General features: G+C 42.5%; 2 protein-coding genes across 2 annotated transcripts; both read left to right on the top strand.

Annotated features, from left to right (window-relative positions):
- The first annotated feature begins 25,577 nt into the window (after positions 1-25,577).
- Positions 25,578-114,055, top strand: LOC122539925 (beta-1,4 N-acetylgalactosaminyltransferase 2-like). The gene is made up of 9 exons (XM_087977602.1): positions 25,578-25,692; positions 60,504-60,701; positions 75,765-75,893; positions 95,129-95,235; positions 95,327-95,364; positions 103,815-103,995; positions 108,759-108,845; positions 108,941-109,128; positions 113,888-114,055. Exons 2-9 carry the CDS (start codon positions 60,505-60,507, stop codon positions 114,053-114,055), a joined length of 1,095 nt encoding a protein of 364 aa, XP_087833728.1. The 5' UTR covers positions 25,578-25,692; position 60,504.
- On the top strand, positions 70,289-70,658 carry LOC122544825 (NADH dehydrogenase [ubiquinone] 1 alpha subcomplex subunit 1-like). The gene has a single exon (XM_087977637.1). The coding sequence runs from the start codon at positions 70,337-70,339 to the stop codon at positions 70,547-70,549; it is 213 nt and encodes a 70-aa protein (XP_087833763.1). The 5' UTR covers positions 70,289-70,336; the 3' UTR covers positions 70,550-70,658.
- Positions 114,056-144,179: the final 30,124 nt, after the last annotated feature.

Here is a 144,179-nt window from a genome sequence, read left to right as displayed (position 1 = left end):
ACTCAACTTATTTCCAATTACTGATCAATTCACCTCTATCCTCAGACACGGATATGAATTCTGACATCAGTTGGGCCAGCTGATCTCTTCATCACTTTCAGGTTGGATGTTTGAGAATACAAGGCTGGTGAGTTCGACTTTAGTGCAACCTAAGGTCACTTCTTATCATAGACACTCAAGGACAGCAAAAATGTTACCTGAAAAGGATATTCAAACCTTTTCCCCAGGTATTCTTCTCTTGTGTGTCAGAAAAAGGACAGGAAGTCAACTCAGATTTTAATTAAACAAACCCTTCTTTATTTAACTCTTTATGTCACAATACTCAACATAAAACAAATATTCATTGCAACATTTCCTTCTTCCTTTATCCAACTGAGCCTCTCTTTAACCCAATTCATTTAATTTCTCTTTATTTTACCTTAATTAATATTCAGCTCTATCTTTATAAGTTTGGCTTAAAATAAATACCACCCTGATTCGTGTGGAGTGGCCAATCTTTCTCTCTGCGTAGATCTTGCCTCATGGTTCTTTGTCTCTCTGAAGATAACTTCAGGGCATTTACTTTTCAAGTATTGGTCTCGATGATCACTCCTGTGAAATCCTTTGTTTTGCTAACATTTATCCCAAAACATGTTCACTTTCCAGAAACGTTTCTGCACTCAGCCAATAAATTGACCAAACCTCATCACAGTGTTCGATCTCAACTAATGGAGTTTATTGGTCAATAACCCTTAAATATTTACACCAAGCCTTCAACAACCATATTCCATGTTCTATATCAAGTAATACAGTGTCAGTATGTCTATCAGACCACCAACCTCCCATATTTGGCCAACACAGGAATTGGAGATCGCAGCTCACTGGACAGAACATAGAACATAGAACATTACAGCGCAGTACAGGCCCTTCAGCCCTCAATGTTGTGCAGTCCTGTTATACTCATCTGAAGCCCATCCCACCTACACTATTCCATGTACGTCCAATTGCCTGTCCAATGATGACTTAAATGCACTTAAACTTGGCGAATCTACTACCGATGCAGGCAAAGCATTCCATACCCTTACTAGTCTCTGAGTAAAGACAGGTCACAACATGTCTTTGCTCCAGTTTTAACTGAGGTCAAAGTTTAAAGTAGCTTGGCCAAACTTCCCAGCATGCTTGATTGTAGCTCTTAACCAGTCTTGTCAGCAGATTTGATGCTGGTCACCTGACCACAATATTTATGAAGCTTTGGAAGCTATTGTTGGTGCAGTATGATTTTAAAGAATTTGACCTGGATCTGAAAGTTTTCTACTGTAGTATATTGTTTTAATAGTCTCCCATGTGGGAGCAGAAGTAGCCTTCATTAAAAATTTGGCTGGCTTTGAGCTGGTGTGATAATTTCCCACTGGAATGAAGACATTGAACTATGACTGCATCTGTGCCCTCTGTCATCCAGCTTTGCTTCATTGTAGGTGCCCTCGGTTCATGCTATGTCCACAGTTACCTGGCACCCAATACAGATCATTAGCAAATAGTCAATATTTCCTGATGATTCCTGGGGGCCATAGTGAAGTTTGTCTGGTATCTTACAGCAACTGTTGGACAACTCAGTTTGGAACCCAAAGGCTTGAATAACGTTTTCATAGTTAGCAGTTAATTTGTCAATCATCTCAAACCTTCCATTTCTAACCATCTTCTTAAAATGTCATCAACACAGCTACAAAGTGTTCACAGCATCTTTATCTGATCTTTATGGGATTTCTGAATGGTGACACAGTTACCTCACAGTGCCAGGAACTTAAGTTCAATTTCACTCTCGGGCAACTGTCTGTGTGGAGTATGCATGTTCTCCCTGTGCCTCAGTGGGTTTCTTCTGGATGGCCTGGTTTCATCCCAGAGTCCAAAGATGTACAGATTGAGTTGATTGGCCATTTTAAATTGCCTGTAGTGTGCAGGCTTGGTGGATTGCTCATGGTAAATTCAGAGTTATGGGATATAGGGTTAGCAGATAGCTCTGGTTAGGATGCTGTTTGGAGAGTTGGTGCAGATTTGATGGGCTGAATGACCTTTATCTGCAATGCAGAGCTTCTATGAATCCAGAGGCATTCTGAAGCTGATTGAATCTGTGATGCACATCTTAGCTAAAGCCTTCCACAAAGACTAGGAACTCTGATAGAGTCAAGCTTTCTCCTGGGCTCTGTGCATTTCTGGTCAGCTGTTGAGGCTAATGTTCGGTTGTGGCAATCACTGCAACAAACTAAGTGTGTTCTGTTAAGAAGAAGACCTTTCAGTTTCCAATCTTTATGAGTGTTGACAGGGAGCGTTAATAAATGATTCACAGACTGCTGCCACCCTGCATTCATACCATGACAGGAGTCTGCATATCTTCAGTTGAGAAGAATTAGAAACCATGCTGATTTCTAACCCTATGAGAAAACTAGTAGGCGCGATTTCATTTTTAGTCGTATTTTTCTTTAATAATTAAACAAGAATACAATAAATTAAACAGGCATTAACAGACAAATTTTAGTTAATACAAACAATAAATTGCACATTAAACAGCAGATGCAACAAAGGTAGATGTGATGAAATGTATATAATAATTATAATATTTTCAGAATGAGATTTGGGCTAGTTCTGAAAAGTATTTTCATAGAAGGTCAGACAATCATTTTGAAACAGTGATCTCAATAGATAATTTTGAACAAAGCATTTGACCTCAGCCAATCATCAAGCAGACTCCTTCAGTGTAGTGTAAGTGATAAAAGTATCTATATTCTCGATTTAGGACAAGCAGAGGAAAACAGAGAGAGGCAGTTAATTTAACTTTGACACCAAAGCAACAGTTTTAAGGGTAGGTTCCGAAGTACCCGGAGTTCAGTTCAGAGGATAGAATTGTTTATTCTTTTGGGGGAACCAAGTTTTCCCAGTTCTGTTCAAGGGAACCAGTCAACTAGCTGTACAGTTTCTCATCCGTGAAACTTCTAAGCCAGGAGACTTTGGTTTGAAATCATCAAATCTTTCGAACTGATAACATTTAGGCCATGAAAATTGTAAGAGTTTCATGTCAGCAAACTCAGAAAACAAGCCATAAAATTGTCTTTGTATTTAAGAAAAAGAAAGCAGCAACCATTACATCAGAGTTGATGGTCTAGTGGCATTGTCACTGGATGCTTAATCCAGATACTCAGCTAATGTTCTGGGGACCTGGATTAAAAATCTGCCCGTGGCCGATGATGGAATTTGAATTAAATTTTAAAAAAAGAATGAGAATTAAGAATCTAATGTTGGCCATGAATTTAGTGTTGGAAAAAACACATCTGGTTCACTAATGTCCTTTGGGGAAGGAAACTGCCACCCTTACCCGGTCTGGGTGACAGGTGACTCCTGATCCACAGAATGCTGTTGACTCTCAACTGACCTCTGAAATGGCCTAACAAGCCATTCATTTCAAAGGCAAAAAGGGGTGGTCAATAAATACAGTGATCTCCCACAAGTGAATTTAAAAAAATAGTAAAGATGTTAAACTCTGTGATCGGAATGATATTTCTCTTGGATTGAGACTATGTAATGAATGGTGTTCATTGAAACACTTCTTTAGGTGTTTGTGTTAATAACTTTTCCAGCTGTTTTATGCATATATGCATAAATACATAATGCATTTGTCTACTTATTTCTTCTTTTAGATCATAAATGTATATTCTGTTGTTAAAAATAATCTGCAGTCTTGTGTGAACATGTTTCGTTGACTAATCACAAGGTTCGCAGATGACAAAGATTGAGCACTTTCTCAATCAAGCCTGTTTTCATTCTGGGATACGACTTGACTAGTCTAACCATCAACTGAGACCAAACAAAAAGCTCATGGATTTAGTAGGCATTCAACTCAGCGAATCAAATCATGGAATAAAACAGCACAGAAGAGGACCGTTGGCCCATTGAGTCTGCACTGACAAGAAAAAAATTACTCTAAATTGACACCCATCCCACTCACCAGCACTTGGCCTATAGCTTTGAATTTTATGACATCTCAAATGTTCATCTAAGCTCTTTTTAATGTTTATGAAGTTGCCTGCTAGTTTCCAGCTACTGTCCTAGGTAGTGCATTCAAGATTTCCACCACTCTCCAATGAAAATATTTTTCCTTAAATTCCCTCTAACCTCTTGCCTTTCGCCTTAAAATTATGACTCATTGTTAATGCCCCTTCAACCAAGGGGAACAGTTACTTTCTGTTCACTCTGTCTATCACCCTCAGACTCTTACACAGCTTGATCAAGGATGCCTCCCCACACCCCCCCCCCCCCCCCCCCCAGCCTTCTCGGCTGTAAAGAAAACAACCCAAGCTTATCCAGCCTCTCCTCATAACTTAACTGCTCCATCCCAGGCAACATCCCGGTGAATCTGTTTTGCACTCTCTCCAGTGCAATCATATCTTTCCTATACTGCAGAGACCAGAACTGCATGCAGTACTCCAGTTCTGACCTAACCAAACTCCTAGGTAAAACAATTACTGCAGATGCTGGAAACCAGATTCTGGAGTAGTGGTGCTAGAAAGGCATGACAGTTCAGGCTGCATCTGAGGTGCAGTAAAATGGACGTTTCGGGCAAAAGGCCTTCATCAGGAACGGGCTTTTGCCCGAAACGTCGATTTTACTGCTAAAACAAACTCCTGTACAGCTCCAACATGACCTCCCTAGTGTTAACATCTATGCCATGACTGATAAAGGCAAGTGTCAAATATCTTGGCTTCTTATCTACTCTATTAACCTGTCCTGCCACTTTCAGGGATCTATGGACAAGCATCCCAAGATCTCTCTGGCCATTTGAACTTGCTAGTGCAGTAACATTGATTGAGTATTCCCTGGTCTTGTTACTTCTTCAAAAGCAAATTGCCTCACACTATTGCAGTAGCCAGTCAGGTAGATGGATTAACCCTAGGAAAGGTCGGAGATGGAGGTAGGTGGAGCTGGGGTCTCCTGTGGCTATCCTTATCTCAAACGAATATGCTGTTTTGGAAAATGTAGAGGGTGATGGGCTCCCTGGGGAATGTAGCGCAAACGGTCAAGTTTCTGGTATCGAGAACGGCTCTAATGTATTGAGGGGTAAGGCTGGTTTCAAGTGATCGATTGTGATGGGGACTCTCTAGTCAGAGGCACAGATAGCGTTTCTGCTGCTGGCAGTGAGAAACTAGACTGGTGTGTTGCCTCCCTGGTGCCAGGATCAAGGATATCTCGGCTACGGTGCAGAAGGTTCTCAAAGGGGTGAACAAGTCAGCCACTGATTTGTCCATCTGAATAAACTCTCTATATCCTTCTGCAATCTAAGACCTTCTTGCTCACTGTGAATTACCCAGCCAATCTGCGTGTCATCTGCAAGCTTACTTGTCACATTTTCCATTTTCTGCAAAATACTCATATGTATTATAAACAACAAGGGGCTTGGCGCTGGTACCTGTGGTATGTCATTGTACCATAAAACCTGAAGACATAGGAGCAGAAATGAGACCATTCAGCCCATTGAATCTACTCCACCATTCATTCATGTCTGATAAGTTTGTCAGGGAGAAAGTGAGGGCTGCAGATGCTGGAGATCAGAGCTGAAAATGTGTTGCTGGAAAAGCGCAGCGGGTCAGGCAGCATCCAAGGAACTATCTTGCTTTTTCCCAGTAACTCTTGATCCCCTTGATACTCAAGAATATATCTATCTCAGTCTTAAATATATTCAATGACCTGGCCTCCTCAGCCTTCTGTTGCAATGAATTCCATAGATTCATCATTCTCTGGCTGAGGAAGTTACTCCATATCTCTGTTCTAAAAGGTCTTCCCTTTACTCTAAGGCTAGGCCCACAGGTACTAGTATCTCCTACTAATGGAAACATCTTCCCAACATCTATCCTGTCCAGGCCATTCAGTTTTCCATATGTTTTAATTAGATCCCCACTCATCCTTCTAAGTTCCATTGAGTCTAAACTCAGAGTCCTCAAACATTCCTCATATATTCAGCTTTTCATTCCTGGGACCATTCTCGTGATCCTCCTCTGAATACACTCCAGGACCAGTACATCCTTTCTGAGAAACACTGCTCAGAATATTCCAAATGTGATTTGACCAGAGCCTTATAAAGCCCCAGAAGTACATCCCTCCTTTTATATTCAAATCTTCTCAAAATATATGCCATCACTGCATTTGTCTTCCTAACTACTGACTCAAACCTACAAGTTTACCTTGACAGAATCCTGGACTAGAACTCCCAAGGCTCTTTGCACTTCAGACTTTGGAATTTCCTCTCCATTTAGAAAATAGTCCATGCCTCTATTCATCCTACCAAAGTGCATGACTTCACAATTTCCCACATTCTGCTCCATCTGCAATGTCTTTGCCCACTCTCTGAACCTGTCCAAATCCTTCTGCAGCCTCCTCGTGTCCCCAATGCTACCTGCCCCTCTACCTATCTTTGTATTATCTGTAAACATAGTCAAAATGCCCTCTGTTCCTTCACCTAGACTGTTAAGGTATATAGTGAAAAATTGTAGTCCCAACATTAAGCCTTGCGGAACACCACTTGTCACTGGCTGCCATTTTGAGAAGAACCCTTTTATCCCCACTCTCTGGTTTCTGGTAGACAGCCTAACTTCTATCCGTGCCTGAACCATGCCTCTAACATCATGAGCCCTTATCTTACTCAGTAGTCTCCTGTGTGGCACTTTGTCAAAGGCCTTCTTGAAGTTCAGATAGATAACATCTATTGGCTCGCCTTGGTCTAACCTGCTCGTTATTGTCTCAACGATAGTTTATCAACCATTTCTGGAAATTAACTAGTTTAAATAACTGCTTGTAAATTGTACATAACAGCAGTTGCTACCTTGATTTTAGTGTCGGGCAATGGAAGATGGAGTTCATCGTTGAGATTATTCTTCTTGGTTTGGTGACTGGTGTATAATGATTGGAAATGCGCTTCAAGATAAACATAACAAAGATCAGCTGTGAGATCTATAGCTTGTTACATGAAGTGTGGGACATTGTGAAAATGCATTGAATTTAATGCGTCAATAATTATCAGGTGTGAATATCAAGTCATGGGAGATCCTTTTGTTTGCTGGTACAGTAGATCCCTTTGTGATACTGCTGAAATTCAATCTGACCAGATCAGAGTCACTTTACCTTATCGGCTTCATCTCATAAACATTTCTGAATATGTACCTCAGATGGGGAAAGGCAGGTTTAAACAAGTAATTTGAGATATTCCTTACAATGGTGAAGATAGGGTATAATGATATCTTACAATTTGTGGTTGAGAAAGAAGATACTTCTAAATTATACATTAGAAGCAAAGAACTTTGAAAAGGTTATTACACTGGTAGCTTATAAAGGTGAGGGAGAATATTGTGTTACTAACTTATTGAACGACTATGGTGCAATTTTATCTCATATTGCAGATACTGATACTGGTTGATTTAAGCAGACTCTAGTGTTCACTATGTTTCTGGGTATTCCCGAGGTAGGTTATTAGCAAGTCAAGCCCATAGATGTTGCGCCGTGACCATGTCACCCATGCTCTCAATGATGAATCTTAGGGTCAGTTTCTTCTGAACCCTCCTCTTTTTGCTTAGTCTGATGGACAAAGGGGAACGAGATAAGGTGGTAATCAGTCCAAGCAGTCACTGAGCCGAACATAGTCCCGGTGGCATTCACATCCGAGTGGCTTGTGTGGCCAATACCTTCCCATCCTGTGTTGCCATTCCAAAAGTTGTGGTCTCCTTCAAATCTGGCATTGAAGTCACAAAGAACAATTATTTTCTCCTCCTTGGGATGCTTGGCAGTGTGTCAAAGTTGGCAAAGAAAGTCTCCTTGCTTTCCTCGACCAAGTCACGGGTTGAGGCACAAGTGCTCCTTTGGTTGTTAGTGAGCATCAGGTTGATGGTCTTGAGTCAGTTGTTGATCCCCACAGGAAGTTCAAAGGGGTAACAGATGAGCTGGTTCTTCATTGCGAATCCAACACAGTGAATACTTGGCTCAGAAACTGCCTTCACTTTTCAGAAAAAGGTGTAACCACCTTTCACCCGCATCTGCAAGGCGGGTTTCAGAAAGAGAAGCTCGATCGATATGGCATCGCTTCAGTTCTCTGACTATGATTGCAGTTGTTCTCTCCACTTGGCCACTGGTCTTACATGCCAGGCTCCAAGTTTACTATTCTTTGTTTCTGACCACATGTGGGTGATCCCTCTGGATCAGCGGTAATCTAGTTGGGAGCTTTGAGGCAAAGTATTTTAGGGCACCTTTTCCAGACACCTTCCCCTAAGGGGGTGAACAGAGCAGATCCCAAACAGGATGGTCAGTTATGGATGGAGCTGCTGAAATGCTTCATCCAGGAACGGACGACTGAACTTGACACCCATGGCCTCTTGCATCAGTTTGTGATGTGGGGTTTCCAGCTATCACAGTCCCTCCCCCTCCGCCACTCACTGATCGCCACAAGACTTTTATCCAGGATGCATGTAACACTGGTATCTTTTGGAAGGACACCTGTGCATGACATGTTTTAACATGGGGAGGCTGGTGCACAGCCAGCCACCACACCAACCTTGGCAGATAGGAGTCAAAGCCTAGTGGCATAGAGACCAAGACGACTGGCATCCCTTCTCTGTTGCAGCCATTCTGATGCTCGAATTTGTGTTCAGCTATCATCCTCCGTGCACTCTGCCATTGAAGTCTTTATGGATCACACTTTGTCTGGAACCTCTACCTGACCTTACTGTCATGGTGACCCTGGCAGGAGCTACGTTCCAGACAGTTTATCTCTTGGGTTCCTAGGTTCACAATGTGACCCTTGGGTACACGTCCAGGAACGGTTTGATCAGAATAATGCAGAAATTAAGCAACTTATCTCCAAGAAATGGACAGCTTTCTATGACTGGAAGAATGACATGAACTGCAAAACCAAAAGAAGGGCCCATGCCAAAGCTGAGGCCGATGTCCAGGCGAGGGGAGGGGAGATCAAAAACAAATGGTGGAATAATAAGACATTGGAAATCCAGCAGCTAGCAGAAACCAGTGACATAAGAGGCCTTTTCAGCGACACCAAGGTAGCATATTGTCCCAGCTACCATGGTCTAAACGCCCTGCACTCTGAAGATGAACAATAACTGCTCAAGAACAATGAGGCTGTAAACACTCACTGATGAGAGTATTTCCAAGAACTCCACAACCATAATATCAATGTTAACTTAGAAATCACCAATCAGATCCCCCAGAGATCCAGTGTGACCAGAGTACACGTTGACACAAGGAACCTAAGAAACAACAAGGATCCTGGTCCTGATGGGATTCTTGCAGAGATCCGAAAGGAGGGTGGCCCACAGCTCCATGAACACACAGATACTTTGCTCTTGAAGATTTGGCTCAAAGAAGAATTCCCCTTGAACCTCAGGGATGCTCTGATTGTACCACATTCAAAAAGGGTGACAAGGCTGACTGTGGGAATGTCAGAGGCATCTCTCTTCTGCCAACCACTGGCAAAGTACTTGCACAAGTCCTTGCTAAGAAACGTCTGATATTATCTCATGAAATACTCCCTGAGTTGCAGTGCAGCTTCCATCCATCCGGAACAACAATAGACATGTTCTTCACTGCACATCAATTACAAGAAAAACGTCAAGAACAGAAACAGCCACTTTACATGGTCTTCATTGACTTAACTAAGGTCTTTGTCACAGCTGATCCCCAGACTCTCTGGCGGATTCTGTCATAGTGCTGAGGCTGCTGCATGATGACATGTCTGAGACAGTGCTGAGCAACTGTGGATTGGAGTCCGAACCTTTCACAGCAGAAATGTTGGTCAAGCAGGGCTGCATTATTGCATTCAACATGTTCACCATCCTCCATCTCACTGGCCAAAACCTGCTCAAGGAAATTCAAATTATTCACCGTTGGCAGAAGAGAGATGCCTCTGACAGGCAGGCAGTTCAACTGTAACAGGTTCAAGGCCAAAGGCAAGATCCCCACCACCTTCATCTTGGAGCTTCAGTATGCTGATGAGAATACCATGACAGGACTCCGTGGAAGGTCTGCCGTTCATCTTAGATGGCTTTGCCAAGGCATACGAACTCCTCCACATTAGCCTTGATATAAAACAGAGTCTAGTGCTCAATCAACCACCACCCAACAGTCCCTGCACCCCCATCCCCACAATAAGGATCAATGACTATCCCCTTGGAAATGTGGATCATTTCCTATACCTCAACAGCCTTCTCTCCTCTGATGCCAATGTCAATGCAGAAATACAAGACCATCAGAGCTGTGTCAGTGGAAACTATGCCTAACTCAGAAGAAGGCTGTTTGGAGACCATAACTTATTGGTGCAGACTAAACATCAGCTATATAAAGCCGTTGTCATTCCCACATTGCAATATGGAGCTGAAACATGGACTACCTGCAGTAGACACCTTAAAACGCTGAAAGAACACCACCAAAGATCCCTACGAACAATTCCTGCAGATCACCTGGGAAGCCAAACACATTAACGCAAATGTCTTGGAGAAGGTCAACATAGATTAGATTAGATTACTTACAGTGTGGAAACAGGCCCTTCGGCCCAACAACTCCACACCGACCTTCTGAAAAGCAACCCTCCCAGACTCATTCCCCTACATTTACCACTTTACCTATCACTATGGGCAACTTAGCATGGCCAATTCACCTAACCTGAACATTTTTGGAATGTGGGAGGAAACCACACAGACACAGGGAGAATGTGCAAACTCCACACAGACAGTTGCCTGAGGCAAGAATTGAACCCGGGTCTCTGGCGCTGTGAGGCAGCTGTGCTAAACACTATGCCACTGTGCTGCCCACATAGCCACCATCACCAACCCCATAATTCAACAGTAACTCCAATGGACTGGCGTGTTTTCTGAATGCTCAACTCACGCCTCCTAAAACAGATCATGTTCTCCCAGCTGAAGGAAGGTCCACCTGCCACTGGTAGATAAAAGAAATGCTTCAAAGATAACATTGGGACCAACCTGAAGAAATTCCATATCAACATCAATAACTGGGAGGACATGGCTACAAACCAGAATCATTGGAGAAACGTCATCCAGTAGGAAGCAAAATGCCCGGAAAACAATCTCCACTGTATTACTGGACAGAAGCGACTCTTACACAAGGGGGGACAGAAATCAGGGAGGCTGACCCACCATCACCATGTCCAACCACCATTACTACCCAGCAATCTCCACACTGCAATAGACTCTGTGAATCCTGGACCGACCTCTTCAGCCATCTAAAGACCCACAAATAGACATCCTTATGGAAGGCAATCATGCTCGACTCAAGTGATCACTGATAAATAGATAGATAGATAGATAGATAGATAGATAGATAGATAGATAGATAGATAGATAGATAGATAGATAGATAGATAGATAGATAGATAGATAGATAGATAGATAGATAGATAGATAGATAGATAGGTAGATAGATAGATAGATAGATAGATAGATAGATAGATAGATAGATAGATAGATAGATAGATAGATAGATAGATAGATAGATAGATAGACAGACAGACAAATAAGATTTTTTGCTTCAAATCTCAAATACTAACTAAACTTGGCTCTGTAGAATTTATTGTTATACATAAGAGGGAGGTAGTTTTTTTTATCTTACAGATGATTTAAAAGAGATGTTGAGTAACTATTTTGAGAAATACAATGCCACTGCTAATAAACTTTTACCAGAAAAACTGATACAAATTACGACACAGTTAGTTGATGCCCATCGAACTTTACAAAAGGATAATATTCTGTCAAATAAATTAATTGGTGGGATAATTAATGGGATTAGGTAGAAGTGCACAGATGCAACCTTGAGTTCTTCTTATGTCAGTATTTGAGAAATTCATGCCCTGAAGTTATTTTTGGAGAGATGAGGAACCATGAGACAAGATCAACATGGAGAGTGAAATTGGCCATTTCACTCGAATCGGGTGGAACTTGCTTCAAGCTAAATTGATAGAGTTAAAGTTCAAGTTATAATGAAATGTGAATTAAGTTAATGTAAAGTGAAATTAAATTAAGATAATCTTATCAACTGTTCATTTTAAATTAAGTTACAGCATCCAAACTGTAATTTTGATATAATGGTTAATGGGAACAGATAAATTTTAATGTGGACACAAAGTGAGGAGTTTCCAAACCCCCTAAAAACACACCTTGGCTAAAGTATGAGTTTCTGCAGCTATCATTTGATTGCATAATTCAGGGGTACCACACTAACGGTGCAAGCTCATTTGGCTACTGTTTCTCATGATAAGGAAGAAAATTGTTGACATTCGTTGTATCATCTACAATCAGTAGTCCTCCTTCAGAACTTGTGCTGAACCTGTCTACGAAGGGTACTATTAAGCTGGAGAGGATTCAAAGAAGATTTACCAGGATCTTGCTGGAAATGGAGGGTTTGAGTTATAAGGAGAGGCTCAATAGGCTGGGACTTTTTCACTGGTGCATAGGAACTTGAGAGGTGACCTTGTGGAGGTTTATAAAATCATGAGGGGCATAGATAGAGTGAATGGCAGGTGCGATCTCCATAGGGGTGGAATATTTCAAGAGTATGAGGCATAATTTTAAGGTGAGCGGCAAAAGATTTAAAAGAGGCATGAGGGGCAACCTTTTTACACAGAGATGGGTTCGTGTATGGAACGAACTCCTGGAGGAAGTGGTGAATGCAGATACAGTTACAACATTTAAAAAGCATTTATGTAAGTACATGAATAAGAAATGTTTGGAGTTCAATGGGCCAAGTGCAAGCAATTGGGACTAGTATAGTTTGGAATTATGGATGACGTGGTCTGGTTGTACCAAAGGGTCTGTTTCCATGCTGTATGACTCTGTGACTCTGTAACTCTATGACTTGTACCTTGCCTGCAAGTTGGAAGAGCTAAACAATCAGGACAGACCAGATAAGCTCAGGTGGCAACTCCAAAAGTATTCACAGGACTGAGGACAATGTAAATGGTTTACTGGATCAATCTAAATCTGATTAACAAGTTGATGTGTTAAATAACCCTAAAAATGGCTCCACCTTCTCTTAAAAAATTTAGAATGGTGACAGAAGCCAGGGAGGCTTAATACCAGTGACCCAGCCCACATCTTGGTGTTCTTGCACAGAACCTGAAACAATTCCTAAAGTTCTTTGTGCATTTGTATCTAACATAACCAATTCAGACATGGAATGAAAAGCTCATCACATGACATCCCTCAACAAGAACTTAGCAGAGCTGCAAGGAGCTAAGTCTTCATGAAATTGAATGCAAACATTAGCTTTTATCATTAGATGAACAGTCCAGACTGCATTTCATATGGAAGATATTATAGTTATCTATCATTTGGAAACTCTTTGTTACCCAAAGTTGTGTCTATAGATGACCGTTGAGGGAGTGATATGCCATATGGATGATATTTTTCATCACAGTTCCACTCTGATGGAGCTCAGGGGCAGGATACTGACAGTGCTGCATCTTTACAGTTTACAGGTGTCACACACAATCACTAGTGTGAGGCTTCCAAACCCACCATTGACTTCCCAGGCCACATTGCCAATGTGTCTGGCATCAAACCAGATCTCCAAAGGAGAGCAGGCACCAGGAAATTTCTATTTCTCCTTTCTATAAATGAATCCGAGGTTTTTATTGGTGTGGCTCCCCAGTTAGACAAGTAACCAATCTGATGCACTTCAATGACCACCTGTAGCAATTCCTGAGATAGGAACTGGCTTGGTATTGGAATATGCCAAAAAATGGCCTTTGTTATGATCAAAAGCATGTTGAGGTCACAAGCCCATATGACAATAAGAAATAGGAACAGGAGTAGACTGTTCAGCCTTTCATGCCTATTTTATTACTCAGTTGGATTATGCTGATCTAATATTCCTCACATACACTTTCCTTATAACCTTTGATTCTTCAACAAATCAAGAATCTAATGCCTAACCAAACCCTGACCCATATTGATCTGGATCAGCTCACCATTGTGCAGCCTATACATCCTTCATTGTTAGAGGCTTTTTTGGTCCTGGTCTAGCATTATGACTCCCAATAACTGACTTACTGTGCTTCCATTATGCTGCTGACACTGAAACAGTGGTACATGGTCACTGAGAAAGAGGTCCAAGCAGTCGTTCAAACCTGTGAAAAGTTCTCTGACTATGTCCTAGTTTAAATCCATTGTCTGATGTATGTGATGGATTACACATCAGTAGAGATCATTCTTAGCAGCAAGAGCTGGCAACTATGCCATCCCAAATCGAAAGCCTCAGATTAATTCCCACACAGTTTGGCACCATTATGAAATGTGTCTATGGCAATTTCCAGACCAGTCTTTTCCAACATTCATTTGAGGAAGGCTTCACAGTATGATTTGCTGAGGACATGGATGCCTATATTCCTTTGTCATCCAAACTTCCCCAGAGACTAATTCAACAACAAAATCCATACAGCTCAGAAAGCTGACACTGAATGTACACAAATACGGGAGCACCATATCACTGGATGGCCTGTAAATGTCCACGCAAATTTTATGTTAAAACGCAACATCACATTAGCCTTCTAGTTGACCTGCTAGTCTAAAAAAATGACATTGTTGTTCCCAAGCCCCAAGGTCCTCAGGAAGAGTGTTCTCCAATGCTTACACCAGGGACACTTGGCTGTTACCAAGTGCTGGCACAAATCTACAATTCTGTTTGGCGGCTTGGTATAACAAAAGCTTCTGAAGGTAGAATCTTTAAATGTCCAACATCGTTACCCATAGGCAATTCCACAACGAACTTTTGATGGCCTCATCTTTGTCATCTCATTAGTAGAGATAGATCCATCCATCTTCAAGTGTAAAACCTTTCTTATTGTCATTGACCATTATTCCTGATCGCTTCAAGTGAAACAACTGCATCGCCATCATCAATTGCTGTTATCATTATGCTTAGAAAAGATTTTCACTGTGTATGACATCCATGAATAATCATTTCATATAACAGCTTGCAGTTTGATAATGACCACTTCAAGCCCCTACAATGGAGGAAGAGTTGTAGCTACAACTTGCTCAAGAAAAGAGCAAACAGATTTCACTTTGAACTGGTGGAGAGGCTTTTTTTTTTCAGAAATGAGAGAAATCAGCTGTATAGCTTGTTCATAGTAAGCTTTCCACTAATCCAGCTTGTTTATTGGAAGCTTCGTTCCAACTCAATTTGTGCTTAGCAGTACATCAATGTGCAGAAGGTTTCGTACTTGGCTCCCAGGTCTGCAGCATACTCTTTGATCAGATATCATGGATACGGGCTTAAGTAAAGTCATGGAGAAGAAGAAACATTGTCAGATTAAAAAGACTGTTGCCTTCAACCATTGCCATAAGGTGCAGGATCTACCAGCATTCTGCACTAAGGAATCTGTTTAAATCAGGACCAAACCTGGCCTGGCCAATGTTTGAGATCTCTGTTTCAATCTTATTCTTAGGCTGTCAAAAATGACTACGACACTGGGAACTGGCATTGGGGTTTACCAGCGAACACCCTTTGGCGTTCTGGGTTGACTGCCCAGAAAATCGGGAAGATACCCCAATCACCCCAGAGGATCTTTCAAATCCTTTCTCCACAGGATGTTGTATTGCCATCCTGCCTCCAAAAGAAATAAGGATACAGTCAACCAGATTAGTATCAAGTGTATGTTTGTCTGAATTGAAAAGGTCTTCAGGGATGGGGATTATGATAAAAATGTAAATAATATGTGCACAAAATGAAACTTGCAGCAAATGTCAAATCAGCAGTTAATAATTTTAATTCTAATTGTAGAGTGCATCATCAGCCATGTAAAATGATATATAGCATAAGAAACTGGGAACTGAGAGACTCAGGTTCTAATGGAGCCCTTCTAAAGTCTATCTTTGTAAGTTGGATAAATATTTAATAAGTGCTCACTGGCTCACACCATCATGATTTCTAGCTCTCTTGTTTATAGTCAGTAATCGCATTAACAATGTATTATGCCCAGCATTTTGGCCAATTTCTTTTCCCTGAATTAACATCACAAAAACTAGATTACCTGATCATTATTGTATTGCATCTGTTCAACTTCACTATGCGTAAAAAAATCTGCAATATTTCTGACATTGCAGCAATAATTGCACTTCAAGTGTGCTTCAGAGACTCCCAGGAACTTTGGAACATTGTGTAGGTGTGATTGCAAATATTCTGTGAGGAAAGGCAAATAATTGCTTGGTAGTGCAGAGCTTAAAAAATCCTGATAAGAGAGGAGACGGTAAAACTTTTTATTTTGTTCATACTTGGCCTGCATGAAAGAAATTAAACCCTCGTGTTAATTGGTTGTTTCTATGTAGCATTGAGATGCAGCAGGAACACACCAATAATTACTCTTTTGACATTGTCAGCTTATTCACTGACATACCACTTAAGGAAACCATTCACATTTGCTGTATCTCATTATATCATGACAATCTGGGGGGTGTAGCTCAGTAGTAGAGCATTTGACTGTAGATCAAGAGGTCCCCAGTTCAAATCTGGGTGCCCCCTGCATACAAGCACCTTCCCTACACTTGAGCAGTTTTTCAAGAAGCTTCCGTTGCCCATTCCGTGCAAGGAATGCTGTGGATGGGGTGTTTTGTGGGCGGCAGGATGGCTCAGTGGTTAGAACTGCTGCCTCACAGCACCAGGGTTCCAGGTTCGATTCCAGCCTCGGGTGACTGTCTGTGTGGAGTTTGCATGTGCTCCCCATGTCTGCCTGGGTTTCCTCCGGGTGCTCCGGTTTCCTCCCACAGTCCAAAGATGTGCAGGTCAGGTGAATTGGCCATGCTAAATTGCCCATAGTGTTAGGTGCATTAGTCAGAGGGAAATGGGTCTGGGTGGGTTACTCTTCGGAGGGTTGGTGTTGGGCTGAAGGGCTTGTTTCCACACTGTAGAGTATCTAATCTAATCTAGATGTTCCACCAGTGTTTGAATCTGTTCTTATCACTCATTTAGTTATTGACTTTAAGACTGATTGACTTTAAAATTGGGAATTAGTTTAGCTCAGTCAGCTGGACTTTTGGTTTACAGAGCAGTGTGATGCCAACAGTGTGGGTTCAGTTCCCATTACTGGTTTGAGTTACCATAAAGGACTTTCCTTCTCAACCTCTTCCATCACCTGAGGTTTGGTGGCCCTCAGGTTACATAATCACCAACTGTGTCTCTCTCTAATGGGAGAGCAGCTCTTATGGTCTCATAAGATGATGGTGATACAAAAACAAAATTTTGAAATTACTATCTGTGGTCCTGCCTGTGCTTGCACTCTTATTATTTCTTCTTCTAAGGGAAAAATATTGGGTATGGTATGGATTAACATGTTAACCAGGCATGAATTTGTTTGGGAAAATTAATAAAAACTTAAACTGAGTTAACTAACTACATTAGAAAGAATGAACAAGTGTTGTTAGCTTAATAAGTAAGATTTATATGTGTAAAGTTCACTTATTCAGGATAACTTGTTGGTTATAGGAAAAATATGAAAACATACATAAACAAAATGCCAAAATCAGGCACACACAATCCTGCAAAGGTGCAATCTGGCTGAAACAGCAATAACCTTTGAGTTGTTTTTCTGAAGCTGGAATGCAAATGACTTCATACCAGGCTGAGCAAGGCGCCACCAGACACAAGGCAGTCAGGATAGCGCAAGTTCTAAAATTGAGCTAAAGCAGCTTCTTGGAAGATAAGGAGAGTCAATAAGAGGCAAGCCTATCATTTTGGAATGTGTAAAAAACAATATATTTGTCTCAAACAGATCATTTTGGAACTCAAATATTATAAATGTGACATTACGATGTATAAATATTCAAGATTTCTTGCTAAGGGCAGAGCTTACTTTGGTGTTCTCCCAAGGTGTTGACAAAATAAATGATCATTAACTCTGTATATAATTTTCCTAAGATTATTTCGTAAAATAGTCTACCATCAACATTCTGAAACTGTGTTTCCAGGTTTTCACACTCTGTCTCACTGCCTACTGTGCCTCCATGCATCATAGCTTTCCTCTTTGATTTGTCTTGTAGATATTTAATTACTATAATGTGTTCACTTAAGGGGGAATCTGTTAATATTATGTTGACGAGATTGTTCAGGTACACAGGTGGCAGTATTTTTTAACTAAATACTTCAAGTCCCTCCTGCTCAGGAGGTGTGTCATCCCATTTCTGAGGAAGCTGACTAGAAAGCATAAAGAGAGTCTCCTGGGTCATGGGGTTTGGTGACAAAGGAACAGATACAGAATAGTCAAATTTGCGAACACATCTGTTATCATGGAAAACACTAGTGTCAATTTTCATACTTCACCAGCATGATATTATAAACTTCAGAGCTTTAATAACTGTTCATAGAAAGAACCAACAAAGATAAAGTGTAACACCTGGGAAGAAGCAGCAGTAACTCTGTCTGAAATAAACTGTGAAAGGACAAGGCCAAACGTATATAGGGATTGAAAGCAATTAGCCATGTCTGAGAAAAGAGGGAGGTGAAACTGCATGAACAAAACAGCTTTATCGTCTGCTTCATAACAAGCTGCTTTATGCCACAAGGATAAGCGATTGCCCTCCAGAAGAATTTAAGGAGTTACTAAAAGAAAGCTGTGTCTTCCTACAAATAGTTAAAGCTAGATATCACAAGGAACAAGGAAGCTACTTCTGATAAGACAGCAAGCTGCAGCTTTTCAGTAATTTGGATGAAAGGGTCTTTTTTAAAAAAAAAACAATAAATATCACACATAGACCAAAGGCCGAAAATCTGCATAAGAATCAAATATTGGAACTTCTCCTTTGGTAGAACTTCATAGAACAATGCATGAGGATCGAACAATTAATCTTTAACTATTCACAACAGTTACACAATGATTCATTGGTAACTGTTACGCAAAATGAGTGGATAGGGCAAGACTGAGCGGTCGAGTGGCCGAAGGTAAAATAATATGTTCGCTTCCAGAGTCAGACTCTGTTGGTGGAGACTTGGCCAAGGTCCACCATTAATCAGGTTGAATTATGAGACTTAACCTGCTTAATGGAGGGGCATTATTTAGTTTGCTACACGCAATAAAGTTTAAATCACTGTTTTCGTACTTGATCGTCAGTGAGACTTCTTAATAATTAGCCAAATTAAAGGTAACTCGTGGTGATTTATCCCCCACACTGACTTGTTTGATTTGGATTAGCACTGATCGTATCGCTTGTTTCGCTGACAAACTAGTTTACCTTCAGCCACTTTACCGCCCAGTCTTGCCCCACCCACTCATTTTGTATGACAGTTACAATGAATGAATGTGTGACTGTTGTGAATATTTAAAGATTAATTGTTGGTTGTAGGTGCTGCACAGAACCATAAATTAAAACATTGGCTCCAAAATCAGGAAGTAAACAGATGGAAAACATCAAATCGGTCTACAAGTGCTGAAACTAAACCTTCAATTACATTTCAGCTAAGGATATATGGATTACATTTGGAGGACTTAGTCAATGTTTTCAGCTTAATTCTGGAGACAAACAGAAGGTAAATCATTTGTTTTTGTCTATTTCCATAAATTGTAGCAGAAATGTATATATCTTTGGAAATGAAGTTTTGGAAAAGTCTCAAGATTTTAATTGAATGCACGCATAACATGATCTTAACAAGTATGTCTGCTTTCTCCATCCATTTTTGATGTCTTTTTTGTTACTTTAATTGCCAGACTCTTTGTTTATTCATTCATGGGATGTGGGAGTCATTAGCTCAGCCAGCATTCAGTAGCCGATCATATTTGGCTCCCCCAGAGACAAGGTTTTAATTCTTCAATTGTTGAACATTGTATACTCCTCTATAGTGATATGCAAGAAGCATTATCCCATATACTCCCTCTCTGTGACTGAAGGAAGGAGGAAAAAACTGTTACATGCATAATCAGGCTTTGACTGCTTGTATTGAATTGTTCAAAGTTGGAGAATGGAACTAAAACGTCACCTTTCTAAAATTAGGAATATCAGAGGGTGTCAAAATTACACATGTTGTGCTTCTAGCTGTTTGGAACAGCCTAGCCTGTGTTCCATATCTGGGAGGGTATTAGCAAAGGCATAACATGTATGTTTCAAGGCATATGCTTATATTGGCTTTTTCCAGATTGTAGAGTTAGACGTTGCATAAATATAACATGGCAGCCAGCCCATGACGTGTATAATTGCATTTCTCCAAACAGTTTAAAAAGTAATCAACAGTAACAAGATAATCAGTTGCAATCAGAGTGAAGAGATTTATTCCAAGTATCACCTATGGTCACCAGGCGTGTCATTTGTCATAAGCAGTTCTTTAGTTTGCCTGACTTAGTATTTGTTACAAACCGTGCACTGGCTGATATGGTTCTTGACCTCATTGCTCAACTTTGGCTGTGTGAAAATTTCTCTTGACTTCTTCTGACTAGGCTCAGTTCCTTGATGGCTTGCATGGATATAGTTGAACTTTTTTTTTCATGTTCCCCAGTAATAGTCGTACTTATACAGTCATAGAGGTGTATAGCATGGAAACCGATCCTTCAATTCAACTCATCCATGCCAACCAGATATCCTAAATCAATCTATTCCCATTTTCTAGCACTTGGCCATATCCCTCTAAACCCTTCGTATTCATGTACCCATCAATATGTTTTAAATGATGAAATTGTACCAGCTTCCACTACTTCCTCTGGCAGTTCATTCCAGACACCATCCTTTGTGTGAAAACATTGTCCCTTAGATCCCATTAAAAAGTTTCCCCCTCTCACCTTTAATCTGTGCCCTCAAGTTTTGGACTCCCCTACCCTGGGAAAAATATCTTGTCTATTTACCCTATCCATGCCCCTCATGATTTTATAAACCTCTGTAAGGTCAACACTCACCCTCCAGTGCTCAAGGAAAATAGCCCCAGTTGTGAATTATATAGCAATGTAGGTTATAATGAGTTGAACAGTAACTCAGGTGTTCATGTTATCATCCTCCCTGTCTCATCTGAAAACACAGAAAGTAGGAATTTTGAGCTGCCATTCCTACTCTTATTTAAGTCATTATTCTGTAAGTCAGGTTTTCTTGTGTTCAAGTGTCTATCTGTGTTTGGCTCATCTGCCTTATTTATTACACACTTTGAATGGAATTACATTCCACGTATGTAAGCACCACCTTTTTTGTTGAATTTCTGTTGTTTCTTTCTCCCATATTTGCTTGCTAATTTCCTGCCTTTCAAACTCAGCATTAAGTCTTTCTCTTTTAAATTTATGCTCAGACTATCAGCCTCTACCAAACTAGTTTAATCCAACCCTGACAACATTACTGAAACAAACCATACCAAAACATTGATTCCCATGTTGTTGATTTGTAAACAATTCAGCTTCCTCACCAGAACTGGTCTTATCGCAACAGCAATCCAAAATCTTTCATCTTGCACCATCGAATCAAACTGGAAATCATCTGCTCGATCCATCTATTTCCGTTCACATTGCATATATTAAACTCACTACCTTCCAGGTCCTTCTTTTAATCTCATTTCTAGCTCTCTGAAATCTTCTTGCACAACAACATCCTTTCTCAAACAATGAAATAGACACTGACAGGTTGTCGACCCGTCACATCATCGATATCTTCAGTATGCTCTCAGCCTTTCAGTGACATGCTTGCTGGAGGTTTGAGGCTGCAGGACTGAACCTGTTTGTCCCCATACTGAATCCATTATTACTATTTCCCCTTATGACTTTCCTCTTCAAACTTCACACACAACACCCTACACAGTGAAGTCACCAGTCGACCCCTGAAATTTGCTTTGGCTGTACTCCCTGTAATGATAATGACAATGGTCTAAATATCAATTAACTGTCAGTGAATTATTAACTCCATGGGTTATTTTATTTTAAAAGGCATAACACCTCACAGGTTATGAAGCAAACATTACAGCAAAGCGACCTGTTTTTATTTGTACAGCTTGCAAACGCATTGCAGATGAACTGCCAGGATGAGTCACAACATTTTATATACAAAGCCAATGCGATCTTAAATATTAATTGCATAGTGGATGGTATATATACAGCATACTCTTACTTTCTGGAATAAAAACTATTTACAGCAACAGCTCATCTTATGAATCTGTATTGTATATGTAACTGGATGATTATAATTCTAATTGTATAATTATTACAATGAAATAAGTAAATTACATTAATTAAATAAAGCATTTACAATTATGATTACAATCCAGATTAACTACTGTCTCATCTTGTTCCTCATACTGTTTCGTGTGATTCAAATATTCTTCATAACTATTGTTTTGTTTCTTTAAATCAGCCACCTCATTTTGAAACTTCTTGATTTACATTCTATGAAAATTTTAGCTCTTCCATTGACCAGGTGTATTATCTCCATTATAGCCTGTTCTAATAACTGTACAGGCTTTTCGTTTTTTAAGACATCCCTTAAAGTCTTTGTCATCGCAGAGGTGGTATTTGCAAGTTCAGATTTATCCTGGCCTCTAGTTCAGCCTTTCCCGATTGGATTTCATTTTTCATTCCAGATTTTAAAAAAGCTAATAGAAATATAGAAAATTGTTAAAAATCACACAACACCAGATTATAGTCCAACAGGTTTACTTGGAAGCACTTGCTTTCGGAGTGCTGTTCCTTCATCAGGTCTGTTTTCTACAGACCCCTACAATAGCAGTAGGGAGATCAAAAAATTCATTGACCAGCAGATTTTGGAAAAGTACAGACATAGCAGGGCTGTTGCTGAGGGTGACTTCAACTTTCCCAATATTAATTGGAACCTCCTTAGTGCAGATGGTTTGGATGGAGCCATTCTTGTCAGGTGTGGTTAGGAGGGTTTCCTTACTCAGTATGTAGACAGACCAAGGAAGGGAGAGGCCATTTTGGATTTGATGCTCGACCATGAGCCAGGACAAGTGTGAGATCTTACGGTAGGTGACAGTGAGCATAACTGCCTCACATTTACCATAGCCATAGAGAGGGAAAAGAACAGTTACCATGGGAAGATATTTAATTGGGAAAAACGAAATTATGAAGCTATCAGACAGGAGGTGGGAAGTACAGATTGAGAGCAATTGTTCCACAGAAAGAGGACAACAGACATGTGGAGACTGTTAAAGGAGCAATTGTTGTGAGTGCTGCATAAATTTGTTCCTCTGAGACAGGAAAGAAGGGGTTAGACTAAGGAGCCTTGGATGACTTGAACAGAGGAGCTTCTTGTGAAAAGGAAGAAGACAGCTTACGTAAGGTGAAGGAAGCAAGGGTCTAACACACCTTTAGAAGATTACAGGCTTGCTAGAAAGGAGCTTAAAAATGGACTGAAGGAGAGCCAGGAGTGGGCATGAAAAGGCTTGGTGGGAAGGATTATGGAGAACCCAAAGGCATTTTACGCATACCTGAGGAATAGGAGAATGATCAAGGAGAAGGTAGGGCTGATCAGGGATAACATTGGGAGCATGTAGGTGGAGTCTGAGCAGGTAGGGGAGGCCCTATAAGAGTTTTTTGCTTTGATTTTCACTAAGGAAAGGGACCTTGTTGTGAATGAGAACTTTGAGGAGCAGGGAAACAGGCTTGAACAGATCGAGATTGAGGAAGTTGATGTGCTGGACATTTTGGCAAACACTAAGATTGATAAGTCCTCAGGGCCAGACCGGATTTATCCTAGGTTGCTCCAAGATGCAAGAGGTTGCTAAGCAACTGGAGGATTAGAGGGAGATGAATGTTGTTCCACTTTTCAAGACGGGGAATAGGGAAATGCCTGGCAATTACAGACCAATCAGTCTTGCGTCTGTGGTCAGCAAGGTTTTGGAAAGAATTCTGAGGGATAGGATTTATGACTATTTGGAAAAGCATAGCGTGATTAAAGGCAGTCAGCATGGTTTTGTGAGGGGCAGGTCATGCCTCACAAAAATTACTGAGTTCTTTGAGGAGGTGATGAGACAGGTTGACAAAAGTTGAGCAGTCAACGTGGTGTATATGGACTTCAGCAAGGCATTTGATAAGGTTCCCCATGGTAGGCTCATTCATTAAGTCAGGAGGTATGGGATACAGGGAAATTTGGCTCTCTGGACTCAGAATTGGTTGGCTGACAGAAGGCAAAGACTGGTTGTAGATGGCAAGTAGTCTGCCTGGAGGTCAATGGTGAGTGGTGTTCTGCAGGGCTCTGTTCTTGGACCTCTGCTCTTTGTAGTTTTTCTAAATAACTTAGATGAGGAAGTTGAGGAGTGGGTTAGTAAGTTTGCTGATTACACAAAGGTTGGAGGTTCTGTTGATAGTATCAAGGGCTATTGCAGGCTGTAGCATGACACAAACAGGATGCAGAGTTGGGCTGAGAAATGGCAGATGAAATTCAATCTGGATAAATGTGAAGTGCTGCATTTTGGAATGTCGAATTTGAACACTGAATATAGGATTAAAGGCAGGATTCTTGACTGTGTGGAGAAACAGTAGGATCTTGGTGTTCAAGTGCATAGATCCTTCAAAGTTGCCACCCAAGTGTATAGGGTTGTTAAGAAAGCATATGGTGTTATGGCTTTCATTAACAGGGGGATCGAGTTTAAGAGCTGTGATGCTTTGCTGCAGCTCTACAAAACTCTGGTGAGATCACACTTGGAATATTGTGTCCAGTTCTGGTCGCCCTATTATCAGAAAGATGTGGAGGCTTTGGAGAGGATGCAAAAGAGGTTTACCAAGGTGCTGCCTGGACTGGAGGGCTTGTCTTACGAGGAGAAGTTGACTAAGCTTGTGACTTGTCTCGCTGGAGAGAAGGAGGAAGAGGTGACCTGATCAAGGTGTACAAGGTAATGAGAGGCATGGATAGAGTCGATAGCCAGAGACTTTTCCCCAGGGCAGGATTGACTGTCACGAGGGGTCATAGTTTTAAGGTGTTTGGAGGAAGATGTAGAGGAGACGTCAGAGGTAGGTTCATTACACAGAGAGTTGTGAGCGCATGGAATGCATTGCCAGTGCTAGTGGTGGAAGCAGAGTCATTAGGACATTAAAGCGACTACTGAATATGCACATGGAGAGCAATGAATTGAGGGGAACGTGAGTCAAGTTATTTTATTCTAGATTAGGAATAATTCTTGGCACAACATTGTGGGCCAAAGGGCCTGTACTGTGCTGTACTTTTCTATGTTCTATGTTCTATACTTGAATTCTGTCTCTACAACATTATTGCTGCCATTTCTTACTGAAAAGCCTGCCACATGAGTGATTTCCGATTGCTTGTTTTGTGCATTATGCAGTCACACCTGTATTTGCAAGTCTGTCATTTTTATTGCTTTGACCTTCAGGCTATGTTTTGTCACTGCTTTATTGAATCAGATTTGTTTTTATGTTCAACCTGTTCCACGTTTTTCAGTAAGCTGACAATCTTTCCAACAGATTGTTAATATAGAACTTAGAGCTCATCCTGCTTCCTTTCTTTGTCCTCAAGTTTTCCATTCACCTTGGTGAGCTGGGCAGAGACATCCCTTCAAGTCTTCATCATCTCAAAGGTGGTATTCTCAAGTTTGGATTTATCCTGAACTAGTCATTCAGTATTTTCCTATTGGACTTGCATTTTACTTTCTATAGTAAAGAGCTCATAGAAACATAGCAAATTGGAGCAGGAATAGACCATTCTGCCCTTGGAGCCTGCTCCACTATTCAGTAAGGTAATGGTTGATCATCCAACTCAATACAATGTTCCTGCTTTCTCCCTATTCCCTTTGATCCTTTTAGCCCTAAGAACTGTACCTAATTCCTTCTTGAAAGCATTCAATATGTTTGTCTCAACCACTTTCTGTGGCAGAAAATTCTAAAGGCTCACCGCTCTCTGGATGAAGAGACTTCTCCTCATCTTAATACTGAATGGCATTCCCCACAACCTCAGACAGTGATCCCTGGTTCTCAGCTTCCTGATCATTGGGAACATCCTTCATCCATTTGTCCTGTCCTGTTCTGATAGAATTTTACAGGTTTCCATGACTCTTGTAAACTCTGGTGAATATAATCCAAACAGATTCAATCCCTGCTCATACCTCACTCTTGCCAGCCCAGGAATCAGTCTGGTAAATCTTTGTTGCACTCCCATCATAGCCAGAACATCCTTCCTCAGATAAGGACACTGAAGTGGCACACAATCCTTCTGGTATGGTCTCATCAATCCCTTGTATCATGCTCAAATCCTCTTGCTATGAAGCCAACATACCATTTGCTTTTTTAACCTGCTGCCTAGTTACTTCCAGCAACTGTTGTACAAGGATATCCAGGTTGTGTCTTCCCTTTCCCAATCTACACCATTCAGGTGGTAATCTGGCTTCATGTTTTTGCTCCCAAATTTGAATAGACTTACATTTATTCCTATTACACATGATCTGCCATATATTTAATTACTCACTCAGTTTGTCCAAACCACACTGAAGCAGCTCTGCATTGTCCTCGTGGTCTACCCTCCCACCCAACTTCGTATTGCCAGCAAATACAGAGATACATTTTGTTATTTTGTTCCATTCTCCAAATATATTGTGAATAGCTGGGGTCCAAGCATTAGTCCTTGTCATTGCATTTTAAACACTGCCTGCTCGCTGAAAAAAGGTTCATTTATTCCTACCTTGCGTTTCCGATCTGCCGACCAATCCCTTCCCATATCAGGACACTACTTTTACATGCTAATCTCTTATGTGAGATCTTATCAAAAACCTTCTGAAAATCCAAGTGAACCGTATCCTCTAGCATAGTAAATAGGAGCCATTCAGTCCCTGGAGCCTGCTCCACCATTCAATAAGATCATAGTTGATCATCCAATTCAATACACTGTTCCAGCTTTCTCCTTATATCCTTTGCTTTCTTTACCCCCTAAGAACTGTACCTAATTCTTTCTTGAAAACATTCAATGTCCAAAGTTTGTGCGAAGATTTGTAGCTCGGGTGCTCGTTGCTGTGGTTCTGTTCGCTGAGCTGGAAGTTTTTGTTGCAAACGTTTCGTCCCCTGGCTAGGCGACATCATCAGTGCTTGGGAGCCTCCTGCGAAGCGCTTCTTTGATGTTTCCTCCGGTGTTTATAGTGGTCTGTCCCTGCCGCTTCCGGTTGTCAGTTTCAGCTGTCCGCTGTAGTGGTTGGTATATTGGGTCCAGGTCGATGTGTTTGTTGATGGAGTTTGTGGATGAATGCCATGCCTCTAGGAATTCCCTGGCTGTTCTCTGTCTGGCTTGCCCTATGATAGTAGTGTTGTCCCAGTCAAACTCATGTTGCTTGTTGTCTGCGTGTGTGGCTACTAAGGATAGCTGGTCGTGTCATTTCGTGGCTAGTTGATGTTCATGTATGCGGATTGTTAGCTGTCTTCCTGTTTGTCCTATATAGTGTTTAGTGCAGTCCTTGCATGGTATTTTGTACACTACATTCGTCTTGCTCATGTTGGGTATCGGGTCCTTCGCTCTGGTGAGTTGTTGTCTGAGCGTGGCTGTTGGTTTGTGTGCCGTTATGAGTCCTAGGGGTTGCAGTAGTCTGGCTGACAGTTCCGAGATGCTCCTGATGTATGGTAGTGTGGCTAGTCCTTTTGGTTGTGGTATGTCCTCATTCCGTGGTCTTTCTCTTAGGCATCTGTTGATGAAGTTGAGCGGGTATCCGTTTTTGGCGAATACCTTGTATAGGTGTTCCTCTTCTTCTTTTTGCAGTTCTGGTGTACTGCAGTGTGTTGTGGCCCTTTTGAATAGTGTCCTGATGCAGCTTCATTTGTGTGTGTTGGGGTGGTTACTTTCATAGTTTAGGACTTGGTCTGTGTGTGTGGCTTTCCTGTATACCCTTGTAGTGAATTCTCCGTTCGGTGTTCTCTGTACCATCACGTCTAGGAATGGGAGTTGGCTATCCTTCTCTTCTTCTCTCGTGAATCGGATTCCTGTGAGTGTGGCGTTGATGATCCGGATTTATCAGTCTTTAAATCCATCAATTTCCCACACCATTTTATGGCTAATACTGATTTCCTTCATTTCCCCCTCTTTGTTTTCCCCCAATAACTTTGGATATTAGTTTTGTCCTTTGTGAAGACTGAACCACAATATGTATTCGATTGGTCTGTCATCTCTTTGTTCCCCATTATAACTTGCCCTGTTCTAACTGGAAGGATCTTTTAGCTTCACATACCTATGGAAGCTTTTGCAATTAGCTTGTATGTTCCTAGAAAGCTTACTCTCATATTAGCTTGACTAACTTAAAAGAAAATGAAGTGTTTCAATTCCTGATTCATGGATTTAGTTCTTTTTTTAAACATATAATATTTCATAAGTTGTGAAAAAACAATTACAGCAAACCAACTGGTTTCCACATGTGTAACTTGCAAATCTAAAATAAACTGACTGTGAGAAAGATTTGCAACATTGCATATTCAAAACACTTGAGTCCTTAAAGATGAATTACCTTAAAATAAGGTAAACAGGTAATACTCCCCAGGACCAATGCCAATTATGCAAAACTACGTACCAGTTACAGAGTAAAATGCACTCAGGAAAATGGAGCATGATCCTTCTTATTCAAATGAGCATTCATTCCCTCTCTGCATCCACACTCTTAAGTTGCAAAGTAGCCATTTCCAGAGAGATACTAGCTCCTAGTCTCACAGATAGACTGTAGCTAGGACAGCTGCTACACCAGTTCTGAAAACTGAAACTTGTCCCTCTGGCAACATTTGATGTGCTGATATTTGCGCTGATAAAGCATTTGTAATTTAATGATTTTTTAAAAAATGTTAATGGAATTTGGGCTTGCTGTCTTGGCCAACATTTATTTTCCTTCGTCTAATCACCCTTATAAGTTTGCAGTGAACTGCCTTCCTAACCACTGTAGTGCATGTGTGTAGGTACAATCAGCTCAGGGTTTTGATCCAGAGATGGTGAAGGACCAATGATGTAATTCCATGATATGTAGCTTGGAGGGAAACTGCAGGTGGGAATGTTCTGATGCATCTTCTGCCCTTATCCTACTAACTGGTAGAGGTCAAGGATTTAGAAGATGCTGTCAAAGAAGCCATGCTGAGTTGCCACAATATCCCTTGTAGCTAACACTTAACACTTCAACTGTGTATCAGTCATGAAGAGAGGAAATGTTGAAGATGGTGGATGGCATGCTATTCAAATGGGCTGCTGTATCCTCAATAGTGCCTAGCTTTATGATGCATTGTTGGGGTTGCACCCATTCAGACAAGTGGAGAGTAGCCCATCACAGTCTTGACTTGTGCCTTTTTGAAGGTGGTCTTGTGTTGTGAGGAAGTGAGTTGCTCACTATAGAATTTCTAACCACTAGCCTGCTCTGATTGCCATATTTTTAATGTGGCTTTACATAAACCATCTTTGTGAATCTGATGCAAGCTTGAAAAACAGGACATTAATTATTATTTTGGCACTTCTCACATTCTTGCCTCAACATTCAGTTCAACAACTTCAGATAATGGTCTCTGTCTATCCAGTTAATATCATCTCCCTGCTACCCACACAAAATTCCACCCACCATGTATTGGAATCTTGTTTGTCATTGTTGACCTTACAGTCAGAGCTCATCGTTGTTTTGCCCAAAACACCCACTCTGGACCCATGCTTTTACTCTCCAAAGCCATGACCACTCCCTTTCTACTTTCTTCTCTGAACTTTTGATTCCCAATCTCCCTTAACCTCTCCGAACTAGCCCTTCACTTATTGGACCTCCCTTCTCATAATACAGCATCAAACTCGTGGGTTTTCCACCTCTCACTGCGCACAGTGTTGCCCTTTTATAGGATGAGTATTATTATGTTGGAAAAGGTGCAGAATAGATTTACAAAGATACTACTGAGACTGGAGCATTTGAATTATAAGGAGAGGTTGGATAGGCTGGAATTTTTTCCCCTGGAACATAGGAGGCTGAGGAGTGACCTTACAGAGGTTTACAAAATCATGAGGAGCATGGATAGGGTAAAGCTCTTTTCCTTGGGTAGAGGTGTGAGGGGAAAAGGTTAAAAGGGGTCTGGGGGCAACCTTTTCACACAGAAAGTGGTTGAATTATGGAATAAAGTGCCAGAGGAGGTTGTAAATGCAGGTACAGTTACAACATTTAAAAGACGTTTTGACAGGTACATGGATGGAAAAGTTAAGAAGGATATGGCCTAAATGCAGGCAAATGGGACTAGTTTAGTTTGGGAAACCTGGTCGGCAGATGGACTGAAGGGTCTGTTTTGGTGCTCTATAACTGTGCGACTGTTCCAGTTCTGAAAAGTGTTTTAGACTCAAAGATTAACTGTGTCTCACTCCGCAAATGCTGCCAGATGTGCTGAGGTTCTCAAGCACTTTGCTTTTATTTCCGATCTCTGGAATCTACAACATTTTACTTGTATTTAAATGCTTTGTCCAATTCAGTTTCTGGTCAGTGGTAAACCCAGGACGTTGATCTGGCGATTCAATGCGGGTAATGTGTTTGAGCATCAAAGGGAGATGGTTGGGTCCTCCTTGTTGGAGGGAGTCATTACCTGGTACTTCTGTGGTGTGAATGTTCATTTAAATCAAAGTTATAAGCATAGGTTCATGAGAGTTAGATTCCATTAAGCCAATATCCAGTGAAGTACCTTCAGTGGCTGTGCACAAAAATCCCTTTTGCAGGAGCTCACCTGCAGTTAACAGCAGTTATCCATAAGTACAGTAAGACTTGGACAACATCCAGGCTGGAGCTAATGATTAGCAAGTTACATGCTGCACAATTTTCAGGTAATGTACACCCTAAACAAGACAGAAGCTGACCATCTACCTTTCACCATCATTAACATTACCATTGTTGAATCCTCCACTGTAAATATCTGAGGGTCGATGCTGTCCAGAAACCAAAATGGAGCAGCCACTTGAGTACTGCATTGAAACAGAAATTGCTGGAAAAACTCAGCAGGTCTGGCAGTGTCTGTGAAGAGAGGTCAGAGTTAACGTTGCAGGTCATTTCAGAACTGAGGAAGGGTCACCGGACCTAAAACCTTAACTCTGATTTCTCTGCCAGACCTGCTGGGCTTTGCCAGCAATATTTGTTTTTGTTTCTGATTTTCAGCATCCGCAGTTCTTTCCATTTTCATATAAATACTGTGGTTAGAACTGCATGTCAGAAGCTGGAAATTCTGTGATGAATAACAAGGTCAAAATCACCACAGTATCACTGGACCATAGAGTTACTCTCTCATTTGAGAGAGACAACTGGTGGCACCTGAGTGTCACCATACTGCAGACAAGGGGAGACGGACCGTCAAGGGAACCTCAGCTGCTACAGGAATTGAGCCCTCATTGTTGGCATTACTCTGCATTACAACCCAGCTGTTCAGTCAACTGAGCTAACCAACCAATAAGTCAGCCCCTGCCTCCCCTAGAATTGTCCACCATTTACACTGTCCAAGTCTGGTGTGTGATGGAACACTTTCCATTTACCTGGATGGGTGCAGCTCCAACAACACTCAAAAAGTTCAGCACCACTCAGGACAAAGAAGTTCACTTAATTGACATGCTGTTTAATACATTCAACATTCACTTACTTCACCATAGATGCACAAGGGCGTCAATCTGTACCATTTATGTGATGTACTGCAGTAATTCACCAGAGGCTCCTTTTCAGCATATTTCATACTCACAAACTCTACCAACTGAAACCAAATACCCCCTCACCTGCTGTCACTCTCCTGACCTGGTATTAAATCATCCTCCTTTCATTGTCACTGGGACAAAATTACCGAATTATGAGTGTACCTACACACACCAAGGACTGTAATGATTCAAGGGTGCAGCTCACACCATTTTCCTCAATGACAATTAAAATTCCCCCACCTATATGATCAGCAATGTCCTCCAGCAAATCTCCTCCACTCCCCACATCTCCACACTCAAATCCCACCCCTCCAACCGCAACATGGATAGAACCCCCTAGTCCTTACCATCCACCTCACTAATTTCTGGATACAGTGCATTATCCTCCACTACTTAACCACCTACAGTCAGACCCCATCACCAAAAGAAAAGTTTCCCTCCCCACCCCATCCACATTCAACAGAGATCATTCCCTCCTCGACTATCTTCTTAGATCCACACCCTCACCAACGCACCCTCCACACTTGGTTCCTTCCCTTGCCACCACAGAAGGTGCTCACACCTCCCCCCTCACCTCTGTCCAGGCCTCAAAGGCTCACTTTACATCCAGTAGAGACTTTCCTGCATATCCACCCACTGCATCTACTGTGTCCATTGCTCTCAATGAGCTCTCTTCTACATTGGGGAGACAGGGTGCCAACTTGAAGAGCATTTCAGGGAACATCTCTGGGACACACATACCAAGCAGCCCCACCACCCTGTGGATGAACACTTCAACTCTCCCTTCCACTCCGCCAAGGACATGCAACTCCAATGATTTCACAAGTTTTCAAATCTCCCATCCCCCATCTCATTACAGATCCAACCATCAAATTCGGCACCACCCTCTTGACCTCTCCACATATCCTTCCCACATATCTGCTCCACCTTCCCCAATGACATCATCGTTGTTAGGTTCTTTATCCCTTGAGTTTCTTACACACTTGACGCAACTGCAATGCACCCACTTCTGTGAGTAATAGCCAAATTTTATTAAGCAAATACAGTACAAACTTTGGAGAAACTCTTAACACTCTTCGCCATGCTTGCAAAGCCATGCCAGGGGATCACCATGAACAAAGGGAACAGTCCTTCCTTAATATAAAACCTTTACTTCACAGTCAGTAATGCCCACAAGACAACCCCGAGCCATCCCCCCACAGTCACATGCCACTCAACACAATGCAGTGATCTGACCATTTCCAGAAACAATACAATATAAATCATCCCTTAATGGTCAAGTCTGTTGCAAATCTCTGTTTTAACTACAGGGAGTAGACAAAATTCCAACTGTAATGTTCTTATTGATTTCTGAATGGGGATGATGATGTAAATGGTAGGAGATGACAATGTAAATGGCCTTGAATGCCAAGAGATGGGAATATAAATTCCTTACATTCTACCCGTAGAATAAAGACATTCCACCCTAGCCTCAGCACATCCAATTTTCTGCAGGTCAGCAGAGCAAATTAACTCTTTAATATCACATTCCCTCCTTTATCATTCCATGATAACCACCTAAATGGCGGTATAAGTTTATCCATAAGACTCTGACAGCTAGTATTTAAGCAAGTTATTGACACACAGCATACAATGATTATAACAACAAAAATTACTAGTCGTAGATAGGATCCTCCCATGTGGGAAAAAAGTGTTCATCGGTGAAGTCCTTAAATCCACACTCCACCCCCTTCAAGTTGAGTGGGAATGAGCCAGTTATCCAAAATCTCCTTCAGTAGACTCCCACCTGAAAACAAAATCCTGTCTGTCCTTGAACACTACTCCACAGAAAAAATTAGAATTCTTGGATAAGGCAGTTAAATACTGAACAAAACTGATGAGATTTCCAGCCTTGCGGAGATCCTTCACATGTATTTGAGTGTACAGTGTAGCAGCTGCAGCTGCAGCAGCAGGCTAGGTGAATTCAGCAGTTTTTGTTGTTTCTGCTCCCACTTTGTTTTAAATGTAACAAAGCCAACTGGCTGTTGTATTGTTAGCTTGATCAATGAACCATAATATCCCTTAAATGATCGAAAGAGGTGAAACCCACATGGTTTAATATCATAGGAAGGCCACTGACAAAAAGCATACAGGCCTCCTCTTCACTGTCATTAGCTTCTTCACTCTTTATGCTCATGACTATGAAGCTGATTGAATCCATTGGATCAGGTTGTGTCAGTGGTCCGAAGGCGTGCTTTACCTGTGAATGGAGAAACTCTAGAGAACGATGTTAGCTGCTGAAAGTTTCTTTGCATGTCTTCTCTCATTACTTCCTTGCCAAGGTGGTTATCAGTATGAAGACAGTAACTCATTTAACTAAACTAAATTGTGTCTCCCTATTTCAACATTCTCAGTCATCTTGAAGTCTGTTACTCAGTTCACTATTTATGACACTATCAAGTTTTCTACAATTCATAAATTTATAAATTGTACTGCCTAATCAATTCAGTCATTTATAAACAACAATCAATTGTCCTAAAATCAAACCCCCGGGAGGACCCCATTCAGATTATTTAAAAACCATTTTCATTTGACAAATTAATACTTGGTTAATGTGAAAGCTGCCAGGAAAATTAATTCAAAAATCTGGAACAGCAAGAAAACAGCAAGATGTTTACTGTGCTTTGGCCATTGAAGAGGCAGTTTCAGTACAGAATTAAATCTCAAATATTCATGGGAAACAAATGCATAATATATTAAAATATGTTCTCCAAATGAAACTTCCCAAATAAAACAACCAGAATTACAAAGGTTACAGACCAGTAACTGAACAACTTTGGTAGAGATTAACGTTCTTTGAACTTGCAATATGAAGGGGGCCAATCAAGTCTTAACAACAATAGACAGAACTTAAACAGCTCTTCCTGATGAAGGGTTTTTTGCTGATTTTCCTGCTCCTCGGATGCTGCCTGACCTACTGTGCTTTTCCAGCATCACTCTAACCTTGACTCTGATCTCCAGCATCTGCAGTCCTCACTTTCATCTAGAACTTCAACAGCTCAGCCTCAAGTTCTAATATTCTTTAAAATCTTAACACAACATCAAAATTAAAATGCACTCTTTTTGTGAAACTCTGCATTAAAAATAAAACGCAAAGATATTTTACTACAATACTCTCATCTGGCAAAAGCATGGCCACTAACACAATTGATTTTTTTTTTAAAACAGGCATTGTAGAATTTCAAACAAATCAGGGGCTCAGGGCACTCAATCAATTTGTTTTAAGGTTACATGTTTGATCATTTTAAAAAGGACTAATGTGTAATATTAATGTAAAAACAAAACCTGCCTTATTACATATCCCACAAAATGCATTGAATTGAGATCCTAATTCAAATAAGGCAAAACAGTTACTTCAATATTTTCTGAACCAGTATTTTAACAAACCAAAATATTTAAATATCAAACACTTTCACTATTACATAATTTGTATTGAAACTTCCTTTGTCGATCCAAGTATTAGTACAACCTTAATTTCAGCTTTGCTTGGGTTTTTTTTTGAAGAGCCTCTGGTCAGAATTCTTCTCATTTTAATATGGGGGAGAAAACGCGGCACATTTGAGAATCCCCTCAGTTCACCTGGTGATGGTCCATGAAAATGGAAAACGAGGAGTCGAAAAGATGGAGGAGGTGACCCCAAAAGATCCACACCAGAGTCGGACAAATATAAAGCACGTTCATAGACTCCTAAACACGGCACAGAAGAAAACACAAGCATTGATCCAAGATTCCCAAAGCTCCGCAAACCCCACAGTGCCCGGTGCGTGTACACAAAAAGATGACAAAAACATTCTCACCCCACCACTGGGTGAGGCCGCGAAGGAAAGAAAGACCAATCGCACCCTCCCGACGAAACCACACCCACGAAAAGAGAAAACCCTCGCAGCGGACTACATGGCGCCGCAATCCCCTCCCCCAGAAGAAAGACTCGCCACGTCAAGTCCACAGCCCAGAAACTGAGACTCCCACAACAAAAACATGGACAAAGCTTCCCTGGCAGACAATGCACTTCACTGTCAGGATCTGAGTGGACTCTCCTCCTTTTTCCAGTGACACCATGTTGTCCTAAAAGTACTTCTAAGGGGAGCTTCTCAGGGGATAAAGGCTATAACTTTAAGAAGTACCAAATTTTTTTATTCTCCAGAGACTCAAACCTCGTGTCTGTAGTCTCTACACCCACTTTAGAGTCCTGACCTTCGCGTGGGGGATCTCCCCTCTTAACAACCAATCTAAGGCAAGGATGTTAGAGTTAGGCACAGTAACTATATTTTAGTTTTTTTTTGCACTATGCTCCAGAGTCTCAAACATCACTATTAGAGGACTTTAACCTTGTTTTTCCTGGGGACTTTAATCCCCCACCCCCCTTTCCCACATCACTTTAACCTCCTTTGCCTGAGGGATTTTAACCTCCGAATTCCCAGTAACTTATGATTCTGAAAGTGAACTCAATAGTGTACAAACTGCATAAGTTACCTAAGAGATTCCATCACCACAGAGTCCCAGGGGACAAGGGGTCGACTGAGTGGTAGGTTAAGGAGAGAGATCAAGGTAAATCTTACTTTGTGGGCCCATCCGTCTCACAGAACCGGCACTCAGGCGATCATTTCTTCAGTCCACCTTGAAGCTCTGTTTATGTTGGAATCCCACCGCTGCGACAAAATGTAAGGTTCTTTTCTCCTTGAGATTCTTGGCTTTTCCTTGAGATGCAACTGCAACACACCAATTTCTGTGAACAACAACCAAGTTTTCTTAAGCAAATACAGTACAAACTTTGGAGAAACTCTTAACATTATTCGCCATGCTCGTGAAACGTGTCGAGAGGTCTCCCTGAACAAAGGAAACAGTCCTTCCTTTATACAAAATCTTTATATCACAGTCAGTAATGCCCACAAGACAACCCCCAGCCATTCCCCACAGTCACATGCCACTCAAGACACAATGCAGTGACCTGACCATTTCCAGAAACGATATCATATAAATCATCCCTTACAATGATCAAATCTGTTGCAAATCATTTTTTTAAACTACAGGGCATAGTCAAAATTCCAACTGTAATGTTCTTATTGATTTCTGAATAGCGGATGAAAATGTAAAGAGTAAGAGATGACAATGTAAATGGCTTTTGATTAACTAGGAACTGGCCATGCAAATGGCTTTGAATGCCAAGAGATGGGAATGTAAATTCCTTACATTCTATCTGTAGAACAGAGACATCCCACCCTAGCCTCGGGATATCCAATTTCCTGCAGGTCAGTAGACCAAAATTAACTCTTCAATATCACAATAATTACCCCCCACTGACATCTACCTATTGCCTTCCCAGCTACCTTCCCCAGGCCTACCTCAACCTCCTATTTATTTCTCATTCTCCTTTCCCTCCACATTCCTGATGAAGGATTTATGCCGCAAACATCGACTCCCCTGCACCTCAGATGCTGCCTGACCTGCTGTGCATTTCCAGCATAACCCTTTTTGACTCATTAACAATAAGGAAACAATTAAGAAATGCTGGCTTATTCAGCAATCCCACATTCCATAAAAAAATGTACATGCTGAAAGTCAGGAGAGCTGAATGAACTGGCATTCAATTTATCAGGATTAACTGGGAATGTTTGAAACCTGGAACAAGGGAACCGATGGTACAATTCACCGTTAGCATAACATGCATACTGCTGTTTTCCCTCAATTGTCAGATCATTGAAACATTTGTGGACTGTATTCTATACCTGGTGATGACATTACTGTAACTAATCTTCTCTACTCACTTCAACTACACTTTCTTCTTGATAGCAGCTGGAATTTCTTTTCCATTGCTGTTAGGAATGAGGATACCTCCCCTAATCCCACACCTAGAAGAACCACACCTGCCACTTTAACCATTCCTGCATCTTATGTAAGTGCACATGATCATAGAGACTCTTTTGTTCTTTAGTTCTTTGCTGAAAATGTGTTGCTGGAAAAGCGCAGCAGGTCAGGCAGCATCCAGGGAACAGGAGAATCGACGTTTCGGACATAAGCCCTTCCGAACGTTGATTCTCCTGTTCCCTGGATGCTGTGGTATCAAGACCTATGGAATCAGGTCCCACCCATTTACACATGGTGTCAAAGTCAAAAGTAAAATAATATGAGATATGGATATTGTTCCACCTGCCACAAAATGTGTTTAACTATTATATCTAGCAAAGAAACTGTGAGTCGACTCAATAATAAAACAAATTATTTATTTAATACTTTAACACCAAATACACTACAAACTAACAATTTACCCTATAAATCTAATCAACTATCTTGTGCTTTAACCTAACTCTGAATGATCATCTCTTATCATGAGATCTTGGCCTTGATCCATGTGGTGATGATCATCTGTAGTCTTTGCTCGGTGGTCCTAGGGGTGTCTTCTCTTCACAGTGATTGGTCTCATGTTACTGCCCCTGAGGAAGGTGTTGTGGTGATTTCTATACTCAGTACTTTGAGAAGGTCTTCAGTGTTCTCCAATAGATCAATCAGGGCTCAATCACAGGCTGCAGCGACAGACAGTCAGTATTTAATTAACCCAGCAGCTGCAGATAATAAAAAAAACACTCAAATTTGAATTGAATACAATCAACCTGAATGCCATCCCTGGGAAATTGGAACCTCAAGTTGCTTATCAGACACAGAGGCACCCCCACACCCTTATTTGGTCATGGTTATCCTGGGAGAGATCAAGGTTGTTTCTGTTGTTATCTTTGTCTAATATCCGAATAACTTTGAACTAATGTAATGCAAATGTCCTAACTCTCCCCCACTTATTTTTTAAGGAATAAGAATGTGAACTCCATGTGGATTGTTAAGTTGAGTTAAGAGGTCTGATAGGTTCCGACCTCAGTTTCTAGTGGTAGGGGTTAGGGTGGTTTTAAATGGTCTGACCGCAGAGTGGTCAGAAAAGACTGAAGTGAGACAGTCATCCTGACCAACTATTTAAGTGTAAAGACAAAGTGGTCGTTGTGACCTGTGAAGGAAATTTGAAGATGAAGATGAGATTGTCATTGTGACCATGGGGAGAATCTGATATGGAGATTTTCTCCAATGAACAATGCCAGGGCAACTGGAGAATTGTAACCTGGTTACTCCCACAGTATACAGGAACTACAGAGGCGTGTGAAATGCATGAGAGTTTGGACTATCAGAAATGGTTGCACCTCACCTTGGGTGGCTGTCAGGAGCTGGGTTCATCACCTGGATTCATGAATAAGTGTAGTAGACACCCAACAGTGACTCATCAGTCTGTTATAAAACATCAGTCTCTGGGGGTGTGGTAATATTGTATCCTCCCAGTTCTCATGTCTGTGTCCCTTCCCTGTAGTAGTGATACCCTGAATGTTGGACGTTACCATTTGACGGTTTGTGTTAGTCTGTTTTGCTCTGTCCATACCAACCTGTTTGCATCCATGTTGTGGATACGTTATCTGGGGTCTGAGTTATAATGAGTCGGGATTGCTTGATCTCCCTTTTTGTCAGCCGGTTATCGGGGAGTTCTATCATGTCTATTCTGTTGGGAATGTGTAACAAATCAGTGCTGTCAGTTACTAGCAAGTTGTTGCAATTTGTTAGGAAGTCCTCCACTAAGTCAATTACATCATCTGGGGATTCCTTTGGTGTTGAAGCTGCAGTCAGTGGTAGTGATGGGAGAATATAGGTTTTGTCAGGGGTGGGGTCAGACTGAGAGGGTGTGTTATGGAGTGTCCTTGGTCTTGTCACTTGCTCTTGGACAGTGTTATCCACCGTACACATATCGAGGTGGTGAGAGTGGCTGTGTTGTATGCCAAAGGCATTTAATTGGTTTACATTGTACCAGCTGTTTTTTCCTGTGGCTAGTAGCACCTTGTAGTCTGAGGGGCTTGTCTTATCCACCACGGTGCGTGGACTTAAGTATTTAGGGGAGGGAAAGGAACTAGGGTTGTATATCTGTAGCATCACCTGCTGTCCTATTAGGTATTCGAAAGGGTTAACTTCACTGTCAAATTAAACGTTACTCACTTTCCTTTTGGTCCCACACCCCAGAGAGCTGCTGTTAACTGAGTGGCCTCGATATTCTCAGGGAGCTGCTGCACCACTTCCTCATGGGGGAGGGCAGTGAGAGCAGGTCCTGTGATGTTGAGACCGAACAGGTAACAACTCCTTTCATGGGTCGGCCTGTCATTAGGGTATGGGGAGTATACCCTGTGGATCGGGAGATGGTATTGCATACCATCATGAAGGCAAACTGAAGTACTGTGACTGGTTAGTGTTCTGCTGCACAGTCTTCCTAATCCTCCCTCTTAGGGTGCGGTTCATCCTTTCCACAAACCCACTGGATTGGGGGTGGTAGGCAAAGTGGAATCTCTGCTTGACACCAAGTATAGTCACCACATTCTGCATGACTTGCCTGGTGAAATGGGTTCCCTGATCTGACTCGATACTGCAGGATAGACCCCATTGCGTGAATGCCTGTTGCGTTAGGATTTGTGCAGTTGTTTTGGCTGTATTTGTTCTAACAGGAAAAGCCTCAACCCATTTTGAGAAAATGTCTATGATGACTAGAATATAGGTAAATCCATTCCTACATAGTAGAAGGGGACCTAGATAATGAGTTTGTAGATTTGTTTCACTGGACAGGTGTGCTTCAGTTCTCCTTTTTGAGCGTACCTGTCTTGATTAATTTTGGGGCAAACCTGACAGTTCCCTACATCGTGTGCAATATCCTTGTGTAACTCAGGCCACCAACAGAGTTCTTTCAATCATTCGATAGTTGGCCTGGTGCCCATGCCCGTCATGATATTAGTATGTGATTTGATTTCTGTCTTGCATCAGAACTACATAGACATTTGCTTTTAAAACTAATCCATCCTGCACCTGTAGGGTATCCCTCCAGTTGGCACAAGCCTCGAGACAGAATCCTCCCACGACCTGTTTTAAGGAATTATTACTGTGTTGTGCTTGCCTTACGTCCTCTATGTTTGTCTGATTGACAGTGACTCCATTTGCCTACTCACCTTTCGGTTGCTGCCAGAATTTGCCCAAATGAGCACCTCCCTTAGTTCACTCATCTGCCCTGCAGATGATTTGTGGTGGCTTCTCACTTTAATTATGCCACATTTCCTTCCACTGGTGGCCTGCAGTGTATATTATGATAAGGAGTCTGATGATAAGGGTTTCCCATCTGTAGAAATAATTCCTCTGGCTTCCCATAATGGTAAAAATTCAGGGAAGCTGTTGCACACATGCATGCTATAAGAGTATATATGTGCAGGTGAAGGGAAAAAAATCAGGGTGGCTGACTACATCGGCTATAGTTGCTAGTTCCACAGTTTGGACATATGGATGGCTGGAGAATTTTAAAGCTAGTTCAACTAGTGGCTGTCCTTGAGTGTCAGTCATGTATACCTCACAGCCAGTGATCAGACTGCAATCCTTTATGGCAGAGGATCCATCTACATAAATTTCGACTGCAGTCTCTGCCTGCCTAACATTTTGTCTTATTCCTAACTGTTTCTGAAACTGCTTTGGTATAAAAGGCCAGTGGGGTGTTTAGTGGAGATGATTTGGCAGTCATGTGGGTCTCCTCCATAACTCAGATTATTGGCTAAGAAGGCATCTCGGTACGTCTGTCCATGATGTCCCGACCTTGAAGCAGCAGAGTCCATCATGCAGCTTGAATCTGAGCCCTCTTTGATTGTGCTGTCCAGCAGGAGCTGGATTGGGGTGTGCTCAATCAGAGCTGAAAATGTGTTGCTGGAAAAGCGCAGCAGGTCAGGCAGCATCCAGGGAACTGGAGAATCGACGTTTCGGGCATAAGTCCTTTGTGCTCAATCAGTATGATCAGTGGCTTTAAAACAATAATGCAGTCTAAGTACTGTACTGTCCAAAAGATTGCGAGGAGGTGTCGTTCACATGTGGAACACCTTTGCTCCATGGGCTGTAGCACCCTGAACGTGTAGGCCACTGGACCTTGCCTACCCTGCGGCTCTTGCAGTAGAACTGCAGCTATCTTCTGGTCTGTGGTTGCAACATCTAAGGCATATGGTAAGTCAGGGTTGGGAACTAGTAAGGTGAGTGCTGTAACGAGGGGCGTGTTTTAAATCAGTTCCTGCCTTTGTAAGCTGGGATGTCCAATTCCAGGCAGCGTTCTTTATCAGTCCGAGCCCACTAAGCTAGCCCACCTTGGATAACTGACCCCTGTCTAAGTCTCCATGGACTCCCAATAAGTATGCCTACACACGATTGGCAAGTGCAGTTGGGTGCTCCTCTTTCTCCAACCTACACTGGTTTAACCTATTTATGGAGTCTTCTTTATTGTACCCAATTGCCATTAAGATCATCTTTTTCACATCGGTGAGGATTCTGTCCCCTACATTTAGCTGGGCTGGGATTACAGACTGCACTAACTGGCTCAGACACATTATAATGAGCGTTACTTCCTCTCTCTCATCTAACCCATGTAAAACCTTTTATTGCCTGATCCTTTTCAAATAAATGGATCAGCCAATGGCTCAAAATCTGGAATCTTCTTCGTGATTACTGCTAATTGTGCCACTGGAAACGGTGTGGTGTATGTTATTGCTGGGGCATCGCGTATCCAATGCATCTCTCAGTGGTAATTGGGTTCATTGTGACAGGGGGTGTCGTCAGGGGCATTGAAGAAGTTGACTCTGTTAGCAAGGGCAGGGGTGGACCACAATCCTCCATGCACATGGCATACTGCTGTGTGTCTTCCCTGAATTCATCCCCGCCTATCCCCTGTCCTTCTCCTCCCTCTTTAACCTCCCCAAACTGTACATTACAGAGGAACCTTGATTATCCGAATGAGATGGTGGCGGTGGGGGGGCACTATTTCGTTTGGATAATTGATTATTCGGTTAATTGATTTCCTCTGGAACTCTGAATTTTTTGTGAAGTCTGCTCTTCAGGAGACGAGTCAGAAGCACACTGCACGTGAGCCCCCGCCCACTGCCCGCCCCCAATCCCATCTGCTCCCAACCTGCCCCTGCCCACCCCCAACCAGTCCCCCCGCCCGCCCCAACCCCATCTGCTCCCACCCCGCCCCCTCGCCCGCCCGCAACAAGTCCCCCCACCCGCCCCCAACCAGTCCCCCCGGTCGCCCCAACCCTATTTGCTCCCACCCTGCCCGCCCCCAACCAGTCTTCCTGCCCACTCCCAACCCCATCTGCACTCCCCTTTGATGTAATGTTTCTATCGGGCCCTTGAGATTCCCTTCGGATAATCTGATATTCAGATAATTGATATTTGGACAATCGAGGTTCCTCTGTATTCCATTGTGGTTTGAGAATTGGGTTTTTAATTTCTCAGTCTCAATGAGGCATTGAGTGTGGTCTACGGCTACCCGTTTCTTCTCCCTTTCTGCCTGGCGCATTACTTTTACTGCTGCTTGTAAATCTGCACAGTTATTTCTCAACTGACTCACTTCCTTCTCAGCAACCTATTTAGCTGACACTGTGTGCTAGTTATCTTAATATATTCTCTCACACTTTGTAATTGCCCCATGTGTAGTAGGTCTGCCTGATTACTTTGCTCCTCAGCTGCGTTTTTCAGTTTTAACTCTGATTTCCCTTTTTGCATCCTCTAATTTTTCAATTCCTGTTCCGTCCCTAACAATTGTCCCAAACAGCACATCATTGCTGTGACCTTTTCCAGTTTGAGAGCCTACTTCCCTTTAGTTTTCCCAGAATATTTTTGTCCGAGGGATCCTGACCCCGTTTCATCATTACAGTAAACTTCTGCTCATATGGACCACTTTTTCTTACTAATGTATTGCCTTAGCTTCTTTTCCCATTCTCCTCCGCTCCCTTCTTTGCCATTCTTGATTAACTAAGGGGAATAGGGGGTCGATCAGACTGAAGGTACGGCTTTCACTATGTTCTGGTCCTAATCCCACCAGGTCTTTACTGACTTTCCGTGTTTTACCTGTAAGGATCAACACACACACACACACACACAAACACACACACACACACACACACACACACATAGACACTTGTTGGCTTTATCTTTTAAAGAACTGCTCAATATAGATTTTTCTATTCCAATCGATTTACTTGAACTCGTGACCTTAGCATGGGACAGCTGTCCTCTTCACAACCACCTCATTCACGGCTTGATCACCCTGATCGATTGGCCCCAACCAGATGTTCCTATGTCGATTGCAGGGTGGTCCTTGGGTATCCATTCCTAGAGGTGTTAGGTGCACATAGGTCAGGTAGCTCTCTCCAAGTAAGGGTGTGGGGCATCCCTGTGTCTGGTAAACAACTCGAGGTTCCGATTGCCCTGGGGATGGCATTCAGGTTGATTCTATTCAATTCATGTCTGAGTGTATATTGTATTGTCTGCAGCTGCTGGGATGATTACACACTGCCTGTGTTTAGCTGCATCCTGTCAGGATTCTGCAGCATATTTATTAGCACAGTCAAGGCTTGTCTCAATTTCTCCGCACACCTCATTTGTTGTCTGTTTTTTGTAAATCCATTACTTTGATCAGGTGGAGGAGGGTAGCGCAGATGTTAGAGATTAGAGTCAAGATTAGAGCATTTCAGAGAACACCACCAGGACATCCGCACCAGTAAACCCCCCTGCCCCACGGTGGAACATTTCACTCCCCCTCCCACTTTGCTGAGCGCATACAGGTCCTGGGCCTCCACCATCGCCACTCCCTCACCACCCGGTGCCTGGAGGAAGAACACCTCATCTTCCGCCTCAGAAACCTTCAACCCCATGGCATCAATGTGCATTTCACCAGTTTTCACATTTCCCCTCTCCCACGTTATCTCAGTTCCAACCTTCCAGCTCAGCATTGTCCTCATGACCTGTCCCACCTGTCAACCTTCCTTCCCACCTATCCCCTCCACCCTCCTCTCTGACCTATCACCTTTACCCGCACCCCCATCCCACCTAGTGCACTCTCAGCTACCTTCTCCCCAGCCCTACCCCTCGTATTTATCTCTCCACCCCCGAGGCGCCCAGCCTCATTCCTGATGAAGGGCTTTTGCCCGATAAGTTGATTTTCCTACTCCTCGGATGCTGCCTGACCTCCCGTGCTTTTCCAGCACCACTTTAATCATTACTTTGATCAGCCCATCAAGCCACAATATTAAAACCAGCCAGACCTGCTCCTCCCACATAGTAGGCTGTTGTTAACAATAATATATTTGTTCTCTCCCACCTGTTTCCTTATAATTATGAATTTACATCTAATCCATTGTGCAACTCCAAAGTCACAGAGTTGTAGAGGTGCACAGCACCGAAACAAATCCTTCGGTCCAACTTGTCCATGCCGACCAGATATCCTAAATTAATCTAGCAAAGATAATCCTTCATCGATAATTACTTGAACTGAAATGCACAGTAGCAGGAAACAATGCCATGAAAAATAGGCAAAAGATGTTGGACAATGGTTTGTTCAGGTTTTGTCTGTTAAAGTAAGGATGGCATCAGTAGAAATTTTCAATCAAAAATGTTACTGAGTGAAAACATTTTTTTTTGGCTTTTCTGTCTTGATCATTTTTGAGTTGTTATCGATTGAGGAATGGATGTTTAGGTTTTTAAAGTTTCTTCTTAAAATCATTTTAATTTTTTTTTGTGTCTTTAATTCTGTTTATTATAAAGAAAGTCATTCCAACAGACTGTCTGAAATGTATTTTTCCTCTATCATTAATACTCTAATTAATTCAGAAACTAGCCTCTTAAATTACTTGAGCTCTACTGCACAGTGTACCAAGCCAGACTCGGGGTATAGCACGTGGGAAATCAAGCCCCAAAATTCCCAGAGTCTTCGCAAAAATTAAAGATTTTATCATTTTATGCAAAATATCTGACCTGCCCTTGTTGACCCAATTTGGCAGAAAACACAGACCAGGCTTCTGTACTGAGCAAGAATGACCATTTAATTCATATAAACAGAATCTAGTGACTGGTAAACAACTGGAAACTGTTGTCATTTAACTCTACCAGTTCCAACTCCAACCTCCTTTATAAAACTCCCCCTTTGCATACCTAAAGGCAATTACAGACAGAGAGGCAAATAAGGTTTGAGGGAAAAACAGAGAAGGCAGTTCAATTACCTCTCTCCAGAGTGCTACGAACAAAATCATTGTGATTAGGTTCCCTACAATATGGAAACAGGCCCTTCGGCTCAACAAGTCCACACTGACCCTCCAAAGAGTAGCCCATCCAGACCCATTCCCCTACCCAATGCACCTGTCACTATGGGCAATTTAGCCCGGCCAATTCACATGACCTGCACAGCTTTGGATTGTGGGAGGAAATCGGAGCACCTGGAGGAAACCCAAACAGACACGGGGAGAATGTGCAAACTCCACACAGTCACCTGAGGCAGGAATCAAACCCAGGTCCCTGGCGCTGTGAGGCAGCAGGGCTAACCACTGAGACACCGTGCTGCCCCAAAAGCAGACTAGATTCCCTACAGTGTGGAAACAGGCCCTTCGGCCCAACAAGTCCACAATCAACCCTCCAAAGAGCAACCCACCCAGACCAATTTCCCTACATTTACCCCTGACTAATGCACCTAACACTACAGGTAATTTAGCACGCCAATTCACCTAAGCTGCACATCTTTGGACAGTGGGAGGAAACCAGAGCACCTGGAGGAAATCCACACAGACACAGGGAGAATGTGCAAACTCCACACAGACAGTTGCCGGAGGTGAAAACTGAACCGGGTCCCTGGTGCTGTGAGGCAGCAGTGCTAACCACTGAGCTACTAGCCGCCAAAACTTTGCTTAATAGGACCTGCTATTCTTCAGTATCTCTACTTCAGGTACTTTTCACTTACTTGAAGAAAGCATGGAGCAACAGTTTCACAAATGATAAAATCTCTGACTTATTGGTTAAAAACTAAAGCTTAGAACAACTGGTGAGGAAAAATCATCTTTTTGTTTCAAGCTTCAGTTATTTTCAACACACCACCTCTCCTTCTTGACTTCCAAAGGCTCCTGGCCATATCGTTTACACCCATAAGCTGTTTAGCTACCAAGAAGCCAATCACATAATTGTTCGCCGGATTTTTGCTTTTGCGATTGACAACAGCAAAAGCCAATCAGCTACTTGCTGCTGGCCAAACCTCACCTTTCATACCCCTGGTGCCAGCCCACCAATAATCAGCCTCTCCCATTATTTGACCAAAACAGCAGTGTCAACACCACCTACAATGAGTTTCCATAACTTGGTTTTTAAAAATGCAGAAACCCTTTCCACAATCATTACTTTTAAAAACAGTCATTTTCCTCTATTTCAGCCCACAATTAAAAAAAAGAAAAATATAAAAACCGGGTATTTATAGGTGTTTGACTCTTTTTGAAGAAAGCTGTATTCCTAATACAGAATTGGGCTTTCTGAGTTCTTCCCTTACTCAGCTTAACCAATTCTTCTGCAATTCTTGACTATCAGAATCATATCTTTTTGCAGGTAGGGGCACATGTCAGAAAATTTGTTTGACTCAATGCTAAAGGATTAAAAACTTCTAAGTGCCATTTCAATGTCTGACAATATAATGGACCAGATTTCTGGAAGATATTTGAATTAGAGAATACAGAGAGGATTGAATACTGTGGACATGGAGAAGATTTTTCCACAAGTAGGAGAGGACCTGAGGGCACAGCCTCAGAATGAAGGGCCGACCCTTTAGAACTGAGATGAGGAAGAATTTCTTCAGCCAGAGGATGGTGAATCTGTGGAAGTAGCTGTCACAGAAGGCTGTGGAGGCCAAGTCATTAAGCGTATTTAAGATAGAAATAGGTAGATTTTTAATTAGTAAGGTGAGAATACAGGAGAATGGGGTTATCATTCAAGATCAAATGGCAGACCAGGCTCTTTGGGCCAAATAGTCTAATTCTGCTTCTCTCTCTTACGGTCATATCTATCAGTCTGGATATTCAGCCACACAGTGCCCATTTCTCAAGTGTATTTTGATCTCTTAAATGATTTATCTTACCTCTAAATATTGGAGGAATTAATTGGTCGATAAAGGTATATAATTCTACCATCTACTCTCTAATCTCTAATTTAACATGAATAATGCAAAATTAAGCTTAGGTTATGCTTAGGACAGCTCAGTCGCATGGAATGGCCATTCTTTGGCAAACGGGGAGTCGTAAACACTTCACATGAACTAGATCAGCATGTGAGCAGAAAGTATCACAGGCTGCAAAAAAAAACTGAGTTCTGGGTTCTGCAGATTGAGAAGTTGCTGGAGTCAATGCAAAGTAGAGGTTTAGGTGGATAGTACTTGTAGTGAAATGATCACACCATGGGTTCGGGCATGCAGTCAGATAGGGAATGGTTGATCACCAAGCAGTTCAAAAAACCTAAGTAGAGGCAGGAGCTGGTGCAGGAGTCTACAAGTTGATCCACTAATCAGTTTTCTGTTCTGTTGAATAGTTTCTTAAAGGTGCTCAATAAGAACCAAGCCTCTGAAACTACAAGTGGCTCAGCTGTACAGGAGGGAAGCAAAAAGACAGGAAGGACAGAATCGTTCTGGCACAGAAGGAGGCCATTTGGCCCATTGTGCCTGCACTGGCTCTATTGCCGAGTGGCCATCTCCTCAGGAAGGGTGATCAGCTTGAGGACATAGTCCATGTTGATACCAGTGACACAGGTAGGAATGACAATATCCTCAGCAGGCAGAATATAGGGAGCTAGGAGAAAATTAGCAAACAGGACCTCAAAATATTAATCTCAGGATTATTCCCAGTGCCACTTGCAAAGGAATACAGAAATAAGAAGGTAGGTCAGATGAATGTGTAACTGGGAAGATGGTATAGAAGGCAAAGCTTTAGATTCCTGTGACATTTCACTGACTTAGGGAGAGATAGAAGCCATACTCGCCAGACAGGTTGCATCTGAACAAAGATGTGACAACGTTTTTTTCCAGGGCATTTCACTAGAGCTGCAAAGGAGTGAGGAAATCAAGGACAGACCATCAAAGAGGAATAAGGAAAAGGTAAAGTTGCCAAAGCCCCAGTGGACCATAGGGCTGCTCTCTGATTAGAGAGAGAAAACTGGTAGTGGTTAAATCTGAGAATCACCACACCTGAGGCAAGGTTGTGAAGGAGTGACATCAATAATAATCTCAGCCAGTGCAGGAATTGAACCCAGGCAGCTGGCATTGCAAACCAGCTGTGACTAACAACTACCATAAAATCAAAAGTCAATATCCTCTATAAGCACATCAATCATAAAACCATGGTAAATGAAGAAGTCGGGCTGATCAGGAACAATAAAAAAAGGGATTTACACTTGAAGCATTAACTAAATATTTTGCATCTGTTTTTACAAAGGACATAGATGCTATCCAGACCATTGTGAGAGAGGAGAAAATTTGATCATTAAGAGAGCTCAAAACTGATAAGAAGGTGACATTAGATAAGCTACTTGTACTTAAAGTTGACAAAGCAACTGGACTGAATACAGCACATGTAAGGATACTGAAGGAATTGAGAGTTGAAATTCTGGAAGTACTTGATATAATTTTCCAGTTTTCCCAAGATTCAGGACAGTGCCAGAGGAAATAAAGGTGTTCAAAGAAGGAATGTGAGGATATACCCAGCAATTTGAGACTGTTTAGTTTACTGTCAGCAGTGGGGAACCCTCCAGAAACAATAATTAATATTCACAGGGATAATAGTTCTTACTTATAGAAGAGTGGAGAACATGAGGGCATAAATTTAGAAATTTTCAAAAGCTACAAATGCAAAATGGCGATACAAATGTTATCGCACTCAAGTAGTTGCATTCAGGAATTCATTGCCCAAAGGAGTAATGAAGTGTTGTGAAGTTGAAGGCGTGTACTGTACCTTTAAGAGACAGTGAAAGCTGGTTTGCACTGAGAGCTTGCAGGCACCTGGTATGTGACTGACTAGCAGTCTTAGAGTGTACTGGAAAATTGAAAAATATGTAATGTTTGGCTGTGAAACAAATACCCGACGTTTGGTTGCTATGTTGAAAACCATTCAAATTTAAACAGTTTAAATTATGCTCTAGGGTACTAAACCCAATCAAATTTGAATTTACTGTTTTGAACAACATTGAACCAATGACACGATCTTATGTTTGGGATATAAAGAATCCAGCATTTTATGAGTTAGCCAGAGAGCGCGGCCAACGGCCATAGCCAGAGTAACTGCCTGCAAAATATTCTCTAACAAAGGTACCTTTTTCATATGAAACATCTTTGCAATCAAAGACTGAAGACAACCCAGGGAGATCTACAGCTAGAGGAAGGAGGACACCAGAGATGATCACCACTATCTGGTTTTGAAATGAAGTTGATGTAATTTTAATATGGGTGGCTATTGGAACAGCATATTGTTATAGAGTTAGAGGAGATAACAAACAGTTAGGAGAAAGGAGACTTAGAGTTGTGAATGGTTGTTGTTTAATGTTCACTTTTAGAGTTAAAGAATAAAGTGTTTTTTTTCTTTAAACAATGGAATTTGGGAATTCTCTGTCACTGATACTTTAACTGATTATAAGGCCTGGTGAGCTTTTCTGGGTGTTTGGTTAAATTAGCAGAAGGGTTTACTGCCGAGTTGTAATGGTTTGGGAGCTCGGGCCCAGGATTTGGACAGGTTTAGACACATCCAATCTCAGATTTGGTCAGATTTGAACAGAGTTTGGGAACGAAAGACCCAGTAGATTGAAACACTTGTTGATTAGTATCCTAGATCTTTATATATAATGTAAATGAGACAACTTGCTTAATTTTGGGTACTTATGGTTGGTTAAATTAAAAGTTACAGAAGTAGCTCTTAAAATTGCTAAAGAGGTTCTGGGGTTTGAAGATGATTCCCAAATTTGCCAAGAAAGTTTAGAAGGACAGAAAAAAGACCACACTTTTAGCATTAGCAAATAGGTTAGATTTGGGTCTAACTAGGGACAAAAGGAAATTGTAAGGGAGTTTGTCAAGTATTTAGGTATGTCAGAGTAACAGGCAAATGCAGTAGAGTCAGAAAAACTTAAATTACAATTGAGGAAAATGGAATTAGAAGATAAAGAAAGGGAGAGAGAAAGAGAGAGAAGGTTCTGAGCTGAACAAAGAGAAGAAAAAGAAAGAGAGAGTGAGAAGAAAGGAAGAGAGAAAGAGAGAGAAAAGTAAGAGAAAAGGAGAGAGAATTTGAACTTCAGAAGTTGCAACTGAGTCAGGAAAGTCAATTTAACAGGATGGAGATGAAAAGAGATGGTAGTGATATCTACAAATATTGTAAAACACATTTTGATGAGAAAGGCGTCAAAGCCTTCTTTAATTTATTTTAAAAATTGGCTAGGCAGGTGGAGTGGTCAGATGTGGGTAATGCTAGTTCAGACAAAGCTGTTAGGCAAAGTGAAAGAGGCATTTGTAGTGCTGTTGGATGAGATTATGAAGAGATTAAACAGGCTATTTTGAGTGCTTATGAATTGGTACCAGAAGTGGTTCAGAAACAAAACGAAGGAACTAGGTCAGACTTATGTTGAGTTCGAAAAAATTAAACACAGTAATTTTGACGAAAGCGTGCGGGCCTTGAAAATAGAGAAGACCTATGAGGCTCTAAGAGAGATTATTCTGCTGGAAGAGTTTAAAAGCTCACTTCCGGAGATGGGAAGAATTCACATGGATGAACAGAAGGTTCAAGAAGTGAGAAAAGTGGCAGAAATGGCAGATGAATATGCACTGGGGCATTAGGCATAATTTAGCTTCCGGCAAGAATTTTATCCTGTGAGGGATAGAAATTGGGAGAAGGGGAGATCCTACACTACGAAACAAAGAGTAGAGACCACTGGAATTGTTTACCACAGGTTACAAAAGAAACCTAAGAGGATTGAAAGGAGGTAAAAGGCTTCAGGTGTTTCCACTGTGGTAAAGTGGGACATGTAAAGACAAAGTGCTGGTCGTTAAAGAAGGGTACTGTGGGAAAAGATGTGGTAAAAGAAGCTGAGACAGCAGCATCAGTGATAGTAGTAAATGAAACCCCAAGAAAAGTCGAGGAGCTGAGGGAGCATGCACAGCCTAAGCAGGGGCTGAGTATGGACTTAGAGTCTGATCTCCATAAAGACTTTGACTCTGTGGGTAAAGTTTACTCAGAAAGAACAGGGAGAGAAGGGTAAGAAGTTATAATTTTGAGAGGTACAGGATATAATCAGTCTCTAACAGGAAGAGATGAATGTATTTGCCCTCTTTCTGACCTGGTACCCAAGAGAGTGGTAGTTTGTGGGATAAATGAGCTGAAATTTAATGTGCCCCTATGTGAGATCAGGCTGGAGTGCCAACTCAAGACTGGGGAAGTAACAGTGGGAGTGATTGACAGAGTGTCATTTGCAGGAATACAATTTGTTCTTGGGAATGATTTAGCAGGATCCAAGGTGGGAGTGACACTCCTTGTTATGGAGAAGCCCAAGGAAGACCAGGTAACTGAGGAGTTAAAAGAAAAATATCCTGGAACTTTCCCAGACTGTGTAGTAACAAGGTCCCACTATCATAAGTTACAGCACGAAACAAAACTAAAAAGAAAGATGAAGGAGTTGAGGTTCAGTTAGTGGACACCTTGTTCGAAGTAATGGTGCAGGAAAAACTTGAACAGGCAGAGGGTCAGACAGAAGTGTTTCGTCCTGAAAAGCTAATAGACTTACAACAGAAAGATGAGCCAGTAAAAGATATAGATTTGTTGATGCATACACAGAAAAGGAGTCAGAAAATATTCCTGAGGGTTATTACCTGAACAATAGAATCCTAAGATGAAAATGGAGACCACAGCAGGTTAGTGCAGAGGAGAAATAGGCAGAAATACACCAGATTGTGTTGCTGATAGCATACAGACAGGAAGGGTTACGGGTAGCACTTGAACTACCTGTAGGAGGCCACTTAGGTGTGAGGAAAGACGCTGGCTAAGTAAGGTAGAAAAGCATTTCTATTGGCCTGGAATGCACAAGGTTATCGTTTGCCATACATGTCATACAAGCCAAATGGTAGGTAAGCCACAGGCGGTAATAAAACCAGGACCTTTGTTGCCAATTCCCACATTTGAAGGATCTTTCACGTGGGTTATAATTGATTGTGTAGGTCCCCTCTCAAGAACTAAAAGTGGGAATCAATACTTGCGAACCATAATGGATGTGTCTACCAGATTTCCAGAGACAATTCCATTACGGAGTATTAAGGCAAAAAGGGTGGTCGAGGAGTTAATAGCTTTCTTCATGTGGTATAGGCTACCCAAAGGGTTTTAGTCAGACCAAGGGTCTAATTCTACTGCTAAGCTGTTTAAGGAAGTCATGGATAGTTTAGGCATACAGCACTTTATCAAATGTGTACCATCCTGAATCCCAGGGAGCTTTGGAAAGGTGACATCAGACCCTGAAGACCATGTGTACTGTCAGGATTACCTAAATGATTGAGATAAAGGTATCCCATTCATATTGTTTGCCATTAGAGATGCCCCAAATGAATCTAGTTAGTTTACTCCTTTTGGGTTAATGTGCGGACATGAAGTGAGAGGCCTTTTGAAATTAATTAAAGAGAAATTGAAGGACTGAAGTCGGAGATCTCATACTTGGATTATGTATCTGAGGTGAGGGAGAGATTAAATCGGGTAGGTGACTTAGCTAAGAAGCACCTGAAGAGGATACAGCATAGAATGAAGCAGGTGGTAGATAAAAACTCTAAAATTCAGATGTTTACCCATGGGTATGATGTATTAGTATTGTTACCCATGGTAGGAGATCCCTTCAAAGCCAGGTTGAGTAGTCCGTTTTAAATTAAGTCATGTAAACTATCTGGTAAAGATGCCAGATAGGAAAAACCATATTGATATGTTATGTGAATATGTTGAAACCTTATTAAAATTGAGAAAGGGAACGGGAGAAACAGGTTTGAGTTTCAAATCAAACCCAGATGTTGTGGAGTTTGATGTGCCCCAAAATATGTTTAGCGATGAGGAAATCCTTAGGGAGTGAGATAGGTTAATGAACTATCTGTCTTAGGAGCAAAGAATCCAGATGAAAGATTTGTTGCAGCAATATGAGGACATATGCAAGAATAAGATGGGGAGGACTAATGCTATTATGCATGAGGTAGAAGTAGAGAATGCTGTTCCAATAAAACAACACCTCTACAGGCTTAATCCTTTCAAAGCCACACAGGCCCAGAAGGAAGTGGATGCAATGCTTAACGAAGATATCATCGAAATAAGTCAGACCAAGTAGAGTTTGCCAATCGGAATTAGTTCCCAAACCTGATGGGACTTTGTGTGGACTATCGCAAGGTCAAAGCTGTGACAAAATCGGATTCATACCTAAAACCACGATTGAATGACTACAATCGAGAAAGTTGGCCAAGCCAGTTACATCACTAAGTTGGACTTACTTACTGCATGGTTATTGGCAGGTACCTTTATCAGAGAAAGTGAAATAAATTCTGCATTTGTAACTCATTTGTAATTGCAAAATCAATTCAAACTGATGTCCTTTGAAATGAAGAATGCCCTGGGCTTATTGCAAAGACTCAGGAACAGAGTTGTGGCTGGGCTACCCAACTGTGCAGTCTATCCGGATGATGTAGTGGTCTTTGATAAGTCATGGATAGATCACTTGGTGCAGTTGGCAGAGCTCTTTGATGAAGAGAAGCAAAACTGGTAATAAACTAAAAGAAAATAGAATTCGCAAAGCAGAGGTGACATTCTTGGGACATAACATCAGTTATTGATCCCAAGGAACTCAAAGACAAAGGCCATCAAGGAATTTCCATGACCAACCTCATAGAAAGAGGTGCTTCAATTTTTGGGATTAAGTGGATTCTACTGGAAGTTTGTTCCAAACTTCAGCAGCATGGTGGGGCACCACAAGCAGATTTACTGACAAAGAACTCAAAATTTCATTGGACAGAACAATGCCAGGAAATTCTTAAATTTGACAGTTTAAAAGCAGTATTAACCACTGCACCAGTTTCAGCTACACCAATCTATTTGAAACTCTTCAAAGTTGCAATCAATATAGTAGTTGGAGCTGTACAACTACAGGAAGATAACGATGGAATTGAATGGCCAGTTAGTTACTTTTTGGGTACAGAGAGAATATGCAAACTCCACACAGACAGTTGCCTGAGGCTAGAATCAAACTCGTGTCCTTGCTACTGTGAGCCAGCAGTGCTAACCATGAAGCCATCATGTCACCTTTAGGTGATGGAGCCATCCTGACCATTTCAAAACCAGGCACCAACATCAGCAGCCACTCCATCTACAATCACTGTCCAGAGGGGCTGAAAATTAAAACCCACTGAGTCAAAACCAGAAAGCTTAAGTTAGAAGATTTAGTTCAGTACATAAACTGAAATAAAGAGAATGGAAATCCAATGCATTTAGGAAAGAAAGCTAAATAGACAAAATATTTTTTTTTTAACTTTTTTATTCCATCAACAATAACTTAAATTGGATGGAATGACAGTTCACATTGTGAAAGTACATTTTTAGTGTCACTTTCATTGTTTGCCAGGACTTCAAATGACTGAAGTTATGCTGAAAGAACAGGCCATAACTTTATCTGCTATATTTAATCAGTGTTTTATGTATAAGTATTGCAATGTCATGCTTTTCATACAATGCATATGGATGGATGTATGAATAGGAAGGGTTTAGAGGGACATGGGCTAAGTGCTGGCTAATGGGACTAGATTAGTTTGGGATATCTGTTCGGCGTGGACAAGTTAGACCAAAGGGCCTGTTTCCATGCTATACATCTCTATGACTCGGTGTTTTAATGTCCAATCCTGGGGCTATATATCTATGCAGGGAAGCTTGTGGTAATGCAGGACATTGAAGGCAGCATCTGGCTGGTTTCTTCATTTAACCATTCAAGTGTAGATGTTGAATATGCCTGCCCAATGGAAGAGACAATGGAAGTTTCAATTAAGTTTGATGGTTCACACTATGAGTGTAAGCAGCAAACAGTTTTACTTGGGTTGTTGTTTGCAGAAGCAAACTCAAGATTACTATTGCTCCTTATTTATGGCTGATGTGGTGGCTCAGTGGTTATCACTGCTGCTTCACAGCATTAAAGACCTGGCTTCAATTCTGTCCTCGGGTGACTGCTTGTGTGGAGTTTGGACATTCTCCCTGTGGCTGCATGGGTTTCCTCTGGGTATTCCAGTTTCCTCCCACAATCCAAAGATATGCAGGTTAGGTGAATTGCTAAGTTGCCCACAGTGTCAGGGGTAAATGTAGTGAAACAAGTCTGGGTGGGTTGCTCTTTGGAGGGTTGGTGTGGACTTGTTGGGCAAAAGGGCCTGCTTCTATACCACAGGGAATTTAATCTAATACTGGATGGGGATAGCATCATTGTTCTTTCAAATGGAGAATTCAGAGCAATGTTTCTAACAAGAGTATAAGTTTAATAAGGCCCCACCGCCAACACCCCAAACAAAAGTATTCATGTAGGTAGATAATATCCAGAGTTTTCTAACTTATAGAGTCATAGAGTCATAGAGATGTACAGCATGGAAACAGACCCTTCGGTCCAACCTGTCCTTGCCGACCAGATATTCCAACCCAATCTAGTCCCACCTGCCAGCACCCGGCCCATATCCCTCCAAACCCTTCATATTCATATACCCATACAAATGTCTCTGAAATGTTGCAATTGTACTAGCCTCCACCACATCCTCTGGCAGCTCATTCCATACACGTACCACCCTCTGCGTGAGAAAGTTGCTCCTTAGGTCGCTTTTATATCTTTCCCCTCCCACCCTAAAACGATGCCCTCTAGTTCTGGACTCCCCGACCCCAGGGAAAAGACTTTGTCTATTTATCCTATCCATGCCCCTCATAATTTTTTAAACTTCTATAAGGTCACCTCTCAGCCTCCGATGCTCCAGGGAAAACAGCCCCAACCTGTTCTGCCTCTCCCTGTAGCTCAGATCCTCCAACCCTGGCAACATCCTTGTAAATCTTTTCTGAACCCTTTCAAGTTTCACATCATCTTCCCGATAGGAAGGAGACCAGAATTGCATGCAATATTCCAACAGCCGCCTAACCAATGTCCTGTATAGCCACAACATGGTCTCCCAACTCTTGTACTCAATACTCTGACCAAGAAAGGAAAGCATACCAAACGCCTTCTTCACTATCCTATCTACCTGCGACTCCACTTTCAAGGAGCTATGAACCTGCACTCCAAGGTCTCTTTGTTCAGCAACATTCCCTCGGACCTTACCTTTAAGTGTATAAGTCCTGCTAAGATATGCTTTCCCAAAATGCAGCACCTCGTATTTATCTGAATTAAACTCCATCTGCCACTTCTCAGCCCATTAGCCCATCTGGTCCAGATCCTGTTGTAGTCTGAGGTAATCTTCTTAGCTGTCCACTACACCTCCAATTTTGGTGTCATCTGCAAACTTACTAACTGTACCTCTTATGCTCGCATCCAAATCATTTATGTAAATGACAAAAGGTAGAGGACCCAGCACCGATCCTTGTGGCACTCCACTGGTCACAGGCCTCCAGTCTGAAAACAACCCTCCACCACCACCCTCTGTCTTCTACCTTTGAGCCAGTTCTGTATTCAAATGGCTAGTTCTCCCTATATTCCATGAGATCTAACCTTGCTAATCAGTCTCCCATGGGGAACCTTGTCGAACACCTTACTGAAGTCCATATAGATCACATCTACTGCTCTGCCCTCATCAATCTTCTTTGTTACTTCTTCAAAAAACTCAATCAAGCTTGTGAGACATGATTTCCCACACACAAAGCCATGTTGACTATCTCGAATCAGTCCTTGCCTTTCCAAATACATGTACCTCAGGATTCCTTCCAATAACTTGCTCACCGGTCTATAGTTCCCTGACTTGGCTTTACCACCCTTCTTAAACAGTGGCACCATGTTTGCCAACCTCTAGTGTTCCGGCACCTCACCTGTGACTGTCGATTATTCAAATAGCTCAGCAAGAGGCCCAGCAATCACTTCTCTAGCTTCCCACAGAGTTCTGGGGTACACCTGATCAGGTCCTGGGGATTCATCCACTTTTAACCATTTCAAGACATCCAGCACTTCCTCCTCTGTAAACTGGACATTTTGCAAGATGTCACCATCTATTTCCTGACAGTCTATATCTTCCATATTCTTTTTCACAGTAAATACTGATGCAAAATATTCATTTAGTTTCTCCCCCATTTTCTGTGCCTCCACATAAGGCTGCCTTGCTGATCTTTGAGGGGCCGATTCTCTCCCTGGTTACCATTTTGTCCCTAATATATTTGAAAAATCCTTTTGGATTCTCCTTAATTCTATTTGCCAAAGCTATCTCATGTCCCTGTTTTGCCCTCCTGATTTCCCTCTTAAGTCTACTCCCACTTCCTTTATACTCTTCTAAGGATTCTCTCGATCTATCCTGTCTATACCTGACATATGCTTCCTTCTTTTTCTTAACCAAACCCTCAATTTCTTTTGTCATCCAGCATTCCCTATATCAACCAGCCTTCCCTTTCACCCTGTCAGGAATATACTTTCTCTGGATTCTTGTTATCTCATTTCTGAAGGCTTCCCATTTTCCAACCGTCCCTTTACCTGCGAACATCTGCCTCCAATCAGCTTTCGAAAGTTCTTGCCTAATACCATCTAAATTGGCCTTTCTCCAATTTAGAACTTCAACTTTTAGATCTGGTCTATCCTTTTCCATCACTATTTTAAAACGAATAGAATTATGGTCACTGGCCCCAAAGTGCTCCCCCACTGACACCTCAGTCACCTGCCCTGCCTTATTTCCCAAGGGTAGGTCAAGTTTTGCACCTTCTCTAGTAGGTACATCCACATACTGAATCAGAAAGTTGTCTTGTATGCACTTAAGAAATTCCTCTCCATCTAAACATTTAACACTATGGCAGTCCCAGTCGATGTTTGTTAAAATCCCCAACCATAACTACCCTATTATTCTTACATATAGCTGAGATCTCAATAGACAATAGACAATAGGTGCAGGAGTAGGCCATTCAGCCCTTCGAGCCTGCATCGCCATTCAATATGATCATGGCTGATCATTCCTAATCAGTATCCTCTTCCTGCCTTATCTCCATAACCCTTGATTCCACTATCTTTGAGAGCTCTATCCAACTCTTTCTTAAATGAATCCAGAGACTGGGCCTTCACTGCCCTCTCCTTACAAGTTTGTTTCTCAATTTCCCTCTGACTATTAGGGGGTCTATAATACAATCCCAATAAGGTGATCATCCCTTTCTTATTTCCCAGTTCCACCCAAATAACTTCCCTGGATGTACTTCTGGGAATATCCTCCCTCAGCACAGCTGTAATGCTATCCCTTATCAAAAATGCCACTCCCCCTCCTCTCTTGCCTCCCTTTCTATCCTTCCTGTAGCATTTGTATCCTGGAACATTAAGCTGGCAGTCCTGCCCATCCCTGAGTCATGTTTCTGTAATTGCTATGACCTCCCAGTTCCATGTTCCTAACCATGCCCTGAGTTCATCAGCCTTCCCTGTTAGGCCCCTTGCATTGAAATAAATGCAGTTTAATTTATTAGTCCTACCTTGTCCCTGCCTGCCATGACTGTTTGGAGAAAGTGAGGTCTGCAGATGCTGGAGATCAAAGTTGAAACTTTATTGCTGGAACAGCACAGCAGGTCAGGCAGCATCCAGGGAACAGGAGATTCGACGTTTCGGGCACAGGCCCTTCTTCACTGTTTGACCTACTTCTGTTCTCAGCTGTACCCATCTCAGATTGATCTCTTTCCTCACTATCTCCCTGGGTCCCACCCCTCCACCTTACTAATTTAAATCCTCCCAAGCAGTTCTAGCAAATTTCCCTGCCTGTATATTAGTCCCCTTCCAATTTAGGTGCAATCTGTCCTTCTTGTACAGGTCACCTCTACCCCAAAAGAGATTTCAATGATCCAAAAATGTGAATCCTTCTCCCATACACCAGCTCCTCAGCCATGCATTCATCTGCTCTATCCTCCTATTCCTGCCCTCACTAGCTCGTAGCAATGGGAGTAATCCAGATATTACTACCCTTGAGGACCTCCTTTTTAAATTTCTGCCTAACTCTCTGTGATCTCCCTTCAGAATCTCAACCTTTTCCCTTCCTATGTCGTTGGTTCCAATGTGGACAATGACCTCTTGCTGGCCCCTCTCCCCTGTGAGAACATTCTGCACCCTCTCTGAGACATCCTTGATCCTGGCACCAGGGAAACAACACACCATTCTGCTTTTTCTCTGCTGGCCACAGAAACGTCTGTCTGTACCTCGGACTACAGAATCCCCTAAGATGGAGGATGGGAAAAATTTCTGGCTGTAAGAGCTGCTCCTTTTTTTGAGGTATTTTAGGTGCTGGAGGTGATTTCCTCGAATTCCAGGAGTAGTAATTACTGTTTTATATGCATTTGCATTGTTTTGGATCTTTGGAAAAAAAAGTCAAAACAACAGCAGTTTAAAAGGGAGAAGAACAGATAAAGGAAGCACACAACTTAACAACACAAAAGATAATCTAAAAATGTATCTGCAGCAAAAAAGGACAGTGCATAGTTCACACATTGGGTGGTATCTCTGTTAGGTTGACATATACATGGCATATCTGTTCACAATCCAAAATCCCTGTTTTAGGCTGTTTTGAAACTGTTTAGACAGCTTATGAAACTAACTGAGGAACATAAATTATACAATTCCCTGAAACCTATCCTTTGTCATTTAGCCCAAATTCCTATTGATTCTAATAAACATAAGGATAATAAATGTGAAATTCTGATTAATTAATACCATTACTATAAAATTAATTCCAAAGGTTTTGAAATTAATTTGTCTTATGACTTAATTCAAATATTTAATTCCTAATTTTTGTCTATTTTCTTTCAGCATGTACCTCAGAACTTCTTACAAAATCGCTGTCATTTTAGTGATCCTGATTTCGACTGCGATATTTTTTCACATGACAAGTAATCCTTCAAGGAATTTACTTCCAGTCATGAAAATGAAGAAGCAGATTGATAACTGGCACTTGAACCTCACACCACCAGAAAAACTAACCTTTCTGTCACCATATGGAGGAAGATGGTAAGCCTAGTTGTCAAAATTTATCATTTAAAATTTAATCCTGCTCTGAAAATGTTGAAATGTATTCTTAATTATGTCCTTGCAAACAACTAAAAACTGTTGTTTTACATCCAGATATTTCATATTTCCTTTATTTCAAGCAGAAAATTTACAGCATAATATCTATCTCAGAAGAGCACTTAAATCTCAAAATTGTTGGTGATTCCTGTCTCTGTCCTGCACTTCTGACTCACCCAGTCCCTATGTCAGATTGGCTTTTGGAGATCCTGTGAGTTTTCCCTGGATATTATACGAATGAGTGAAGAATCCTCAAGGTTACCACTGCCAATAACAGTGCTCACCCATGGACTGTTTGTGGACACAGTGCAATAGCAGATCACCGCCTTTCTCAGTACCAGCCCTACCTTTACCTGCTACCACTTATCTGTCCCAAACGGACAACTGACTCTCAATGTCAAGACTAAGCCTGTCTTTGGGAAGCAGTTCAGTGCAATACAATTAACAAAAAAATGTTGAAGACAGGGCAAAGGCTGGTAAGAAATGGTGGTTAGACGAGCAGAAACATTGTGGATGTCAAACAAATGTGTGATTCTGAATGGAATGGATCAGGAGGTAAGTGCCACTCAATAGTCAACAAAGTATTGATAAGTAACTCTTCTGGAACAGTATTGAAAGCCTAAATTAATAAAGTTGAACATAGACATCAGTCCTTTATAAAAAGGAACAAAACAACTCATTGACTGCAGGAGCCATAGGTCACATAGGAATTCTGAAGGTTTGACCTTCTAGAGGTTTAGAAACACATGAGGGGCATGGAGAGGGTAAATCAGCAAAGTATTTTCCCTGGGGTGGGGGTGTCCAGAACTAGAGGGCATAGGTTTAGGGTGAGAGGGGAAAGATTTGAAAGGGACCTATGGGCAAATTTTTCACACTGAGTGTGGTCCGTGTATGGAACGAGCTGCCAGAGGAAGTGCTGGAGGCTGGTACAATTAGAACATTTAAAAGGCATCTCGATGGGTATATGAGGAGGAAGGGTTTAGAGGGGTAGGGCCAAGTGCTGGCAAATAGGACGAGATTAGGTTAGGATATCTGGTCGGCATTGTCGAGTTGGACCAAAAGGGTCTGTTTTCATGCTGTACATCTCTATGACTCTATCACATTATGGGGACATGACTGACAAGATAACCCATCCTGATCCTGTTTCAGCTATTGTGTTTAAAAGAGTAACCAACAGAATATCCATTTGGTAACCATAAAGGACACAAAAAGTAATATATCTATCTTAATTCTGTGAAATGCCTTTGGAAATATATTTTTGTTTAATCATAGGCCATTTCTTAAATGTATATGTTCTTGCTCTAAGTAAGAAATACACTGAATGTTACAAATCTTGAAATGAGTAGACTTGTTAAAAAATAATTGGTGACACGTGAAAAGATAACAGTCCTGGTAGTATAGCAGAGCCTAAGAGAAAATGATAAAGAATATTGAAAAATATAAATACTATTCCTAAAATGGTTCATTATTATTTGAAGATAGTAAATGTAAATATGTAACTATGTACAGTAAAGAAAAAAGAAATATCAAATGTATTAATACTATGAAGTATTAAAGTACTCTTGGCATCTCTGTGTCCTTTCAATGTATTTTTAAGTGATTTTAAGCTCATAGTGCATTTGCTAAAGGAGTTGAAACTGATATATTGATGGTAATAAATATCTACAGTAAGCTGTGTACAGATATGTAAGGCAGTCACTAAATAAAGTACATAATTCACATCATAGTTAGCCTTGATGCTGCTTAGCGATACATGGGCTAGAGCTATATTTTAATAGTTCATGAAAAACAATCCATATATCACTCATGGATCAGTTTGTAATCAGTTTGTAATCATAGAAAAGCAATAGATGACTGCATGCTGCTGAAGGAACGTTGTTAGCTGCCTGTACAATGCTGGGATCCATTCTGTGGAAACGATTTGGCCTAAAAAGAAGCTATGATTGCCATTGATAATTTAGTGTACCTGAGAGTAGAGGAAGGAAAGTCCATAGCAGTACTTGTTTGATGCAGTTGAAGAATACTGGAATTCAAAGAGATTTGGGGCAGTTAAAGAAAGCTGAAATTACGATAGTAATGAGACTTTTGCAAAAAGTTTCAGGACTCCTTGGGATTGCAATCTCAAGAGAAGAGATTAAACCACCAGGCTGTGAGCAGTCATTTAGACAAGTCAGAGTGAAATAGCTTTCAGGGCATTCTGGGCTAGATCTTCAAAAGTGAAGAACTAAAATTCTTCATGAAAGTGAAAGAAGTTACATCAGGTTTTGTGACCCATAGTGTTGTCAACATCTGGGTCAATTGTTGAGAAGTGGAGGAGATCTGTCTTGACCACATCTTCTATTTGATACACATTGAGGCACCTCTGACCACAGTTTGGCTATTGGTTATGCCATACTGAGAGTAAATTTTATTTTGTTTGCTCAAACTATGGTATTTTAAGATTTTACTCTCTTAGCAAGTACCTGGTATTTCAAATATAGTCGATTTCTAAAAGAAAGATTACTGGTCCCTAGCCAGCTCATGACAATATTGCCTGGGATCATAATAACACCAGTTTAAGAACAAAAACAGAAATTGCTGGAGAAGCTTAGCACATCTAGCAGATCTGGAGACAAAGCAGAGTCATCATTTCTTCAGAAGGGTGACTGGAACCAAAATATTAAATCTACTTTCTATCCACAGCAGCTGCCAGACTTGCTGAGTTTCTCCAACAATTTATATTTTCCTTTCAGATTTCTAGCATCAGCAGTTCTTTGTGTTTTTGTAACCGGATACTAACCCGTGTTTGCACCAGTGTGAAGAGCACATATCAACTCCGAGAAGAATGAGGGTTTGAGTGGTGTCAGAAATCCATTGTATTGCAGAGCAGGAGATGTCAATTGGATGGAAATTGACCAACAACTTAATTGGATGTTAGTGGCACAATTCACAAGTTGCTCATGCCCAATATTCTCAACATGGCAAATGTATGAAATCCATCTACCAAAGTCAATGAAATGATTGTGCCACAACCCATTGCACTGGCTGTGCTCCTGTAGAATCTTTCATGCTGCCTGTGAGCGTCTTCACACAGCAGGGGGCCCAGTAGCATTGACTCAGCACTTGGAAAGGCAGGCTGCCTTCTTAATGCATGATGGTACTTTAAAGGCAAGCTTCGCAAAATGTTTGTTGCAATGGAAATTCCTGTAAAGTGAGTGCCAGGACAGGAGGAGAGATGAATCATGGTTGATCAAGTGTTAGAGACAATAGTGGTGGAGGTGTGCAGGTGAAGATTTGCTATTGTGTTTCAGGGGGCTGAAAACTATCAAAAGCAATCTTCAGGAGGGAGTTGGAACAAGTGTACAGTGCTTTCAACATTTTGATCTGGGGGCTTAACAGCAGTGGCACAAGCAGTCTAATAATCTCACGTGGGTGGTCAGACTCAGTGAATGCATCTTCACATGACATCTCTTTTCTGCTAGCTAGCTAACTGATGAAGGAGTTGCACTTCGAAAGGTAGTACTTCCAAATAAACCTGTTGGACTATAACCTGATGTTGTGTGATTTTTAACTTTGTACACCCCAGTCCAACAACGGCACCTCCACATCATTTCCAATCACCAAGCCACCAACCTCTCGTGCTGCTCAATGCACCACATTTCCATCGTTCATTGAAAATCGCTCTGCGACCTCAGGCCTCATGTCTAACATCCGTGTACTAAGCCTCACTCTCATACACCTACCTCATTGCTTTCACAAGTGTCCAACTATCCAGCAGAGAAAGGAACAGCAGTTGCTATGCCACATAATTGGCAACCTTTTGCCCTTACACTCACAGGAAAGAAGTGTCAGGGAACAATCCCATAGGCGATAATTCTCTGTATCATGGGTTCTATGGCAACCAATAACTTGCAGCTTTCTAAAAATTAAATATTCATGCAATGTGGCTGTTGCTAGCTGTGTCTGCATTTATTGATCATCTCCAATTTCCTTTAAGGTGGTGGTGGTCTTCTTGAACTGCTGTAGTCCATTTGGTGTACACTGACAACACCATTAGGGAGGGAGTTTCAGGTGTTTTACTCAACAACACTAAAGGTTTGGGGATATATTTCTAAATCAGGATGCTGAGTGCCTTGGAGGGAAAATTGCAGTTAGTGATATTCCCATGTATCTCCTGTTCTTGTCCTTACATTTTAGTGACTGTGGGTTTGGAAGATACCAAGGTACATGACTGCAGCTGATACACACTACTGCTGCTGAGCTTCAGTGTTGGAGGGAGTCAATATGTATAGACATAGTTAGAGGCTAGTGGATTGCTTTGTCAGCTTCTTGAGTGTTGTTTTAGTCCCACTCATTCAGGCGAGAGGGGAATACTCCTGACCTGTGCCTTGTAGATTGTAGATTGTGGACATGCATTGGGTATGTCAGGAGGTGAGCTACTTGTAGCACAATTCCAAGCTTTCGGCTTGTACGTGTAGTCTCAACACTTAGATGACTATTCCAATTCAGCTATTGCCTAGTGGTAAACTCCAAGGATGTTGATAGTGGGAGATTCAGTGATGGTGACGTCATTGAAAATGTCAAGGAGTGATGCTCAGGTTTTGTCTTGTTGGAAATGGACTTGGCCTGACAAGTCTCTGGCATGAAATTTACTTACCAGCCCAAACATGAAGATTGTTCAGGTTTTGTGACCTTTGGACATAGATTGTTTTCAGGTCTGAGGAGCTGTGAATGGTGCCTAACATTGTGCAGTCATGAGCAAACATCTCCGCTTTCAACCTAGAAAGAGAGGGAAGGTCATTGATAAAGCAGCTGAAGGTGTCTGGTCTAGGAACTCCTGCCGTGGTGCCCTGGAGCTGAGATAACAACAACCATAATGTGAATCCTTTGTGCCAAGAATGACTCCAACCATCAGAGAGTGTTCTCCCTATTTCCCATTACATCTGGCTTTACCACAGATTCTTGATGCCATGCTAAGTCAAATGCAGTTCTTGATTTCAAGAGCAGTCATTCGTATTCACCTCAGGAATTCAGCTCTTTTATCCATGTTTAAACCAAGGCAGCAGTGATGTTAGGAGGTGAGTATGGAGTCATAGAATCATAGAGACGTTGAGTCCGACCAGATATCCCAACCTAATCTAGGCCTATCTGCCAGCACTTGGCCCACATCCCTCTAAACCCTTCCTGTTCATATACCCATCTAAATGCCTTTTAAATGCCGTAATTGTACCAGCCTCTCCCACCTCCTCTGGCAGCTCATTCCATACACGCACCATCCTCTGCGTGAAAAGGTTGCCCCTAGGTCCCTTTTATATCTTTCCCATCTCACCTTAAACATATTCCCTCTAGTTCTGGACTCCCCGATCCCAGGAAAAAGACTTTGCCTATTTATCCTATCCATGCCGCTCATAATTTTATTAACCTCTATAAGCTCACGCCTCAGCCTCCGATGCCCCAGAGAAAACAGCCCCAGCCTATTCAACCTCTCCCTATAGCTCAAATCCTCCAATCCTAGCAATATCCTTGTAAATTCTGAACCCTTTCAAGTTTCACAATATCCTTCCAATAGGAAGGAGACCAGAATTGCCCGCAATATGCTAAAAGTGGCTTAACCAATGTCCTGTACAACTGCAACATGACCGCCCAACTCCTGTATTCAATGCTAACCCTGGTGCAAACCAAATGAGCACCAGCGAGCAGTGCATTGTTAAGTGATAGCATTGCATATGATATCACTTTAATATGACCACCTGATGGGGCGGTAATTGGCTGATTTAGCTTTGTCCTGTTTTTTGTTACAGGACATGCCAGGCATAATTTCCAGATAGTCAGGTAGATGCCGGCGCTGGTGTTGGTGAAACAATTTGGTGCGGCAACTTCTGGAGTACATTGCTTCAGTACTAGTAACAGATTGTTGTCAGGGGCCATAGGCTTGGCAATTCTCATTACCTCCAGCCAATTCTTGGCATCACAGAGTGAATCCGATTGGCTGAAGGCTGACATCTGTGATCGTGGGGTCCTCTGGAAGAATCAATAAAATGTGGCACTGATAAAGCACAGCAGGTCAGGCAGCACCTGAGGAGCAGGAGAAATGACATTTTGGGCATAACCCCTTCATCAAAATGCAGAGGGAGAAGGGGGCTGAGAGATAAATAGAGTTGGGAGTGGGGCTAGGAGAAAGGTATTTGGGATGGCATTAGGTGGGCAAAGGTAGGAGGTGATTGTGATAGGATGGTGGGAAGTGTGAAGTGGCTAGGTGGGAAGGAAGATGGACAGGTCAAGAGGGCAGAGCTGAGTCAGAGGACTGGATCTGGGATTGGGTGGGGTGAGGGGAGATCTGGAAACTGGTGAATTCAATGTTTATGCCATGAGGTTGAAGACTCAAGGCCGAAGATGAGCTGTTCCTCCTGCGGTTTGCAGGTGGCCTTGTGTAGGCAATGGAGGAGGCTCAGAATGGATGTGTCATGGGGGGAGTGGAGGGGGAGTAAAAGTAGATGGCCACAGAAAGGAAGGTTGGTTGGTGCATACGGACTAGAGATGTTCCCTGAAGCAATGTGTGAGTTTGTGTTCGATCTCTCCGATGTAGAGGAGGCCACAGAGAGCAACAGATACAGTAAATGAGGTTGGAAGATGTGCAAGTAAATCTCTGCCGGATGTGGAATGATCCTTTGGGGCCTTGGACAGAGATGAGGGAGGAGGTGTGGGTGCAGGTTTTGCACCTCTTATGGTGACAAGGGGATGGTGCCAGGTGTGGAGAGGGGTTGCTGGGGAGTGTAGACCTAATGAGGGAGTCCCAGAGGGAATGGTTCCTGTGGAATACAGATAGGGGTGGAGAGGAAAATATATTTTTGGTGGTGGGGTCTGATTGTAGGTGGCAAAAATGGTGGAGGATGATACATTGGATTTGGAGATTAGTGAGTTGGAATGTGAGGACTGGGGGATTCTACCCTGGTTGTGGTTTGGCGGGTGGAGTTCAAGGGCGGAGGTGCAGGAAATGGAGGAGGTGCACTGGATGGCATTGTTGACCATGTGGGAGAGGAATTTATGATCCTGGAAGGAGGAGGACATCTGGGACATCTTGAAGTGGAATCGCTCATCCTGGGAGCAGATACGGCAGAGGCGGAGGACCTGGGAGTAAGGGATCACACTTTTACATGAGGTCGGGTGGAAAGAGGTGTAGTCAAGGTAGCTATGGGAGTCGGTGGCTTTGATGTAGATGTCAGTGTTAAGTCAGTCACCAGAGATGGAGATGGAGAGGTCCAGGAAGGGGAGGAACGTGTCAGAGATGGTCTGTGTATATTTGAGGTCAGGGTGGAAGGTGTGGGTGAAGTGGATGAACTGCTCATTCTCCTCATGGGAGCATATGGCAACACCAATACAGCCATCGATGTCACAAAGGAAAAGGTGGGGGATGGTGCCAGTGTAACTGCTGAAGAGGGACTGTTCCACATATCCCACAAAGAGGCAGATATAGCTGGGACCCATGCAGGTACCCATACCCACCCCTCTGAAATCCACCCTGAAGCTCTTCAAACAGAACCTGAAAAAAATTGCATATCCTGCTCCTCAGATGCTGCCTGGTCTGCTGTGCTTTCTCCAGCGGCACACTTTATCGACTCTGAACTCTCCAACATCTGCAGTCCTCGCTATCTCCTACCTCTAGAGGAGACCAAGGTGGATCACCCATTTGGCACTTCTGACTGAAGATTGTTGCAAATATTTCAATCTTACCTTTTGGGCTGATATACGTGGCTACCCCATCATTGAGGATTGGAATATTTGTGGAACAGTATCCATCAGTGAGTTGTTTAATTGCTCACCATCGTACAGGGCTGAATGTAGCAGGACTGCAGAGCTTTGATTTGATCCATGATTTGTGGAATAAGACCATAGGATAAGACCAAGTAGGAGCAGAATTAGGCCATTTGGCCATCAAGAATGTTCTACCATTCAATCATGGCTGACATATTTCTCAACCACGTAGCCCTTGTCTATCACTTGCTGCGTACATTGTTTGGCACACAGGTATTCCATTGCTTAGGTAATGTTCAATACCATTCCTCAGATACTAAAGCACTTCATGTCCAAATTTAGCAAGACTCAGACAATATCTAGACTTGGACTGAAAAGTGCTAAGTAGCATTCACACCACATAAAGGACAGGCAATGACCAGCTCCAATAAAAGACAATATAACCATCACCCCTTGACATTCAATAGTGTAACCGTCATTGAATTCCCCCATTATCTACATACTGCGGGCTACCATTGAGCAGAAACTGAACTGAACCAGCCATATGTACAGTAGCTATAAGAGCAGGTCAGAGATTAGGAATCTTATAGCGAGTAACTCACCTCCTGATTCCCCAAAGTGTGCCCACCACACTAAAAGGCACAAGTCAAGTGCATGATAGAATACTCTCCACTTCCCTGGATGAATGCCTGGACAAAGCAACCACTTGCCACTTGATTAGCACCACAACAGCAACGCCTTCCAATACTAATGCACAGTTGCATCAGTACGTACTATCTACAAGTGCCTTGTAGAAATTCACAAAAGCTCCTTCAAAAGCACCTTCCAAACCCATGACCATTCCCATCTCAAAGAACAACAGCAACAGATACATGGGAACACCACCACTTGTAAGTTCCCCTCCAAGCCACTCATTGGAAATATGTCACTGATCCTTCAATGATGATGGGTCAAAATTCTGGAATTCCCTGTCTGACAGCATTGTGGGTCAACCTCAGCAAAGACAGCTCACCACCACCTTCTCAAGGGCAACTAGGAATGGGCAATAAATGCTGACCCAGATAGTGACACCCACAACCTATTAGCAAATAAAAGGCCAGTTTCCAAGGTTGGAAAAGTAGAAATTTTGCACCACAGAGAAAAGACTACATGATGGAATACTATCAGAAGCATAGAAATGCTTTAATTTATATTACAATACGACACAGGAATTGAATATATGTACACAGACTGCAATCAGCCTAGCTTTTCTTTTGAGACTGCACACATCTCAACCTCAACTTCATCAGATGAATTGGAGGGGATTGAACATTTGCAGGAGAACAACTGGTCCAGTAGCATAGAGCTGTCCAAGCAGTGGTCCAGGAATAAATAGCTATTGGCCAATCCATCAGGAGTGGGGGAGGGGGGGGGGGGGGGGGGGGGGGGGGGGGGGGCAGAGGGAGCAACCAGTAGAAGACATCATTGGACTTTCCAGACTCAAAGCAGAACCCAAAGATCAACAGAAATCACTTATATTTGAATAAGAATGCTTTTTAACATTGTCATTAACATTTATCATTGACAAGTTCACAAACTTCACAGGATTGGATTCCTCTTCCAAAATAGTACAGTCCAATGTCAGTGAGAGAGATAGTCCTTAGTGAGAAGCAGTCTTTCAGTGGCCCTTGTGAGAGGCTGGAAAAGTTCACCAGTCAAACATTACAATGGGCAACTGAAATATCCCTCATGATCAGCAACTCAAGGGAGATAAGCTGCCTTGATAAGACAGTTCTCGCGAGAGGAGGAGATGGTTTGCGCATGCGCCCTGTGAAGGTCGCTGTGAGGGTAGCCGTAGGAGGCCTGCGATGTGGTATGAGATCCTGCCCGGGCTTGCCATCATGGCCGGCTGCCTGACGGTGCCAGGGCTCGCCACCATCTACATTCACAGGTGGACGAACGGCGGCAAGGAAAAGAGAACTGCACGCTTACCATATCATTGGACCCTGATGGATCGAGACAGAAGAGTATCTGGTTGCAAAACCTATTACGACTCAAAGGGATTAGAAAACATTGACTGATGGGCTTTTCATCACAAACGGGACCTTTAAGCCTACAGGAGAACATCTGTTTAAAAACTTTAATCTGGGAGTTATAATGTAATTGAGATATTTAACATAAAATGGAGAATTAAAAAAAAACTTTGGCTTTCATTAACAGGGGTATTGAGTTTAAGAGTCGTGAGATCTTGTTGCAGCTCTATAAAACTTTGGTTAGACCGCACTTGGAATACTGCGTCCAGTTCTGGTCGCCCTATTATAAGAAAGATGTGGATGCTTTGGAGCGAGTTCAGAGGAGGTTTACCAGGATGCTGCCTGGACTGGAGGGCTTATCTTATAAGGAGAGGTTGATTGAGCTCAGACTTTTTTCATTGGAGAAAAGGAAGAGAAGAGGGGACCTAATTGAGGTATACAAGGTAATGAGAGGCATAGATAGAGTTGATAGCCAGAGACTATTTCCCAGGGCAGAAATGACTAACACAAAGGGTCATAGTTTTAAGCTGGTTGGAGGAAAGTATAGAGGGGATGTCAGAGGCGGGTTCTTTACACAGAGAGTTGAGAGAGCATGGAATGCGTTGCCAGCAGCAGTTGTGGAAGCAGGGTCATTGGGGACATTTAAAAGACTCCTCGACATACATATGGTCACAGAAATTTGAGGGTGCACACATGAGGATCAGTGGTCGGCACAACATCATGGGCTGAAGGGCCTGTTCTGTGCTGTACTGTTCTATGTTCTATGTGTATGATTCCATTAGATCCACATCTCAAATCCAAGACAAGGTCTCATCATCCCTTGATACTTAAAAAAAGAGGCTCCAATTAGAAAAGCATTGCTTGATACAGGAGTCCAGAATATCACAAGGGTATAGTACTCAGTTCAAAAGAGCAGTTAACTTCCAAGAAAGACAGTAAGGAGATTGGGGGTCATGAAACAATAACAACATTTAAAAATAACTACATCCTTGAGGAAGAAATATAAGAGATAGAAGATCCTCCAGTTATCCACAGTTCAGAAGCAGGGCCAACAATCCACAAGCAAGTGTTCGCCATTATGCCAAACTTGAACAGAAAGCATTCTAGGTAAAGTTTGAAAATTCCAAACCAATTGCTTTTGTGAACTCAGAGACTTGCGGAAAAGTAGAATATTCATAAGTGTAATATAATGACATCCATATCCATTTTGGAGACATGGATAGAGCAGGAACAGGAATGATTGTTGCAGGTTCCGGGATATAGATGTTCAGTAACAACAGAGAAGATGGTAAAAGAGGGGGAGGTGTGACATTGTTAGTCAAGGACAGTATTACGGTGGACATTTGAGGACTCGTCTACTGAGGTAGTATGGGCTGAGGTTAGAAACAGGAAAGGAGAGATGACCCTGGTGGGAGTTTTCTATTGGCATCCAAATAGTTTCAGAGATGTAGAGGAAAGGATAGCAAAGATAATTCTGGATAGGAGCGAGAGTAACGGTAATTGTTATGGGGGACTGAATACTGTAGTTCGAGAACTTTAGATGGGTCAGTTCTTGTCCAATGTCTGCAGAAGGTTTTTTGACACAGTATGTAGACAGGTCAACAAGGGGCAAGGCCACATTGGATTTGGTACTGGGTAATGAACCCGGCCAGGTGTTAGATTTGGAGGTAGATGAGCACTTTTGTGATAGTGACCACAATTCGGTTATGTTTACTTTAGTGATGGAAAGGGATAGGTATATACCGTAGGACAAGAGTTATTGCTGGGGAAAAGGCAATTATGATGTAATACATTAGGTAAGATTTAGGATTCATAGGAGGGGGAAGGAAACTGCAGGGGATGGGCACAATTGAAATGTGGAGCTTATTCAAGGAACAACATCTGTGTGTCAGGCATGGAGGAAGTGGTTGAGTGAGGGAACTGTGGTGTAGTAAAGAAGTTAAATGTCTTGTCAAGAGTAAAAAGAATGTTAGGATGAGACGTGAAAGCTCAGTTATGGCACTTGAGAGATACACGTTAGCCAGGAAAGACCTAAAGAGAGAGCTAAGAAGAACCAGGAGGGGACATGAGAATTCGTTGACAGATAGAATCGAGGAAAACCCAAAAGCTTTCTAAGTGTAGATCAGGAATAAAAGAATGATTAGAGTAAGATTAGGGCCAATCAAGGATAGTAGTGGGAACTTGTGCGTGGAGTCCGAGGGTATAGGGGAAGCTCTAAATGAATATTTTTCATCAGTATTCACACTTGAAAAAGACAATGTTATTGAGGAGAATACTGATATACAGGCTATTAGACTAGATGGGATTGAGATTGCCAAGGAGGAAGTGTTAACAATTCTGAAAAGTGTGAAAATGGATGTCATCTGGGCAAGATGGGATTTGTCCTAGGATTCTCTGTGAAGTCAGGGAGGAGATTGCAGAGTCTTTGGCTTTGATCTTTATGTCATCATTGTCTACAGTAATAGTGACAGAAGACTGGAGGATAGCAAATCTTGTCCCCTTGTTCAAGAAGGGGAGTAGAGACAACCCTGGTAATTATAGGCCTGTGAGCCTTACTTCGGTTGTGGATAAGTTATTGGAAAAGGTTATAAGAAATAGGATTTATAATCATCTAGAGAGGAATAAATTGATTAGAAATAGTCAACACATTTTGTGAAGGGTAGGTCGTATCTCACAAAACTTATTGAGTTCTTTGAGATGGTTACCAAACAGGTGGACGAGGGTAAAGCAGTTGATTTGGTGTATATGAATTTCAGTAAGGTGTTTGGTAAGGTTCCCCACAGTAAGCTATTGCAGAAAATATGGAGGCATGGAATTGAGGGTAATTTTGAGGTTTGGATCTGAAATTGGCTCACTGAAAGAAAACAGAAGCTGGTGGTTGATGGGAAATGTTCATCCTGGAGTTCAGTTACTAGTGGTGTACCACAATAACCTGTTTTGGGGCCACTGCTGTTTATCATTTAAATAAATGACCTAGATGAGGGTGTAGAAGGATGGATTAGTAAATTTGTGGATGACACTAAGGTTGGTGGAGTTGTGGATAGTGCTGAAGGATGTTGTAGGTTGCAGAGAGACATAGATAAGCTGCAGAGCTGGGCTGACAGGTGGCAAATGGAGTTTAATGTGGAAAAGTGTGAGGTGATTCACTTTGGAAGGAACAACAGGAACGTAGAGTAGTGGGTGAATGGTAAGATCCTTGGCAGTATAGGTGAGCAGAGGCATCTCGGTATCCATGTACATAGTTCCCTGAAAGTTGCCATCCAGGTTGATAGGGTTGTTAAGAAGACTGACGGTGTGTTAGCTTTTATTGATAGAGGGATTGAGTTTCGGAGCTACGAGGTCATGATGCAGCTCTACAAAACTCTGGTAAGGCCGCACTTGGAGTATTGCGTACTGTTCTGGTGACCGCATTATAGGAAAGATGTGGAAGCTTTGGAAAGGTTTTAAAGGAGATTTACTGGGATATTGCCTGGTATGGAGGGAAGGTCTTATGAGGAAAGACTGAGGGACTTAAGGCTGTTTTTGTTAGTGAGAATAAGGTTGAGAGGTGACTTAATTGAGACATATAAGATAATCAGAGGGTTAGATAGGATGGACACTGAGAGCATTTTTTTCTCCCATGGTGATGGCTAGCACAAGAGGATATAGTTTCAAATTGAGGGATGATAGACATAGGACAGATGTCAGATGTAGTTTCTTTACTCAGAGAGTAGTAAGTGCGTGGAACGCACTGCCTACAGCAGTACTAGACTCCCCAATTTTAAGGGCATTTAAATGGTCATTGGATAGACATATGCTTTAGATTGGTTTCACAGGTCAGCGCAACATCAAGGGCCGAAGGGCCTGTATTGCACTGTAATGTTTTATGTTTTATAATTGTAATATGAGTTGACTGTAGGGAGAAACAGCTTGGGGAAGATGTTGTAATAAATAATTACACTGAAAGAGCTAATGTTCATGTTACAATGGCGCCACACATTCCATGACATCACACATAATCTGTGGGAGAAGACTAAGATGCTCGACTCTGGCTTTTGGAGGGAGTCGTTCTTTGTCATCAACTCCATAAGACCCTAGTATGAATGCATTACCAAATGTAGTTGACTAATTGCTGTCATGCAATATGTCTTCACAAGAACAATGCCTTTTGTAACAACACTTTATGGTTGTGCATTCTCTTCCACAAATCATGAGAAGTAGGCCCAAGACAAAGTGAAGGTAAAAGAGGTTTGATGGAAATCAACCATCACAAACAGTCCTTCCCAAGTACCACGTACTGGTAGAGAGAGCAAGTATCACAAAGTGCCAGCAGTGGCTATCAGGCAAAATATCACAAGATGAATTCAATAGTTGAAGAACACACAGAGTACTGAATAGTCATGAAAATTAAGGTAATGGTGTGCCAGATAGCCTCCATCAATGAGACTTGGAAACACCAGCCTTCAACTTAACAAAGCTCACCCTCCCCACAGCCTTTGCTCTAAGCTCTTATGATGCTGCTGAAAAAAAATCACCTACTCCTCTATTCCTGTGAGAATCAGGTGACAATTTTTGCAAAGGCAGGAACTCATCTTAACATCTCAAACAACACTGCAGATTACTGCCAGACATTTCACAGCAAAAATCATTAGAGAAACAAAAACTTACATGGATAAGGGTGCTTACCATTTTAAATAATGCTACTGCAAGACATGTCTTTTCATTTTCATGTCATGACTAAACAAAAAGGTTGTGCCTGTATATTCATGGGCCAAATTTGTGCAAATTATTAATGACCATGTCCAAACATGTTATGTCATAGCTCTGCAGCAGGTTGGACTTGAACTAGACCTTTTTTTCCTGGAGATAGGGGGACACTACCTCTGAGCCACAAGACATTCAAAAAGAATTGTGGCATCACAACAACTAGTTGACTGTGTGACAATGGGATAGCCATATATTGACATCTTCCACCACCACAAATCCATGTCCTCCAGCAACATAAATGATCCATGCCTGCCAACAACGTCAGAGCTAAAGGACAACATGGAAGAAAGGAATTCAAAATATTTGCCAATACATGACGTTCTCAATCATTATATTGAAACTAATACATTCCTAAGTTGGTTTGACATGTATTGAAGCAATGAATGAATGAATAGATTATCTTATGAATCAGGGTAATGAAATGTGCATTGTATATTATTATAGTATTAACACAGATTAGAGAATAAATACCTTTTATTTGTCAGTCTGGCTAACATCAACTTCAAATCCTCTACAGGTTAAATGGCAACAAAAATTGCAGCTGTAACATTGGGGGACAATTGCCTTTAACAAAGTCTTATGATCCAAAAGACCTGTTAACAATCCAAAAAAGGAGAAAACAACAGTATGAACAACACAGAAAGAGGTATCTAATTTTGAAAACAATATGTAGATAGTAAATTGCACAAAAGTGATGAACGCTTATGAGATTAGGAACGTAATGTTTGGAAACTGAAGCTTGATGTGGAGCTCATTTTCATGTAAATTGAGAAGGGAAGGGCTTAGTTCCATTTCTGAGTTCTGTGCATGGTGAAGTGGTATTTAGAAATGTATTTACAATTTAAGAAAAGGTAACAACAAATGAATGCAGAAATTGCCAAGAAGAACCTAAGTGCAGCCATGTCAATGATGATGAAATTTTAATGTGGGAACAGGTGACCACCCATTAATGTCTGACTAGCTGAAAGATTGCTGCTGATAGCAAAAAGGTTGAATATTTATTAAAAAATTTTGAAACCATTTCAACTAGTTCTTGTATTATGTATTTGCTAATTTTTTTTCCGTCTGTGTGTAATAAACATTGATGTTCTTGTTACAACACAGAGACAGCAAACCAAACCAAATTAGCCTCACTACCACTGGATTCACAACACAGTGAAATTAAACATTTAATAACCCTCCAAACTGCCCAAATATACTTAACTAGACTTTGTGAATAATTGATCTTGGACACCAAGTTTAAAACATAAACAAAAGCTTACCATTAATTCTTAATAATGTAACATTAGCTGCACAAATATCTAATTAATAACTATAAGCAAAAGCCCAATTTTTTTGACACACAGAGGGACTGACAAACTGACACTGTTAAGAGATAGATTAGAAATGAAAATAAAACCATGTAATTTGCCTCTCTATTAAGTTTCCAATAATTGATACTGGGCCTTCACAAAGTCCTTAGACAATGGGTAGTTCACTGACACATAGAAGTGTATATCATGCTTGAATTCCAAAGTAATCAGTTAATGCGAACAGCTTCATCAGACTTGTAGAAATATGTGCATATGTTACCCCAGATTACTACCTGAGCCATGAGAAAATTGGCACAAGGTCAACAAGAATAAAGAGGTAAACACCAAGCTCAACGATCGATATGGGAGAAATAGTTTGAATTCTTGGAACAGTGGGCGGCACGATGGCACAGTGGTTAGCACTGCTGCCTCACAGCGCCAGAGACCCGGGTTCAATTCCCGCCTCAGACGGCTGACTGTGTGGAGTTTGCACATTCTCCCCTTGTCTGCGTGGGTTTCCTCCAAGTGCTCCGGGTTCCTCCCACAGTACAAAATTGTGCAGGTTAGGTGAATTGGCCATGTTAAATTGCCCATAGTGTTAGGTGAAAGGGTAAATGTAGGAGAATGGGTCTGGGTGGGTTGCGCTTTGTCGGGTCAATGTGGACTTGTTGGGCTGAAAGGCCTGTTCCCACATTGTAAGTAATCTAATCTAATCTAAAAAGTGTAATTAGTACTGTGGAAGGAGGGAGCTGTTCCAATGGGATGGGCTTCACCTGTGTCATATTATGATGTGATTCCTTGCAAATTGCATAACTGGGGCTGTGAGTAGGACTTTAAACTAAATAGTAGGGGATGGGTTCAGGTGCATGGTAAATAATGGGAAAAGGTAAAGAAGCCAGACAGCTCAGCAAGGATTAAAATTTCCAGTACATGTAATTATATAGAGAGTATGGAAATGATTAGGAACCTACCATCAGGCATAGCAGAGAAGTGACAATTATGTGAAGGGAGATAGTCAACACAGGACTGAGGTGTACAAAGGTAAAAATCACACAACACCAGGTTATAGTCCAACAGGTTTAATTGGAAGTACTAGCTTTCGGAATGCTGTTCCTTCACCGGGTGGTTTATCAGGACAACCACCTGATGAAGGAAAGGCGCTTCGAAAGCTAGTGCTTCCAATGAAACCTGTTGGATTATAACCTGGTGTTGCGTGATTTTTAACTTTGTACACCCCAGTCCAACACGGGCATCTCCGAATCAGGACTGAGGGTGTTATACTTAAATGAACACAAAATGTGAAGCAAGATAAATTATTTCGTAGCACAGTCTGGATTTGGTGGGTGTGATGTTTGGGTAACACAGAGATTTGGCTGCAAGGAGCTCATGGCTGGGAACTAAATAGCCAAGGATCTGTGTCCTATCAAAAGGAACAGCAGATGGCCAGGGGGTGCTGGGGGGTCTTCACTTGTTAGTACGAAATGAAACTAAGTCGATAGTAAGAGTGATATTGTCTTAGAAGGAGTCAAATCTGTGGGTAGAGGTGAGGAATTGCAAAGGAGAAACAGGCCCTCATGGGAGTTGTGTTCAGGTTTCCTAGCAGTAGTCAGAATGTTGGGAAGAAAATAAATCAGGAGATAGAACAGCTATGTAAGAAAGGTACTATCATAATAAACATGGGGGATTTAATTATACAAGTGGACTGGGAAAATCAGGTTGGTACTGGATCTCAAAAACAGGGATTCATGGAATGTCTCCAAGATGTTGTTTGGAACAGCTTGTGGTACAGACCACGAGGAAACAGACAATTCTGGATTTAGAACAAAGAACAAAGAAAATTACAGCACAGGAACAGGCCCTTTGACCCTCCAAGCCTGCACCGATCCAGATCCTCTATCTAAACCTGTCATCTATTTTTCAATGATCTGTATCCCTTTGCTCCATGCCCGTTCATGTAACTGTCTAGATACATCTTAATTAACACTATCATTCCCGCCACTACCACTTCCACTGTTAACATGTCCTAGGCACCCACCACCCTCTGCAAAAAGAACTTGCCACGCATAGCTCCCCTAAACTTTCCCCTCTCACTTTGCACTTGTGACCCCTAGTAATTGAGTTCCACACTCGGGGGAAAAAGCTTCTTGCTATCCACCCTGTCTGCACCTCTCATGATTTTGTAGGCTGCAATCAGGCTCCCTCTCAACCTCCTTCTTTCCAATGAAAATAACCCTAACCTACTCAACCTGTCCTCATAGCTAGCATCCTCGATACCAGGCAACATCCTAGTGAACCTCCTCTGCACCCTCTCGAAAGCATCCACATTGTTTTGGTTATGTGCCGACCAGAACTGTATGCAGTATTCCAAATGTGGCCAAACCAAAGTCTTATACAACTGTAACATGACCTGCCAACTCTTGTACTCAATACCCCATCCGATGAAGGAAAGCATGCTGTATGCCTTCTTGACCACATGACTGACCTGCGTTGCCACCTTCAGGGAAGAATGGACCTGAAAATCCAGATCTCTCTGTACACCAATTTTTCCCAGGATTTTCCATTTACTGTTTAGTTCGCTTTTGAATTGGATCTTCCAAAATGCATCAGCTCGCATTTGTCCGATTGAACTCCGTCTGACATTTCTCTGCCCAAGTCTCTAATCTATCTATAGTCTGTTGTATTCTCTGACAGTCCCCTTCACTATCTGCTACTCTACCAATCTTAGTGTCATCTGCAAATTTGCTAATCAGACCACCTATGCCTTCCTCCAGATCATTTAGGTATATCACAAACAACAATGGTTCCAGCACAGATCTCTGTGGAACACCACTGGTCACAGTCCTCCATTTTGAGAAAATTCCTTCCACTACTACTCTCTGTGAGGCACAGCAGAAATTCATCCCAAGGAAGACAAAATTTGCTAAAGGGAGTTGAGGCAATCAAACCTTAAAAGGGAAGTGAGGTACAATATAAATGCAAAAGAAAAATAAAATATACAATGTGGTGAAGATTGGTAGGAAGCCAGGGATTGCAAAGCCTTTAAAAGCTAACACAGGATAACTAAAAAAGCTATTAGGTGTGGTGGGGTGGGGGGTGGCAGAGAAGAAGATGAAATATGAGAGTCAGTTAGCTAGTAATATAAAAGAAGATTTTAAGAGGTTTTTACTCATACAAAAGGTAAGGGGGCAAGAGCTGATATTAGACATTTGGAAAATGAAGCTCAAGAAGTAGTAATGGAGAACAAAGAAATGACGGAGAAACTGAATAGGTACTCTGAATCAGTATTCACAGTGAAAGGCACCAGAAACCTCTTAGAAGTAAGTCAGGAGCCGAGCTAAGTGTAGCGGCCATTGCTAAGATGATGTTGGGAAAGCTGGAGGTTCCAAAGGTGGATAAATCACCCGGACCAGATCAGCTATACCTCAGGGTTTGAAGGAGAGAGCTGAAGAGATTGTAGAGACATTGGTGGTAATCCTTCAGCAATTATTGAAGTCAGGGAGGGTGTTAAAGGAATGGAACATGACTAATGTCACACCCCTGATTGAGAAGGAAAAGAGGCTGAAAACAGGAAACTCGAAGCCAGTTAGCCTGATCTCAGACATTGGTAGAATTTTAGAGTCCATTATTAAAGCTAAGATTGCAAAGTATTTGGAAGTGCATGGTAAAACAAGGCTGGGTCATATCTGACAAATCTGTTAGAATTCTTTGAGGAGGTAACAAGCAAATTAGACAAAGGAGAACCAGTAGACATGATCTACCTAGATTTCTAAAAGGCCTTTGACAAGGTGCTGCACAGGAGGCTACTAAATAAAAGCCCACCCTGTTAGCAACAAATTACTGACATGGGTAGAGGATTGGCTGACTGGCAGAAGGCAGAGTGGGGATAAAGGGATCTTTTTCTGGATGGCATCTGATAACTCATGGAGTTCTGCAGGGGTCAGTGTTGGGACCACAATTATCCATATTAGACATTAACAATCTGGACAAAGGAACTGAGGGTGTTGTTGCTAATTTGCAGATGACACGAAGATTGGTGCAGGGATTGGTAGTGTTGAAGAAGCAGGGAGACTCCAGATGAACTTGGACCAGCTGGACGAGTGAGTAAAGAAGTAACAGATCAAATATAATGTGGAAAAATATGAGATTATGTACTTTGGTAGGAAGAATAGAGGCTTAGGTTACATTCTAAATGGGAAAAGGTTTCAGAAATCTGAAACACAAAGGGACTTGGAAGTATTTGTTCAGGATTCTCTTAAGGTAAGAATGCAGGTTCATGGCAAATGCAATCCTAATATTTCTTTGAAAGAGAGTGGAATACAAGAGCAGAGATGTAGTGCTTAGGCTATATAAGGCTCTGGTCAGATCACATTTGGAATATTGAGAGTAGTTTTGGCCTCATATCCAAAAATGAATGTGTTGGCATTGGGGGAGCGGGCGGGGGAAGGTGGTTCAGAGGAGATGCATTACAATGATGATAGGCTTGTCATAATGAAGAATGTTTGAGGATTCTGAGTCTGTACTCGATGGGGTTTAGAAGGATGAAGGGAACCTGATTGAAACTTACAGAATACTGAGAGGCCTGGATAGCGTGGATATGGAGAAGAGATTTTCATGGTAGGACAGTACATAATTCATGGAAGTTTACATCACATATAGGTTGGGTGGTTAAGAAAGTGTTTATCACACTTGTCTTCATTGCTCAGTTCTTTGGCTGTAGGAATTGAGTCATTGTGTTGAGGTTGTATAGAACGTGGTTGAGTCCTCTTCTGGAATACTCTGTCTAGTTCTGGTCGACCTGTTATAGGAAGGACATTACTAAGCTGGAGAGATTTACCAGGATATTGCCAGGAATGGAGGGTTTGAGATATGAGGTGAGGCTGAATAGGCTGGGACTTTTTTTTACACAGGAGCACAGCAAGTTAAGGGGTGACCTTATGGAAGTTTATACAATCATCAGGGATATAGATAAAGTGAATGGCAAGGTGAGGGAGTTCAAGACTAGATGGCATATTTTCCCTGAGGTCATGGATTTCAAAACTACATGGCACATTTTTAAGCCTTGAGGAGAACAATTTACAGAAGACATGAGGGGCAACTTGTTTGCACCAAGAGTGGTTTGTATGTGGGATGAACTGCTGGAGGAAGTGCTGGATGTGGGTACAGTTACAACATTTAAAAGACATTTAGATAAGTACATGAATAAGAAATGTTTGGAGGGATGTGGGCCATGCACAAGTAGGTGGGACAAGTTTAGTTTAGGAAAATGGTCGGTGGACTTGTTGGACCGAAGGGTCTGTTTCTGTGCTGTATGACTATAACTTTATGACAGATGAGGAAACAATGGCACAGAATGAAGGGACAACCCTTTAAAACTAAGATGAGGGGGAATTTCTTTAGCCAGAGGGTAGTGAATCTGTGGAACTCATTGCTACAGAGGGCTGTGGAGACCAAGTCATTCAGTATAGAGATAGATAGGTTCTTCGTTGGCAAAAGGATTATGGCTTACAGTGGGAAAACAGAAGAATAGGGTTCAGAAACATATCAGCCATGATCAAATGGCAGATAAGGTTCGATGGGCCGAATCGCCTAATTCTGTTTCTCTAACTTATGATCTTATATTTCTTACAGACTGGGATTCTTTTCTCAGAGCATCCAATATATCAAAAACTGGGGAGAAACTAGAGAGACAGCAAAATAAAGCAGCACCATCTCCAGAAGTCTCCAAAAAATTCACCTTGCCACCTGTCGAAACCCAATCAAATTGATTCTTCTTTGATTAACCAATCCAACAAGATGCCACCTTGAGCAGTGCAACAGCTCACTGCTGATATGTCTATAGTGTCCTTTGGTCAGTAAATAAATCACATTATCCTTCCAGGCCAGTTTTTAACAGGAAACAACTGTCTTCATTCTCTTGTTTTTTCGAAAGACCAAGCTGTTGTTCAAAAGTACAAGTTTAATTCTTAACTTCAACTCACAGTTCCAAACTAAAAAGTAAGAAAAATAAATCCGAAATAGTGATAGTCTCGACAGTGCTTTAGTAAAGGTACATTGACAGCCTCTCGAGCATATATTCAGTGACTGATCACCAAAGTAAACAAGTTGCAAAAATAAAAATTATGGTCCACCAAACTGGTTTCACTCTGGGATGTGGCTTATCCAGTATTATGATCATTAGTGATCATAACATGAAGTTCAGTCGATTCCTCAACATCATAGAATCATGCAGCACAGAAGAAATCTTTTGGCTAATTGATCTGGACTACCAAATTAAACTAAATTTATGCTGTTCTCAGTTTCTGGCACTTAGCCATCTTGAATGTTATGATACTTCAAATGCTTAACCAAGTAATCTTTCACAATTGTAAGGCTAACTACCTCTACTACCCTCCGAGACAGTTCATTCTAGACCCCATTACTCTCTGGGTAAAATAATTTATCCTCAACCCCCTGACTTTCACTTTGTGTGCCTCATATTATTGACCTTTCAAAAAAAAAGGAGGAAGGCTGCTTTCTATCCTCTCTATCCATTTCCCTACATAATCTTAAACATTTTTATCAGGCCCCTCCTCAACCTTCTCTGCTCCAAAGAAAACAAGTTTATTCAGCTCATTTCATAGCTAGAATGCCCCATACCCGGCAAAATCGGATGAATCTGCTTTGCATCACCTCCTGTTCATCACATCCTTCCTGTCATATGGTGACCAGAACTGCATGTGACTTAACTGAAATTCTGTACAGATCTAACATAACCTCCCTACTCTTATAATCCTTGCCATGAACAGGCAATTGTCTCACATGCCTTCTTAACTAAATTATTGAGCTATCCTGCTGCCTTCAGGGCTTTGTGGTCAAGTAACCCAAGATCACTCTGTTCCTCTAAGATTCCTAGCGTCGTATTGGTCGTTGAGTACTCCCTTGTCTTGTTACTTCTTCAAACGTGTATCATCTCATACATATCAGGGATAAACTTCAAGGATAAACCTCCCTCCCCTTCCTGGACCACTCCATCACTGTCTCTGGTGACTGACTAATCACAGACATATACTACAAGCCCACCGACTCCCACAGCTACCTACACTACACCTCCTCCTACCCTACCTCCTGTAAAACGCCATCCCTTATTCTCAATTCCTCCGCATCCGCTGCATTTGTTCCCAAGCTGACCAATTCCACCTCAGAAAATCCCAGATGGCCTCCTTTTTCCACAATCGCAACTTGCCTTCCCACGTGGTTGACGATGCTCTCCAGCGTATCTCCTCCACTTCACTCACCGCCGCCCTTGAACCCCACTCTTCCCAATGCAACAAGGACAGAACCGCACTGGTCCTCACCTTCCATCCCACCAATCTCCGCATACAACGCATCATCCTCCGCCACTTCTCCCACCTCCAAACGGACCCCACCACCAAAGATATATTTCCCTGCCCACCCCTATCAGCGTTCCAAAAAGACCATTCCTTCGGCGACTCCCTCATCAGGTCCACACCCTCCCATCAGCCCACAACCCACTCCTGGCACCTTTCCCTGCCACGCGGGAAGTACAAAACCTGTGCCCACACCACTCCCCTCAACTCCGTCCAAGGCCCCAAGGGATGCTTCCACATTCATCAGAAATTCACCCATTCCTCTACCAATGTCATCTACTGGTGGTGAGGGAGCGGCGGTGAAGGAGACCCAGGACCTCCATGTCCTCGGCAGAGTGGGAAGGGGAGTTGAAATGTTGGGCCACGGGGCGGCGTGGTTGATTGGTGCGGGTGTCCCGGAGATGTTCCCTAAAGTGCTCTGCTAGGAGGTGCCCAGTCTCCCCAATGTAGAGGAGACCACATCGGGAGCAACGGATACAATAAATGATGTTAGTGGATGTGCAAGTAAAAGTTTGATGTATGTGGAAGGCTCCTTTAGGGCCTTGGATAGAGGTGAGGGAGGAGGTGTGGGCGCAGGTTTTACAGTTCCTGCGGTGGCAGGGGAAAGTGCCAGGATGGGAGGGTGGGTTGTAGGGTGGCGTGGACCTGACCAGGTAGTCATGGAGGGAACGGTCTTTGCGGAAGGCGGAAAGGGGTGGGGAGGGAAATATATTCCTGGTGGTGGGGTCTGTTTGGAAGTGGCGGAAATGTCAGCGGATGATTTGGTTTATGCGAAGGTTGGTAGGGTGGAAGGTGAGCACCAGGGGCGTTCTATCCTTGTTACGGTTGGAGGGGTGGGGTCTGAGGGCGGAGGTGTGGGATGTGGACGAGATGCATTGGAGGGCATCTTTAACCACGTGGGAAGGGAAATCGTGGTCTCTAAAGATGGAGGCCATCTGGTGTGTTCTGTGGTGGAACTGGTCCTTCTGAGAGCAGATACAGCGGAGGCGGAGGAATTGGGAAAACGGGATGGTATTTTTGCAGGAGGTAAGGTGGGAAGAGGTGTAATCCAGGTAGCTGGGAGTCAGTGGGTTTGTAAAAAATGTCAGTGTCAAGTCGGTCGTCATTAATGGAGATGGAGAGGTCCAGGAAGGGGAGGGAGGTGTCAGAGATGGTCCAGGTAAATTTAAGGTCAGGGTGGAATGTGTTGGTGAAGTTGATGAATTGCTCAACCTCCTCACGGGAGCACGAGGTGGCGCCAATGCAGTCATCAATGTAGCGGAGAAAGAGGTGGGGAGTGGTGCCGGTGTAATTATGGAAGATCAACTGCTCTATGTAGCCAACAAAGAGACAGGCATAGCTGAAGCCCACACGTGTGCCCATGGCTACCCCTTTGGTCTGGAGGAAGTGGGAGGATTCAAAGGAGAAATTGTTAAGGGTGAGGACCAGTTCGGCCAAACGAATGAGAGTGTCGGTGGAAGGGTACTGTTGGGGACTTCTGGAGAGGAAAAAATGGAGGGCTTGGAGGCCCTGGTCATGGCGGATGGAGGTGTACAGGGATTGGATATCCATGGTGAAGATGAGGCGTTGGGGGCCGGGGAAACGGAAGTCTTGGAGGAGGTGGAGGGCGTGGGTGGTGTCTCGAACGTATGTGGGAAGTTCCTGGACTAGGGGGGATAGGACAGTGTCGAGGTAGGTAGAGATGTGTTCAGTGGGGCAGGAGCATGCTGAGACAATAGGTCGACCAGGGTGGTCAGGCTTGTGGATCTTGGGAAGGAGGTAGAACCAGGCAGTGCGGGGTTCCCGGACTATGAGGTTGGAAGCTGTGGGTGGGAGATCTCCTGAGGTGATGAGGTTCTGTATGGTCTGGGAGGTGATGGTTTGGTGATGGGGGGTGGGGTCATGGTCGAGGGGGCAGTAGGAAGAGGTATCATCGAGTTGGCGTTTGGCTTCAGCGGTGTAGAGGTCAGTGCGCCAGACTACCACTGCGCCCCCTTTATCCGCTGGCTTGATGGTAAGGTTGGGATTGGAGCAGAGGGATTGGAGGGCTGCACTTTGTGAGGGTGAGAGGTTGGAGTGGGGAAGGGGGGTAGACAGGTTGAGGCGGTTAATGTCCCGGCGGCAGTTGGAAATGAAGAGGTCGAGGGCAGGTAATAGGCCAGCGCGGGGTGTCCAGGTGGATGCAGTGTGTTGGAGGTGGGCAAAGGGGTCCTGGGAAGGTGGGCGGGAATCCTGATTATGAACGTAAGCTCGGAGGCGGAGGCAACGGAAGAATTGTTCGACGTCACGGCGTGTATTAAATTCATTGATGCGTGGATGGAGGGGGATGAAGGTGAGTCCTTTGCTGAGGACTGATCATTCGTCCTCAGTGAGGGGGAGGTCTGGGGGGATGGTGAAAACTCGGCAGGGCTGGGAGCTGGGATCTAGTGTGGATGTAGAGCTGGGAGTGGGGGCAGAACCTGTAACTGGAGTGGGTGTGATGGTGGGGGGAATGGGGGTGGAGTCATGAGCAGGGATAGTGTTCCCCTCGGGGTTCTTTGGGGTGGGGATAGTGACAGTGGGGTCTGTGGGGGGCATGTCAGCAGAATGCAGGTGAGTGGCGCTGGTGGGGGCGGAAGTGGTGGTGACCACGGTAGTAGGGGTGACGGAAGTCACTGAGCATGTGGCATCAGCGATGATGTGAAGGGCGGAAGTGATGTCACGTGTGATGCAGGAGGAATTGTGAGGGGTGGAAGTGGTTGCGGGAGTGGCCATGATGGGGGCGGAAGTGACATCATCAATCAGCGTGGGGGTGGCAGCTGCATCAGCCGAATGGCTAATGGCATCTGAGTAAATTCCGAGGCCAGGGGAATCTTCTGGAATGTTTGAGGAGCGCTGGTTATGGAGGTGGGTAGATAAAAGTTTGTTGTACTTACAGTTTTTGATGTTTGAGATGGAGTTGAAATACTGTTTGTTGAGAGTATGAATTCTCCTGAGGATGTAGTACAGAGTGGGTCCCCAGAGCATCAATGTGGACTTAAACAGTTTCCTCATTTCCCCTTCCCCCACCTCACCCTAGTTCCAAACCTCCAGCTCAGCACTGTCCCCATGACTTGTCCGGACTTGTCCTACTTGCCTATCTCCTTTTCCACCTATCCACTCCACCCTCTCCTCCCTGACCTATCACCTTTATCCCCTCCCCCACTCACCCATTATACTCTATGCTACTTTCTCCCCACCCCCACCCTCCTCTAGCTTATCTCTCCACGCTTCAGGCTCACTGTCTTTATTCCTAATGAAGGGCTTTTGCATGAAATGTCGATTTCGAAGCTCCTTGGATGCTGCCTGAACTGCTGTGCTCTTCCAGCACCACTAATCCAGAATCCAGTGGTTCAAGAAGCCAACTCACCACCACCTCCTCCAGGGCAGTTCAGATGAGCAATAAATGCTGACCCCTAACAGTAACAACCATATCACATGAACCAGTAAAATGGTACACAACTGGCTCTTTGTATTAATGTGTCTTGTATTTTTCCTTCCTCTTCCCAAACCATGTTCCTTCATGCCAAGGAACTCTATATATGAGGAATGATGGACTGGGAACTGCACTGTCTTTCTGCTGGTGGACACTGTGTAGTAGTGCCTCATCCTACATAGTTGGTAGCTGAGAGCATAAAGAAGCTGTAGTCACCGTCATTTATCATGCCCTTGCCTGATAGTTTCCTGGCATCTGATCACAGGTTAAGGAACATCAGCTCCAGCCAAGGCCAGCACCAAATGTGTCGTGAGCGGAATGAGGTCAGCCAGATGGACCTCATTGAATATGAAGTCCCTGATTGGGGCCATTAAACTGGTCCAAACAGGAAGCATTTGTTGGATAGTCAGAGTCTTCTGCCCAGGTTGGAAATGTCTAATATCAAAAAGATTGAAGGTGAAAAGGGAAAACTTTAAAAAGAGATGTGTTCGGTTTTAATGCAGAGGGTGGTAGGTACCTGGACCGCGCTGCCGGGGGGGGGGGGCAGCAAAATCAGACACCATAGCGACGTTTAGGGGGTATTTAGATAGACAGATAAGCAGATGGGAATAGAGGGATATGGACCATGTGTAGGCAGATGGGATTAGTTTAAAATGGCATCATAGTCAGCACAGACATGTGAGCCAAAGGGTGTTGTGTTGTCCTGTATTCCATGTTCTATGTTAAACATTAAGTAAATTCGTAATCAGGATGAAAATTCACCCAATATTAGGATTGAAGGCTTTAAACAGTTGAAGGTTGGGAGTGAAAAGTAAAGGATGGCAAGGACTGGCCAAGTATAGAGTGTATATGAATAGGAAGGGTTTGGAGTGATAAGGGCCAGGTGCTGGCATTGGGTTGGAATATCTGGTCAGTATGGAAGGGTTGGACCATAGGGTCTGTTTCCATGCTGTACATCTCTATGACTCTATGACTCTCTCTAAGGAGCTGCTAGCCAGGAGCAATCTGAACCAAAGTTTATTTTGCAAGGGATCAATATGAAAATAAAGCATGTATACATATGAGTAGATGGATTAGGGGCAGGAGGGAACTACTCAGACCTTTCGGGCTGCTATATCATTCAATAAAATCACAGCTGATTTGAGTACTCCATTTTCCCACACATTCCAGTTAACCATTCATTACTTGCTAAGCAAGAATCTACCTATCTCTGCCTTATAAATATGAAAGGACTCTGCTTTGAATGCCAAAGTCTCGTGAATTTTGTGAGAACAATTCTACCCTTAACTTTATCTTAAATGGGTGGCTCCTTAGTTTGAAACAGTGACCCCCCTGATTTCTCGATTCTAATTTCAAATTGTAGATTCAAATCATCCTGAGAAACAGGGCTAGATTTGAATGTGAGTACAAAAGTCAAGAAAGTATACTGGAAAACATTTTTGCAGCTTGGATAATGTTTTGTAACAACATTTGAAACTTAATCCAATTTTAGACGGAGATTCCGATTAATCAGCAGAAATTTGATTCAGGTTTGTTGCAGATTAAATGAAGCAGAGTATACTTGCGAAATAGTATATAAGGGGCCCTCTTGTGGTGTATTGGTAGTGTCCCTATGCGCGGGCCAAGAGAGGATAGAAAGCTTTATTTCCACTTCCGACTCCATTTTGATTTAGTCCCTTCCATCTATCCCTGACCCTCCTCACCTTTTGAGGATGGCATTGCCCTGCACAGGATTTGCTTGTTAATGTTCAGTTGGCCTCATGGGTGGTCTCCTGCTGGTGGAAAATAGAGAAAAAAATTCTTGCATAATGGTGTCTTTTCAAATAAAAACATAATGAAGTAGATACTGTATTACTATACATTAAAATATGCAGACTCAGTTCTATCTCATTACATATATAAAGATGGATAGAGTAGGTTGGGAAATGGATGCTGCAGATTCCAGGGCTTAGATCTTTCATTAAGAACAGACAAGGCGGTAAAAGAGGGAAAGGTGTGGCCTTGTTAGTCAAGGATAGTATAACGGTGGCTGAAAGAACTTTTGATGAGGACTCGTCTACTGAGGTAGTGTGGGCTGAGGTTAGAAACAGGAGAGGAGAGGTCACACTGCTTGGAGTTTTTTATAGGCCTCCGCAGAGTTCCAGGGAGGTGGAAGAGAGGATTGGCAATATTATTCTGGGTAGAAGTGAAAGGAACAGGGTGGTCATTATGGGGGAGTTTAACTTCCCCAACATTGACTGAAAATGCTATAACTCTAGTACGTTGGATGGATCAGTTTTTGTCCAATGTGTGCAGGAGGGTTTCCTGACACAGTATGTCGAAGAGGAGAAAGTGAGGTCTGCAGATGCTGGAGATCAGAGATGGAAATGTGTTGCTGGAAAAGCGCAGCAGGTCAGGCAGCATCTAGGGAACAGGAGAATCGACGTTTCGGGCATTAGCCTGAAGAAGGGCTAATGCCCGAAACGTCGATTCTCCTGTTCCCTAGATGCTGCCTGACCTGCTGCGCTTTTCCAGCAACACATTTCCATCACAGTATGTCGAAGGGCCAACAAGAGGGGAGACCACACTGGATCTGGTGCTTGGTAATGAACCAGGCCAGTCATTTGATTTAGTTGTAGGTGAGCACTTTGGAGGGAGTGACCATAATTCAGTTATGTTTAGTTTAGCGATGGAAAGGGATAGGTACATGCCACAGGTCAAGAGTTATTGAAGGTGCAAGGGCAATTATAATGCAATTAGGCAAGAATTAGGATGCATAGAATGGGGTAGCAAAATGCAGGGGATGCAGACAATGGAAATGTGGAGCTGGTTTAAGGAACAGATATTGCATGTCCTTGATAGGTATGTCCCTGTCAGGCAGGGAGGAAGTGATAAGGTATGGGAACTGTGGTTTATGACAGAAATTACATCTCTTGTAAAGCAGAAGGAAGCTTGTGTTGATGAGGCAAGATGGTTCAGATGAGGCGATGGAGAGTTACAAGTAAGCTAGGAAGGATTTAAAGAGACAGTTAAGAAGAGCAAAGAGAGGACAAAAGCAGCCTTTAGCAAATAGAATAAAGGAGAACGCTAGAGCTTTCTGTAGGTTTTTGCAAAGTTTGTGAAGGTTTGTAGCTCAGGTTGAGGTTTAGGTGTAGGTTTGCTCGCTGAGCTGTAGGTTTGATATCCAGACATTTCATTACCTGGCTAGGTAACATCATCAGTGGCGACCTCCAAATGAAGCGAAGCTGTTGTCTCCTGCTTTCTATTTTTATCTTTCTCCTGGATGGGGTTCCTGGGATTTGTGGTGATGTCATTTACTGGTCGTTTTCTGAGGGGTTGATAGATGGCATCTAGATCTATGTGTTTGTTTATGGCGTTGTGGTTAGAGTACCAGGCCTCTAGGAATTCTCTGGCATGTCTTAGCTTAGCCTGTCCCAGGATAGACGTGTTGTTCCAGTCGAAATGGTTTTTTTCATCCGTCGGTAGGGCTACGAGGAAGAGAGGGGCGTGTCTTTTTGTGGCTAGCTGGTGTTCATGTATCCTGGTGGCTAACTTTCTTCCTGTTTGTCCTATGTAGTGTTTGTGGCAGTCCTTGCATGGAATTTTGTAGATCACGTTGGTTTTGTCCATGGGTTGTACTGGGTCTTTTAAGTTTGTTAGTTTTTGTTTGAGAGTGTTGGTGGGTTTGTGTGCTACTTGGATTCCAAGGGGTCTCAGTAGTCTGGCTGTCATTTCCGAAACTTCTTTGATGTATGGTAAGGTGGTTAGGATTTCTGGCTTGTTTTGTCTGCTTGTCGTGGTTTGTTCTTGAGGAATCTGCGCACTGTTTTTTGAGTATCTGTTCTTCTTGAATATGTCGTATAGGTGGTTCTCCTCTGTTTTTCGAAGTTCATCTGCGCTGCAGTGTGTGGTGGCTCGTTGGAATAGTGTTCTGATACAGCTTTGTTTGTGTGTGTTGGGATGGTTGCTGGTGTAGTGAAGTATTTGGTCAGTGTTTGTCGGTTTTCTGTATACGCAGGTTTGTAATTCTCCGTTGTCCATTCTTTCTACTGTGACGTCCAGAAATGCGAGTTTGTTGTCGGTTTCTTCCTCCTTGGGGAATTTTATGCCTGTGAGGGTGTTGTTGATGATGTTAAATGTCTCTTCTATCTTGTTTCGTTTTGTGATGACAAAGGTGTCATCTACGTAGCGAACCCAGATTTTTGGTTTGATGATTGGTAGGGCTGTTTGTTCTAGCCTTTGCATTACCGCTTCTGCTATGAATCCTGATAGCGGAGACCATTCCCACCATTTCGACTGGGACAACACCATCTATCCTGGGACAGGCTAAGCAAAGACATGCCAGAGAATTCCTAGAGGCCTGGTACTCTAACCACAATGCCATAAACAAACACATAGATCTAGATGCCATCTATCAACCCCTCAGAAAATGAACAGTAAATGACATCACTACAAATCCCAGGAACCCCATCCAGGAGAAAGTTTTAAATAGAAAACAGGAGACAACAGCTTCGCTTCACTTGGAGGTCGCCACTGATGATGTTACCTAGCCAGGTAATGAAATGTCTGGATATCAAACCTACAGCTCAGCGAGCAAATCTACACCCTAAGCTTTCTATAGGTATATGAGGAATAAAAGGATGACTAGGATAGGAATAGGGCCACTCAAAGACAGAAGTGGGAAGTTGAATGTGGACCCTGTGGACATCAGAGAGGTGCTAAACGAACATTTCTCATTGGTTTTCACTCAGAAAAAGGAGAATATTGTTGAGGAGAAGAATGAGGTATGAGATATTAGACTAGAAAGGATCAATGTTAGTTACGAACAGGTGTTACCAATTCTAGAAGGAGTGAAATTAGACAAGTCCCCTGGGCCAGATGGGATTCATCCGAGGATTCTCTGAGAAGCTAGGGAGGAGACAGCATTGCCTTTGGCTTTGATATTTGAGTCATCATTGTCTACAGGTTTAGTACCAGAGGAATGGTGAATTGCAAATGCTGTGCCCTTGTTCAATAAGGGCAGTAGAGATGACCCAGGTAATTATAGACCAGTGAGCCTTACTTCTGTTTTAGGAGAGGTTATGGAAAGGACAATAAGAGATAAGCTTTATGATCATCTAGCAAGCAACAATTTGATTTCAGATAGTCAACATGGTTTCGTCAAGGGCAGGTTATGTCTCACAAACCTCATTGAGTTTTTTTGAGAAGGTAACCAAGCATGTAGATGAGGGTAGGGCAGTTGACGTGGCATACATGGACTACAGTAAAGCCTTTGATAAGGTTCCACGTGGTAGGCTGTTGGAGAAAATGCCGAGGCATGGGACTGAGGGAGATTTAGCAGTTTGGATTAGAAACTGGCTTTCTGAAATAAGGCAGCGAGTGGTGGTTGTTGGAAAATGTTCAGCCTGGAGTCCAGTTACTAGTGGTGTGTCACAAGGATCTTTTTTGGGACTACTGCTGTTTGTCATTTTTATAAATGCCTTAGACACAGGCATAGATGGATGGATTAGTAAATTTGCAGATGACACTAAAGTCAGTGCAGTAGTGGACATTTTGGAAGAATGTTACAGGTTACAGGAAAACTTGGATAAACTACAGAATTGGGCTGAGAGGTGGCAAATGGAGTTCAATGTGAGGTGATGCTCATTGGGAAGAATAACAGGAAGGCAAAGTACTGGGTCAATTGAAAGATTCTTGGTAGTGTGGATGTGCAGAGGGATCTTGGAGTCCATGTACATAGATCCCTGAAAGTTGCCGCCCAGGTTGATAGTGCTGTTAAGAAGGCAAACAGTGTGTTAGGTTTCATTGGTAGAGGGATTGAGTTCCGGAGCCGCAATATCATGCTGCAACTATACAAAACGCTAGTGCGGCCACACTTGGAATATTGTGTACAGTTCTGGTCACCATATTTCGGGAAGGATGTGGAAGCATTGGAAAAGGTGCAGAAGAGAGTTACCAAGATGTTGCCTGCTCTGGAGGGAAGGTCTTATGAGGAAAGACTAAGAGACTTGGGTCTGTTCTCATTGGAAAGAAGAAGTCTAAGAGGGGATTTGATAGAGACATACAAGATGATCAGAGGACTAGAGAGGGTAGACAGTGAAAGTCTTTTCCCAGGATGATGATGTCAGCTTGTATGAGGGGACAGATCTACAAATTGAGGTGTTACAGATTTAAGACAGATGTCAGAGGCAGGAATGCCCTGTCTGCCAATGTAGTTAACTCAGGCACATTAGGGAGATTTAAACAATCCTTGGATAAGCACATGGATGATGGGAGGGGATAATGTAGGGTGGGGGGGGTCGGCGAGCTGAGAATGGTTCACAGGTTGGCGCAACATCGAGGGCTGAAGGGCCTGTTTTGCACTGTATTGTTCTATGTTCTATATATAATACATACATTAGCAATTTTTGAGAAGATTTGTAGCTCAGGTTGATGATAAATATGTAAGTTAGCTCACAAAAGAGGAGAAGAATGACAACAGGCTCCCATTCCTAGACGTGACAGTTGAACATACAGCTAACGGAGAGCTTCAAACCAGCGTCTACAGAAAAACAACACACACAAACCAAATACTTAACTTCAGAAGCAATCATCCCAACATCCACAAACAGAGCTGCATCAAGGCATTATTTCAATGAACTACATCACACTCCGGCACCCAAGAACTACAAAAGCAGAAGAAAAATCTCTCTGCAATGTTTTCAAGAAAAACAGGTGCCCAGTAAACAGAATTCACCGATTCCTCAGAAACAAACCTGAACAAGCAGATACACACAACCAAAAACCATAGCCACATTACCTTACATCAAAGGCATATGATAAATGACTTCCAGACTAATCAGACCCCTTGGCATCATGGTAGCCCACAAACCTGCCGACACACTTATACAGCAACTAATGAACCTAAAGGATCCATTCGCTGATACCAGCAACATTTGCGTTATTAACAAAATACTATGCAAGAACTATTAAAAAACGCTACATTGGACAAACAAGCAGGAACTTGCCATCAGGATACATAAACACCAATTGGCCACCAAAACACATGACCCAAAATTACTAGTTTCCATACGTACAGACAAAGAAGGACACCTCTTTGACTGGGACAACACACACATCCTAGGACAGGCCAAACAAAGACACCATGAGAATTCTTAGAGGCATGGCATTCTAACCAGAATTCCATCAATAAACACATCAACCAGCCCTTGAAAAAAAGAACTGGAAATGACAGCACCCACCTTAAGAAACCAAAACCTAGACATAAAGAGGCGGGACATACCACCAGCACTTCACCAGAGACTCTCACTGATGATGTTGCCTAGTATGGTGACAAAACGTCTGAAAACAAACTTTCAGTTCAGCCAGCTAACTTACATGCTTATAATATATATGTATATACATTAGCACAGGTGATTGGGAAAAATATATAACAAAGGGCATTTTTCAGCACTACAAAAGATGAAAAATATACATGATACCGGTGATTTGAGAAAAAAATGGACCCAGGAGTCTTCTAATGGTGAGTGGTAGTGTTCCTACCCGTGGACTGAGAGTCTCAGGAAAAAGTGGTACATAAGGGGCTCCTTGTGGCACAGTGGTGGTCTCCCTACCCCTGTACCAGGCAACGTAGGTCCAAGTCCCACCTTCTCCAGAGATGGTAATAAAACCTCTGAACAGACCCTGATTAGGAAAAATAGGTTAAATTAAATCAGTGGTATACATGGTGATTCAGAGGTATGTTCATTATCAATCTGAACAGGTTGATTACAAATATCTACGTGGTATATAATTAGCTATTTTTACACAGGATCGATTCACCTTTGAAGAAGGTAATCATAGCTCAACCCAATTCCCCACTAAGCTATCCTATCCATGGAGTTGAAATAATGCCACTGCAGTCCATTGTCATTCCAGGTGAGAATATCACCTTAAGTTTCATGAAAGCATTGAATGTTATTCTTTTTTTACTTTCCCATTTTGTATAAAATACAATCTCTTCTTTTAGGTTTGGGTGTGTTTACATTTGGTAGACAGAACTATACGGTAGGTACATCTCTTGTTTCTTTCAAGTTTTTTTTGATATGAAACTATGCCTGGCAATAATTCCATTGGTACTGATAGGCTTCCTGCACCATGTTCAAACTGCTCGTCTGTGTCTGGAAGTCCAACATGGACTGACGAGGCTCAGTAGAGGTGTTCTTACTTCAGAATCAGAAGATGGTAGGCCCTTGTCTCGGCATGTAATGAAGGCTAAAACGACAGTGTATTACTGAGAGAGTCAGAGACACTGCCTTTTAGATGAGATTAGATTCTATTCCTGTTAATTAAACTCACTTTCACATCAAGAATAGAATTATCCAATATTTGGATTAGTCAAATAAATGAGTGAAGTATGGATGCAAATGTCATGATAAAAATATTCAGTATTATTTCAATACTATTCACTTTTGTATCATTTCCTGATGAGTTGAAAATAATTTGCCTGTCCACCTTACAAAGCTTGATTTGTATTCAACTAAAAATGCCAGCAAGAAAACAACAGATTGCACATGCAAATTGTAGAACTAAGAGAACAAAGAGCAAAGAACAATACAGCACAGAAGTAAGCTTTTCATCTCTCCAAGCCTGTGCCAACACATTTTGCCTTTCCATACTAAAATTGTCTTCACTTACAGGATCCATATCCTGCAATTCCCTCCTTATTCATGTATTTGTCAGCTATTTGCTGTCACCACTTCCTCTGGCAGCACAGTCCAGGCGCTCACTACTCTTTGTGTGAAAAATTGCCTCGCACATCTCTTTGAAAGTTCCTCTCTTGCACCATGAAACTGTGTACCCTGGAAACTGACACCTCCAATCTGGGAAAAAACCTCATACATTGTACTCTCTCCATGGCATTCATGATGTTATAAACTTCTATCAGGTCACCTCTCAAACTCCTGTATTCCAATGAAAATAAACCCAGTCTTGCCAACCTTTCTGCATGGCTAAAATCCCCCTTACCAGGCATCACCATAGTAAATCTTATCTGTACTGTGTCCAAAGTATCCACATCCTTCTGGTAGTGTGGTGACGAGAACTGTACACTGTTTTCTAAGCATGGCCTAATTAAAGTTCTACAAAGCTGCATCATAACTTGTCTATCCTTTATACTCAATGTTCCCTTCCAATGAAGGCAAGCACACCACAGGCCTTTTTTCACTACCATGTCTACCTGCACTGCCACCTTCAGTGATCTGTAGACCTCCCACCCAGATCCCTCTGCATATCAATATTCCTAAGAGTTCTGCCATCCACTGGCAGAATTTCCACCTGGAGTTGACCGTCCAAAATGCATCACCTCACATTTATCCGGATTAGACTCCATCGCCATTTTTCTGCCCAAGCCTCCAATTAATTTATATCCTGCTGTATCCTCTGACAATCCTCCTCACCATCCTCAACTCCACCATTCTTTGCATCATTTGCAAACTTACTAATTAGACTAGCTATGTTTTCTTCCAAATAATTTATGAGGTCCCAGCACTGATCCCTGTGGAACACCACTAGTCACAGCCCTCTAATCCAAAAGGCATCCTTCCACCGCTACCCTCTGTCTCCTGTGACGAAGCCAATTCAGCATCCATCTTGCCAGGTCACTCCTGATACCATGTGACTTCTGTACCAGTCTGCCATGAGGATATTGTAAAAAGCTTTACTGAAATCTATGTAGACAATATCAACCACTTTTCCCTCATAAATCATCTTTGTCACTTCCTCAAAAAACTCGATCAAATTAGTGAGGCACAACCTCCCCTGCACAAAACCATGGTTTCTATCACTAATAAGTCCATTTGCTTCAAAATATTTATAGATCTTGTCCCTGAGAATCTTTTCAAATGATTTCCCCATCCCAGATGTGACACTTACAGGCCTGCAATTTCCCTGCTACCATTCTTAAACAATGGGACAACATTGGCTATTCTCCAGTCCTCTGGGACCTCACCTGTGGCCAAAGAAGATACAAAGATTCTGTCAATGCTCCAGCAATTTGTTCTCTTGCCTCCCTCAATATTCCAGGATTGATCCCATCAGGACCTGGGGACCTATCTATCTTAATACTTTTTAAGGTGCACAACACCTCTTCCTTCTTCGTGGCAACTTGGCTTAGAAACTCAACACTCCCTTCCCTGAGACCATCCTCCACTAATTCCATCTCTTTGATGAATATCAACTCAAAGTATTCATTTAGGAAATTATACTCTCAAACCACAATTAACAGTATCAACAGCAAAGACTCAATGCTTTTTCCTTTGCCGTTCCTTTATCAGACTTTGGTGTACATGTCTTGATTATCCTCAGTTAAATCTGACTATTACTTTGAAATGAATCAAACTGTACCCACTAAATGGCATATAAAAAGGCCTTTTACGGTGCAGTGTTAGTGTCCCTACGTCGAGGCCTAGAGGCCCAGATTCAAATTCCCATATGATAATTTTATATTACTTTTGTGTCTTCCTGTTTCTTTGTGCTCCCTCTCTCTTTCTATCCCTCTCTCTCTCTCTCTTTCTATCCCTCTCTCTCTCTTTCTATCCCTCTCTCTCTCTTTCTATCCCCCTCTTTCTCTCTCTTTCTATCCCTCTCTCTCTCTTTCTATCCCTCTCTCTTTCTCTTTCTATCTCTCTCTCTCTCTCTCTCTTTCTATCCCCCTCTTTCTCTCTCTTTCTATCCCTCTCTCTCTCTTTCTATCCCTCTCTCTCTCTCTTTCTATCTCTCTCTCTCTCTTTCTATCCCACTCTTTCTCTCTTTCTATCCCACTCTCTCACTTTTTATATCTCTCCCTCTCTCTCTTTCTCACTCCTCCTTCAATTCTGGGTGCCTCCTCTCCATGATTTGGTGTCAAATTGTTACATTTGACAAAGGAAGACGAAAACCAAATCATATCGAAATAACTCCACAAGAGGCTGGTATTCCATCATCAAGTTACACTTTATTTACACATGAACCATCCTTGACTTTAGTACTGCCTCTTCAGAGTCAGCTACCAGAGTGGCAGTATCTCTGACACTCCTGTTTTTATCTCTCAGCCAGGGCTCTCTTATTGGATCAGATTAAGAGCCCAAATCAGGGGACTCCTATTCTATGATGTCCACCTGGCAGATCTTGTAACAATCATTACATCCCTCCCCCTCTGAGTCCAAGGGCATTGACCAGTGCTTTATCTTGGAGACCCTCTTGGGACGTTTCAACACCAGGGCAGGTTCCTTTGACTCAGCATGACCGGGCAGGAAGTAATGGAAGGGAGCTCACCTCTTCCACCAGGAGCATCTGGGCAGAATTTCACTCTCGCCTTCCGGCGACAAAGCTGTCGAGGCTGTTACATCCATCATGTTCACCTCTGATTCAGAGAACTCATCAATGCTTGATGGAATGGGTGAACCCATAGGTTCCAGCAGTTTTTCCAACTGTTCCGAGGACTTAGGCTTGTTTTGCTCCTGCAATATTTGCAAATTCATATGGCCCGCATGTTTGTCCATGACCATCACACCTACCCGAACTATCTATGTCACTGATTCTGACCTCCCGTCAACCATGCCTCTTACCTGTGTGGGGCCTTTTTCACGATTCTTGCACCAAACATTGCCCCCCCGTAACAAACCGTCTCTCTCACTTATGTCTGGATTGGCATTCCTGAAGCCATTTCATCCTTCCCTCCCTCCCTGCATGTCCGGAAAGATCAGAATTAACCTGATGCAGAGTCATCTCCCCACTAGCAAGTCAGATGGAGATATCCCTATAACTGCATGTGGGGTGATCTTATAACCAAATAGGAACTGGGACAGTTTGGTATTCAGTGAGCTATAAGCTGTTTCCTTAAGTCTGCCTTCAGAATTTGGATTACTCTTTCGGTCAGACCAGTGGATGATGGGTGATATGGAGCTCTCCTTACTGGTTGGATCCCATTTGACTTTAGGAAATGCTCAGACTTCCTGCTGGTAGACAATAGCCTATTATCTGTGACCAACACATCCGGTAGTCCATTTGTTGAAAAAGATGCATGCAGTTTTTCATTCATCATCGTCATGTTTGATGAATGAACTCTGTGCATATCCAGCCACTTTGAGTGGGCATCTACCATGACCAAGACCATTGAACCCATGGAAAGACCTGCATTGTTGACTAGCAACCAAGTCCACAGTTTACCTAACCATTCCGAAGGATGTGGGAGAGCTGCTGGCAATAACGTTTGTCCTTGTTGGTTGTCTGGGCACTGCCCCAAAACAAAGCGGTTACGTACGCAACCAATCCTGGCCACAAGATATAACTTCTCACCAACATCTTCATTTTGGAGGTTCCTGGATGATCCTGATGGAGTCCATCCAGTATCTGTCAGTGGCCTTTGCTTGAGACAATCACGCTTGCTCCCAATAACAATACACCATCCTCAATGGTGATCAAGTCTCTCCAGGTCCAAAAATATTTCAGTTCTGGTTCTGATGACCCTTTGGTTTCCCCATCTCCCCACCAGCTATTTCAGTTTTGAAATGACCACATGGCCCTACATCCAAAGTCTGACATTGTCAGCTGTGACTGGGAGCATGTCTGGAAAATTTAATATCATGACAGAAGCTTCCATTAAGTGTATCACCGTGATGTATCTGCTACTCAGTCTCCTGGACGGTGTTCTGACTTGTAATTAAAAACATTTAGCATTGGAGCGCACCACTGAATGTGGCCTAAAGCTATGACCGACACTGCCTTGCCTTCTTTAAGTAGACCAAATATGAGTTTGTGGTGTGTGACTATCATAAATTTTCATCCATCAAGGTATTGGTGGAACTTCCTGACTCCGAATTTGACCATCAATTCTTCCTTCTCTAACTGGTGCATTTACACAGCACATTAGCTAAGTCTTGGGTGCATACGCCATTGGGCATTCCTCTCCATTGGGTCACTTATGAGCTCATACCACATCGATGCTATATGGAGAGGCATCACATGTCTTTCTTGGGATCATAATATCCTAACACTTCAGACAATGATAGCTGTTTCTTTATTTCATTGAAAGCTATGGCTTGTCTTTGCGACCACTTCCAAGGCTGACCGTTTTTTTAAAGAGTTGACACAAAGCTGCCAGAATGGAGACCAGGTGATGTTTGAACTTTCTATAATAGTTTATCCAAGCTCCAGGACAGATGTGGGAGCTGGGCATTTTTGATCACCCTCCCTTTCTCTTCCAATTTGTTGACTCTGCAGTCCAAGTAGGTCACTTGGGGGACTTGGAGCATACATTCTTCCCTTTTTAGGTGTATGTCTGCCTTGGATAAATGCTTAAGACCATTCCCATGCTCTCTAAGTGTTCCTTATTAATTTTACCTGGCATTAGAAAGTCATCTAGGTAAATGGTGACCTGAGGTAGGTCTTACAAAATGTTCTCCAACGTCTGCTAAAAAATTGAACAGGCTGATGATGCCCTAAATGGCAGTCTCATACATTGGTACAAACCCTTATGGGTATTACTAGGAGGCTACTTCTGGAAATCCTCACCTAACTGCAATTGCAAGTATACATCGATCATGTCCACCTTCGTGAAGGAGAGAACCCAGCCAGCTTTGTGCAAAAATCTTGTATCCAAAGGATTGGATATTTATCCAGCGATGAAAAGCAGTTTACAGTTTGTTTAAAATGATTTTAAATGCTCTGAATGGCTGTTCGTTTAAAAGAAAGCCAATCTTCTCATAGAGTCATAGAGAAGTACAGCATGGAAACAGAACCTTCGGTCCAATGCGTCCATGCTGACAGATATCCTAAACCAAATTAATCCCATTTGCCAGCACTTGGCCCATATCCCTCTAAGCCCTTTCTATTCATATACCCATCCAGATACCTTTTTAAATGTTGTAATTGCACCAGCCTCCACCACTTCCTCTGGCAGCTCATTCTATACACACACCACTCTCTGTGTGAACAAGTTGCCTCTTAGGTCCCTTCTAACTCTTTCCCCTTTCATTCTAAACCTATGCCCTCTGGTTCTGGACTCTCCCAGTCCAGGGAAAAGACCTTGTCTATTTATCCTATCCATGCTCCTCATGATTTTATACACCTCAGACTGATTCCAAGCAGGGAATCTGTTGGATGCGTGGAAGTTAGGAGAAAAAAGCCAGTTTTTTTCTGCTTGGATTACCTTCTGTCATAGATAGGCAACTCCTTGCATTGATTAATACTTCTATTTAATTGTAGTCTTTTTATATTCCTCTGTCATAGTTCAACCATGACACAGTTGGGATACTTTGTCATTTAATGCAAAGACATATCCCACTGAGAAAAGAGGATTGTAAGAAGGGGGTAAACAATCACAATAGCATCAAATTGAAAGAAAAAGCATACAATGTGGCAAAGATGTGTGGTAAACAGAGGATTGGGAAACTTTCAAAACAAACAATAATAAAGAGGTAGGAAATAAACTATGAGGGAAAACTAACAAATAATATCAAGACAGCAAGAGTTTCTTTAAATATCTAAGAAAGAAAAGAGAGCTAATGAGAACAAAGACCACTTCGATAATGAGGCTGGGAAAATAATCATGGGGAACCAGGAAATGGCAGAGGTGTTGAATAAATATTTTTCAACAATCTTCATTGTAGAAAACATAGTAACATTTAAGAAATAATAAATAATTAATGGGCAAAAGGAAGATCAAGAAATACATTATGTAAGACTAGAGAAAAAAATAAGAGGGAAGTCAATGGAGCTAAAAGCTGATAAGACCCAAGACCTGATGTGTTGGATTCTAGGATATTAAAGGCTGGAGCTACAGAGATATTGGATTCATTGGTAGTAATCTTCAAAGAGTACATAGATTCTGGAAAAGTCCTCACGGATTGTAAAATTTCCCATTTATTCAAAAGGGAAAGAGACAAAAGTAAGGTAAGTATAGGCCAGTTAACTTGACATCTGTTGTTGAGAAAATGTTAGAGTCTATTGCACAGATTATAATGGAGCATTTGAAATACATAATATAACCAAGCACAGTCTGCAAGACTTCATGAAGGGGAAATAGTGCTTGACAAATTTGTTCAAATTATTTGTGGATGTAACAAGCAGGATAGCTAAAGAGAAACCAGGAGATGTAATATCTTTGGACTTCTAAAAGACATTTGATTGGGTACAGTATATTGAACGTACTTAATCTGAAAGCCCTTGGTGTTTTCGGTGGTATTAGCATGGATAGAAGATTGGCTAATTAACAGAAAACAGGGTAGCAATCTTGAACTTGTGAAGTGCCACAGAGATCAGTACTGGTGTCAAAATTATTTAGAAGATACACTAACGACTTGGATAAAGTAAATTAATATGCTATTGCCAAGTTTACGGAAGGCACAAAGTTTGGTGGGGGGGGCAAGTGGGAGAATAACAGAGTGTAGAGAGGGACATAAATAGGTTGAGTGAATAGGAGAAAATCTGGCAGATGGAATATAATGAAGGATAAACTGAGAACATGTATTTTGGCAGGAACAATAGAGGAGCTGAATATTATGTATATGGAGAAAGATTGCATTCAGCTGCAGCACAGAGTGACTTGGGTGTAGTACTTAAATTTCACAAAAAAAATCTACTATCAACTTTAGCAAGTAATAGGGAAGGCAAATGGAATGTTGGCCTTTATTTCAAAGGGCTATCAGTATAAAAATAGGGAAATCTTGCTAAAACTATACAAGGCACTGGTTAGACCACAGCTGAAATGCTGTGAACAACTTCATTCCCCTTAATAAGTTTAATAAGTTGGGCCTGTGTTCACTGAAATGTAGAAGAATGAGAGGTAACTTCATTAAACATATAATATTCTTTGGCAGCTTGACAGTGTAGATGTTGAGAAGCTCTTTCCCATTGTCTAGGAGCTTCTAGAGTCAGAAAGCATAATCTCAGAGTAAGGAGTTTCCCAGATAGGACAGAGATGACTAGAAATTTCTTCTTTCAGAGAGTAGGGAATCTGTGGAGTTCTTACAACAGAGGGCTTATAGATCCTGGGTTGTTAAGTATGTTCAAGGCTGATATAGATAAATGTGATGTAGGTTTAGGGGTAAATGTTGATCAGAATATCACAGATGACACACCTGTTCTTTGTTATTTTATATCTCTTCAAGCAAGTTGATGATACCTTAACTGAATACCTAATATCAAAAGACAACATTCCAACAATGCAGCAATCCCCCAGTATTTTATCAGAGTGTCAGGATTACTTGTTGCACTCAAGACCGGAAGTGGAGTATGAATCTGAAGCAGGCAACTCAGAAGCAAGTGTACTCCCAACTTAGCCATAATTGACATTCACTTACACTCTATTCAAATAATAAGTAGTGTGATCATTTACTCAAAAGAGTTTAAGTATCACTATCTTTTCCAGATGCTCAGTTGCACAAGCATCTGTAGCATTCTAGAGATATGTCTCGCAAACTCTACACCACATTTTATGCATTTGTGTGAGCTTAATTATCTATTTTCTTGTTATTTAGGTGAAACTAACAGCTACACAAGGAATATTTAACACAATTGCTGAGGTCCCCAATGGTGTGTTGAAAGGATTAGGTGAAAAAGAGTTAATATTAAAAAGCCCAAACTTGGAATTCATTAATGCTGTGCTTAAATATATTACTTACACAAGCACAGTATACCATATCAATACAGTTGATATAGGTAAGTACAGCACTTAATGTTTTATTTGTTAATATAGTCTCAAAATTCCTTTCCATTTAATATGAAGGTGAAATCAACCCCATAACTGACAAATTTTTCCAAAACTCCCTATCTGACATATGCATCAAAAACAAACTTCATTTTAATTACTGCGCAGTACTGGCCATTCAGTCCCGATGAATTTTCAGTTATTATTGCTTCACTATGCTAAAAGAAATTTTCGCTAACAAAATGATTGCCCTTTGTAAATCAGAAACTTCATTTTCTAGTTAGCACTGGCCAAAGTTCTGAATGCAGATCTCCCCAGTCATCAAGACATCAATTTTAATAAAAGTTGCATTGTTCATCCCTACCACTGCCTTCGCTCACTGGCTCGTGACAGCTTATCAATGGACTTTATTTACCTCTAGACTTACCGACTCCAAAGTGCCTCACATCAGACTTCCATCTTCCATCCTTATAAAATTGAGTTGATCCAAACTTCTTCTCCCAGAATCCCAAGTTTTGCCATATCCAGTTTACCATTCTTTGATCATTGACCTGCGTTGGCTTTCAGTCCATCTGTTTCTTGATTTTAAAATGTTGCTCCTTGTTTGCAAATCTCTGTATGGCTTCAAGCCTACCTCTCTAACCTCCACCTGCCCTGCGATAGTCCAGATTCCATACACGCTTCAAATTTTCACCTCCCACACAACTCCAATTTTAATCTTATTTATGTGGCACCTTCAAATGTTCAGGCCGTAAATACGTAATTATGTCCCAAAACAAAACACAAAACCCACACTGAGAAGTTTTCAAACTTGACCTACTCTTGGGAATTAAGGCAGGGCAGGTGACTGAGGTGTCAGTGGGGGAGCATTTTAATTCGATTAGTTTTAAAATAGTGATGGAAAAGGATAGACCAGGTCTAAAAGTTGAAGTTCTAAATTGGAGGAAGGCTAATTTTGACGGTATTAGGCAAAAACTTTCAAAAGTGGATTGGGGGCAGATGTTCGCGGATAAAGGGATAGCTGGAAAATGGGAAGCCTTCAGAAATGAGATAACAAGAGTCCAGAGACAGTGTATTCCTGTTAGGGTGAAAGGAAAGGCTGGTAGGTGTACGAATGTTGGATGACAAAAGAAATTGAGGGTTTGGTTAAGAAAAAGAAGGAAGCAGATGTCAGGTATAGACAGGATAGATCAAGTGAATCCTTAGAAGAGCGTAAAGGCTGTAGGAGTATACTTAAGAGGGAAATCAGGAGAACAAAAAGGGGACATGAGATAGCTTTGGCAAATAGAGTTAAGGAGAATCCAAAGGTTTTTACAAATACATTAAGGACAAAAGGGTAACTAGGGAAACAATAAGGCCCCTCAAAGATCAGCAAGGCGGCCTTTGTGTGGAGCCACAGGCGATAGGGAAGATACTAAACAAGTATTTTACATTAGTGTTTACTGAGGAAAAGGACATGGAAGATTTGGAATGTGTGGAAATAGATGGTGACATCTTGAAAAATGTCCATATTACAGAGAAGAAAGTGCTGGATATCTTGAAACACATAAAAGTGGATAAATCCCCAGGATTTGATCAGGTGTACCCCAGATCTCTGTGGGAAGCTAGGGAAGTGATTGCTGGGCCCCTTGCTGAGATATTTGTATCATCGATAGTCACAGATGAGGTGCCAGAAGACTGGAGATTGTCTAACGTAGTGCCACTGTTTAAGAAAGGTGGTAAGAACAAACCAGGGAACTATAGACCGGTGAGCCTGACATCAGTGATGGGCAAGTTGTTGGAGGGAATCCTGAGGGACAGGACGTACATGCGTTTGGAAAGGCAAGGACTGATTAGGGATAGTCAACATGGCTTTGTGCATGGGAAATCATGTCTCACAAACTTGATTGACTTTTTTTTGAAGAAGTAACAAAGAGGATTGATGAGGGCAGGGTTGTGGACGTGATCTATATGGACTTCAGTAAGGCGCTCGACAAGTTTCCCCATGGCAGACTGGTTAGCAAGGTTAGATCTCATGGAATGCAGGGAGAACTAGCCATTTGGATACAGAACTGGCTCAAAGGTAGAAGACAGAGATTGGTGGTGGAGGGTTGCTTTACAGACTGGAGGCATGTGATCAGTGGAGTGTCACAAGGATCGGTGCTGGGTCAACTACTTTTCGTCATTTATAGAAATGATTTGGAAGTGAGTATAAGAGGTACAGTTAGTAAGCTTGCAGATGACACCAAAATTGGTGGTGTAATGGACAGCGAAGCAGGTTACCTCAGATTACAACAGGATCTTGACCAGATGGGCCAATGGGCTGAGAAGTGGCAGATGGAGTTTAATTTAGATAAATGTGAGGTGCTGCATTTTGAGAAAGCAAATCTTAGCAAGATTTATACACTTAATGGCAAGGTCCTAGGGAGTGTGGCTGAACAAAGGGACCTTGGAGTGCAGGTTCATAGCTCCTTGAAAGTAGAGTCACAGGTAGATAGGATAGTGAAGAAGGCATTTGGTATGCTTTCCCTTATTGGTTAGAGTATTGCGTACAGGCGTTGGGAGGTAATGTTGCAGCTGTACAGGTCATTAGTTAGGCCACTATTGGAATATTGCGTGCAATTCTGGTCTCCTTCCTACCGGAAAGATGTTGTGAAACTTGAAAGGATTCAGAAACGATTGACAAGGATGTTTCCAGGGTTGGAGGATTTGAGCTAACGGGAGAGGTTGAATAGGCTGGGGCTGTTTTCCCTGGAGCATCAGCGACTGAAGGGTGACCTTATAGAGGTTTATAAAATCATGAGGGACATGGATAGGATAAATAGACAAAGTCTTTTCCCTGGGGTGGGGAAGTCCAGAACTAGAGGGCATAAGTTTGGGATGTAAGGGGAAAGATATAAAAGAGACCTAAGGGACAACCTTTTCACACAGAGGGTGGTACGTGTATGGAATGAGCTGCCAGAGGAAGTGGTGGAGGCTGGTACAATTGCAACATTTAAAAGGCATTTGGATGTATATAAGAGTAAGAAGGGTTTGGAGGGATATGAGCTGGGTGTTGCCAGGTGGGACTAGATTGGGTTGGGATATCTGGTTGGCATTGACAGGTTGGACCGAAGGGACTGTTTCCGTGCACATCTTTATCCGTGACTCTAAATCTTCATCACATAAACACTCACTATACAGGCAAAGCATTTTGAAGTAGTTTCTGTTCCTGGACCAATTCACTCATATAGTACCTCATATAGCAAAATATCAGCAGATGCACCATTTACTACAGATCCCAAACATTAAGGTCAGTGAAATGAGTGTGTAAGCATCTTCAGCTTTCATGACCAACTAAATATCCACCAGAAAAAGGAAGACATGATTCAAGAAAACAAAAACATACTTTTCAAACTGGAATATTGCAAGTCAATTAAGTGGTTTAAGTCACTATCCCATGACTGGACACCCATTGGCATTCCAATATACTGTACCAATGACTGATAGGGTTTGGCATGTTTCCAGTTTGCTACCCATGTCACTCTTATTGACGTTGCTCGGGGAGGCATGAAGAAGGAGCTTTTTATAGCCCTCATGGCTGCATACTCAAAAGTTTTATCATGAAACTGGTGCTAAAGTTATCTCATTCATTCATTCTTGCGGAAAGAGCTCAAACTTAGGATCAATTGAGACAAAATATTTTGTAAAACATTAGCCTGGCAGTCCAAAAAGGAACAAGAGGGTGGATGGTCATGACAAAAATGATCTATTCTGTAATAAAATAGCCAACATTTCACGATGAGGAGGATAGTTGTAATAATAGTCTGAGGATAACATGTCTTGCTTGGAAGATCCAGAAATATCCTTCCTTTCCCAATGGCACAGATATAAATCATCATCAGATTCAATTCATTTCACTTTATATCAAGAATTGGCTGACATCACTGGCCCTCAACAACTTTCTAACACTATCAATGAAGGTTTGTATTCCAGAACTAGCAAAATTTTCCAGCACGTCTGTAACATTGACAGTGTGGAAATTTCCCCAGGTATGTCCTGTGTATAAAAACAGCTGAAACCCAACCTGGTCAATTATCACTGCATCAGCCATCTACCCATCAACAGCAAAGTAATGAAAGAGATTGTTGACAGTGATATCAAGTGGCACTTGCAAAGGAATAACCTACTGATTGACATTCAGCTCGGTTTGCACTGGTGCATGTTGGCTGCTGACTTCACTGTACCAGTCAGGCCAAAGCAGCCCTTGATTGGAATCTCAACAACAATCTTCAACATTCACTCCCTCCCCATCTGACAGACAGTAGCAGCAGTGTGTACCATCGACAAAGTGCATTGCAGTAACTTACCGTGCTTTTCCAACAGCACTTTCGAAACCTGCAACCTCGACCATTGAGAAGGGCAAGCATATGGGAACACCACAACTTGCAAGTTCCCCTCCAAACCACTCACTCTCCTGGCTTGGAACTATATCACTATTCCCTCAATGTTACTGGATCAAAATCTGGGAACTCTGTTCCGAACGGGACCATTGATATCTCACAGCCCAAGAGCTGCAATGGTTCAATAAGGCAGCTCACTGTCCCCATTGGGCAGTTAGTTATTGTTACAATACATGCTAGCCCAGCCAGTGATACTCACACCCATGAAGGAATAAAAAAAATCAGTTGTTGCAATCCTTAAATGTTTTCTGCTTTTTTTTTGTTAAAATCGGTCAGTGAATTTTCATATATCTCCTACTTGGAAAACGTATTGTTTTGAACATAATTTGCATTTTGTTTTATCTTTACAAAAGTGTCTTTTCAGTTTGAAGAACATGTTGCTGAATTTCCGATTATTATCAGGCAGCCCCCAATGCCACGGTTGTTTGATCCTGGACCAGGTAAACTTGGTTTTAATAAACCTTAGAGATTCAATCAATATGTTTAAATAAAATCTGTTTCTCTAACTAACTTAGATTATCTTTCCTTATTCCAGACAGTGACATCAATTCCTTGGTAACCATTACAACAAAGACATTTTTAAGATATCATAAGCTTCGAATCTTGATAGACAGCATTCGGAGCTTTTACCCAAACATGACGATAATAATTGCAGACGACAGTGAAGTTCCTGAAAAAATTGAAGGACCCCACATTGAACAATACATCATGCCATTTGCAAAAGTAAAATAAAGATTTCTGTATTCGATTTATATTTTATACAGGCTTGAAACAGAAGTTCGATTTGAAAGCACAATTCAACAATTTGATATTATATGACAACAGTGCTGATTTCTAGCCTGTCACACCTTAATGAGGTACAGAATACTGGAAATCGAGCCTTGATACTCCCAGAGTCATTACAAAAGTTAAAGATTTTAAAACAGTATGTGAAATTCTCAATTTGCCTGCCTTTCTAAACCCAGTTTGACAGGAAGAACGGACCAGGATTCTATACTTAACAAGAATGACTATTTCTTACAAATCAATAGATTCTATCTACAGGCAAACAACTATGAGCATATATAACTTGACTAGTTGTAACTCTAACCCCCTTATAAAGCTCCCCCTGCATATCCATTCAAACATACAAAAATATTGCATTCTGGGTAGAAGGAATAACTGGAAGGCAAGTCAATGGGCCCTGTTCACATGGTTTGCTGAGATGATCATTTTGTTTGTCAGAATTTGTTGTTTTTCAATCTCTTTTCTCCAAGTATTTTCACATCCTTGCAAGAGGCACAGAGCAACTGGCTCGCAAATTATAAAGTCTCTGCCTTTGTTGTTAAAAGCAACAGCTTACAGTGACTGGTGAGGGAAAATAAAATTGGCTTTCTTCAGACCGCAGAGAGATGTACCACTTCCCCTTCTGGAACTCTAAAGCAGGAGCAATTGGTCAGTTCATTAACTGAACCAGTCAACAGATAACGTTTAGGGAATTGGAAGAGGTATTTATTCTGAGATGTTCAGTTAATTAAAAACAAAGACACCTTCCCATTCTATCACATTAAATCTCAAGTTCTGAATTCTTCAGATGTGAGCTGCTTTCCATGAAAACCAATCTGGAAATGGAAACATCAAAGCCCTTTTCCAATTCAACACATTTATTACTCTTCATTGGTTATTCTTACTGATGATGTTTGCCCCTTAAAATGAGTTACCAATCCCTGTGATCTACTCCATTTTCTTTCAGCACTGATTAGAATTTAATCCAGTCAACCTGATCAAATGCTTTTACAAAATCTGCTGAACAAATACATTCCTGTCCAAACCCTAAACTGTGTTCACTCATAAATCTTGTTCTATCTATTGCTTATCTTTTTCCACGTCACCCTGGAATACAAACGGGTCACTTTTTATTGGGGATGGGCTGGGAATGCTAACATCATTGTAGAAGAGAAAGCACTTGTAGTAATCACAGAAAAAAAGATTTACCAGAAAGAATGGATATTTCAGTAGCAACAAGCATGAGCTATGAAAAAAATGAACATTGACCAAATTAATCCAAAAGAACACTATCTCAAATTTGAAGTCTCGAAAACAAAATCTAAAAATCACGAAGAAACTTTCATATATTTAAGAAGGAAAAAAAACTAGAACTGTATAATGGAAATTGTAACAAACAAAAAGAAGAAAGATCATTGGGCAAGTCCATATTTGCTAAGCAGAGATATTTATGGTCATATAAGGATATTTGAGCCATGGAGTACTCTTGCTATGATTTTACAGAACTGCACATCACTGGGGTATGAATAGCACAATGTGGGTGGCATTAAAATAACTTGTATGGAACACTCTGTCAAACAAACGCTGGAGATCAGATTCAAAGGTGTGATGCTGGAAAAACCCAACAGGTCAGGCAGCATCCAAGGAGAAGGATAGTGATGTTTCAGGCATAAGCCCTCCCTCATGAATGTGGGGTGGGGGTTCCCAAGGGAGCTGAGAGATAAATGGGAGGAGGGAGGAGGTAGCTGGGAAGACGATAGGCAGATGAAGGTGGGTGGTGATGGTAATAGTTTGGAGCGGAGGGTGGAGCGGGTAGGTGGGAAGGAAGATGTACAGGTAGGACAGTTCAAGAGGGTGGTGGAGAGTTGGATCTGGGATAAGGTGGGAGGAGGGGACATGAGGCTTGTGGAGGTTTAACAGTTCATCAACTTCATGAACACCTTCCATCCTGACCTCAGGTTCACCTCGGCCATCTCAGACACCTCTGTCCCCTTCCTGGACCTCTCCATCTCCATTTCCAGTGACAGGCTCAACACAGGCAACTACTTCAAACCCACCAACTCCCACAGCTATCTGGGCAACACTTCCTCCCACCCTGTCTCTTGTAATAATGCTATTCCTTACTCCCAATTTTACTGCCTTCACTGCATCTGCTCCCAGGATGAACAATTCTGCTCCAGAACATCCCCGGTGGCTCCTACTTCAAGGACCACAATTTCCCCTCCCACATGGTCAACAATGTCCTCCAGCACATCTCCTCCACTTCCCGCATCTCTCCCCTTGAACTCCACCCCTCCAACTACAACAAGGATAGAACCTTCCACCCCACTAATCGCCAGGTACAACGCATCACACTCCGCCCTTTCTGCCACCTACAATCAGACCCCATCACCAGAGATATAGTTCCCTTCCCATCCTTATCAGCATTCTGCAGAGACTGTTCCCTCTGTGATTCCCTCATTAGGTCCACATCACCCACTAACCCACCGTCCACTCCCGGCACAGTCCCTTGCCACCGCAAGAGGTGTACAACCTGCACCCGTACCTCCCCCCTCACCACCATCCAAGGCCCCAAAGCATCCTTCCACATCCAGCAAAGATTTTCGTACACATCCAAACACCTCATCTACTGTGCCCATTGCTCTCAATGAGGTCTCCTCCATATTGGAGAGACAGGACACCAACTTCGGAATGGTTCAGGGAACATCTCCGAAACATCCGCACCCAACAGCCCCACCACCCCACAGCCAACAACTTCAACTCCCCCTCCCAATCCACCAAGCACATGCAGGTCCTGGGCCTCCTCCACCCGCCAAATCCAAACCACCCGATGCCTGGAGGAAGTACGCCTCATCTTCCGCCTTGGGACCCTCCAAACACACTCATCAATGTCTGCCCTCTTGAACTGTCCTACCTGTTCATTTTTCTTCCCACCTATCCGCTTCACCCTCCATTCCGACCTATCACCATCACTCCACCTGCATCTACCTATAGCCTTCCAAGCTACCTTCCCCCCAGCCCAACACCCCTCTCCTATTTATCTCTCATCCCCTTTCAGACTCCCCACATTCCTGATGGAGGGCTTACGCCCGAAATGCCGACTGTCCTTCTCCTCAGATGCTGCCTGACCTGCTGTGCTTTTCCAGTGCCACACTTTTTGACTTTGTGAAACAAAGCAGAGTATAACTCACTGACAGAGACACAGCATGTGGTCATCAACAGTCACAGAAGATAGATTATTGATTACCTAATATAATTTTGAATCTGGTATAAAATTATCATCTATGATAGTATTTAGTATAAGCTTCAGTGAACAGTGTTACTTGGAAGAATAAGCCTGAAAACTGTCTTTGACTTGTCTGTTCTTGAACCAGTCTTACTCAAACATAACTATCATCATGTGGCATAAAGATACACAAAAATCACTAACTAGAAAGCTGAATAAACAACTCAAAAAACAACCCAGACAGAGAATGATTATAGTCTGTTTTGGAAATGGCTGTCAATGATGGTACAATTAAAATTGAGTTTGTGCAACATTCCAGAATTTGACATGCACCAAGATCTCATTGGATTGTAGGGTTGGACAAGAATCTAGCGATGGGGAATTTTGCGGGGTTGACAAGGCAGGGGAGCGCTGTATGGATTTGGAAATACAAATTTCATGTTTGACAGGCATTTGGAAGTGGAACTTCACGTGATTTTTTTTTGTCTGATGGTTTTGTTTAGTACTTTATCTACTTTGTCAGTCTCATCTTAAGGAGGTCTCTTGTCTATTCCAACATAGCCATGGTCAAAGCATGAGCAGCATTGCATCTTCATCCTGAGTTTGTCTGAGGATTTCATAAAGATGTCATGAGCCATGTTTGGAGGGGTGACCTCTTGTCTCCCAGCAGCCATCCCATGGACCTTGGAAGGATGCTCTTAGTTCTCCAATATGGAAGAGTCATTGCAGCTCCCATGTTAATTGATGCAATCGTAATTTGAGTGAAAGCTTTCTTGGTAGGTGAACTCTGCAGGTTAGTGATAGTTCACACTCAAATCAATGTGGGTTCAGTCAATAACACCTTGAATCTGGGGAAGACTGAAACTGTGGAGAATCCCATTTCTCTTCCTCATGGGTGAAGTACATGAAAATCTGCACTCATGGCAAACTGGCATCAGTTACACCCCACATGCATTTTATGGATGGAGGATTGGTGGAGGTTGGTCATTGAAATGAATTGCTGACATAATGATTCAGGGTAGCTGTGACTCCTTCTAAGCCTAATTCCTGCTCCAGCAGGTGACACAATTTAGTGATGACAGTGTAAAATAGCCTTACTCTTCGACAACTAAGGACAATGATGGTGAGATCAATATATGTGGGGATTCAATATTCTCCTCTGGATGGATTTTCACTTGCTGCCTCAATCTCCAGATGCTATGCAACTGCAGCTGATGTTTGCTGTTGCTGTTTTCTCCTTATACAATGTCTTTGTACTTAGATCAATGACATAACAATTGCAGCCACCACAATCTGTATGCAAGATACATGAGGAGATAATCTAGGATGAACAGAAAAGAAAGGTATTACAGCTTTATTGAAGGAAATCCTGAGCTCTTAAATCAATAAAAATTAACCCTCAAAAAGTGTAGCGGTAAGGCTTCCAATTTCAAGAAAGCAAATTCTCCTCATTTATTGATTCTGAAACTCTTGCCATTTTATTCTGCACAGGGATGGTTTGCTGGAAGAAACTTGGCAGCTTCTCAGGTCACAACTAAATACCTTCTTTGGGTGGATGAAGATTTTTTATTCACAAAACAGACGAAAGTGGAAAAGTTATTGGAAGTATTAGAAAACACAAACTTGGACGTGGTAAGAATGGAACTGGATGGAAAGTGAAAGAATTTTCTGAAATATTTCAACCTGATGACAATTTAGTTTGAAGCATGTTTTTTTCTTTCCTTTGTTCCTCCTTTTCTTCTTCCTTCTGTCACTCCCTTCCTTTTTTTGTCCTCCCTGTAAAAGAAGTTGATCCTAATGTCCTTTTTAAATCTTTCTCCTGTCACTTTAAAAATATGCCCCCGGTCTTGAAATCCCCACTTTAGAGAGAAGACACCTACCATTCACCTTATCTATACCCTTCATGGTGTTATAAACCTCTAAATGGTCACCCCTAAACCTCCTATGCTCCCATGAAAGAAGTTCCAGTATATGCAGCCCCTCCTTATAAAATCAAACCCTCCATTTCCAGCATGATTCTGGTAAATCTCTTCTGAACCCATCCCAGCTTAAAAATATCCTCCTGTAATAGGGCAACTACAATTGGACACAGTGCTCCAGACCAGCATCCTGTACAACCTCAACATAATATCCCATATTCTGTTAGATGACAACAACCACAACGGAGATGAGGAGATTTTCTTGTAAGGGTGAAGTGTTATGATCTGGAATTCCCTGCCTTATTTTGCAGTGAAAACAGATCCCATAATAAATTGCCAACTTAAATGGTTGCAGTAAAGTGGAATGAAATAGCTGAGTACCAATAGTCCCTATTTGAATAGAATCCAGCAAGAAGAGCTGTAGATAGGACTTTAAACTAAATGTGTGTGTGCGTGTGTGGTGGGGGGGGGGAAGAAGTGGGGGGGTGTATGCATTCAGTTATTGGGGAAATTAGAAAGCCCAACTTAAAGGAGCAGGTAAGAGTGCAGGTTAGCAATGCGGCACATGGTTACCAGACAATAAAGGTGAGGGATAGAACAGGTGAATATTTTTATGCACCAATGAATTATAAAGAAGTAGGGAAATTTAACAGTGGAACAAATTTGTATGTAAATGAATGAAACATTCACAATAAAATTAATGAATTAATATAAACCAAAGGGTACGATTTGGTAACAATTACTGAGACAAGGAAACCAGGTCTGGGAATTAAATATCCAGGGGTACTCAGCATTTCGGAAAGACAGACTGAAAGGAAGGGAGGTGGGGGTAGCCTTGCTGGTGAAGGAAGGGATCATGTTGTAATAGAAATGATATAAGCACAGGAGATCAAGATATATAATCAGTCTGGGTAGAAATTAGAAATAGCAGTAGGAGTAATCTAAAAGTCCCCAAACAGTGGTTCCGCAGTGGGGCACAGTATAAACCAGGAAATATTAGAGGCTTGCAAGAAAGGTTCAGCAAGAATCATGGGTGACTTGAACATGCACATAGATTGGAAGAATGAAATTGGCAAGGGTAGCCTGGAGGCAGAGTCCATTAAAGATTGTTTATTTGAACAATATGTTGTGAAACCAACCAGGGAGCAGGCTATTCTGGATTTGGTATTGTGTAATGAGGAGAGATTAATTGGTGACATCATAGTTAAGGATCCTCTAGGGAGTAATGACCATAGTATGATAGAATTCAAAATCCATTTTGAGGGTGAGAAAGTGGAGTCCCCTAGTAGTGTTCTGAAATTAAACAAAGGAAATGATATAGGCATGAGGGCAGATTTGGCCTGAGGAGATTGGGCAGGAAGGCTAAATGGTAAGACAGCGGATGAGCAGTGGCAGGTGTTTAAAGAGCTACTCAATTCCTCACAAGTAAAGTATATCAAAGTGAGAAAGGGCAGGGAGTAAAAACATCCATGACTAAACAAGAAGGTCAAGGACAATATAAAGTCAAAAACTAAAGTATACTATATTGCAAAGACTAGTGGAAGATTGGAAAACTTTCAGACATAAAGGATACTGAAAAATTAATAAAAAGAGCTAAGCTAAATTTTGAAAGAAAACTAACACAAAATATCAAAAAGGATAGTAACAGCTTCTATAGATATAAGAAAGGAAAGAGAGCCATTAATGTGAATGCTGATTCCTTGGAAGATGAAACCAATGAGTTAATAGAGGGGAGCTGGCAGAGATCCTGAATCAATACTTTGCCTCAGTTTTCATGGTGGAGTACAATAGTGCCATGCCTGTTAGAATGGGCAAGTCAGAGATAATAGAAAGGGCAGAACTTAGAACAATCACCATCGATAGGGAAAAGGTATGATGCAAACTATTAGGATTGAAGATAGACAATTGTCCCAGGCCTGATGACCTACATCCTAGGGTATTAAAGGAAGTGGCAACAGAGATAATAGATCCATTGGTTAAAATATTCCAAAATTCTCTGGACACAGGAAAGATTCCAGTGGATTGGAAAATGGCTAATAGAATGCCCTTATTCAAAAAGCAAGAGAGGCAAAATGTGGGAAATTACAGACCAGTTAGTTTTACATATGCTGTTAGAAACGTGTCAGAATCAACTATCAAAGAAGTAATATTAGGATATTTGGAAAGTCAAAATGCTATCCACCAGAGTCGGCATGGTTTTTTGAAAGGCAACTCATGTTTGACTAATTTGCTAGAGCTCTTTGAAAAAGTAACAATCAAAGTGGATAACGGGGATGCTGTAGATGTAATTTATCTGGACTGCATTTGATAAGGTGCAACAAGGTTGGATCAAATGGGATTAGCCTGGATAGATGAATGGCTGATGGACAGAAGACAGAGAGTCTGAATAAGTGTTTTTTTTTAGGATGGCAAGCTGTAACTAGTGAGGTGCCATAGGGTTCCATTCTTGGAGCCCAGCCATTCACAATCTGCATTAACGACTTGGATACAGGGAGGAAGGCTCTTTAACCAAATTTACAGATGACACAAAAAATACGTGGAATGGTAAATTGCAATGAAGAAATAACCTTACAAATAGACATTGATAGTTTAGGTGAGTGGGCCAAAATGTGGTAGATGGATTGAATGTGGATAAGTACAAGGTTATGCATTTGGGTCGAAGAACTGGGAAAGTGACCTATTATCTTAATGGGGAGAGATTTCGGGATGCTCTGGTGCAGAGGGATCTAGGTGTATTGGTTCATGAGTCACAGAAAGCTAGCAAGCGGGTACAGCTGTTCATAAAGAAAGTGAATAAAATATTAGCTTTTATAACCTCAGGATTAGAATATAAAGATAAGGAAGTGTTGTTGCAACTGTACAAGGTATTGGTGAGACTGCACCTGGAGTATTGTGCACAGTTTTGATCCCCTTATTTGAGGAAAGATGTAGTGGCATTGAAGGCAGTTCAGATGAAGTTCACGAGATTGGTCCCAGAGATGATGAGTTTGCCATATGAAGAGAGATTGAACAGTTTAAGCTTACACTCTCTGGAATTTAGAAGAATGAGGGGAAGTATTCAAATATTTGGATGAGAAGTCATAGTTTTAGGGTAATGGGTAGCAAAGTTAAAACAGAGTTGAGCAGAAACTACTTCTCCCAAAGAGTTTTGGATGCTGGGACAATGAGTAAATTTAAGGAAGAGTTAGACAGAATTTTACTTGGTAATGGATTGAGGGATATGGAGAAAAGGCAGGAAAATAGAGGTGAGGAGCATATCAGCCATGATTGAATCTCAGAATGCAGAAGTTCTTGTGGATCACAGCCAAACAAAATCAATGAACTTGGTTTGGGTTCTGTTTTGAGGATTGGGATATACTAAGCACAACTTTCCCATGGAACATTTAGTGGATGGAGAAGATATTGTAATGTGTGGATGTTTGATATGTGAAACAATTGGGCTTGTTACATGAAATAACCTTTTTCATTCTGTGCTATTCTATTATTATGCTTAACCTTTCCTGACTAATGTTTTCACAAGTAAAACTGAATTTGAAATCTTTCCTAGAGTTTTTCATTGATGGACTCGGCAGATTGCTCGTGGGATCGTGTAATGATGTCATTGTTGGCCATCAGATGCACCAGAGTCCAAAAAATGACACACAGAAAGCAGTTGAACAAAAATATGCAAGGTTTCGACGGCCCTCTAAGCATGACACAGATTTCAAACTTGCACTGCATTATTTCAAAAACCATTTAAAATGTTACACCAAAATTTAATGGGTAAGACTATACATGTCAATTTCTGATGAAGGGCTTTTGCCCGAAATGTCGATTTTCCTGCTCCTCAGATGTTGCCTGACCTGCTGTGCTTTTCCAGCACTACTCTAATCTAGACCCATAATCTTGACGGACCAATCCACGAGCTCTATCTCATCACTATCTCCTTCAGCCTCTCCACTCCCTTGATGTTATTGGGCTGCTTCTTTAATAACCACTCCCGGATACAGTGAACATTTCGACAATTCAACATTTCTTCTTTTTCTTTCATGGAATGTGAGCATCACTAGAAAGACCAGTAAATGTTGACCATCACTGCCGCCTTTGAAAAGGTGTTGACAAGCCACCCTCTTGCACTGCTGCAGTCCATTTAGTAAACATCAGGAAGACTGAGGCTACTTTCTTGCTTCCCATCACAAATAGAAATGATAGCTATAAATTCTGTCTCCTCCCCAGTAGTTTCAACCAAAGAGATCTTGGTATCCTATTTTGGTATCTTGAGCTTTGACCACATATGATGTCAATTATCAAGACCACCTACTTCCTCTCAACTATTTCGTCAGCTCCCGAAACCCTCATCCATACCCAGAACCCTCTTGAAGGTTGGACATATAGAGTAAGCAGCCAGGAGTCGATCTGTAGATGGTCTACAATAGGGAAGATAATCACTTGAAGCCAAGTGTAGGTGACCTTTGATAGTTGTACATTGTGACCACAGAGAAGCTGGAGGCGATGGCCCTTTGGAGGAGGGGTGTGGGGTGCTTTCTTTTGCCAAGAGAGATAATGTGCCCCGGACCCTTTCAGGGATGGTTTCTTTCCGCATGTTTGCTCACCTCCAACTACTCAACTATTCAAATACTCTTCTGACGGCCTTCCTTGGTGCTACCTTCCATTAATGTGAATTCGTTCAAAGTTCTGTTGGCCATATTTTGATACATGTCCATGTCCCATTTATACATCATTTATTGCCCACTAATCTACATTGGTACCTTGTACATTAATGCCTTAACTTTACAATCCTCAGCTTTAAAATCAATCCATACTCTCTTCTTTTCCTATCTCTTGTAACTCCTCAATCTTGACAATCTTCCACAAATTCTGATTTCCTCCAAGTCTGACCTCTTGGGAAACCTCACTTCTTTTGCATCATGCTGGCCAATATGCCTTCAACTTCCCTGGCATACACTCCGATATTTCTCTCTAAATCATTCCTTAAAGTCATTTAGCCTGATTTTACATTTTGTTGAAGTTCATATGAAGTGCCTGGGGCCTTTTATTGTATATGTTGCTAAAAATTGAAGATTATTAATTATACCAGATTGTGGTTCTTTGAAGCACTTTGGAATGTCTCTCCTAAAGATGCAAATTATTTTTATCATTAATTTTGCTTTCTCAATTTACTACTCTAAAATATGGATGTTGTGAAATTTGAGTCTGTGCAATACTAAATTAAAATGTTTAAAATCTATTATTACAAATAAAGTATTTTCATGATCAATGCAAATACATGTTGTGATTTGAATTAATATAATTATCTACATGTCTATATTCATTTTGATCCTTAGTTGAGCAGTCATAAGATGCCAAAGCAACACATTTTATCGAATTAACAAAAACTATCTCCCTAGGTTGACAGCAGTCAATATTAATGAGCATTCAAATGTCATAGAGTCTGTGTTTTACAGCATGGAAAGAGGCTCTTCAGCCCATCATGTCCATATCAGTCACCAAGCACCTACCTACTCTCGACACATTTTTCAGCACTTGGCTTGTAGCCTTGTAAGCAATAGCATTTCAAGTGCTTATCAAAATATTTCTTCAATATCGTGATTGCTACCACCTCTACTACTCTTTCAGGCAGTAAATTCCATATACCCACGACTTTATGGGTAAGAAAAAGAATACCTTCGAAACCTCTTGTCCTCTACCTTAATACTATGTATTAAAGCCTTTTCATAAGGGGCAATTTTATTCTTATCAATCCTATCTGTGCTACTCGCCTTAATAAAGATTCTCCTTGAGGAGAAAGTGAGGTCTGCAGATGCTGGAGATCAAAGTTGAAACTTTATTGCTGGAACAGCACAGCAGGTCAGGCAGCATCCAGGGAACAGGAGATTCGACGTTTCGGGCACAGGCCCTTCTTCAGGAATGAGCAGAGAGTGTTCAGCAGGAGAAGATAAAAGGTAGGGAGGAGGGACTTGGAGGAGGGGAGTTGGAAATGTGATAGGTGGAAAGAGGTCAAGGTGAGGGTGATAGGTCGGAGTAGGGTGGAGGCGGAGAGGTCAAGAAGAAGACTGCAGGTCAGGAAGGCGGTGCCGGGCTGGAAGGATCCGGCTGAGACAAGGTGGGGGGAGGGGGGATGAAGAAACTGGTGAAGTCCTGGTTGGGTCCAAATTGTGTTGGTCGGAAGGTGATCTGGAGTCCATGGGGGATCAGTCGGTTCCGTAGGCAGGTGCTGAGGAAGGAGACATGGCTGTGGTAACGAGTCTGCTTCAGAATATGGCTGAAGAGCTTCTGTGCAGAGGAGATGACCTGGGGTGTGCAGTGAGAGAGGGACTCACTGAGATCTTTGTAGAGAGAGGCAGAGAGCTTCTTCAAGGAAGGCATCCTTGTAAGAGGATTCGCAGTAGATTGAAATCTTCGAGGAGAAAGTGAGGTCTGCAGATGCTGGAGATCAAAGTTGAAACTTTATTGCTGGAACAGCACAGCAGGTCAGGCAGCATCCAGGGAACAGGAGATTCGACGTTTCGGGCACAGGCCCTTCTTCAGGAATGAGCAGAGAGTGTTCAGCAGGAGAAGATAAAAGGTAGGGAGGAGGGACTTGGAGGAGGGGAGTTGGAAATGTGATAGGTGGAAAGAGGTCAAGGTGAGGGTGATAGGTCGGAGTAGGGTGGAGGCGGAGAGGTCAAGAAGAAGACTGCAGGTCAGGAAGGCGGTGCCGGGCTGGAAGGATCCGGCTGAGACAAGGTGGGGGGAGGGGGGATGAAGAAACTGGTGAAGTCCTGGTTGGGTCCAAATTGTGTTGGTCGGAAGGTGATCTGGAGTCCATGGGGGATCAGTCGGTTCCGTAGGCAGGTGCTGAGGAAGGAGACATGGCTGTGGTAACGAGTCTGCTTCAGAATATGGCTGAAGAGCTTCTGTGCAGAGGAGATGACCTGGGGTGTGCAGTGAGAGAGGGACTCACTGAGATCTTTGTAGAGAGAGGCAGAGAGCTTCTTCAAGGAAGGCATCCTTGTAAGAGGATTCGCAGTAGGTTGAAATCTTCGAGGAGAAAGTGAGGTCTGCAGATGCTGGAGATCAAAGTTGAAACTTTATTGCTGGAACAGCACAGCAGGTCAGGCAGCATCCAGGGAACAGGAGATTCGACGTTTCGGGCACAGGCCCTTCTTCAGGAATGAGCAGAGAGTGTTCAGCAGGAGAAGATAAAAGGTAGGGAGGAGGGACTTGGAGGAGGGGAGTTGGAAATGTGATAGGTGGAAAGAGGTCAAGGTGAGGGTGATAGGTCGGAGTAGGGTGGAGGCGGAGAGGTCAAGAAGAAGACTGCAGGTCAGGAAGGCGGTGCCGGGCTGGAAGGATCCGGCTGAGACAAGGTGGGGGGAGGGGGGATGAAGAAACTGGTGAAGTCCTGGTTGGGTCCAAATTGTGTTGGTCGGAAGGTGATCTGGAGTCCATGGGGGATCAGTCGGTTCCGTAGGCAGGTGCTGAGGAAGGAGACATGGCTGTGGTAACGAGTCTGCTTCAGAATATGGCTGAAGAGCTTCTGTGCAGAGGAGATGACCTGGGGTGTGCAGTGAGAGAGGGACTCACTGAGATCTTTGTAGAGAGAGGCAGAGAACTTCTTCAAGGAAGGCATCCTTGTAAGAGGATTCGCAGTAGGTTGAAATCTTCGAGGAGAAAGTGAGGTCTGCAGATGCTGGAGATCAAAGTTGAAACTTTATTGCTGGAACAGCACAGCAGGTCAGGCAGCATCCAGGGAACAGGAGATTCGACGTTTCGGGCACAGGCCCTTCTTCAGGAATGAGCAGAGAGTGTTCAGCAGGAGAAGATAAAAGGTAGGGAGGAGGGACTTGGAGGAGGGGAGTTGGAAATGTGATAGGTGGAAAGAGGTCAAGGTGAGGGTGATAGGTCGGAGTAGGGTGGAGGCGGAGAGGTCAAGAAGAAGACTGCAGGTCAGGAAGGCGGTGCCGGGCTGGAAGGATCCGGCTGAGACAAGGTGGGGGGAGGGGGGATGAAGAAACTGGTGAAGTCCTGGTTGGGTCCAAATTGTGTTGGTCGGAAGGTGATCTGGAGTCCATGGGGGATCAGTCGGTTCCGTAGGCAGGTGCTGAGGAAGGAGACATGGCTGTGGTAACGAGTCTGCTTCAGAATATGGCTGAAGAGCTTCTGTGCAGAGGAGATGACCTGGGGTGTGCAGTGAGAGAGGGACTCACTGAGATCTTTGTAGAGAGAGGCAGAGAGCTTCTTCAAGGAAGGCATCCTTGTAAGAGGATTCGCAGTAGGTTGAAATCTTCGAGGAGAAAGTGAGGTCTGCAGATGCTGGAGATCAAAGTTGAAACTTTATTGCTGGAACAGCACAGCAGGTCAGGCAGCATCCAGGGAACAGGAGATTCGACGTTTCGGGCACAGGCCCTTCTTCAGGAATGAGCAGAGAGTGTTCAGCAGGAGAAGATAAAAGGTAGGGAGGAGGGACTTGGAGGAGGGGAGTTGGAAATGTGATAGGTGGAAAGAGGTCAAGGTGAGGGTGATAGGTCGGAGTAGGGTGGAGGCGGAGAGGTCAAGAAGAAGACTGCAGGTCAGGAAGGCGGTGCCGGGCTGGAAGGATCCGGCTGAGACAAGGTGGGGGGAGGGGGGATGAAGAAACTGGTGAAGTCCTGGTTGGGTCCAAATTGTGTTGGTCGGAAGGTGATCTGGAGTCCATGGGGGATCAGTCGGTTCCGTAGGCAGGTGCTGAGGAAGGAGACATGGCTGTGGTAACGAGTCTGCTTCAGAATATGGCTGAAGAGCTTCTGTGCAGAGGAGATGACCTGGGGTGTGCAGTGAGAGAGGGACTCACTGAGATCTTTGTAGAGAGAGGCAGAGAGCTTCTTCAAGGAAGGCATCCTTGTAAGAGGATTCGCAGTAGGTTGAAATCTTCGAGGAGAAAGTGAGGTCTGCAGATGCTGGAGATCAAAGTTGAAACTTTATTGCTGGAACAGCACAGCAGGTCAGGCAGCATCCAGGGAACAGGAGATTCGACGTTTCGGGCACAGGCCCTTCTTCAGGAATGAGCAGAGAGTGTTCAGCAGGAGAAGATAAAAGGTAGGGAGGAGGGACTTGGAGGAGGGGAGTTGGAAATGTGATAGGTGGAAAGAGGTCAAGGTGAGGGTGATAGGTCGGAGTAGGGTGGAGGCGGAGAGGTCAAGAAGAAGACTGCAGGTCAGGAAGGCGGTGCCGGGCTGGAAGGATCCGGCTGAGACAAGGTGGGGGGAGGGGGGATGAAGAAACTGGTGAAGTCCTGGTTGGGTCCAAATTGTGTTGGTCGGAAGGTGATCTGGAGTCCATGGGGGATCAGTCGGTTCCGTAGGCAGGTACTGAGGAAGGAGACATGGCTGTGGTAACGAGTCTGCTTCAGAATATGGCTGAAGAGCTTCTGTGCAGAGGAGATGACCTGGGGTGTGCAGTGAGAGAGGGACTCACTGAGATCTTTGTAGAGAGAGGCAGAGAGCTTCTTCAAGGAAGGCATCCTTGTAAGAGGATTCGCAGTAGGTTGAAATCTTCGAGGAGAAAGTGAGGTCTGCAGATGCTGGAGATCAAAGTTGAAACTTTATTGCTGGAACAGCACAGCAGGTCAGGCAGCATCCAGGGAACAGGAGATTCGACGTTTCGGGCACAGGCCCTTCTTCAGGAATGAGCAGAGAGTGTTCAGCAGGAGAAGATAAAAGGTAGGGAGGAGGGACTTGGAGGAGGGGAGTTGGAAATGTGATAGGTGGAAAGAGGTCAAGGTGAGGGTGATAGGTCGGAGTAGGGTGGAGGCGGAGAGGTCAAGAAGAAGACTGCAGGTCAGGAAGGCGGTGCCGGGCTGGAAGGATCCGGCTGAGACAAGGTGGGGGGAGGGGGGATGAAGAAACTGGTGAAGTCCTGGTTGGGTCCAAATTGTGTTGGTCGGAAGGTGATCTGGAGTCCATGGGGGATCAGTCGGTTCCGTAGGCAGGTGCTGAGGAAGGAGACATGGCTGTGGTAACGAGTCTGCTTCAGAATATGGCTGAAGAGCTTCTGTGCAGAGGAGATGACCTGGGGTGTGCAGTGAGAGAGGGACTCACTGAGATCTTTGTAGAGAGAGGCAGAGAGCTTCTTCAAGGAAGGCATCCTTGTAAGAGGATTCGCAGTAGGTTGAAATCTTCGAGGAGAAAGTGAGGTCTGCAGATGCTGGAGATCAAAGTTGAAACTTTATTGCTGGAACAGCACAGCAGGTCAGGCAGCATCCAGGGAACAGGAGATTCGACGTTTCGGGCACAGGCCCTTCTTCAGGAATGAGCAGAGAGTGTTCAGCAGGAGAAGATAAAAGGTAGGGAGGAGGGACTTGGAGGAGGGGAGTTGGAAATGTGATAGGTGGAAAGAGGTCAAGGTGAGGGTGATAGGTCGGAGTAGGGTGGAGGCGGAGAGGTCAAGAAGAAGACTGCAGGTCAGGAAGGCGGTGCCGGGCTGGAAGGATCCGGCTGAGACAAGGTGGGGGGAGGGGGGATGAAGAAACTGGTGAAGTCCTGGTTGGGTCCAAATTGTGTTGGTCGGAAGGTGATCTGGAGTCCATGGGGGATCAGTCGGTTCCGTAGGCAGGTGCTGAGGAAGGAGACATGGCTGTGGTAACGAGTCTGCTTCAGAATATGGCTGAAGAGCTTCTGTGCAGAGGAGATGACCTGGGGTGTGCAGTGAGAGAGGGACTCACTGAGATCTTTGTAGAGAGAGGCAGAGAGCTTCTTCAAGGAAGGCATCCTTGTAAGAGGATTCGCAGTAGGTTGAAATCTTCGAGGAGAAAGTGAGGTCTGCAGATGCTGGAGATCAAAGTTGAAACTTTATTGCTGGAACAGCACAGCAGGTCAGGCAGCATCCAGGGAACAGGAGATTCGACGTTTCGGGCACAGGCCCTTCTTCAGGAATGAGCAGAGAGTGTTCAGCAGGAGAAGATAAAAGGTAGGGAGGAGGGACTTGGAGGAGGGGAGTTGGAAATGTGATAGGTGGAAAGAGGTCAAGGTGAGGGTGATAGGTCGGAGTAGGGTGGAGGCGGAGAGGTCAAGAAGAAGACTGCAGGTCAGGAAGGCGGTGCCGGGCTGGAAGGATCCGGCTGAGACAAGGTGGGGGGAGGGGGGATGAAGAAACTGGTGAAGTCCTGGTTGGGTCCAAATTGTGTTGGTCGGAAGGTGATCTGGAGTCCATGGGGGATCAGTCGGTTCCGTAGGCAGGTGCTGAGGAAGGAGACATGGCTGTGGTAACGAGTCTGCTTCAGAATATGGCTGAAGAGCTTCTGTGCAGAGGAGATGACCTGGGGTGTGCAGTGAGAGAGGGACTCACTGAGATCTTTGTAGAGAGAGGCAGAGAGCTTCTTCAAGGAAGGCATCCTTGTAAGAGGATTCGCAGTAGGTTGAAATCTTCGAGGAGAAAGTGAGGTCTGCAGATGCTGGAGATCAAAGTTGAAACTTTATTGCTGGAACAGCACAGCAGGTCAGGCAGCATCCAGGGAACAGGAGATTCGACGTTTCGGGCACAGGCCCTTCTTCAGGAATGAGCAGAGAGTGTTCAGCAGGAGAAGATAAAAGGTAGGGAGGAGGGACTTGGAGGAGGGGAGTTGGAAATGTGATAGGTGGAAAGAGGTCAAGGTGAGGGTGATAGGTCGGAGTAGGGTGGAGGCGGAGAGGTCAAGAAGAAGACTGCAGGTCAGGAAGGCGGTGCCGGGCTGGAAGGATCCGGCTGAGACAAGGTGGGGGGAGGGGGGATGAAGAAACTGGTGAAGTCCTGGTTGGGTCCAAATTGTGTTGGTCGGAAGGTGATCTGGAGTCCATGGGGGATCAGTCGGTTCCGTAGGCAGGTGCTGAGGAAGGAGACATGGCTGTGGTAACGAGTCTGCTTCAGAATATGGCTGAAGAGCTTCTGTGCAGAGGAGATGACCTGGGGTGTGCAGTGAGAGAGGGACTCACTGAGATCTTTGTAGAGAGAGGCAGAGAGCTTCTTCAAGGAAGGCATCCTTGTAAGAGGATTCGCAGTAGGTTGAAATCTTCGAGGAGAAAGTGAGGTCTGCAGATGCTGGAGATCAAAGTTGAAACTTTATTGCTGGAACAGCACAGCAGGTCAGGCAGCATCCAGGGAACAGGAGATTCGACGTTTCGGGCACAGGCCCTTCTTCAGGAATGAGCAGAGAGTGTTCAGCAGGAGAAGATAAAAGGTAGGGAGGAGGGACTTGGAGGAGGGGAGTTGGAAATGTGATAGGTGGAAAGAGGTCAAGGTGAGGGTGATAGGTCGGAGTAGGGTGGAGGCGGAGAGGTCAAGAAGAAGACTGCAGGTCAGGAAGGCGGTGCCGGGCTGGAAGGATCCGGCTGAGACAAGGTAGGGGGAGGGGGGATGAAGAAACTGGTGAAGTCCTGGTTGGGTCCAAATTGTGTTGGTCGGAAGGTGATCTGGAGTCCATGGGGGATCAGTCGGTTCCGTAGGCAGGTGCTGAGGAAGGAGACATGGCTGTGGTAACGAGTCTGCTTCAGAATATGGCTGAAGAGCTTCTGTGCAGAGGAGATGACCTGGGGTGTGCAGTGAGAGAGGGACTCACTGAGATCTTTGTAGAGAGAGGCAGAGAGCTTCTTCAAGGAAGGCATCCTTGTAAGAGGATTCGCAGTAGGTTGAAAGATTCTCCTTGGCCTTCTCTGCTCTAAGGAAAACAACTCCAGCCTATTTACTCACTTTTCAATGCTAAATCATTCCAGTTCAGGGAATCTCCTGGTGAATCTCCTCCCCACCCTCTGTGGAGTAGTCACTTCCTCCTTGTAGTGTGGCAACCAAAGCAAAATACAGTGCTCTAGCTGTCGCCTAATTAATGTTTTCTACAGCTCATCTTAACCTCCCTGCTTTGGTATGCAATGGCTTGACTAGTAAAGGCAAGTATTCCATATGCCTTAATCACCTTATCCACTGACCTGTTATTTTTAGGGATCTATGGACATGCACATCAAGGTCCCTCTGATCCTTTGTACTTCCAAGAGTCCTACCATTCATTGTGTACTGCCTTGTCTTTTTAGTCCACCCAAAATATATCGCCTCAAACTTTTCTGGATTTAATTCCATTTATCACCTTTCTGCCTACCTTATTGTCCTGTAGTCTAAGGCTTTCTTCTTCACTGTTTACCATATGACAATTTTCATATCATTTGCGAACTTTCTGATTGCGTGGTGCAGGAAAAAGCACAGCAGGTCATGAAGGGCCCTGCTGGAAATGTTGACTCTCCTGCTCCTGGGTTGCTGCCTGACCCACTGTGCTTTTTCAAGGGCCATACTTTATTGACTCTGATTGTCCAGGATCTGCAGTCCTCAATATCTCCTGATTGTTAGTGTCTCATTGACTAATTAGCTCATTCATGATTTCTGTTTGCTTGGTTCTCTTTTGTCCCTAATTTACTTAAGAAATATATTTGAACTTTCCTTTATTTTATTTATCACTGTTTTAGCAAGTCACCTTTTCACTTTCTTTATTTTCTTTTCACAACTCCCTGCACTTTTTATACTCTTAGTCATAGAGTCATAGAGACGTACAGCACAGAAACAGACCCTTCGGTCCAAATCATCCATGCCGACCAGGTATCGCAAATAACTCTAGCCCCATTTTCCAGCATTTGGTGCACATCATTCTAAACCCTTCCTATTCGTGTAAGCATCCAAGTGCCTTTTAAATATTCTAATTGTACTATCATCTACCACTTCCTCTGGCAAGTCATTCCATACACGTGCCATCCTCGGCATGAAAATATTGTCCCTCAAGTCCCTTTTAAATCTTTCCCCTCGCATCTTAAATCAATGCTGTCTAATTTTTCCATCCTGGGGAAAAGACATCAACTACTCACCCTATCCATGCCCCTCATAATTTTATAAAACTCTATATAAGGTCAACCCTCAGTCTCTGATGCTCCAGAGAAAATAGCCGCACCATACTCAGCCGTTCCCTATTGCTCAAACCCTCGAACGCTGACAACATCCTTGGAAATCTTTTCTGAACCCTTTCAAGTTTCACAACATCCTTCCTATAGCAGGGAGATCAGAATTGCACAGAATTGGTCCACAAAAGTGGCCTAACCAATATCCTGTACATTCGCGACATGACCTCCCAACTCCTATACTCAATGCTCTGGTTAATTAAGGCAAGTGTACTAAATATCTTCTTTACTGTTCTATCCACCTATGACTCTGCTTTCAGGAAGTTGTGAACCTGCACTCCAAGGTCTCTTTGTACAGCAACACTGTGCAGGATTTTACCATTAAGTGTATAAGTCCTGCCCTGATTTGCCTTTCCAAAATGCGACACCCGACATTTATCTAAATTAAACCCTCTCTGCCACTTCTCAGCCTGTTGGACTATCTGATTAAGATCCCATTGTACTCTGAGGCAACCTTTTTCACTGTCTACTACACCTCTAATTTTGGTATCATCTGCAAACCTACTAACCAAACCTCCTATGTTCACATCGAAATCATTTATACAAATGTCAAAAAGCAGTGGACCCAGCACCGATCCTTGTGGCACATTGGTGGTCACAGCCTCCAGTCTGAAAAACAACTCTCTGCCATACCCTATGCCTTCTACCTTCAAGCCCGTTCTGTATCCAAATGGCTCGCTCTCCTTCTATCAATGGGATCTAACATTGCTAACTAGTCTACTATAAGCAACTTTGTCAAATGCCGTAGAGATCATGTCCACCACTCTGTCCTCATTTATCCTCTTTGTTACTTCTTCGAAAAACTTATTTTAGTTAATGAGACACAATTTCCCATGCACAAAGCCATGTTGACTATCCCTAATGCATATTAATGCATATAAATCCTATCCCTCAGGATTCCCTCTAATGACTTGCCCACTACCAACATCAGGCTCACCAGTCAATAGTTCCATGGCTTTTCCTTACTACCTTTCTTAAATAGTGGAACCATGTTAGCCATCCTCCAGTTTTCTGGTATCTCACCTGTCGGTATTGATGATTCAAATCATAGTCATACAGTCATAGAGATGTGCAGCATGCAAACAGACCCTTTGTCCAATACGTCCATGCTGACTAGATATCCTAAACTGATCTACTCCCATTTGCCAGCATTTGGCCCATATCCCTGTAAATGTTTTCTATTCATACATCTATCCAGATGCCTTTTAAATGCTGTAATTGTACCTGTCTCCACCACTTCCTCTGGCAGCTCATTCCATACATGCACCACCTTCAGTGTGAAAAAGTTGCCCCTCAGGTCCATTTTAAATATTTCCCCTCTCACCTTAAAAGTATGCCCTCTATTTTTGGAATCCCCTACCCTGTACAAAAAGTCCTTGGGAATTCACACTATCCATGCCCCTCATGATTTTATGAATCTCGAAAAGGTCACCCATCAACCTCCAACTCTCCAGGGAAGTAGCTCCAGTCTATTCAGTTTCTCCCTACAAGTCAAACCCTCCATCCCAGCAACATCTTTGTAAATCTTTTCTGAACCCTTTCAAGTTTAATAATGTCCTTCCTATATCAGGGAGATCAGAATTGAACACAGTATTCTACAAGTTGCCTCACCAATGTCCTGGACAACTGCAACATGATGTCACAGCTCCTACACTCAATGCACTGACCAATAAAGGCAATTGTGTCAAATGCCTTCCTCACCACACTGTCTACCTTCGATCCCATTTTCAAGGAAGTATGCACATTCATCCCATGCCCCTTTTTTCGGCAACACTCTCCAAGATCCTATCATTTATTGAATAAAACACCCCTTGATTTGCCTTTCCAAAATGCAAGACCTCACATTTGTCTACATTAAACTCCATCTGCCATTCCTCAGCCCTTTGGTTCAATGCCCAAATGTTGTAATGCACTGTAAGGTTTTATGTTCTGACCTTCTTCACTGTCCAATACACCACCAATTTTGGTGCCATCTGTAAATTTACTGAGCATGCCATCTCTATTCACATCCAAATCATTAATTTAAATGACAAAAAAGCAGTGGACCCAACACCAATCCTTGCAGTACACTGCTGGTCACAGGCCTCCAGACTCAAAAACAACTCTCCACCACCTCTCTCTGTTTAGATAAGTTTGTATCCAATTGGTTAGCCATTCCTGGAATCCATGTGATCTAACATTGCTGACCAGTCTATCATGTGGAACCTTGTCAAAAGTCTTGCTGCAGTCCATATAGACAACATTTACCGTTCAGCCATCAGTAATCTTCTTTGTCATTTCTTCAAAAAACTCAGTCAAGTTCGTGAGACACAATACACTAAGCCATATTGACTCTCCTAAATCAGTCCTTGCCTTTCCCTCAGGATCTCCTTCAACAACTTGCCCACTACCGACGTCAGGTCCTCTGATCTATAGTTCCCTGACTTTTCCTTACCACATTTCTTAAATAATGGTACCACATCAGCCAACCTCTAATCTTCTGGCACCTCACTTGTGGCTATCGATGTTACAAGTATCCCATCAAGGGGCCCAGCAATCTCTTCCCTAGCTTCCCAAAAGACATACACCCAATCAGGTCCTGTGGATTTTTCCCCCTGCATTTTAAGACATCCAACAGCTCCTTCTCTGAAATATGGACACTTTTTAAGATATCACTGTTTATTTCCCCAAGTTTTCCAAATTTCATATCCTTCTCCACAGTAAATATTGGCCAATGACATCTAGTGTCTTAACCCTTTGATGGCTCATGAAAGCTTTCACTCATTTGTCTTACCCATTAATACGGTGCATTCCTCCACATCGAAGGTTCTCCATTCCTATTAGTTCAAACCTTCACCATTGCAGGAATGTGATGCACTCTCACTTTTTGAAAGACTCCCTTTGCTCTGATGTAGATTTTCCCATCAGAAGCTCCTCGCAGTCCACCTTGGTCTGATCCTGTTTTATCATATTAAAATCATCCTGCCCCAACCCACCCCCACCCTTGTGTACTTATGGGGTTTTTTTGGTCCAGCTTTGCCTCTTGCCATGACTACCTTCAATTTGAATGAGTTATGGACACTATCACCAAAATACTCCCCAAAGGACACTACCAGTTGCTGGCTTAGTTCTATACAATTAGGTCCAGTATGTTCCCACCTTTGGAGGACATTCTGCGTGCTTTGTTTTAAGAATTCCTGAATATCCCAATTAATATTGGGAAAGGTGAAAGTCTTTACTATTATCATCCTCTTTTTTAACACTTCTCTGAAATTTACCTAAGTATCTGCCCTTTTACCTTTTCTTGACTGTTTGGGGATCTATAGTACATTCTGAAAAATGTCATTGCACCCTTTTTGTTTTTATGTTATTATATAGCCTCTATAATGGAACCACCAAAGATTTTATCCCTCCTATATGCAGTACTTGATAAATACTATAACAATACTTGATTAATATTGCAACACCAATTCCTCTTTTACACCTCTCCCTGTTACACCCAAATGTCATTAATTGAAAGTTAATGAATATCATCCACTAAATTTCCAGAAGCCATTCTATCATGCAATATCACAGCTAAAAGGATTGTAGAGGATTACTCAAATTTTTCACTCGATACAGACCAATAACAGGGATACAATCAGATCAGGGATCAAACGTCACACCAAAATTATTCAAGGACATTATGGACAGCTTAGCAATAAAACAATTCAAGTCTACTGCATACCATGCAGAGTCGCAGGGAGCAGTAGAAAGGTGGCATCAGACATTAACGACCATGTTGCAGGCTTAGAGAAGGTGCAAAACTTGGCCTACTCTTGGGAAATAAGGAAGGGCAGGTGACTGAGGTGTCAGTGAGGGAGCGCTTTGGGGCCAGTGACCAAAGTGATTCTATTAGTTTTAAAATAGTGATATAAAAGGATAGACCAGATCTAAAAGTTGAAGTTCTAAATTGGAGAAAGGCCAAGTTTGACGGTATTAGGCAAGAACTTTCAAAAGCTGATTGGGGGCAAATGTTCGCGAGTAAAGGGACGGCTGGAAATTGGGAAGTCTTCAGAAATGGGATAGCGAGAATCCAGAGAAAGTATATTCCTGTCAGGGTGAAAGGAAAGACTGGTAGGTATAGGGAATGCTGGATGACTAAAGAAATTGAGGGCTTGGTTAAGAAAAAGAAGGAAGTATATGCCAGGTATAGACAGGATAGATCGAGTGAATCCTTTGAAGAGTATAAAGACAGTAGGAGTATACTGAAGAGGGAAATCAGGAGGGCTAAAAGGGGACATGAGATAGCTTTGGCAAATAGAATTAAGGAGAATCCAAAAGGTTTTTACAAATACATTAAGGAAAAACTAGGGAGCGAATGGGGCCCCTCAAAGATCAGCAAGGAGCCAGACAGAAAATGGAGGAGATACTAAACGAGTATTTTGCATCAGTATTTACTGTGGAAAAGGACATGGAAGATATAGAATGTCGCAAAATAGATGGTGACAGCTTGAAAAATGTCCATATTACAGAGGAGGAAACGCATGAAGGTGGATAAATCCCCAGGACCTGATCAGGTGTACCCTAGAACTTTGTGGAAAAGTAGGGAAATGATTTCTGGGCCCCTTGCTGAGATATTTGTATCATCGATAGTCACAGGTGAGGTGCTGGAAGATTGGAGGTTGGCTAACGTGGTGCCACTGCTTAAGAAGGGTGGTAAGGACAAGCCAGGGAACTATAGACTGGTGTGCCTGACGTCGGTCATGGGCAAGTTGTTGAAGGGAATCCTGAGGGACAGGATGTACATGTATTTGGATAGGCAAGGACTGATTAGGGATAGTCAACATGGCTTTGAGCATAGGAAATCATGTCTCACAAAATTGATTGAGTTTTTTGAAGAAGTAACAAAGAAGATTGATGAGGGCAGAGCAGTAGTTGTGATCTATATGGACTTCAGTAAGGCGTTCGACAAGGTTCCCCATGGGAGACTGGTTAGCAAGATTAGATTTTACGGAATACAGGGAGAACTAGCCATTTGGATACAGAACTGGCTCAAAGGTAGAAGACAAAGGGTGGTGGTGGAGGGTTGTTTTTCAGACTGGAGGCCTGTGACCAGTGGAGTGCCACAAGGATCGGTGCTGGGCCCTCTACTTTTTGTCATTTACATAAATGATTTGGATGCGAGCATAAGAGGTACAGTTAGTAAGTTTGCAGATGACACCAAAATTGGAGGTGTAGTGGACAGCGAAGAGGGTTACCTCAGATTACAACAGGATCTGGACCAGATGGGCCAATGGGCTGAGAAGTGGCAGATGGAGTTTAATTCAGCTAAATGCAAGGTGCTGCATTTTGGGAAAGCAAATCTTAGCAGGATTTATACACTTAATGGTAAGGTCCTCGGGAGTGTTGCTGAACAAAGAGACCTTGGAGTGCAGGTTCATAGCACCTTGAATGTGGAGTCGCAGGTAGATAGGATAGTGAAGACGACGTTTGGTATGCTTTCCTTTCTTGGTCAGAGTATTGAGTACAGGAGTTGGGAGGTCATGTTGCGGCTGAATAGGACATTGGTTAGGCTACTGTTGGAATATTGCGTGCAATTCTGGTCTCCTTCCTGTCGGAAAGATGTTGTGAAACTTGAAAGGGTTCAGAAAAGATTTGCACGAATGTTGCCAGAGTTGGAGGATTTGAGCTATAGGGAGAGGCAGAACAGGCTGGTACTGTTTTCCCTGGAGCGTCGGAGGCTGAGGCGTGATCTGATTGAGTTTTACAAAGTTATGAGGGGCATGGACAGGATAAATAGACAATGTCTTTTCCCTGGGGTCGGGGAGTCCAGAACTAGAGGGCATAGGTTTAGGGTGAGAGGGGAAAGATATAAAAGAGATCTAAGGGGCAACTTTTTCATGCAGAGGATGGTATGTGTATGGAATGAGCTGCCAGAGGATGTGATGGAGGCTGGTACAATTGCAACATTTAAAAGGCATTTGTATGGGTATATGAATAGGAAGAGTTTGGAGGGATATGGGCAGGGTGCTGGCATGTGGGACTAGTTTGGGTTGGGATATCTGGTCGGCATGGATGGGTTGGACCGAAGGGTCTGTTTCCATGCTGCACATCTCTCTGACTTTATGGCTGTATGACTATCCAGATGATTGACATAAGGGAATTCCGTGTGTACTTTTTGTGATCAGACATGCCTCAAATAAATTGTCCAAATTCAGTCCATTTGAATTAGTTATTTGGCATCAAGTGAGAAGTCCACCAAAATTGAGTAAGGAAAAATTGTTAAGATGGAATTCAGAGACCATGTATTTGGACAATGTGTCAAATTTTAGGGAATGATTAAATTGAGCACAGGAGATGACTAGACAGCAATTAAAAGTATCACAGTATATGCAATGAAACAGGAAGCAGACAAAAAAATCAGAAACTTATAATTTTGCTATCGGATATAAGGTGTTCGTGATAGGTGAACCGTTAAAAACAAGGTTTAGTGGACCTTATCAAGTCAAAATGAGTTGGGGTGAGGTAAACTATTTGATAAGAACTCCAAACAGAAAGAAATCACAGACTGTGTCATGTGAATATGTTCAAAAGGTATTTTAACAGGGAAGGAAAGCCAACACAGAGGTTATTGGTTACAACACAGAGGCAAGAACCGTGTTCAGAGGATTCTGAAATAGCTATTCCTCCAATTAAAATGGACAATGAGGAAGTTGTCAATAATTGGGATAAATTATTGAGTTACCTTCCAAAGGCATATTGAAGTTACCTTAAAGAGTTATTACAATCACATGTGGAGATATGTGGATATAAGCTGGGAAGTACGAACTTAATTGTGCATGTTATAGATATAGGAGATGCTGTTCTGATTGAGTAACATCCTTAATCAGATGTATAATCCTCTAAATAGACAATAGACAACAGACAATAGGTGCAGGAGTAGTTCATTCTGCCCTTCGAGCCAGCACCACCATTCATTATGATCATGGCTGATCATCCTCAATCAGTATCCTGTTCCTGCCTTATCCCCATAACCCTTGATTCCACTATCCTTAAGAGCTCTATCCAACTCTTTATTGAAAGTATCCAGAGACTTGGCCTCCACAGACTTCTGGGGCAGAGCATTCCATACACCTACCACTCTCTGGGTGACGAAGTTTCTCCTCAACTCTGTTCTAAGTGACCTACCCCTTTTTTTTAAACTGTGTCCTCTGGTTCGGGACACACCCATCAGCAGAAACATGCTTTCTGCCTCCAGAGTGTCCAATCCTTTAATAATCTTATACGTCTCAATCAGATCCCCTCTCAGCCTTCTAAACTCAAGCGTATACAAGCCCATTTGCTCCAATCTTTCAGCGTAAGATAGTCCCGCCATTCCAGGAATTGACCTCGTGAACCTACGCTGCACTCCCTCAATAGCCAGAATGTCTTTCCTTAAATTTGGAGACTAAAACTGTGCACAATATTCTGGGTGCGGTCTCACCAGGGCCCTGTACAGCTGCAGAAGGGCCTCTTTGCTTCTATGCTCAATTGGGCGGCACGGTGGCACAGCGCCAGAGACCCGGGTTCAATTCCCGCCTCAGGCGACTGACTGTGTGGAGTTTGCACGTTCTCCCCGTGTCTGCGTGGGTTTCCTCTGGGTGCTCCGGTTTCCTCCCACAGTCCAAAGATGTGCAGGCTAGGTGAATTGGCCATGCTAAATTGCCCGTAGTGTTAGGTAAGGGGTAAATGTAGGGGCAGGGGTATGGGTGGGTTACGCTTCGGCGGGTCGGTGTGGACTTGTTAGGCCGAAGGGCCTGTTTCCACACTGTAATGTAATCTAATCTAATCTAAAAAAAATTCCTCTTGTTATGAAGGCCAGCATGCTAGCTTTCTTCACTACCTGCTGTACCTGCATGCTTGCTTTCATTGACTGATGTACAAGAACACCTAGATCTCGTTGTACTGCCCCTTTACCTAACTTGACTCCATTTAGGTAGTAATCTGCCTTCCTGTTCTTGCCACCAAAGTGGATTACCACACATTTATCCACATTAAACTGCATCTACCATGCGTCCGTCCACTCACCTAGCCTGTCCAGGTCACCCTGTATTCTCCTAAAATCCTCCTCACATTTCACCATGCCACCCAGCTTTGTGTCATCATCAAATTTGCTAATATTACTTTTAATACCTTCATCTATAGCATTAATGTACATTGTGAAAAGCTACCCAGCACTGATCCCTGTGGTACACCACTGGTCACCGCCTGTCATTTCGAAAGGAAGTCGTTTATCACTACTCTTTGTTTCCTGTCAGCCAACCAATTTTCAATCCAAGTCAGTATTTCGTCCCTAATACCATATGCTCACTAACCTCCTATGTGGGACTTTATCAAAGGCTTTCTGAAAGTCCAGGTATACTACATCCACTGGATCTCCCTTGTCCATCTTCTGAGTTACATCATCAAAAAATTCCAGAAAATTAGTCAAGCATGATTTTCCCTTCATAAATCCATGCTGACTCTGACCTACCTGTTACTGCTATCCAGATGTGTCGTAATTTCGTCCTTTATAATTGACTCCAGCATTTTTCCCACCACTGAGGTCAGACTAACTGGTCTATAATTCTCTCTCCCTCCTTTCTTAAAAAGTGGGACAACATTAGCCACCCTCCAATCTGCAGGAACTGATCCTGAATCTATAGAACGTTGGAAAATGATCACCAACGCATCCACGATTTCTAGAGCCACCTCCTTCAGTACCCTGGGATGCAGACCATCAGGTCCCAGGGACCTATTAGCCTTCAGACCTAACAGTCTCTCCAACACCTTTTCCTGCCTAATACAAATTCCCTTCAGTTCAGGTCCTTCAGCCACTAAAATTGACACAAGTTCAAAACGAGATTGAACACACGCTCCAAGACAACTTAATCAAAGTGAGTTACAATGACTGGAGCTGACCCACAATAATGGTGCCAAAAACCACATGGTACCCAATGGTTATGCATGGACTATCGCAAAGTCAATGCCTTCACAAAGTCTGATTTATATCCGATTCTGCGTTTGGAAGACTGTGTTGAAAGGTTGGGGCAAGCAACTTATATTTCCAAGTTGGACTTGCTCAGAGGATATTGGCAGGCACCTTTGTCAGAAAGAGCAAAAACAATTTGTGCTTTCATAACACCGAATGGATTGTATCAGTTGAACGTTTTGTCGTTTGATATGAAAAATGTGCCAGCCATATTTCAGAGACTAACCAAAAAGGTCATTTCCGGATTAGCCAGTTGTGTAGTTTCTATTGATGACAGATCATTTTTAGTCGCACATGGAATGAACATTTGCAACATTTATCAGACTTTTTCAATCGACTTCGGAGGCAGGCTTGTTGATAACCCTGACAAAAAGTGAATTTGCCAAAGCCCAAGTCACCTTCCCGAGCCACACTATTGGACATGGACAAATGGCCCCATGGGATGCAAAAACAAAAGTAATAAGGGAGTTTCCCATATTATCGACAAAAAGGGCAGTATCACAATTCCTGGGATTGAGTGATTCTATCTAACATTTGTATCAAATTTTAGATTAGATTCCCTACAGTGTGGAAACAGATCATTCAACCCAACAAGTCCACACCGACCCTCTGAACAGTAACCCCCCTAACTAACTAATGCACCTAACACTATGGGCAATTTAGTATGGCCAATTTACCCAATCTGCACAAGTTTGGATTCTGAGAGGAAACCAAGCACACAGACACAGGGAGAGTGTGCAAACTCCACACAGTGGCCCAAGGATGGAATTGAACTCAGATCCCTGGTGCTATGACGTAACAGTACTAACTACTGAGCCACCATGCTGCCCGTTATAGCAGTGCGGCTGCTCCACTCACTGAAGTGTTAAAGAAGGGCAAGAAGTTTCAGTGGACAGCGAACTGTCAGAAGACATTTAACAGTTAGAAAGCTGTGTTAAACTCTGCCCCAGTATTAGCCATTCCAAATTATGCAAAGCCATTCAAGATGGCTATCAACGCGAGTGATGTGGATGTCGGTGCTGCGCTCTTACAAGAGGACAACGAGAAAATAGAAAGACCCATCAGGAAATCGAACATTCATCAGCAGAAATCTTTGACATTGAGAAGAAGACTTTGAGCTTGGTGCTGGCATTACAACACTTCGATCTTAATGTTACCAGTAAAGTATCTGAGGCAGTCATTAGCAGTGATCATAACCGATTGAAGTTTGTGACAAAATTTAAGGACAAAAATGCCAGACTGTTTAGATGGAGCTTGTTGTTAGAGCCATTCAATTTGAAAGTTGTGCATGCGGCAGAATGAGAAAATGTGATTGCTGACACATTGTCGAGACTTGAATGAGAAACGGAGGCGCTCAGTGGCAGCAGTAAAACAGACCGAGAGTGTAGCAGTACATGTTTGCATGGTTATTGTCAATGTGATGTATATGGATGTTGTCGTGTACTAACAGTTTAAGATTAAGGGATTTTAAAATAAAGCCATCTTTGGATATTAATGGCCTTTTTTTAAGAGGGGAAAGGTGTGGTGATGTCCTTTAACAAAGTTATGTTATTTTTTTTTCAGGAGGTGGTAAAGAAGCAGGTTCCAAAATGTCTTGGGTTGATCTACTTGAAGAGGCTTTTAAGTTTGTAAAAAAACATTTATACAATTAAAGGGGAGTAGCCAGTTCTCCCAGTTCAGCTTTACACTGGGTTTGGTTTGTGTTTGGTTTGGTTTTAGCAAACAGTCAGTTGTGAAGCTGCTGGACCCAAAGAAGCAGGTCCATGCTAATCCTCCCTCTCTCAGATATCTCTCCTGTAAGAACCTGTGTTGGATTTTTCCTCTTTTTGGCAAAGGAGTGTTTATGAGGATTATTGCAAGTATTTGGAACAACATCATTAAGTTGGGATAATCTGTTGGGTTTTGGGATAGGTGACGTTATTCTGTATTCTGTTCTCTTTTGTTTGTGTTTCATTCAACTTTCTTGGAAACAAATTCTGTTTTGTTTGAAACTAAGTAGTTAAGCTAACTGCATCACACTGGAATATCCACCTACACCTGCTTCAAACAACTAGCAAAGTTAGGGTCCAGGCTACTTTCTTGAAATGATTTGAGAGGATCTGGCCTGGTCCATAACATGGTCTCAATCAAATATCAGCAAAAAGGACCTCTGCAGTAATTCACATTGGCTCCTTATGCAACTCCTTCCAAACCGATGATAACTAACATCTGCAGGGACAAGGGACAGCAGATACATGAGGACACAACCAACTGCAAACTCCTCTCCTAGCTACTGCCAACCTGACTTGGAAACATATCTTTGTTCTTTCAGTGTCACTGGATCTCAAATCCTGGAGCTTAAACAACATTGCAGTCTGCAATGGTCCATTCGGTGTTGACAAACACACCAACACCTTCTCAAGAGAAAGTAGGAATGGGCAAAAATTGCAGGTCCAGCCTACATCCCATGATTGAATTATGTAGAAGTACCACTTAAGAAGAAACCTAAAGTTAAACTAAAAGTCACATTTTCCTATTCTTAACACACAAAAGTACAATTCCAATTTAAAGCTATATTTTATTTTTCCACTTTAAAACGTACCCTCTCAAACAATAATAATATTCAATGAACCTTTATCACACATGACCAGATGTGTCAGTGCTTTACAATGAAATGTGACATGGACAGGCAATGACTCAGCTGCAGATGCACCTATGGATGGCTTACCATAGTCATTTGACCTCTATCTCTGCTGTGAGTGCCTTTGTGTGAAATTGGTGTCAGCTACTAAATACTCATCACAGGTCACTTCTAGAACATGACCACTTTGGCCTGAAGTCTCATCTGTTCACATAAAAACAAAAGGCCTCTCAAAATCCTTTTCATCTCTGTACCAAACTATTCTAATTGGAGCCTGGCCCATTTATGATCTCTGTGAAAAACATCAAGGACACAGTATCCTTGAGAAAAGGAACTGCTTTTAGAAAAAAGGGACCAGCTTTATGATATAATGGAAGTTCAGCAAGGCGTTCAACATGGTCCCACAGGGTTAAATGGTTAGTAAGCTTAGATCCGGAGGAGCTAGCCAATTGTATAGAAAATCAGCTTGAAGGTGGACGACAGATGGTGTTGGTAGAGGGCTGTTCTTTGGACAGGATGCTAGTGACCATGGTTTGCCCCAGGGATCAGTGTTGGGTCCACTTTTTTTTTGTCACTTACATCAATAATTTGGCTGTGAACATCAGAGGAATGATTAGTTAGTTTGCAGATGACACCAAAATAGGTGGTGTAGTAGTCAGTGAAAAGATTATCAGAGTAAAATAGGACCTTGATCAGGTGGGCTAATGGACCAAGGAATGGCAGATGGAGTTTAATTTATGAGGCATTGGATTTTAGTAAGGTTAACCAGGACAGGAGCTTTGCAGTTAATGGTAGGAACCTGGGAGGGATTACCAAACAAAGAAACCTAGGGGTGCAGGTACATAATGTGATGGTCCTCTGGCTTTAAGAGGTGTATCCTTTTTTAAAGAAGAAATGTTGAGACAGAGGTAGTGAGCAGTCTGCTCAATACCAATAAAGTAAATACCAATAGACATCCTTTTCTTTTATTTATATTTTGTCTATATCTAGATTAGCAGCGAAAATGGCAGGTGATTATGAGTTGGTTCATAAATCAAAGTTTGCCTTCCAACATCAGTTTCAGACTGTGAAGGATAGAAATTGGAGAAAAGGGAAATCCTCAGGTGGTAACAGAAAAGGAGACCTCACTGAAGATAGTAAACATGGTTTCCCACTCGGTAAAAAAGCAAGCTATGAGGGGAAAAGAGAAGTAAAAATGCTCAGGTGTTTTCACTGCAATAAAGTAGGCCATGTGAGGTCACAGTGTTGTTAGTTTAGAGGAAGCACTGGGAAGATGGATGTGGGAAAACAACTTAAGCCAGTGAGTTTTGTTGAAATGGTAAAGGACAGCTCAGTAGAAACTAAAAAGCTGCACCAGAATGTACATCCAGGTCAGAGGTTACTTGAGAAGAAAGTGCCAGATCTCTTTAAAGAATTTACTTGCATGGGTAAGGTTTATTCCTATATATCAAGAGGAGTAGGTAAAGACATTCAAATTGAAGACACACAGAAGCCAATAAATTTTTGACGGTGAGAGATGAAGAGATATGCAATTCAGAATAAGTATTGCCAGAAAAGGTGGAATTCATTTTGAGAAGAGCAGTGTTCCATTATGTAAGGTGTGGTTGGAGAATCTGATGAAAAGTGTTGAAGTGGTAAGAGTAACAGAAAAATCCTCAGTTTCATAAACACAGTTTGCCCTTAGTAATTACATAGCTGGATCACAGATCTCTGCTGTGATTGAAAAGCCAGTGGAAAATCAGGTGACTCAGATGTTCTGGAAGTATAAAATAGAGGCTGAATAGGCTGGAGCTGTTTTCCTTGGATGTTTGGAGGCTGAGGAGTGACCTTATAGAGGTTTATAAAATCATGTGGGGCATGGATAGGATAAATAGACTAAAATCTTTTCCTTGAGTTAGGGGTGTCCAGAGCTAGAAGGCATAGGTTTAGGGTGAGAGAGGAAAGATGTAAAAGAGACCTAAGGGGCAACATTTTCACACAGAGGGTTGTGCGTATGTGGAAGGAGCTGCCAGAGGAAGTGGTGAAGGCTGGTACATTTATACCATTTAGAAGGCATCTGGAAGGGTATATGAATAGGTATGGTTTAGAGAGATATGGGCCAAGTGTTGGTAAATGGGACTGGATAAGATTAGGATATCTGGTCGGCATAGACGAGTTGGACCGAAGGGTCTGTTACTGTGGTGTGACTCTAAGTATATTCTGGGATTTTTCCTGACCCTGTAGTAACAAGATCACAAAGCCACAGTTGAAAATAGGAACAGAAATCAAAGAATAAAGATAAGGAATTTGAAATTCAGTAATTCAAAACTATGTTTGATCAAATGTTTGAGAAAAAAACAAGAACAGGTAGAGGACAAAGTGGATTGTTTTAGTTCGGAGAAATTAGCTAAATTCCAATAGAAGGAGGGAAAAAATCAAGTAATTGCATTAAAAAGCATCACAGAAGAAGTACCCTGGAATGTTAATATCCTTAAATAAAGTCTTAATGAAGGAACAGAGACTATCACATATTCAAGCGGATACACTTAATTTTAAAATAAAAACAAAGTTTGGGATCTAGACTATCTTCTTTGTATATTTTGAGGGTGTTTGATCCATAACAATAGTTCCTTGAAAGTGGAGTTGCAGGTAAACAGTGGATTAAAGAAAACATTTGGCACTTTTTCCTTCATTGATGAGTTTGTTAAGTGTAAGAGTTGGGCTGTCATATTGTAGCCGTCCAGGACAATAGTGAAACCACGTTTGGAATATTGCATGCAACTCTCGTTAAACTTGAGAGGGTGCAGGAAAGATTCACAAGGATGTTGCCAGGATTGGAGAGTTTGAGCTACAGCGAGAGGCTGATTATACTAGGGCGTTTTTTTCCCTGCAGTGGTGGAAGTGAGGGTGACCTTATAGAGATTTATAAAATCATGAGGGGCACAGATAAGGTAAATATTCAGTCTTTGACCAAGGTGGGGTTCGGTTGACATTAGGTGAACTTTACATTGCGGATTTTTGTTGAATTCAAATTTCAACATTGTATTTGCCTTCCTAACTACCAACTCTACCCACAAGTTTACCTTAAGAGAATACTGAACCAGGACTCCCAAGTCGCTTCATAATTTAGAGTCAAAATTTTCTCCCCATTTAGAAAGTAGTCCATGCCTCTAATCTTCCGATCAAAGTGCATGACCTCACACTTTCCCACACTGTATTTCATCTGCCACTTCTTATCCCACTCTCTTCACCTGTCTATATCTTTCTGCAGCTTTCCTGCTCCTCGTTATTACCTACCCTTCCACCTATCTTTGCATCATCTGCAAACCTAGCCAGAATGCCCTCAGTTCCTTCATTCAGGTCATTAATGTATAAAATGAAAAGTTGTGGTCCCAACACTGACCCTTGTGCAACATGACTTCTCACCATCTTCTATCCTGAGAAGGACCCCTTTATCCCCACTCTCTGCTTTCTGCCTGACAGCCAAGCCTCTATCCATGTTAGTACTGGCCTGTAATACCATTGGCCCTTATCTTACTCAGCAGTCTGCTGTGCGGCACCTTATCAAAGACCTTTTGGAATTCCAAACAGATAACATTCATTGGCTTTCCATGGTCTAACCTTCTAGTTATGTCCTCAAAGAATTCTAGCAGATTTGTCAGGCATGAACTCCCCTTGATGAATCCATGGTGACATTGCCCTATTTTACCATACACTTCCAAGTATTCAGAAATCTCGTCTTTCACTATAGACTCCAAAATCTTGCCAACGACTGAGGTCAGGCTAATCAGCCTATAATTTCCTGTCTTTTGCCTTACTCTCTACTTAATCGGAGATAACATTAGCAATTTTCCAGACATCTTAGACCTTCCTGACTCCAATGATACCAGAAAGATCATTACTAAAGCCTCCACTATCAGACAACTCCTACTAGTGTCTCCTTCCCAGAGCTACTTGCTACCTCCACCCACATGGATTCCACATCATCGGGTCCATTATCATTTTTTGATAACATATTTTTTCATCTCTTACTGACAAAGTCACCCTACCACCCTTCCATTCCTAACAGTACCTTCAACATCTAATTGGGCTGTAAATTCATTTATTTTGTTCCAAATCCTTTGCCTGTTTAAGTAAAGCACTATTAAGTTCGCCTTTTTTTAAATTTTTGTTCCCATTTGCTGTCCTTTTTTTAATGTTTGTAATGTCTGTTCCTTTCTGTCTCATTCTGTATATCTTTGTGAAAATAGTTGCCCTGTAATGCTGCCATATGCATTTTGTATTGAAAGCTTAAGTACTTTAGCCCCTCCTGAATCCTGCTCTCCTCTCATTAGTTTAAAGCTCGTTCCATAGACCTAGGCACTTGTTA

Source organism: Chiloscyllium plagiosum, unplaced genomic scaffold (assembly GCF_037043375.1).
Source record: "Chiloscyllium plagiosum isolate Xiang-an unplaced genomic scaffold, Cpla_swu_hap1 HiC_scaffold_32, whole genome shotgun sequence".
NCBI classification, from domain to species: Eukaryota; Metazoa; Chordata; class Chondrichthyes; order Orectolobiformes; family Hemiscylliidae; genus Chiloscyllium; species Chiloscyllium plagiosum.
The sequence above is the reverse complement of the archived record's forward strand: the minus strand, read 5'-3'. Positions and strand labels throughout refer to the sequence as shown.

Bases quoted from the DNA above. Each gene is read 5' to 3' on its own strand.
- LOC122539925 (XM_087977602.1), top strand. From the start codon at position 60,505: ATGTACCTCAGAACTTCTTACAAAATCGCTGTCATTTTAGTGATCCTG. The intron at 75,894-95,128 runs GTATCTAATTTT...ATTTTTACACAG, and splicing joins TATGAACAACACAGAAAGAG to GATCGATTCACCTTTGAAGA. The intron at 108,846-108,940 runs GTAAACTTGGTT...TCCTTATTCCAG, and splicing joins GTTGTTTGATCCTGGACCAG to ACAGTGACATCAATTCCTTG.
- LOC122544825 (XM_087977637.1), top strand. From the start codon at position 70,337: ATGTGGTATGAGATCCTGCCCGGGCTTGCCATCATGGCCGGCTGCCTG.